Source organism: Neodiprion lecontei, chromosome 7 (genome assembly GCF_021901455.1).
Source record: "Neodiprion lecontei isolate iyNeoLeco1 chromosome 7, iyNeoLeco1.1, whole genome shotgun sequence".
NCBI classification, from domain to species: domain Eukaryota; kingdom Metazoa; phylum Arthropoda; class Insecta; order Hymenoptera; family Diprionidae; genus Neodiprion; species Neodiprion lecontei.
Window position 1 is genome coordinate 19,445,883 of NC_060266.1, and position 104,943 is coordinate 19,550,825.

Here is a 104,943-nt window from a genome sequence, read left to right on the forward strand (position 1 = left end):
GGCTGAAAAACGTAGCCGACCAAACCAGTATGCAGCACACTAACGCAGCAGCATCATAATAAACTGGTTTGGTCGGCCCTTGGCTGCATTCCTTTCCCACGAAGGGCGTAGGCTACTCACGGAGAAACTTAACCCGTGATCTCACCCAGTACAAGGAATTCATTCACGCTAACTGACGCAGGTCATTTTCTACAGCCCACTGTTGGGATTGTTTTGCAATTATTTTCTCATCAAAATCTCTTTCAATTTAACACAAACTTTCAAAACAATTGTCCATTACTGCTATCCCTGATTAACAAGACGGATGATTTCGTTTCAGCTCGAATAATCACGTGAATGGATGCAATATTGACGGATATATTGTACATACTACATAAGATAGATGTGCATTCTTTCATTAGGTCAAATTCATAACTGTACAGGCGTTTTATTTATCTTCCTGCATTCGTTGTTAATAACATCGCTCCTGACAACTGCAAATCGAAGTCTTCTTGGAAGAAGTAATTGCGATTACTCATACTCGTGACGCGGGTGTTACAGCTCGGCAAGCTTTAAAAGGCAACTGATTTTAAACGAACAGTTTACAAAGCGTACGAGTTTATATTAACATATCATGTATATAATTGCCTCAATGATAGGTATTAATTCCCGTCGAACAAACTAATAATAAATTTGTAACGTACAGGTTTCTACAGCTTGTATATTTTATTTCAAAATACAAAAATATTAAGTACAGGAACAGTGATCTAATATTAATAATAATAATAATAATATTATGACAGCCAAGTGGAAAACAACATTTTTCCTCGATATTTTCTACAAAATTGTAAAGAAAGAATCAGTAGTAAAATTTAAAAAAAATAAATAAATATCGAGGTTGCATTACGTGAAAAAAGCTAAACTATACGTTGAAATAGTAGGTACTAGTTTTTTACCTTACTGGTCTTCTCGTCTCTTGCTTTTTTATTTGTATTCCTTACCGAGCGCCCGAAATGTCAATCGTTTCACGGACTCGACAACAGTGCATTTATATAAGGATTGTTGTGAGAAAGAATCTCTTCTTTGTATAACTGAATTTTGTTTTCAATTTCTGGCTTCGTTAATGATGGATCGAGTGCTTTGCATTTGGCTGCAAAAATTGCGATCAGCTCGTCTCCAGCCTAAAAAAAAATTGCACAACAAATTAAAAATATTCCCATATCACTGTGAATTAAAAGTGTTGCTAAACTTAGATTTTATACTGTGAACTATTTATGTTATTTTCAGCTATGCGTTTGATAGATTTACTTTTATAATTTTTCTTCTAGCTGCTGGATCATCCGAGCCTTCAAAAGTTATTTTTTGACAATCTTCCAATTCAATCAGTTTTTTTTCAGCGGCCTGTAACGAGAATATGAATTTTCCAGAATTCAGATACATTCCTTGTCAATGTTACTTATAATTATGTTAATATAATTTCAATCTTATAACATGCTGTTTATGTGAACGTGATTATCACCTCCACAACATGGTCTGGAAAGTTTGCCATTTTAGCAACGTGTATTCCGAAACTTTGGTCGCAAACACCTGGTTTAACGCGATACAGTAAAGTGAGCTTGTTGTCTCCGACAACTGCAGTTACTTGGAGATTCTTTACTGTTGGTACATCTTCTGCTAGCCTCGTTATTTCATGGAAATGAGTAGCGAAGAGACAGTAAGGTTTGAGTTCTGTGGCCAAATGACTGTGGAGATAAAAAAGAGAAGATATTAGGTATACATCTATAATAAATTTACTTGTCCTTTGGGAATTGGGTAACAGAGAAAGGCTGGTAATTCAGGAACATGTACAGATGTCTTATTTGCGAATAATTTACATAATTCTGAAAACTCTACCAATGAAATCACAATTCAAACGTGAAACACTCACTCGGCTATAGACCAAGCTATTCCGCAACCCTCATACGTGGAAGTTCCTCTACCAAGTTCGTCGATTATGACAAGAGAATTAGACGTTGCAGTCTAAAACAAGCAATCACAGTGTTAGAAGAAAGTCTTAGTTGAGCGAATACTAAAAGGAGAACTAGGATCCTTGAATACCCTTAAAATAGCCGCTGTTTCAATCATCTCAGTCATGAAGGTAGAAAGTCCTTTAGTTTGAGAATCATCGGCTCCGACTCTCGCCAAAATACAATCAAGTATTGAAATTTTTGCACTATCACAAGGCACAAAACAGCCAATGTGAGCTAGCAGAGCGACAACTCCTGTTGTTCGAATGTACGTACTTTTTCCGCCCATATTTGGCCCAGTTATTATGTGAAAGGTGCATTCGTCTGTAAACAGAGTTCTTATCATCATCAAAATACAGTATTCATAAATTTGGTTGTATAATTTGAAAATTTATTCTGATCAAATAAAAAACGTACAACTGAAACTGACACAGTTCTTTTCCCTTCAATTGACTACAGTTACCTCTTTTGAAGCTGACATCGTTTGCGATGAAATCCACCCCTTCCTGAAGTTCTAGGCAAGGATGTCTTGCCTGAATGAGATTTAACTCGCCAACATCACTGGAACACATTTCTGGTCTAACATAAGCTCTCGGAGCGTTAGCTGAAGCTAATGCAAAAGCTGTAAGTACGTCGAGCTGAGCTGTCACAGAACCGATGGAATGAACTGGTCCAGTGTATCCAGCTGTAAAAAAGAAACAGAAAGAAGTTATAACAATATTTCCTTTCATATAGAAATTAGCAGATTATTAAGCACATGTTAGAAATATGCCATTTTTTTATATGTGCAGTTGAGAATTAATTTTACGTAAACCTGCGATGTTGATGATTTCTGAAATGACAGATTTTTGTTCTTCCAAATACTGATCCCTGACGCTTATGAAGTCTTCATTAAGAGACGTCAGTTTCTGGTTTGTAAACCTCACGCCGCTTTTGTTTGAATCTATAGTTGTGTAGCCTTTCTTGTTCCTGATAGACTTTTCTTCTTTCAACGTTATTCGAAAATAATATCCAAACTGTTGATTCGATTCCAGTTTGAGAACTTTTCCAGCTTCAAGAGACAAGTCTGTGGCAACTTTGTTGATCAGGCCTTGTATTTCTTCCTCCAAATCATTCATTTTCAGCTTAAGCTCTGCAATAATGCAAACTCTGTCAATTGCAAAAATATGGATAAACGACAGTTGTCTGATTCTTGTGTAAAGCACACATTTCACTTTCGAGCATGGTGGCTGCTCAGAGATATGTAAGGTCTTTCTTGTTTGTCAATTTATCGACGAGTAAAATTAATTTTAAACATATGCTGGAAATTTAAAAAATTGCTTTATATAAGTCGTTCATACCTTGCAAATCGTTATTAAATTCTGGTTTCACCATGTAATCACCCTTCTCTGCAGCTTCCAAATCAATAGTTTGTTCTATCATTTGTTGATACTTATCCATATCAGAAATAAGCTCTCTGAGTGGATCTACTATCATTGCCTTCATCGCCGCGCCATATTTTGCATTACACAATTGCTCAGTGAGTACTGGCAAGTGCGAGACACAAAAGTAAATTCTGAAAACCAAATAGATCTATAATTTTACGATTACATGATACTGCAAAATACTACGTAAGAGATTAAAAATAAAAACGACTTCTAAGATGGGGTGTATAGAAGTATACTGAAGAAAACTGGGTAATTTTTGGGAAACTAATCAGTTTCGTTAAGTATTTTCATTAACATATTTCATTTATTAAATTCAATCAATAAATAAATAGTGTAATAAGAAGTAATAAGAAGCATTGTTACTGGCAATAACGTCAACTGTTCCGTTCGGTGACATGTTTCGTCAATAAACAATATACTTCCTAATAATTGATTCCAATAAGGAAAGACATAAATGAAGCTCGATTTACGTACTTTTAAGTAAAACAAACGGCAATCGAATTGAATAATTGGTTATCGAGATATGGATTTCTAAAATTCACTCATTTTTTAGCTGTCTACTCGTACATACTTCCTTAATAGAAGTTATGCCCATTTTTGTTTGAAATAAAAAATGTTAATTTTTTTTTTTCACCTGCAACAATCCTGTAGAGTGACTTTCTTTTTGGCTAACTTTTTTGCAAGCTGCTGAAGATCGGGTACGCGTCTCAGATGATCTTCCATCAGAGAGGACCTCAATTCGTTGTCTTTTACCAAAGTTTCAACAATGTCATGTCGTTCTTTGATCAACGCAATGTCTCGCAGCGGTTGTCTAATCCACTGAGATATCAATCTGTGTCCTTGTGGGGTTCTGCATCGATCCAAGAGATTCAGTATGCTATTCGGAGCGCCTGTACTTGTCCCAGAAGGAAGATCGCCGCGTGGTTCGATGCTCAGCGCTCTCACTGCTGCTGCATCTAATCTGACGAATCTAGACTGTTCCAATTGTTTTACCTTGAACTGATTGAAATTTCCTTCGTCCGATGTCAACTAGAAATGACGAGATTTGTTAGTTTCTAATATTTTTCTAGAAAACATAAATATTTCTAATGTTGATTTGATTGTAAGGATGGTTTCATAGAAGAGACTAACACTGTGAAAATTTTCAGGCAAAGAATAGCTAAGAAATTATAACGAAGTCCACCTAAGAAATTTTTTCATTCATATATTTGATATATTGTAATTTCATATACAGCTGATGAGATTGAGCTGATTTCATGAGAGCTGATAGTCACCTCAAGATATTTGATAATCGCTGATGTTCCCGCCATAGCCACTTTTAAATTCATTTCCACAAGTGTCTGGGCATTTCTTTGCTGGCCTTTCCTGAAGTTCAGAAGCGTGTTCATGTCTTGAACAATTGAATCCGTTGAAAAATCACTCTTCTTTCTTAGCGTGACCATGATGTTACTTCGTTCCATTAACTACAGACATTATCAGAGAGTCGCGTTAAGTAATCAGAACATTATTACCTATATATTATTAGACGAGCAAAAGTAAATTCATCACCTGTTTCAAAGTTTGAAACTCTTGACTGCCATCCCCTTGAATTATTAAGCATTCTTTTGGTCCAAGGGAAATCACAAGCGCTTCTAGGTTTGAGAACAAATCGTCGTCGGCAAATTCGCAAACAGAAATTAAACGCTCAACTGAATCTACGCAACTCACTCCGACTATCTGTAATTACGAGATTAAATTTTATCCAAGAATCCATTACAATTGTGTGTATAACATGAAGCATAGATGCAATGGCAAGTAACTTTGCTGTTCAAATTTATCGTCGACTGTTATATTCTTACCCTGTTTTTTGCCTCACCACCAAGTTTCACAGCCATAACCGAGGTACTGACTGCGACATCATTATTGCTGAACAGAATATCCTCAAATTGAACTAAATTTCCCGGAGATCCTTTGTATTCTAGAATCCAATCCTGATTCTTTCCTGATCCTTGATTAACAAACACTTCCACTCTGTACTGTTTGACCAGCAACAAATCACGAACAAAATTTTCAAAGTTGGACTTGCTTAGGATCAATCCTTCCGTTTTGTATGGCTCTGGAGGGATGAATTTGGTTGATTAACAGTGGATATATAAATCACGGTAAAAATAATTTCTTACCGTTGATTGAATACGGTAAAATTAAATGTAATAAAGTTTTTTCTCACCAGCACCGAGCATCTTGCAGCCAGCTGTACTTTTGTAGATCTCCTTAGCCGCGAACAAGGCATCGCTTCCATGTAGCGTGTAGTATTCTGTCCTGTTGAAAAATCGTATCGTACTAGATGGTTTCTGAAAGAAGAAACAAGAAATCAATCAGTATATTATTCTACATCTTTGGTACAATATAACAGTTTAATATCAAAAACTTTTGGCTAGTCATTAACCGTTGCTCGATAGAAAAATAAGGCTGTATAGACATACTTTATATAGCACATTAATTAACAAAGAATTCTTCAACCTTGACAGCATTCGATAACACGTAAAAGGAATAAATATTCCGATTGAAAATGTAACATTTGCTGAATAATTTTATGATAAATTATTGGCTTGCTTCTGGGAAAGTGGACCTTGACACGGATGGCGTTATACCGGGATTTATCAGCAGGTCATAGGGTGATAGGGCATATCATTACTACGGCATGTTACACTGAAAAACAAATTTACGGAAATCTCGACATCGACGAACAAACGTTTGTCTATCATCAAAGAAATCCAGTAAAAGTCATATTTTTGTAAAAATCTCACCAACGAAATAAACAATATTATTTATTCTCGACATGAATTTTCGTTTTTTTTTAGACAGCTAGATAAAAATTCATCATTCCTCTGCAATATGAGTATTGTTAAACGTTTGATTGCAGGGTGATCTGTTAATTACTTTTATGACTGGGAGATGATTTTCAGTCAAATTTAACAAAATAGAACTATTAGAAATAAATATTTGTATATTCTATTAAATAGTGAATAATAAAATAACTTGGGGTTAGAATATTTAATACAGTAACAACAATTGAATAATGAATTGGTAAAAAAGAACATGGAACTGAAAATAAACCAACAGTAATGTAAAATATGAATGTTGAAATATCAATTACATGGTCGATAAAAAGGGTGATAAAAATCAGTAACGATTATAAATAAGAAGTGATACATCAACTTACTACAGACCTATAAAAGGATGCTATGAACTTTGATAATTACTGCTGCTACTCAGAAAACGAGGAATGCAAATAGAAAAAATAGAATCTTGGAATGGTTTATTCATCAAAATTAGCAATATATCAGTTACCATTACTGTATACAATCATTTCGTGGTTGTGCGATGAGCTAATGAATTGAAGAAATACATAAACTGCCTTCTGAGAGCTTATGTCACGGTCAAACCATGACTGGATGACTGGATGGACAAGCCAAGCCTTGCACTTTACCTTGGATCTCACCGGGACGAGTAAAATAATAATCATAATTGAGACATTCATAGAAGAATAATGGTATGACTAATAATTATATAGAACTGATTCGTGGCAATGAAAAATGCAAGTTATTCATTATTTGAGATATGGACCGGTCGCCGTAATCTGCACAAAGCAAAAAAATAAAATAAATGTGCTAATTATACAAAGTTGTTTGGATGCTTTAGATTTCCCAGAAGATCCAGCTTTCTATGAATTTATGAACAAATAATTTCCCGCGAATTAAACGTACCAGTAATATCTTTAATAGTGACTGACATTAGAATACTGATAAAAAATGATTATGCTAAGTAAACAAGCGGATAATGAGAAGAGATGTCTGTGAATGACGGCAGAAGAACTTTCAAGAGTCCAAGATTCGAAGAGGGGGAGATCCTCATATAGGGAATAGCTGGTGACTGCTACAGCCAATAATCTGTGAATTGTTTAAGTGTTAACATCCTCGATATAATTATAAAAGCGCACTAAGAAAGTGGCAGTTTGAGCTTTCGTGATAAGGTAATTAACATTGCGTCAATCCAAAACTGTACTATATGAGTAATGTCTTATTTTTTCTGCATTTTATTAATGATCATTTACATTTTCAATTCTGATAATGCGTGACTTTATTTTACTGATTCTGTATATTTGATGAAAAATCTAATGTTTAATTTGAAATATGGATTGCTTTACATCTTTACATAATATGGTTTCATTATTTTAAGTATTCGATACGCAATACCGCATTGACCAAGGGTACTTAATATTCAAATAGTGAAATGTGATTCATTTTATTGTAATTTAAAACTCGGAAACGACGCAATTGTTCGCGGGAATTTCACTCCTTTTTATACGTTTAAACACATTTAATTCTTCTTTGTTAAAAATGGTTAAAACTCTTGTTACGTTATATTGCAAAACAAAGTTGCAAGGAGAAATTTGTATTCAATCGGTACAGATATAAAATTAAAAGGAGCAAATAATAAGTTATCAACAAAATTCTTTTTATAACGTAAATAAAAGCCAAAAGTATATACTGTAAAAATAATTACAAACAAGAATTCTCATTAGACTGTCAATAAATCTTTTATAACGTTAAACGACGGTCTATAGAATGATATATCTAATCTGAAACGATTTTAATTTATTCAATATATAAATTACGTTGTCATCATAATTTGAATAAGAATAAAATTCTTTTATTTCCAGGGGTCAAAGCTCAAGCATGGCGCCAGCAGCGGTGGCTGTTTTCGTAATATCGCTGTTCGTAGAATCGTTCTCAGCACCGAACGGGTGTATCAGATGTGTGACATCAGATACTACCGGTGGCTACCAGACGCAGAGTGGTTGGGTAAATAGCAACAACTTATCGCAGAGGTCAGCAAATTTGGAAGATTTGACACAACAAGTAGAGGGTGAACTCGGTGGACCCCACAATCAGTTAGCCTTTGATAATACCAGGCCTGGAAACTGGAGGGACGTGAAGCAGTATCGAACAGCTGACGGTCATGGTAGGGTGTACGAAGAGCAAGGTCAACAAGTTCAAGGCCCAGTCCGAGTGAGATATTACAAAAAAAATTTCACCTCGAGCTACAGCAGCGGAAACCCAGGTGGTTTTGAAGTACCGTCTTTATCTGGATTTGATTCTGACAACATTCGATACGGCAGTCAATCGGCAAACCAGGGCAGTTTTGGCCAGGAACAGAACTCTGCTTACGATCAATCTGCAATCCGTGAAAATTCATACGCTTCGCAGGGTTCTTTACATTCGGCAAATCAATTCAACAGCCAGGATGAAAGACTAGGAAGTCAACAGCGTCGCGTAACGAGCAGTCAGTTTGGCGAAAATACATCCGGATTCAACAGTCGATCGACGCAGCAAGGATTGTCTGAACAGGAATCACTGAGGCCAGGAAATTGGACCACAGCTAACACTTATAAAACTGACGGAGGTAACGGCAGGGTATACGAAGAACGAGGACAAGTTGTTACAGGACCGCAAAAAATTCGTTTCTACAGGAAAAATTATACCTCGACTTACAGCTCGGATGGCGGGATTCCAAATTTGATTTCAGGGACTGATGGAGCTACAACCTTTGAAAGAGAAGTACAGCAACTGCAAAAACAGATTGATTCTATGGGACGAGAGGTTCATCAAACTGGTCAACATTTCTCAAATAGCGATTACGCGCAGCAGACTTCTATAAATTACGGACAGTCAAGTCCGACTGTAGACCGTACAAACTTCAGACATGTGTCAACGACAGGTAACTACGGGTCACAGAACTATGATAACTTGGGATTAAATTCTCAACAAATACGGCACGGTGCTTATGACAGCGAAAGTCAACGTGTATATCAGACTGGGAGCAGTATTAATAGGCAAATAGAAAGTGGAAACCAAAGGGGTCAAACTTATGGCCACATGACCGGCAGCTACGACAATACCAATGGACATGGTGCTGGGGGAGTACAAAGACCGATTTACCCAGAATCAAATACTCGGCAAACTCAGCGTCATTATCTTTCTCAGTCTGAGCGGGAAGAGTATATACGCAATCACGGGTCTCAAAGTTGGAACCAAGATCAAGTGTCCACTGGTAATTTGAATCGTGAGCAGCAAATTCATCATTCTTCATCACATAACGCAGGAACAGGACCAGGCCGCATTCAGCATTATGATCAATTTCAAACTACCTCTTCGTCTTCGTCCCAGTATCCGAATATTGACAGACGATACCTCCAAGCTGATAGTAATAGAGAAACACAACAGACGCATGGTGTGAGCCAGGATAAAACCGTCGGTAATAATTATCACAGGAATTACAGAATTCAATCTGGAAGACTGAGTACACAGGGTATTGATTTAGGGCGACTGGCACACGGACCTGATTGTGTAGATACTGCAAGTGGACATACCTCGTATGAGCAATCCCAATATCATACACAATATAGACGGAATACTGAAGATTTTGATCAACAAACCCAACATATCAACCAGCACACGGAAGATCTTACCCAGCAAACAGAAGATCTTACCCAACAAATAGAAGATCTTACCCAACAAACACAGGATCTTACCCAGCAAACGGAGGATCTTACCCAGCAAACGGAGGATCTTACCCAGCAAACACAGGATCTTACTCAGCAAACAGAGGATTTAACTCAGCAAACACAAGATCTTACCCAACAGACGGAGGATTTTAGTCAACAATCACAGGGTGTTATTGAGCAATCAGGAGACCTTACCCAGCAAACACAGGATCTTACCCAGCAAACACAGGATCTCACTCAACAAACAGAGGATTTAACCCAGCAAACACAAGATCTTACCCAACAGACGGAGGATTTTAGTCAACAATCACAGGGTGTTATTGAGCAATCGGGATACCTTACTCAGCAAACACAGGATCTTACCCAACAAACGGAGGATCTTACCCAGCAAACACAGGATCTGACCCAACAGACGGAGGACTTTAGTCAACAATCACAGGGTGTTATTGAGCAATCGGGAGACCTTACCCAGCAAACACAGGATCTTACCCAACAGACGGAGGATTTTAGTCAACAATCACAGGGTGTTATTGAGCAATCGGGAGACCTTACTCAGCAAACACAGGATCTTACCCAACAAACGGAGGATCTTACCCAGCAAACACAGGATCTGACCCAACAGACGGAGGACTTTAGTCAACAATCACAGGGTGTTATTGAGCAATCGGGAGACCTTACCCAGCAAACACAGGATCTTACCCAACAAACGGAGGATCTTACCCAGCAAACACAGGATCTTACCCGGCAAACACAAGACTTTACCCAACAGACGGAGGACTTTAGTCAACAATCGCAGGGTGTTATTGAGCAATCGGGAGACCTTACCCAGCAAACAGAGGATCTTGCCCAGCAAACACAGGATCTTACTCAACAAACAGAGGATCTTACCCAGCAAACACAAGACTTTACCCAACAGACGGAGGACTTTACGCAACAATCACAGGATTTCACACAGCAAACGGAAGAACTCCCTCAACAAACACAAGGATATATTCAACAATCGCAAGATCTGACGCAACAGATAGAAGATCTTCCTCAACAAACGGAAGGATTTATTGCAGAATCAGGAAACCTTGGCCAGCAAGCTGAGGATCTTACCCAACAAACCGTAGATGTGACACAAAGTCTTCAACCAGAATCTGGTCACTCCATAGATGTAGGGGAGCCAAACTATGTGCCGCATGTATCAAATTTTAAAGATGTGCATGAATTATTTTTCGATCATGAAAAAGAAGACAATAGACGTCAACAGATAGAGAAGATCTCTTCACAAGAGGAAGATCTCACCCAACAAACACAAGATCTTAACCAAGAAACAGAGGACCTTACCCAGCAAACACAGGACCTTACCCAGCAGACGGAGGACTTTAATCAACAATCGCAGGATCTCACTCAAGAAACGGAAGACCTCTCACAGCAAATTACTGGTGGAAATTCAGACTTTGGACAGCAGACTAATTGGGGGCTCGATCATTTTCAAGTTGGAGATCAACAGGCCGAAGATCTGAACCAAAGAACACAGGGTCTCACTCAAGAAACGGAAGACCTCTCACAGCAAATTACTGGTGGAAATTCAGACTTTGGACAGCAGACTAATTGGGGGCTCGATCATTTTCAAGTTGGAGATCAACAGGCCGAAGATCTGAACCAAAGAACACAGGGTCTCGCTCAAGAAACGGAAGACCTCTCACAGCAAATTACTGGTGGAAATTCAGACTTTGGACAGCAGACTAATTGGGGGCTCGATCATTTTCAAGTTGGAGATCAACAGGCCGAAGATCTGAACCAAAGAACACAGGGTCTCACTCAAGAAACGGAAGACCTCTCACAGCAAATTACTGGTGGAAATTCAGACTTTGGACAGCAGACTAATTGGGGGCTCGATCATTTTCAAGTTGGAGATCAACAGGCCGAAGATCTGAACCAAAGAACACAGGGTCTCACTCAAGAAACGGAAGACCTCTCACAGCAAATTACTGGTGGAAATTCAGACTTTGGACAGCAGAATAATTGGGGGCTCGATCGTTTTCAAGTTGGAGATCCACAGGCCGAAGATCTGAACCAAAGAACACAGGGTCTCACTCAAGAAACGGAAGACCTCTCACGGCAAATTACTGGTGGAAATTCAGACTTTGGACAGCAGACTAATTGGGGGCTTGATCGTTTTCAAGTTGGAGATCAACAGGCCGAAGACCTGAACCAAAGAACACAGGGTCTCACTCAAGAAACGGAAGACCTCTCACAGCAAATTACTGGTGGAAATTCAGACTTTGGACAGCAGACTAATTGGGGGCTCGATCGTTTTCAAGTTGGAGATCAACAAGCCGAAGACCTGAACCAAAGAACACAGGGTCTCACTCAAGAAACGGAAGACCTCTCACAGCAAATTACTGGTGGAAATTCAGACTTTGGACAGCAGAATAATTGGGGGCTCGATCGTTTTCAAGTTGGAGATCCACAGGCCGAAGATCTGAACCAAAGAACACAGGGTCTCACTCAAGAAACGGAAGACCTCTCACAGCAAATTACTGGTGGAAATTCAGACTTTGGACAGCAGACTAATTGGGGGCTCGATCGTTTTCAAGTTGGAGATCAACAAGCCGAAGACCTGAACCAAAGAACACAGGGTCTCACTCAAGAAACGGAAGACCTCTCACAGCAAATTACTGGTGGAAATTCAGACTTTGGACAGCAGACTAATTGGGGGCTCGATCGTTTTCAAGTTGGAGGTCAACAGGCCGAAGATCTGAACCAACAAGCAACAAGTAACTCAGGAATTTACAATGGAAATTTAAATCAATTCGGACAAGATCAAGTATTGGACTACCCAGCGCAAGTGGGAATACAGCCTGCACCAAAACCAAAACCAAAACGTCCAAAACACAGAACAATCCACATACAAGAATTCTCCACAGAACAGGAACAGCCATCAACGGCTAATATACAAAATGGTGCACCAGAAATCATTGTGACTTCCCCATCAAACAGAGGAGATCAACCCAGTCATGAAACAATTTCCAATACAGAATTATACAGTAGTGAACAGTCACATCGAGTTCAGCCGACTAAAACTGGGGGCCGTCGGAGGAATAGGTATTATGGCATTCAACATAAACCTCAAGTTAACCAAGGAGAACATGGGCAGGATTCGCAAGTAGAGCATGTTCCAAACGAGGTAACGACCAGCCAAGAGCCGACTCTAAGATACACCCATGTAAGTCAACTTGACAAACAGAATTCAGACGATTCAAATGTCAATCCAAAAAGTGTACAACCGATTCCTCAGATTGGAACCAGAATTCTAGAAGCATACGGAGCAAATGGACCATACAACAGTGATCATGAACCAGATTTATTTAATACTGTTAAACCAAATCCAAGTGCAACATTACCACCTGTCTATGGCGACAAGGAGCCTTTCGAAATTATTTGGTCTTACGCAGTTCCAAAAATTTTTACCAATACCGCCGCTCCAACTACATCCACAGAGCCCACAACTACATCCACAGAGCCCACAAGTACATCCACAGAGCCCACTACTATGACCACCGAGGTCTCAATTCCAACAACCACTGAGCCTCCAATTTCTACATCCACAACTGTCCCTCCGCCAACAACAACTGCTGCTCCCTCATTATGGCGCAGATTTAGAAACAGAGTTAGTAACACAATAGACAAAGCCAGAGAACGCGCAGCGAGTATCTTTGGTTAACTAGTGCTATTGGATGACTGTAGTTCTATTGACTATCAACATTCTTTCATTTCGACCAACTATAATTGTACAGTCATAACTAATTCAGACGTAATATCATAGCTATTTGCCAGTAATATAAATGTAAAATGTTTTAACAAAGGTGAGACCAAAGAATCTTGTGTGCCATCAGTTATTACAAACAGTTCTAATTACACTTTTTTCTTTTGCATTGTATTTTGCTTTCAAGCCGTTCGATGCTTCGTAGGTATTCTTACTAGAAGGTAAATTTTTTTTATAAAGTTAACTATTACAAAAATGAGTATACAGTGTCAGGTAACCAATGGTAAAAAAAAAAATGGAATACTGATATGTTTTCAAAGCTTGTGTATGTATGTTTGCATTAATTGATTATTGCGATAGTCTGGCAAAAAATTATTCATCAATAATACAGTAATGATATGAAATATCGTTAGTAGAAAGAATTAACGTTACATTTACTTAGTATTAAGAATTTCATGACATTTTATGAATATGCGAGAAATTGTAATGCATTGTCATTTACGTTTAACGGAGTTAACAAATTTTTTCATACAATTAAGCTACTGTTTCTTTATTCCCTCAAATTATAACTAAGCAAAAAGTAATAATGAATTCGTAGTGATATGCGATAAGGAGAACTTTTTTTCTGTTTAATAAATATTGTAAACATAAAGGAGCAATCTGATCAACTGACATCAAGCATAGAGTAAGGGTATTGACCTAATGATAATTATGAGCACTTATCTCATCTTGCTTCGAAGTGGTCAGAATTTAATTCGACAGGAATTGATAAGAAGAAATTGCGAAAACTCTATGTAGTTGAATTGTTACATTTTTTCTTTTCTCAATATAACAGACATATTTGGAATCTGGCTAAAATGTTTCTAGAAGGTTCAATTTTATTATAAAATTTTTATAAATGAATGAATAAATTAAGTTTGGAATTATGAACGTTTAATAAACATTTTCTGACATAACTCACTCATTCTAAACAAATATTGTTACGAAGTAGACAATATTCTGTAGGAAATATGGCAATCGAAGTGCAACTTAAAGTAAACAAATGCTTCGAGAAAAAGTTTGCAGTATTTATCCAGTCTGAAGTAAAAATGAATTAGCCACAAGGAGATAGAAATTTATCATAGTGAGGTTGATTCTCTTTCTTTAATTTTTCTATGGTCAATTCATCGCATTGCTTATTCATTTAGCAGATACGATCGTTAGTATTTACTCTATTCTCAATATTAACAATGATATTTGACGTATATGATTATACCCTCTACAAATATTTTTTTTAGCGAGAAAACTGTGGAGTTGCACTAGAAATAGATCTGCAATAATTTTTTTGAAAACTGAAAGTAGAATAGAGTAGACGACAAATAATATGCTTCACTTTTTTATTATTGAACGGAGGGTATCCAATGCAGATCTTGAAATACATTCAGACTGTGATTTTGTTTATCCGAAGTGCGATTTAGTTTTCTTGTGGTTAGGTTGGAATTAATTTTGGACCGTAAATTGAGCCAAGGTAAGATGATGAATACTTACTTCAGGAAGATTTTTAAAGAATCTGACAAAGCTCTGTTGCGTCGCATTGTCTAAAAGTGAAAATAATGATTATATAGTGTGAAGTAAATGGTGCCTTTTCAATTAGTGTGGTTATGTTTGTTGTTTACTAACCCATGTTGAACTGTTGATTTGGTTGAACAGCCATCTCGATCCCTTTTTTACGAATAATCCGTTAACAAGAGATGGATAAATGTCAATGACTCTTTTTAACAATAATTGGTTGATTATTTAAGGAGCGGTAAAACGGCGACAAATCACGTCATGTGACGTCCTCGCTGTTCCCGCCGTTTAAGAATTGAATGATCAAAAATAATCGATTATTTTGTCCTGAGGAATCGAGTTTAATCGATTATTTTTCAAATACCGCCATATTCAAATTGTGTTGTATAATACATGGCGGTACTTCGGTTGAATATTTCAAGACGCGAAACGTCGCCAAAGTATTCTAGAATACAAATAGATTCAACTCCTCATTCAACGCACGAACCATTACACGTAATAATTGGAAATTTGAAAAACAACTTCGAAACACACGAAGTCCTCAGTCAACGACGTAATTGTTAGATTTCGTGGAAAAGGAATTGATTGCAAAGGATGTGCAAAGGATTTGCTACAACAATTTTAAATAAACTTATTTTATTCATTATTATATCTATTTTCATATATTTACAAGATTTATGCTGCAAGCAGTCCTAAAGTTTGCAGACATATTTGAGCAGCTTCTGCTTTAGCTTGCTTCTTGTTCGGGCTGGCGACACTCGGTTTGTATTCTATCCCATTTACTTTCACCTGCATTCACAATAACATGTTATCTGAGAGTTAAATTCTCTACTACACGTTGTAAACCAGGAAGTACTTACTTCCTGTCAGAAACAGAACTCTTTACCTTGAATAGAAAATTCTTCTTATGGTCTGGTCCACACTCAAAACACAGCTCATATACCGGTGCCCCAAACTTTCGTTTCGAACAATATTCACCCAACAACGAAACTGGATGTTTTCCTGAAAGTTTAGATTGATTAAACATACATGCATTGAATAGAATAGGGCACAGCTGTATAATTACTTTTAAAAAAATCTACACTGGAAAAAAGACTTTTTGGAGTATTATTACATTAAGTATTTAATATTTATCCCTGATCAGTAGTCAATAATAAACGAACAAAGGTGATAGAAACCTACAGCGTCACGTGTAGCGTCAATAGGATTTGAAATTCCCAAACATGGACAGGTTATTCATTCATGAATGAAAAATAAATAGTTCACCTGAATAATATTCCACGAAACTAAGATTTTTCTCTCAATTTAGATATAGTGATTTCGATCTGTCTATTTTTGAAGCCGATTTACCTTCAAGAGTCTTGATCGTTGGCACAACTGGCTTTGCTGTTTTTCCAACTCGACTACCAATATCCTGATCGGAGACAAGACCTCGTTTGTCAAGCTTTACTTCCAACTGTAATGGCACTAAAGTGCCTTCCTTATTTTTGCCTAAACCCTCACCAGGTCTCCATCCCATTTTTTGCAGTAGCGCCATTCCCATTCCACCAGAGACAGGTTGTGCAGTTAGCAATTGATCCTAAGTAATTAGTGTAATTTCGTTGTAAATAATGCAGGAGGAATTACCTATTCGTTTTTTACTAACAGGAACTGAAGCAAGTCTCAATTCATCTCAGGAGAAATTCATCTAGAGAGCGGTTGTGTGATACTTGAGTATAAAGTAATGAAGAAATGTAACCTTTCTCACTCATCTGTCAAGGTAAATTGAAGATCATTTCGAGTATGTATATGATTCCTAGTTGACTACTATCATCTTTTAATCAAAGAGAGACATTATTCAAGGAAACACCAATTTAAAAAATATTCAAAAGAAATATAAACTTTCCAGCAAAATTTTTTTTCTTTTTGATAATACTTACCAAACAAAGATCAATGAGCACTGCGCTGCGAAGGTCGTTTCTTCTCCAATGTAGCTATGTGCCTGTAACAAACCCTCAGGTGGATACAGACCAGTGCTAACTAGTCTCAGCTCGTCAACTCTTTATTTCAAATAAATTAAAGTCACAATATTTTCTTTTCTATTTATGAAACACAAAGATGAGCAGCTGAAGATTAATTAGCATTGACCTCACAGGAGCAAGTTGCCAGTTGTATAATTATGCAACAAAGTTCACTCGTTGATGTCAGAGAGATGAAAACGTGGCAAAGTGAACAGTAAATGAATAGCATCAACGAATGAATCTGTACTGATGACAAGTGATCGTTATATTTTGTTTTCTCAACTATGCAGTAATCATCATTTCGTTTATGGCAACAATGCTCTTGTGTCCGTGCAGACACAGAGTCCACCTCTGCGTAAGAAGTGGTCTGTGCCTGCAACACAGTCTCGGTTAGACCAAAGTCATTCTTTATGGATGGTCTGGACTGAGACTGTACCTGAAAACTTGCTATAGGCAATTGCAATAACTTAGACCAAACAATACTATCAAATAATAAGCCAAAACGATGGCTAATGTAACAAATCAAACAAATAAATTTATTACATAAGTTTTTTTTTTTTAGAATTGTCCCAATAATAAAATTTTAAAAGTTACTTGATAAAAGTTTGTTTTTAAAAAGAAACAAAAACTAGTACGTCCAATGTTATACACAGAATGTGCAATTATGATAGACGCTATCGTCATGTAAAAAATTAAAGAAAACATGTTACTTAGAGAAGTTTGAGTCATCAAAATAAATTCTAAATACGTATCAACATTTTTTTTCCTCAGAAAACGAAAGAATATTTTGTGTACTTTAAAAAACGAAAGCGAAAAGTTGATATTAAAATATGCAAGTAAATTGCATAGTGATTTTTCATTTTGAATTCGATTCGGTGCACTTTGTAAATTTTTCCCAGTATTTATACCTGTTAAAAGTCTGATAAACTAGGGAAGCTGTACTTAGTGTAGTAAATCGAATTCGCCATAGCCTTCGAGACAAATATTGAATAAAGAGCTGGAACTTAAAATACCGGGACAAGTGAAGAAGACAAAGATAATCGATCGTGTTACCTTACGGGCCCATGCTTGATAGCCAGCAGATAGTTCAGAGGCTGATAGCACTTTGACTCCAGTGCTACCCGTGAACTGACCTGGCATCTGTTTACTCTCAGCCCAACTTTTCATCTGAACAGAAATTATTCGAATTAGTATTTTCAAATTACGTCTAACGTGTTTTGTTGCATTGTCTTATTTGATTATCGCTGTCAGTGGAAATTATTTACCCCATTTTGAGCTCTGTACATTTCATTCAATGCTTGGACGTCGTTTGGATTTTCTCTGAGTTTTCTCATCGCGGCTAATCTCTGAGATACGATGCAGCCTATATCAACATTCTGAAACATAAACGATGTAATGATCTCATGATTCACCGCACAACTTCAAATTTCTTTTATTGCCTCACATACCTTCAATAGGGAAGGCTGTGAAAATACAGGCGATTGTGGTGCAGGTGTGGGGGCAGGTGTAGGTATAGGCGCAGGAGCAGGTACAGGTGCTGGCGATTGTGTTGGCGCTGGCATTATTGCAAGCGGCTCAGGTGGAGCTGTCACTGGAGCAGTTGGCTTCTTTGGTTCGGGCTTCTTTGGGTTAACTGGTACCCACTCGTTCTCTGTGTACAAATAATGGGAAAAAATATCAGTGCGCTCATGCCGCATATATCCAACCTTTAAAGTAGACTGAATAATTTTCTTAACGTTTTTTACAAGAGAACATGAAGGTTCTTAGATTTTTATTTACATAGACGAATGTTCATTCAGCAACTGTGAATATCTGTCAACAGTAAGTTACACATTCACTCACCAGTTTTTCTGTGATGTTGTCCACTAGAAACTGGAAATTGTAATCGTAACTGGGTCGACGACTCTGCCGCTTTTTCTTGGAATGTTTTTGTTGGTAACTGTTTTGCATCCTGAAATAGCATAAAACTTCGTTCTAAAGCCTTGTTCAATCGTATTTCGATGGCAAGACCTTGCGATAATTAAACCCGAATTTTAAGTGGGAAAGTTTAGTATTTTGATTTCGATTGTTATTCAGAAGCTATTGAAATTGGCATTCTTTCACACGCTGCCAACTCACCCGAATATTCATGATTATTGAATTGGGCCTATCTTTGACAAGGAAAGGATGATGAAAGCCTTTTTCAGAATTACTGCCATCGTCGTCTGAAGATATGCTGGACAGTTCACCCAAGGCTTCGGATTTTGATAGGGATTTGCAAAAATCTGAGAAAACAATAGACAAAATTAGGATACTCCGATGGCAGATTTTTTCTAAGGATTAATACGCTTTCGAAGATAATCACCTGTGAGTTCGTCGACCGACTTTCCTCCAGCTTGAATAGCGGCAATCACTTTGTCTTGTTGAGCAAGTGGAAGTGTTCCCTGCTGAATCATACTTATAGCATTCTTTCTAGCGATTTCGAGCAGCTTTTTTTTGTCAATTTCTATTCTTTCTCTGCAAATTTTGTACAATAAGAGAATCAATTGAGAGGTAGACTTAACGAGACATCACTTTTAGCTAAACGCTACAATATTTAACTCGAGAATTTCAGGCAGAAAAAACGCACGACTAACTTTCTTTCTCGGCTCCGCGTTCTTCCACGATTATTGCGCCTGTCTCTGCTTCTATCCCGACTCCTGCTTCTGTACCTATCCTTGTCTCCGTCTTTGCTGATTTTCCGTCTATCCCTGTTCCATTCGTGATCCCACCTATCTCTGCTTCTCTCCCTATCTCGTCTGTCTCTGCTTTTTTCCCTAGATCTTTCCTTGCCTTTACTCCTGCTGCGCTGAGATCTGGAATGGCTTTTTGACTTGGATCTTTTTCTCTCACGAGACCCGCTTTTGCGGTGATGTTTTTCTTCGTGACCTTTGTCGTTGGAATCTCTACGTGTCTTGTCTTCTCTTTCCTGTTTGCCGTTTCTCAACTTGGACTTTATTTCCTCCCGACGCTTCTTTTCCTTCTCCTTTAAAATCATCCGCAGATCATTTCTTAGTGTTACACCCACTTGCTGCAGCCTTAGCATTGGACTTGGCGTTCTCACAATTGATCTATTTGATTCTGGACTCAAGGATGGCGTTCCATGATTATCGCATGATGAGGGACTTGGACTCAGCGTTGGAGTTCTATCGTTGCCACTGCTGTCAGACAGTTCGCCATCTTCCATGCGAGCAGCCTTTTCTCTTGCCTTGTTCTCAACTTCTTTCACGACTTCACTGTAAACCACGCTATGCTTCAGATCCTTGATAAGAATTTTTCCTGCTGCTCCCTGCTTCGGATTTTCTGTATTAAAAGAAAAGTATTGTTTAATAGGTGATCTCTTACAAAAGATTGTGAAAAATTCTAGATGCTTAAAACGAAAATCGATAACTAACAAACAAATGACTAATAGGACGGTAATGAAATCGATATAATAATCATTTTTCAGTGATTCCCTAATATACTCTGCCTTTCCCACAGATATAGGACTTATCCCTCTTTGCCATCAGAGCTTTCAATTAGCAAAAAGTAACTTTTATAGTCTATTACTTGCTATTCGAGGAATGTTGATGATTCAATTGGTATAAAATAAAATAATTTGGTTTTGAAAATCATATGTCTAAAATTGAGGATAAAAACGTTTGTAATAAGATTCCAATAGAATAATCCTTGTTGCTGAATCCTAATATAGGAAATCCTTGTATAACATTAAGTATATCTAACAGTATGAAACTTACGGATGAATGAATTATTTTAATTTTATTATCTACGTAAAAGTATGTTTGCTATCTGCAAGTTAATACTGTGAATTAAATTGTTAAAAGTGATTTTAATACACACCAAGTAATCTTGGCATGACTATGTCCTCCAAGTTATCCTTGTTAGTTTTACTTGCTACGAAAGGTTGCCGGGGACTTGATGGTTCCAAAAGTGCCTCATGTTGTTGATGCACTGAATGCTCAGGCATTGCTAATCCTGGCTCTGTTTTGATCAAAGAATTTTCTGCAAGCTTTGAATCGTTCTTATTCGCATTACCATTAGTAGTTGCATCAAATTCATCATTCAAGTAGTTTTCACTTATTTTGGAGTTCTTCTTAAAGCCATCACTATCAATCTTTTGTACTTTTCGTTTCTGCTCATCCGATTCGGAAGTTCGACTCGACGAAGTATCTCGCTTGCGTTTAGATTTCTTTTTATGTTTTTTTCGCTTCTTCGAGCCTGAAAAATAAGAGCAAAATAAGAGCAAAAATAAAAGAGACTGGGAACTTAAGATTCGTTGAACTAATGTGGAATTGTTGATCCTAAATCAATATGTCTCCTCACCATCTTCAGCCTCGCTGTCGCTATCGGACGAATGTTTCTTAGTTTTCTTCTTGTGTTTTTTATCCTTATGCTTGTGCTTCTTCTTGCTCTTTTTCTTCTTAAGCTTATCCGATTTTTCGCTCTTTACACTGATATCTTTGGCAATCTCGTTATCGCCGCTTCCAGGTGAAATTATTCCTTCATCGGCGTCAAACGTACTAAAAAGTTCGGTCAAAATTTCATTTGACGATTTTTCGGGTAACCCTGGCTCCGATTTAATTTTAACCGCGTCTACACCCACCGTCGTAATTAAATTTGCTATATCGAATAAATCGGCCATCGGTAATTTTCTTTCCTACCAATTGTCAATGAAATTCCATACACCTGCAGAATTTAAAAAGATAAAATTGTCAAAACGCAAAAATATCCATCCTCCCGCATAATCTACGTCCCATCACAAACACTCTTATGCCATGTACTCTTCTAAGTACTACTGAATGTAGCTACCATAGAGATCAGTGGTAAGCTACCCAACCGTCAACTTGGCTAAAACTGTCGTCGTAGTGATGAGAGAGCGAGACGTATAGCCCTGAATTACCACCATGGGTACTCCGTCTCTCTCACTCTGCATTTTATTGGCTGAGAGAAAACGTATCGGGCAAGCAGCTTGAAGAGCGAGAGAGACAGGCTGCTCATAGCACGAGTACTCTATCTCACTCCTCCGCCACAGTTTTTGTAAAGGCGATGCTTTGCGCGATGCTACCACCAGTAGTAGTATACCTATGCTCTAAAGCGAAAACCTACCCGTGAAAATGTGTCTGTAGCGGCAGCAAAACGCTGTCCTATAAACGTCCCGTGAGTTGATCACGTGGTTCGTCACTACATATTTCAAACGCACTCAAATAGCGTTTTCAGTTGGCTGCACTGAGTGTGTTTCCCCTAGGATTACGCCTTTGCTATTAGTTGAAAACTGAAGATATCGCACTCAGTGTAGCCAGCTAAAAACGCTAAAGACAAGTCTAAACGCGCGAAGCAAAGCTTCAACTATAGCCTTGAACTTGACTAGCGCATTATCAGCTAAAGGGAGTGTCTCGAATATTTTCTACGGGTCGGCATACCTGTCAAACTTATCTTTTATATTTCATTATTTTCGAAATATAATCATGGATCCAGCTGTCTTCCCCGAGGAAATATGGATCAAAATTCTTTTATACTGTGATGTGCCTGACATTATTGCCTTCGGGAGCACCTGTAAATACCTCAGGAAAACATCGGACACCGATTACTTGTGGTAAGTTTCGAGGTTATGTTGCTTAAACGCCCTTCGTACTTAACCGAGCCAAGGCCTTATAGTTAGGAATGACAAGCTAATTATTTAATCATTTTTCAACCCTTCACACATACACTTATAAAGGTAGTATTACAGGACTATGTTGTACATCCCACAAAGTTTCTGGGCAAAAAGATCATAAAATGATGGTGTAGCATGTACAGCTGAAAGAAATCAAGCCTGTCGAGCCAAATTTTTTCGAAATATTACCGTCAACGTGACCCGCAATTACTCAACCAAAATTCAAAACACGAAAACCCAGCTATTTACAAATTTATAACTGGTTGTCTTGTCTTAATCAGCACGAATGAGGCTGTTAAGTCCTTATCAGCATTTGGGATACGTGAACTTTGATTTTTAGAGATATATATGTCAACGTTGAAATCAACAAGGCATCCCCTTAACCCATTCTGAACTGCATTATATCTAATGGTGAAATTTTTTTTTTTCAATTTATTTGAATTCTTCATACTTCAACTATACTAAGATATTTGATTTTTTTCTAAACTATTTTGAATGTTATTGGTTTGAAGATTTGTTGAGAGCGTCATTCATTGATACTGGAAGAAATATCTGCTTTTGATATTTAAAATAGAATATACAATTCATAAATTTCTGTAATTGTCAGCAGCCAAGATCATTTGATTAAAATTTGAAGTTGAAATCTTATACCCTCGCCCAGGGTAATTGTATTGTCAAAATTAAACCCAACCAACTTCAGCCGCACCCGTGAATCATGGATTAAGTAAACCATGCACGCTTCGGTACATAAAAACTTTTTTTATTTCAGGAAAATCAAATGGCTGCAGCTCATATCCAAAGTACAATTCAAATTTCCTGACATGAAATGTCTCCAGTTACTAAGCGTTAGTTTTAAGGCGATGTGCTACCGACTTCACATGGTAGTGACGCTGGGAGAGAGCGTTCCATTCCCTAAGTGCTACCACTGCAGTGGTTACACGTGTCAAAGGAACTGCGTCGAAGGTTCGAGTTCAAAGGTGGTCATCGAGATCGGGAACAAATACACGTGGGTCATAACGCCTCATTTCGGTCTAAGACGGCATTTCTCTATGTTTGGCATACCGAAATGCAACACGGCCAACGCAGCGATGCAAACACAGGCACCAAGCATAGCGAGCAGTAGCAGCAGGTTAAAAACTGATGCAAAATCAATTGCCAAAAAACTGAAACTGGTGAGGCTATCCGAGCTAGCAACGGCAAAAATTCCACGACCCAGTGGACCGTTTTGCGTATTTTGCAATCCGGTTAAATTGTATCGCGAGAAAAAACGCCTCGCATCGCACCAGAATGATGTACAAAAATACTCTAGTACAAATCCTATTTATCAAAAATTATTGAATGGATATTGTGCAGACACCATTGAGGTTCTCGGAATTCCTAACGTTGATGTTGTTAGTCCGGCGGAAGCCCTCTTAAGCGATGGAACTTTTTCGGTGCTAAAGACTTTCGTCGATCACTTGTTTCACCAGATGGGTTTAACGGCGACACTGAGAAAGCCAAACGCTGTACTTATGTTCTGCGAACCACTCGCCATGCATCCATTACTCAGAAAACAGCTACTTCATTACTTATTTCAAGAGGTCAAAGTTGCTAGGTAATTTTATTCGCTGAATTTATAAAAATTGAATCACATGGAAATAATTATGTAGCCGGTTCTTAGATATTTGAAGTATAATCTTCACTGCTGCAGAGAGAAGATTTACTTGTTGAGTTGAATTTTAACAATTTCAATTCTCTCACAATCGTTTCAGGGTATGTTTAGTTCCAAAACCCTTGGCTGCTTGCGCAATGCTCGATGTGGAGACTTGCGTTGTAGTAGATAGCGGTGCTCTGAGTACAACAGTTGCTGTTGTCATCGGAGGAAGGGTGATGCCTGATCGGTGGCGTCTATTGCCTGTCGGTGGATATCACGTAGCCCATCATTTGAAACAAGCGATGCATTGGCAGCCAAAAGAATACCATCAGATTCCTGTATCTTATTTGGACACTATGGCTGTCAAGGAGAGATGCAGATTGAGCTACAACATTGAAAATGAAGAACGGAAAAGAGGGCCAACCAGAAGAGAACACATCAATCTTAGGGTTGATAGTTATGCAGATTACAAACAGTTTTGGGTAAGTAAAAAGTAAATGATATCAAAATTATTTATGCAGGTGTGTCGATTGATTAGAGCAAGTAACAACTATTCTTGATGAATGTTAAATATATCCTTAATTAACACGCAATTTACTGAAATTTGTCATGAATCGATAAGAGTTGTTCATGTAATAATTTGTCGAGAAGGTAATTGAACACTATGAAATATGTGATGAAAATCTTTTGCATTCCATCGATTGTTATTAAAATAAATAAGTTTTCATTGAAAATTGATATGCTTGGTTGATGGGCATTGCGATCCACCCACGCTTTTTGGGGTGAATTTTAATTTCGACGATTTATCATCATCAAATTCTTTAACGATCGGAAAGAAGTTTATAAACTTTCTGTAGCGATTAGTCAAATATTTCTTATTATTCTCCAATGTATAGATTGATAGAACAAGAAATTGATTTTGGCAGAGAGTATCGCTGGGTTCTGAGCTTTACATCGCACCTGAGATGATGTACGTTAGCCTTGGGCTCCCCGAAGTGATCAAGGAAGTGACTATGGGCCTTTCGGAAGAACTGACCCAGGATTGTCTATCCCATATTCTGTTGACCGGAGGTAACACTGATTTGGCGGGATTTGACCTCAGGCTATCTAAAGATTTGCGCGAATTACTTCCGGAGCACAGTCCAATTTTGGAGGTCAGAAGCTGCCCAGGAACTCACAGCTGGAATGTGGCTATGGGATCAACTTACGTACCTTTGGCCGTACATCCTGGTATGTTGTCACCTTGTTTGGTAAACACCATATTTTTCTACTGTCATCGATCAGAATTTTAGATTGTATCAGGAGTTGAGGATGAGATAAGAAAAGAGTGCAAAAAGTCTCTCGCTATTTTCACGTATGGCGTAGATACAGGGAATTGAATATCGTTATAAAGCATTGTGAGAAAAGCATTGGGTGGATTCTGAAAAAAGGTCCAAGCAATTTGTATCTTCATTTTAAATATTTGAAATTACAAGGTTAGTTATTCAATATAGAAATCTCGATACATGGATTGCGTTGTGAATTGTAATGCTGAACAATTAACATCGTCATACAGCTTTAATGTGGAGCTGAAAAATATTCAGCAAGATTTAATTGTATTTAACTATTTAATACGGAAAGCACTTTGCCGTAATTTTTTCGTTCATCTCAGAACCAAAATATTTTTACTTCTTACCTTTTGTACCTATTTATTCTTGCATCGATAAACGATCCGCTTATTTGACTTGCAGACAAAACGCCACCAGAATATGTGGAAGGGAATCCATTCTGGTTATCACGGGAAGAGTACGTCTTATTTGGATGTGAATCGCTTGAATAGTAACAAAGTAGCAAAGTGGGAGATAGATATCAATGACGAATGATTCAAGTCATGAATACTAGTACCTTAGCAATGATTATGCAAATTAGCAAACCAGTACATATGTCAAGACGTAATATCAGGAAGAGAAATGTTACCAGTGTCAAGTATATTCTATTCCTATATTGTCTATCAACTCGCAAGGTATGAATTCTCTTATAATATTATAATAATGTTAAATTAACTAGAATGACTTTATACATTATTGAATGCATGCATGTTGTACGGTTTTGAATATGCCTCCACATTATCATGTAACCGGCGTCACATATTTCATCTAATTTCTTCAAATATTTTAACAGACTAACTCACCAGATACCAACTCGAAAAATTCTTTGCAAATTAATCTTATTCAAATAGTAAATCAACAATAAGCAAACTTGCACTTGTAAAAGTATTTTAACGTAACTCTGTTGCATTATAATACATTCTGAACCAAATAAGAATACTTAATTTCAGAATGAACGTATGAAATTTGAAACTTTTTAATTATAATAATATTTGATATATATGAGAAGTTTGAAATGTTATTCTAGCTTCCCCGCTCATGATACCTGCAGGAACTTCAGAATTTCTTATTTCACCAGATTCTGAATTCGAGGTTCAACTAAAGATTGATAAAATTACAACTAGATGAAATTGAGAATCTAATCTGATTGAAATGTGGAATGAATGGTTTCACTGCCTTATTTCACTATGCTAAATTTATTATTTATGTATCTCTGGCAAGTGTTCAACACGCTATTACATGACACAAGACTGGGAGATGTTATACAGATGTCAAAAATTTAGCAATGAAAATCTTTAAAACTTTTACTACTTGGTAAAGTTTTCTACGCGCAATAAATAGTTTCATTTTAATATGTTACTGCATCTCTTATCTCTCCGCTATATTGTTTCTTTAATTCACATTGAAGAATGATATGGAAAAAGGAAAGTATGATTAAAACAACTAGTATCATTTCATTTTGCGCGTTAAATGAATTTTAAACTTGCAATAGTATTCCGGAGAATGTCATTTGTTATTTCGTAAATTTATATTGGATTTTTTGCCAAAAAAAAAACAAACAAACAAAAAAGCAACACAATACGTGTATGTGTGTGTGTGTATATATATATATATATACATAAATGTATGTATGTATGTATGTAGAGATTTTTCTAGTCACCATAAACCTACCTAGAACATTAAGAAGAGAGTATACTTCCAAAATAGTAATATATACGTATACATATGATATATATGTATTGAGTAATAATTAGTAATGATAATTAATTGAGAAAAAGTAATAATATATTAAACTCATGAGTCTCTCGTTTATAGATTTATACAAAGTAAGAACAAAGAAGTAATTGTTATAATAATTTATACGTCAAGTTTCATAATATTTATTAATAATGACTATACCTAATAATGCTGCTTATGATGAGGTATAAAATATAATTAATATTAGTTCACAGCAACGAGCTCAATGAACATATTTTGTTACATATTATAGCAGATTTTTATCAGCTTACTATATAATTCCATCAATACAAAATATTTTCGATAAGATATTGTACAATTTAATGATAAGTTTATTGAATTTTACTAGCACAATGTTTTTTTTTTTTTTTTATTATTTACCATTCTTTTTCTTCTCTTCAGGTAGTTCCTCAAACGACTAAAACCTTGAAGGAACTCACAGCACTAAAGCTGCATTTCTTTTCTATAATGTGTAACAAGTTCATCATTCCAGTTATAATTTCTTCAATATCGATATCTTAAAATATTTCATTACCGCAACGAACGAGAATTCGTACTCGGTGATTCAGTCTCTGTATTTATTTTAAGGCTGTACATTTGGTAACTTGTTGTGATTTCCTTCATAGATTATTCATAATGTTAATGTTCTCAACATTCAAATTTGTATTATAATCAGTGTTCTGCTACAGATATGAACAAAGGATAATATACCAACATCAATATAGAATCAGCTCTATCTATTTAAGAAAACACAGTTTCACACCTGAATTCTAACAATCTAAAATGTCAGTGAAAATGGATAAAAAGAAGAAAAATTGTTAAATAATTATTCATTTCCCATCAGTTTTTACAAAATATTTATGTATAATCCTGTAATTATTGTTGCTTGGCACAAGTTTTTATCGGATGGAAAAATAAATAAATAAGTACATGTGAGTGAAAGGGATATGTTATGAAATTACATCGACGCATTTAAGCTTGTTGTACGCTCAAGCTTTTATAATTTTAACATTTAATTTTGGTAAATTATGTAAATAACAAGAGAAACACATTTATTCAATAATTTATTTCATCACACTTTACATCAAGAAGTCTCGTTATATTATAGATAAAATAAAATACAACGGCATGCGTACGATACACATATACATATATATTTATGTTTACTCATACGCGCATGTATATGTTTATGCATATATATACACATATATGTATACGCACACAATATTTACACACGCGCACACAAATGCCTGTGTTTCTATCGATGTATACTATTTACGACTGTATATTTTGTGAATAAATTTTTTTTTTTTTATTTTTTCTGTCTCAAGAATAGAAAGCCAATAAAAAAAAATAGTTTTATAAAACTTTTTTTTCTAATCGTTCTATATTTTATCAACTCTCGTTTCCGCTTTATACTCTTAAGAATTATTTCTTCATCGTTCAGTCCAAAATATTAGCGCTTTTTAATTTGTTCATACTAATTGAATAGTAGCAATAGAATTAATGAAAATTACAGATTCGAATTGTTACAAATCTGACAAATAAGTAAATAATGAATTGCATACTCGTTAGATAAACTGTAAAAACCTTTGGCTAAATGTGGTAATAATTATTCATATCATTTGAAAAGAAACATTATTATACATGGTAATAATAGAATATATATTTTTTACTCTATGATCTGTGACGTGCAGGTTTATGACCCATGATAATCACTCTTGCAATTTAAATTTACTCCGATGATAAAAAATACGACCGGAATACAAGAGCGAGGCAAAAGCCTGTTGGAGATCATAAAGGCAAGGTACGTACATCGTGATCGACAAATGACTTTATGCAAATCACTCAATTAGTACAATCTTATCCTATGTTACTAACAGTTAATCGTTTATTTTACTTACTTTAATTTTTTTTTTTTTGGTATCAGGTCAAACCACCCAAGCCACTGAACGTCAATCTTTGCTAAACATGGCGTATCGATAGACCCGTGTGTTTATAAACTGTTACACTTGATCGCTATGACTTGAGGCCATAGTTGCATTTTAAAAATTTGCAACGGAACGAAAAAACTACATGCGAATCTCCGCGAAAATGTATTATTTTTCTTAATTTACTTGGGTATTTCAAGTTCGATAAAATTAATGAAAATAATGGACTCAATGGATATACATAAATATAAGTATTACGTTTTAATTTGATAGAAAATGTGAACGGTTAAGAATCTGTACAAAAATGACGTTTCAAAGATTCTATCATATTTAAATTCAAGAAGCATGTATGCTAGAACTAGAAATTTGAAGTACAAACAACGTATTTTATGACAAGTTCGCTATTAGAAATGTATGTATCAAAAAATCTAACATGGGAAAGTTTGGTTCTCTCGAATAAGTAATAAATAAATACTTTAAGATATATTTGTCTTATTTTGGCATTGTCATGTCTCAGGATGCTTTGTTTTCGTTTTAATACGAATTTCAATTAATCGCACTTTTGCAAGAACTTTCGAGTACGATGAAGTAATTAAACGGACGATGATTTACATGTAACATGTTTGGACGTGGACTTTGGAGTATTAAATTTTATTCTATTTCCAACAGCTATTAAATGTATGAACGTATGTATGTTCGTGTATATTACAAATTAGAATATATAAAATATACCCTAAGTTTTGAAGAATATTTTGTTTTAATTTCTACCTGCATATTTGTGATGCAAATTTGGCTCACAATTGTTTTTGTAAAATCTTATATATTATATATGTAATAGCGTTTCAAAACTATTGAAAATCGCAGTGGTATCAAACAACAACTATTTATTCTTGTTAGTAAAACTTTATGAATTTATATCGATACTTTGACTAATTATACTCTGACTTTTTAACAATAATCACTGTAAAATAGTACGTGTATGGGATAACTTCTGTCACAAAAAAAATTTCGAAACTGTAAAGCAAACCACTAAAAAAATCATAAGGGTGCTAGACAATTCTTCTCTGATTAACAAAACGACACTTTATGTATTCCACAAAGGTACTATCGCGTTATTAAAAACAATTAAAATATTAGAAGGCGCTTTCTATATGTATATATATATGTAAATGTGTCAAGACTTATCTAGAAAGAAATATTTCAATCTTCCAATATGTACCTGAAATTTTAAAGGTTCCTTTGAACGTAATTATACCAAGATAGTTATTTCGCAAAACTTGTTCAGTAATTGTAAGTGCAAAAATTTTTTATCTAAATTATTACAAATTGATAATTGTAATTTAATTTTTGGAAAAACTTGCCGGAAAAAATATGTGCACCATAAATTAATTTATATTATCTTTCAAATGAACATTGGAAACTTCAGGCTCATGTTCTAATCTATTGATACTTCAATATTATACATGTTAATTTTTTCATATTATTATTATTACATATATATACAAATTATATACAAAATTGTTACAATAACTCTGAACAAACTGTTTCGATGCTTATAAATTCTCTCTGTTAGTCTTTTTTTTTTTTTATTTTTATGAATATGGATATTCAAGGTTTGATCAATTTCATGGCAAATCTTTGAACAAGAGAACAAAAAAAGGTATATCTTTCTACCTTGTCTCAACTTTTGCCAACAGCGCTTACATGTTATGATCCTAAAAAGTTTTTACCTTTAATATAAATTTGGATTAATCATAAACTGCCGCTATTATTAGCAGCAAGAACTTTTCGCAGGTTCAGCTTCGATTAAATTGAAATCCAACCCTCCGGGTCTAGCAAATCCAGTTTTGATCCCATCCCATCCATCCTCCAACTTATACTCACCCGTTTGTATTCTGTTGTATACTTCCTGCGTTACCGTTTTAAAAGCATCTTCAACATTTATCCCTGTCTTAGCGCTAGTCTCAATGTGGTGGACTCCGTGCTGATCGGCAAAAGCCCTTGCTTCCTCCTTTGAAACCTCTCTTCTACCTCCATTGCTCACTAAATCTACCTTACATCCTACCAATGCAAAAACGGGACGATGAGGCTCGATATGCCTCCGTGCTTCCATCATCCATTGCGGTATGTGCTCAAAACTCGCTCTGTTACATACATCGTAAACTAGAAGTGCTCCAACCGAATTTCTGTAGTAAGACTTCGTTATAGACCTGAAATATGGACAGACATGTACTTTTGTTACTAATTATGTAATTATGTGCAAAATACTGGGCGTTTAGTTAAACGACGGTTCAAAAAAAATATTATAGAATGTAAGGAATTTGAAAGAATAATGCATCTTCACTGGATTCATGCTGTAATAAATTAATTTTTTATCATCAATACATTTACAAACGTCACAAAGCTACTAAAACAGGGTGCCGTAGTGTAAGAAGTGAGAAAAATGAATCAATTGAAGCCTCGCGAATTCTTGGCTTGTTTCTTACAATACTGATTGAAAATAGGATCAATTCCTGTGCATAGTAGCTACCTAAATCTTTCTTGGCCTGCCGTGTCCCAGAGCTGTAATTTAATCCTCGTCCCATCTTTGACCTCGATTAATCTGGCAAAAAAGTCTACTCCAACTGTTGGGTCCGATAGCTATAATGAAAAAGTAAGCTTATAGTTTTCCTAAATTAGAAAAACAGACGAACCAATGTTTAGGTATGAATCATGCTATTTGTATGGAACTTGGAATTTTGAAAGGTTATTCCCTACGAGTCATGCTTGCACTTTGATATGCAATAAATGACGATTCATTTCTCAAAACTAAGCTGGTTGGAAGGTCATGGATTAGTTTTGAAGTGACCGTTATAGTATGAAACAAATTCGAAAAGTACGAGTAAGGGACAAGGAAAATTTTTCCGACAATCAGCTCGGCATCTGTACAATAATATCTATGATCTTCAAATACAGACTTCAGCATACGAAATGAAAATAATCGGCGACCGAAATTGTTAGGTCAATAGATGAAACCACTGAGTGGTAAAAGTTTTGATCAATTATGATGCGTATTCGAGGTTGTTATCAACAAATTACGAAGATCCGATGCGATAAAGGGTCAAGAGTAAAAATAAATATGCATAACAGCAAAATAAATGACAACCAGACGTACCTCGGCGAATTTACCATCGGTAAAATATTTTAGCAGTGAACTTTTTCCAACCGTACTGTCTCCGATAAGAATCAATCGGAATTGATAGTCAAAAATAGGTTCCACCATTTTGACGTTTTCGCTTTTAGGGGCGGCGCGATTCGTTCAATTACAGAGCGATAAAATTGTGCGTCGCCGTGTTAAAAATAGCGCATCTTCGTAACCTCCGAACGTTGCCAGGAGAGTGGAATTTGTACAAAACACAAGAGTCCTTTCGGCTGATCGTGACACATTAATTGTCACTTCCTCTCGCAATAGCTTTGTTTGATTTGTATTGTTTATTACGAGCAAAGCCTGAGACTTGCATATGATTTCAACTGCGCATGACGCGCTTTTTTTTTCTATAGTTCCGAATCAACTACGTCTTATCATTCGCTCGACTAACGTAAAATTTGATTATCCCAGTACTCATTTTTGGCAGACGATTAAAATTCACTGCCGAATCCCAGCGCTCTAGATAATTAACCGCGATATCGCAGTGGCCACCACTTTACTTTAAATTGTCAGATACGCAGTTAGAACTTATTTCGTCATGTAATGCCACTTTGAGGTTAATAAGCATCGCGGAACGGCAGGAGATATGCCAGAAAAACATTTGCTCTCGATTGCCTTTTGTTTTGCTATGGTCAATATCACCAACAACAAATACATTCGGTTGATCAGCATTGATCACAGCTGACGTAACATACGCGTACTGAGCTGATACGAGCCTTTATTGCATATCTACAGATGCGTATGTAAAAATTAGCCATGAGATTAGGTGTATTCCTGAAACAGAGAGAGATATATCTCAAGCGTGTCCTCACTGAAGTATACATATATATATGTATATAGGTATATTTTTTCAGTGGTATTCCTGGTTCCCCATCTGTATACATTTGAGATCATTTACGCACGTTTTAAAATGTGAAAATCTCGAACGTGTTGAATCAACGTTCTATGAATTTAGCTGCGAGACCGTTTTTATTCGTTATAATTTTGCTGTGAATGTGAAATATTGGACCACACCACCACAAAGTTTCGAATGAGTGAAATTTTTTCAATTAATTTATACGTAGAAGCGTCGAAAAACAGTCGACATCTCAGCCAAGATGTCGTCCATGGACAATTCTAAATTCCATTCCTAATGACATTGTCATGTCGACAAATTCAGGATTGGGTTAGGTCAGGTTAGGTTAAGAAATCTGCACGTTCTCGGAACAGGTTTTTACTGGCTCGCGTCAGTATCGGAGTTGATTTTGGTTTCTGATAGATAATTCTAAGCAATGAACGAAGAGGAATTAATACGAGAAATTGTCGCTCTTAGAAAGACATTACGCGAGAAGAAAGATACGCTCAGACGCTTACAACGAGATAAGCATGTAGTTCAAGAATGCGGCTTGACCAATGAAGAAATTGGCAGATACAGCAGGCAGATTTTAGTGCCTGAAATTGGGGTGAAAGGTAAATCAAATATATCCAACCCATTTGACAAGTAACAGTGAGATATCTCGGTTCCTTTTCCTAGGTCAATTAAAGTTGAAGAAGTCATCGGTGCTGATCGTTGGCGCTGGAGGCTTGGGATGTCCTGCAGCATTGTATTTAGTTGGTGCTGGCATTGGGCACATTGGTATCATTGACTATGATGAAGTCGAAATAAACAATCTTCACAGGCAGTTATTACACTCCGAGGAGAGCATCAGGGTCTCCAAAGTCGTGTCGGCTACAGCGGCGCTGACTCGGTAGGTTTTGTTTGGCGCATGAAGCTTTGTCAGATCGAATGACTATTCATAGGTTTCACAGATCCTGCCGATTCATGCGTGGTCGGTAGTGAAATAAACTACTGCGTTCAGTTTTGATCCACTACAACATTTTCATTATAGCAAAAGGAGTCGATGTATTTTTTCATCTACATAGTACAATCAAAACCATGATTATTTATTTTGATACTGTGAAACAGATTTAATGATTTGATACCTATATTTTGAGCTTTTGAATATGCACCAGAAATCGGTGGCTAGAGAAAAATGAAGAATTTTCATCGAGTAGATAGTAAAACAAGTCCAATGTCTCCTACCATATCGTATTAAGGTGAAACTGAACAGTATTCTATTTTACTTGCGTTATACGCGATGTCTGAAGCCTGAATATTAATTATATCTGACATTCGAATTGCTAAAAGTATTAATTATTATTCCCAGGTTGAATAGCAGCGTCAATATAACGCCTTACAAGATGCAGTTGGACAGCAGCAATGCTTTGGGAATAGTAAAGCAGTATGACGTTATTTTGGATGCTACCGATAATGTCGCTACCAGATATCTATTGAACGACGCTTGCGTGTTGACTGGAAAACCGTTGGTTTCTGGCTCTGCCTTGAAATTTGAGGGACAATTAACTGTGTACAACTATCGGGGTCCCTGTTACAGATGCGTTTTTCCAACCCCACCACCTCCCGAAACTGTGACGAACTGTGGAGACGGAGGCGTGCTGGGCGCAGGTACTTTTGAGGCCAAGCATTAATTTGAAAAACTTGCAACAAGGCAATACTAGTTGCTAGCAATTATTGATTCAAACCAGGAATCGACTAAAAAGATCTGAACTATTTTCTAGCTGTAGGAACAATCGGCGTTCTCCAAGCCTTAGAGGCGATGAAAATTATTTTGGAAATGTCCGGCGTGCTGGCTGGCAGATTGCTACTGTTTGACGGAACGGAGACATTATTTAGAAATGTGAAATTGAGACCAAAGAATCAGAATTGCTTAATATGTGGAGATAATTCGACAATCGATAAGCTGATTGATTACGAAGAGTTTTGCCGGGCCAAAGCGAATGATAAAAATCCAGGTTTAAAATTGCTCAAGGAATCTGAGCGACTCTCTGTTAAAGAGTATCATAAGTTTGCTGACAGCAGTGCAACATCTCATGTACTAATTGATGTTCGGTCTCACGAAGAATTTGAAATATGCAAATTGCCCAATTCTATTAATGTTCCATTCACCCAAATTTCTAAACCTAACGGCCATGCACTTGTGGAACAAGTTATCAGAAGTATGAGAAATGGGGATACTCGTATAGACGGTGAGTCAGTTCAAAATTGATTCTTAAGACCAACGATTTCGTTCATCTACGTGAGATAAATTATCTCTTGATTGAAACAGTCGAATCTGTTCCTGTTTAGCTTTAGTATTTACATTCTTATGGAGAGTCGAACTATCTTTCAAATGAAAATTTGTTCTGCGTTTTCAGTAATTGTGATATGCAGACGTGGTAACGATTCCCAAAAGGCGGTGAAAATTCTCAAAGGATTGATCAATGATGAGGCTGTAAACATAAGAGACGTAATCGGCGGTATTCACGCATGGGCAAAGAACGTCGACCCGACATTCCCAATCTATTGATGTACAATATCGTTAATAAACCTCCTTTAATTTCCTATTTACACGTATATCTTTTCTATACAATCGTCAAAAAATATATAGTCAATATTTTAAAACGTGATAATTGGCAGATAGTGAAATGTATGTCAGAATCACTCTAATTTCCTAATTGACTAGCCTCTATGACTTAGATGCTTCAGGGGGATTGCACACACAAAATTTAGCAGGCTCGTCAGGTGGCAAACTCATTTCGGGATGTCTGTAATGAGCGTCTGATACTGCTCTAAGTTTTTGAGCTGCTTGTTCAGGCGTTAAATCTCGCTGACTTTGTGCCAAGAGTTCATATCCGACCATGTGCTTCTTTATCGTTGCAGAACGGAGTAATGGTGGGAGATATATTCCGTGAAATGTCCAGTAGCGATAGTCCTCGTTCAAGTATTGGCCAGTCGGAGCACCTGCAAGATTCAAGAAACGATATTTGATATTTTCATGATTTTCTCCCTGCACTTAGCAGCTGATTTACCGAAACCTACCATGCCATCCCATTGAATAAGGGAAGGAGCATTGGAATAAATTATCGTATCTGGTACACAGTCGCTTCATTATAAGTGCCAGAGACTCTTGTTGACTTGCCGTCAGATCTTGCATTCTGATTACCTGTCTTTTGGGTAACACCATAGTCTCGTAAGGCCACTGCGCCCAATATGGGACAACAACTACCCAGTCGCAGTTCTCAATCACGATACGTTCCTGAAAACGTGTCAGTTACTGTATCGCAACATTTATTCGCACAGTTCAAAGATTCAAAGATATTAATTGATTTACTCAAAATCTTTGCCTTTAAACAATTATTTCCCGAAGTACCTTTCTATCAATCTCTTTTCGCACATAATCAATCAAAAGCGGTTTTTGGTGATGGCGGTAGTAGTCGCAGAGAAATTTGTCCTTTCTCTGGGCTTCAAAGGGCAGAAACGAGCTACTCCAAATTTGGCAGTGCGGATGAGGGTTACTACATCCCATTATAGCCCCGCGATTCTCGAATATTTGTACCCAGGCCCATTTTTTGCTCAGTTCATGCATTTCGAGTATCCATCTGATTGTAAAATGTTGAGTCAAGGTTTCACGACACTGTGTCATACAGTTGAAACACATTTTTGCGATAATACTTACTGTTTTATTACTTCTTTGATATCTTCAACTTTCATCAAAGCGATGGTAACGTTCGATTTTGGGTGAAAGCACATCACTTTACAATTTCCCGTTGCTGGACCAATCTTGAAAAGCTCGTCCGAAGATTCTGGCGGACTTGGAACAGACTCCAACAGTGCGGGAAAGTCATTTTCAAATGAATATGTGTTGCGGTAAGGTGGAGTCACCTGGAAACAACAGTTATCACAATGTATTTGAGAAGTTGCGCTACTTTTCTTTATCTCTTGCAGGTTCTGCTCACTTTACCACTGCTCCTAACGTTTCCAGGACACAATGGATTCTTTGGATCATATTCGGGAAGCTCTTCGTCGAGATTATCTTCTACTTGCCCTCCCCAAGGACGTTTCATACGATGCGGGGATACCAATATCCATTCTCCTTTCAGAGGGTTATATCTGATGTGTTGGTGTTCTGCGAAACAACATTAAATAACTAGCATATACAAACATCCGTATACCTATGCATCATTCCCGACCATACCTGTTGGATCAAAGTCATGGTTAGTCGCCATATTTCCACAGGTTACACTCGAAGGTTGCCCTTTCTCCGACATCAATGATTCATCTTTGCTCGGGGTATCACGAGTGCATTCAAGCTCTTTGGACCTTCTTCGTTTACCTAAAAAAATTGATTAAAATTTAAATCAAACTTAACGCAATCACCACCAGATGAAAACAATATCTGTGACCTTTGCTGTACTTATACTTTGAAAATAATAGTGCAAGAATGTGCAATATAATGATTATGAGTCACATGCGTTCAGTTTCGCAATAGCGTATGAAACGCTGTAGCAAGGGAGTTTAAACAATGCATACTGTCGATTATCTGCAGTTCGACCGTCGAAGTTTATAATCACCAATATCGCACACCCCTTTTGCTTTGCCATTACCATCTCTAGTGCGATCCTTACCACACTTTTCCAAGGAACTCATCTTGACGTGTCAAATCGATTTTTCTTCGGTGCTTCTCAGGGTACCGAGTCTCTATGTGGACATTATGTCATTAGAAGTTTTACCAACTAGATACTAGATAACATGACATAGCTAAGTAGCGTAATCCGGATCTGATAACATCGTCATTTGTTATCTCGGATCATGCTGCCTGATTATTACAACTGTATGTGATGTAAATGAAGAAATTGATCACTATTCAATGACAATGAAAAGAAAATACTTTAAGAAAGTGTATGCTAATATATACCGCAAAACAAATATTTATTATTCGGTTGACACTTAATTTTTCTGGAAGTACATACATGCTAAATAACAAAATATACTTGCTTATTGACGCGTGTACAAAATCAATTTTTTAAGCCTCTGAAAGGAAAAAAATTGAACTGTTCATTTCATCATTTTGTAAGAACTTTGATCTTTTTAATATGTTTATTTTAGAAATTGATAATTATTTTGGACTTAATTTAAAAATAGATATGTACTTTCGAAAGTGTCAAGTGTTGGTCGAATGTGTCAAATCGCCGCGGTTTCAAAACCAGAACAAAGAGGTCGCTTATATCGGCGGACGGCCATCTAAAAATCTCATAGATAGTAACAGAATAGACAATAGACTGATGAAATAAAAATCAGATATCCTTGGCGTTCCGAAATGCCACCCAGGTGACTAAACGGTGTGTTCCGAAATAGGCTGACAGCCCTAAAAACTCCCTAGGACAAAGGCAGACCTACCCACGAACTCGGCAGTGCAAAAGTGATAAAAGATTGTTGACAGCACTGGGAGGTAGTTCGGAATCGGAACGCACCCTGAGTGAAAAGAAAGCTAATCTACTCATTCAGGTGGCGTTTTGGAACGCCCCCACCCCCCACAGCAGCGCAAAACTGACTGTGAGCAAAGCCGTCAGTACAGAGAGCGAAAATGTCGCGAGGAAGTAGCGCTGGTTTTGACAGGCATATTACGATATTTTCGCCGGAAGGTCGGCTCTACCAAGTAGGTAAGTCTGCAAAAAAGTCGGCAGTATCACCGTTTTCTTTACGAAAAATCCGACGATCCCCGAGCGAGTATTCCGTGCAATATTCGACATTTCATTACCGTGTTTATGATGACTCGGCGTGATTAGTGTTTCACTTTTTGATGGATAGTATTCTGTATTAATTAAAACGTTGTTTGTGTTCCAGAATATGCGTTTAAGGCTATTAATCAAGGCGGCCTGACCTCCGTCGCTCTTAAAGGCGTCGACACCGCGGTATTTGCTACACAAAAAAAAGTTCCGGTAGGTTATGTTGTCAGATTGAGGAGAAAAACGGTTTTACATTGGCACATCATTGACTCATATTTTACTTTTCATCTAAATTACAGGACAAGCTTCTCGATGCCTCAAGCGTTACACACGTTTTCCAATTGACTGAAGATATTGGCTGCGTCATGACTGGGATGATTGGTAAATTTTTAAAGTGTTTCCGTATTTAACCTGTGATATTGAGAGTTTTAAAAGTGTTGTATTGATATGCATTATACATTTTATTCACAATCCAAACTAATCTCGAGAAAATCTTTTTGTCACAGATATTTTCTGCTGACAATTGTGAATTTAAGAATCATTTCCAACCAATTCAATTTCACCAACCATTTTCAAGTGTGGCCCCTTGATTAATTGAAACTTACCCGACGTATACCTGCATACATAGATTTTGTTTCTAAGCATGAAACCTATGGAATTTAGGTGTTTTTTTTTTTTTTAATTATTTTTAAGAATACTGCTATTTATGCTCTTGATACATTTCTAGAAAAAGGTTTCATTAATTGAGAATCAAATTTTGCTATAAAAACAGAACCATCATTTTTCAGGATACTTAATATTTAATCGTGGAGTATATTTTTTTCATAATAATACTCAAAACTGTTATTTACAACGATTTAATTAAATCATAAAAATTACATTATGTTTTACAATGATACTTGAACGAATCTTTAATGAATTGATATTTTTACAGCTGACAGCAAATCTCAAGTACAACGTGCTCGTTACGAAGCTGCCCATTTCAAGTACAAACATGACTACAGCATTCCTGTAGACACTTTGTGCCGCCGTGTGGCTGATATTAGTCAGATTTACACTCAAAATGCGGAAATGAGGCCTCTGGGATGTTCGATGGTACTCATAGCATACGATCAGGAGAAAGGGCCTTGTGTTTATAAAACTGATCCTGCAGGGTACTTTTGTGGCTACAGAGCAATTTCAGTTGGTGCTAAACAAACCGAGGCCAACTCGTACTTGGAGAAAAAGTTAAAAAAGAAGCAGAACTATGATCACGACGAAGCGATTCAGCTGGCTATCACTTGTCTTTCGACCGTTCTTTCTGTTGATTTTAAACCAACTGAAATTGAGGTCGGAGTTGTCTCCCAGAGCAATCCGAAGTTCCGGTAATTCATGAATGAATTTTCATATGTCGCTTTTTTTTTAAACCAATTGTTTGCAGTTATACATTGTGATTAACTCGTTCTTTCTCTCCTTTCATGGCTTCTTAGTGTTCTCAACGAGCAAGAAATCGATAAGCATCTGACCGCAATTGCAGAAAAGGATTAATTGGTGAGATCGGGTCGAAAGGATATGACCAAATGTGTAATTAATCACAAAGTGTCATCTGATTTCTTTTTTACTGAATAATCAATCTTATCGATGATATGTACTAAGTATGCATAGGTCGAAGTACGCTAAAATAAACTCTGGCTTACGGCTTAAAGTAGGTTCTTTATTTTAATATAATCGCAGCTTGTTAAAAATAATTACAAAATTCTTACAAACTAGTGATATTATTTGCCTGATGCTGTGGCAAGTGGGTTTTTCAACACCAAGATAACCGAATCACCTCGCAGGAACATTTTTGATATAAACCGGTCTTTGTTCACTGGTTTAGCCTGCAATTTTTAATCATACAGTTATTAAATTTTACCTACAATCAGTTATAAATTTGAGGGTAAGTGAGGTCAGTTTCGATTTTATTACCTTTTTCTTTCCTTTTCCAGTCCGTGGTAATTCTGTCCACATTTCTTTGATGTTTTCCAATACCATATTACAGTGTCTGTCAAATGCTTTGACTCGGCCGAGCAGTTTCTTGTTGTTCCGACAGTTGATTAAAACCTGGGTGTTGTTTTTAACAGATTGTGTCAGAACGGACAGGGGACCGGTGTTAAACTCCTCTTCTTCCCTTTTAGAAAGTTCCTCAGGTGTCATTTCAGACTTTGGTTTGGTTAGCGACGCCCTGTAATCGAACATTTGTTGAAATGAAATTGTTGTATCACGTTTAAAACAGAGTTCAATTGTTAGCCAAAGTTAACACATCAGTATGGTCATAAATCATATTTAAAAAATATTCTAAATCTTGATGAGAGGTTAAGTTAGGTTAGTTTTTGTTCGTGACTTCTAAACTGGAAATAATTCGTCTACTTTATGCTATCAGATTCAACGATAATTTGATCAATATTATTGAGAGCACACTCACATTATGTTGTTGGAAAAATTCTTGCTGTTTATAAACTGCTTCAATTGATCATCAATTTTTTCTCGAATCTTGAAAAGCGTCTCTCTTTCGTCGGGCAAACGTTGTGGTTGTGCCGGAATCACCCAGATTCCGGATTTGTTCATTTATTTTACTAGTTACAAAATTGCCAGTCTTCAGCCGCAGAATTCCCTACGATCTTAACTCCAATCAGCGATGAGCTCTATGGAGATGAGTAGGTCTCTGCTTCAATGTTTGACATAAGAATCCCCCAGATGTCATAGGTTATGCATCCAGATTTTTCAGATCCAGATTGACTGTTGAAAAACAACAAGGAATTTATTACTTGATTACCACCGAACGAGAGAAATGGAAGCAAAACCGAAAAGTGAACATTTGTTAGCGTTAAAAGGTGCGTTTGAACAATCATGACCAATTAGTTCTCAAAATATTGTATAATTGAATGAGTAAGGAAATTCATGTCAACTGCCTCATACGCCTAACTTATTCGTTGATTTTTGTGTTTTGTTAATTGAAAACTTCTTCATTAAATTCTATTTATTTCTAGTTATGCGGCTTACCAGGCCGACACTTGCTACTCCAGTAATTGTCTCTTGCGACTCGACAGATCTTCCAGGTAACACGCTCAATAATGAGCTTAAAAATGACAACACCTCCCTCCAGGGAATGGAGACCCTTGCTGTTGGCCAATTCATGATGTTGCCACAGAGTTTTGGGTAATAATTGATCACAGTGGCCGAGATGAAAAATTTTTTCCATTTTCTACCGATAATTTTACTTATCATAAATGCTTTACAATTGTTTCAGTAATATCTACTTGGGAGAAATATTCTCGAGCTATTTATGCGTTCACAACGGTAGTTCCCAATTAGTTAAAGACGTGATGGTGAAAGTAAGATTCTTTTATTTTTCAGTTTGTATGACAACATTTGAGTTGGCATAAATAATGCTTTAACTAAAATCTGTTACAGGCTGATCTTCAAACTAGTTCCCAACGAATACCTTTGTCTGGTCATAACGGTATGCCTAAGGAACTAGGCCCTGATAATACAGTGGACGAAGTTATCCATCACGAAGTTAAAGAGATTGGGACACACATGTAAGAGAGTTGCGCTATTCTGTAGTATGGCATTTATTATATTTTGGTGTTTTGTAGTACAGTCAAATTTTTCAGAGATTATTGGGTTCCTGTTTACAGGTAGAAATTTTGTTGATTCCACTCTGTGAAATCTATAGTTATTGGAATTTGACAACTTCAATTTTTATAAAATCTCAGATTACTAGCAATCCGTGTTATTTCTTTGGTTGAAAATTTTAACCGTCTGGTGTACTTTTGTGAGCAAACCACTCTCTTCAATCCTGAACTGCGAAGTTTCGAAAATAAAAATTCACAATTTCATTTTCAGATTGGTTTGCGAAGTTACATATACCCCCACAGTTTCTGAACCTGTTCCATTATCATTTCGCAAATTTTTCAAGTTCCAAGTCGTCAAACCACTCGATGTTAAAACCAAATTCTATAATGCAGAGGTAAATGATCTTTCCTTTAGGGTATCTTTGTTTGAAAACTATGACAAAGAATACATTAATGAAAATTTGTTATCCTATTTAATTTATAATTAAAGGACCCAGTTATAAATGTAAAAAGTTTACGATTAATCATATGATTTTTCTAGTCTGACGACGTTTATCTGGAGGCTCAAATACAGAATCAAACTGCCGGTCCGATTTGTTTGGAGAAAGTAGCACTTGAGTCATCCCATTTATTCAATGGTGAGATAATTTTTGTAACTATGGCAGGGGAAACGAAAAATTTTAACTAAAAATGTACTCTCCACAGTAACAACCTTGAACACAAACTTGCAAGGTGAGTCTATTTACGGGCGAGTGAATCTATTAGATTCTGGATCGAGCCGGCAGTACTTATACTGCCTTACTCCTCAGCCGAGCTTAACCAAGGATCCAAAAATGATGCATAATGCAACTAACATAGGAAAACTTGATATCGTTTGGCGGAGTAATTTGGGTGAAAGAGGACGCCTACAAACGAGTCAGCTGCAGAGGATGGTTTGTTTCAAAAACTGCAATATGCGTTTAACATGTAAAGCTCAGCTGGTATTCGATCTAATTGATTTTCGGTTGTCTTTAAGGCTCCAGATTTTGGAGACTTGAGAGTAACAATGAAGGAGATACCACCTATTGCATACCTGGAAGAACCAGTGAACTTCAAATGTCGTATTGTAAATACTTCGTGAGTAATTGAAAGCATTCATTGACAGTGATAAATGTGTAGAGAACCTTTCGAATTTATCGTATTCAAATTGAAATAAAATAACATCAATGAAAAATAATGCTCAGTTCAATATATGTTTTGTTTACAGAGAGAGAAGTATGGATATAATGTTGGGCCTAGAATCTAATAAGTCTATAGCATGGTGCGGAGTCTCTGAGACTGTGATAGGAACTCTTAAATCGGGAGCATCGTGCGACATTCCATTGTGTTTAATTCCACTCGACACAGGGCTTGTTGTGAGTATTTATTTTCAAAGATTTTCATATCCAAAGCTGCATGTATAGTGAAAAGTGCTAAAACAAATAATTTTCAATATATTATAATGGGTAATGATTTCAGAAGAGAGACTAAAGATAGATCATTTTCGCCTTTAGACTGTTTCAGGTTTGAAATTAGTGGACACATTTTTAAAACGTGTCTACGATCATGATGACCTCGCCCAAATATTTGTACATCAAGTCGACTAATTATTATTTATACTAATAGAAAGTGTTACTGGAAAAGAGATTCTAATATAATATTTGTTGTATAAATATGTAAATATGATCAATAATTATTAAATCTGATGTAATTATCTATTACGAAAGAAAGTTTATTATCAATTTATTGAAATTTTATGATATTGTTACCAATTACCTATCGACGAAAATTACCTACCATTATTAACAATGACAAATTTGTACAACCTAATTCCTTCTTCATCGCCACAGATTTGTTAAGTTATGACAAATTTTAAGAAATAACTAATCGATTGAAATTAATGATTAAAATTAATCATTTTCAAGTTGATTTTTTTTTTTTTCCCCAATACATCAGTGACATTCTGCAATTATTTGACGAAAATTTGATTAATATAAATCATACAATGAATCTTGCGTTATAAAGAAGGTAGCAAGAATCTGATCTATACATATAATATGCCAGATATCTAATTCCCCTTTAGGCAAAAATATCACGGAATTTGACTAATCGCTACGGATTTTTTCGATCCATCGAACATCGATATGTAGTCTCGACAGCATGCGTCGATCGGAAGTTGTTGCATTAAACGTGATCGAGTTTCGAGGCCTCGATCAGCATCGTCAAACTCCTCCTTTTCCGTTGTGGTTGTGTCACAGGGTCTCCGGGTAATATTTTTCGTCTTTCATTCAGTACAAATTACACTTGTCCTACTGCTTGGAAAAAAGTCTCGTTACATTTCATTGGATTGGGTAAATTACATGTATTGTTTTAATGCAAAATAATTACGCATACGTTCCTTTACAGACCATTGTATAAACAATAATTACGCTCTGCTTTCGGCCCTGTCCCAATGTAATGGAAAATGAAAGCTTTGTAGTTTACTAGTCCGCCTTAGAGCGGCGCTTTGTACCCGCATGATGACGTCACTAACACTTTACATAACGATGAATGCATATATGTATGTGTACACACGACACACACACAGACACACGTACGGATACGTAATTTCCTACCTACCTACTTATACCCGTACCTACTACGCGTTGCAAGTTTTGTACAAAAATATTCGAATCTCGAATTTCATTTCAATGAAATGTTTATTGTAGCGAGAGATGAGAGGAATTCTCTGGGTTCATTTATTCGAAATCAAATCTTTATGTATCGCAAGACTCATCGAACTATACCCGTTAAACCCGCCAACGATAGAAAGAGGGAACAAGCTGCTGTCTTTAAATTAATTCTCGGAAACTGTGTGTCGCGATCGAAGATTTTTCCTCTTTCGACACCGCATCGTGAGCAAGGTCGTTATGAAGAAAGAAATAATAATCATAACAATCGCGTAGTATTCTGGGTCAATTTCAGGCATTCCCCCCACACGACAATTAAAAATGTCAGCCAAACGGTTGTGTCTCGATGTTCAATTTTCTTTGTTCTACTTCTATTTTCTTTTCTTTCCGATTCATTGTTCGATGACCCAAATGTTGTGACACATTGTCGTCACGCGATCGATTAATCAATGATGAAAATTACGCCGGTTTCGCGTACATATATATTCGACGGATGTATTATCGATCGGAACGTTGCAGGATGTTTTTTCTTGAATTTTCATCCTCCATTATTAATATCGTATTTTTCCCCTCTCTTCTCTGTAACTGGGCAACAAATATGTCCTATGTCCACCTGAATTGTTTACTCGTCATACGTTCCATGTAAACGCAGTTAGAAATCGTGACGCAGCGGCGCTCACCTGAAACGGCCATGGCGCCGGGTGAGGCGCGAGGGGTGAGGTAATGTCCCGCGCGCGCAATGCATGATGGTACGTCGTACCGTCGAGAGGGACGCAAGAGGGGGGGAATCGAGGAGGGCGACGAACAAGACGGGATCACAAAATGGCGGCCAAGCTCAGGTCCGTGACCATATAGTACGGGAAAATTCGATATTATTGAACAATGTCGGGATATAATATAACCAGTGATATCTAGTATCGTGAATACGTTGTTGTTTCGTAATCGGAAGGGTGAACAGGGGGTGAAATAGTGCATATTCGACGTTAAATAAGGAATTTGGTTTTACTCGTGAAGGGGAATGATGCAGGTGAGTGGACGGGTACGAAAAATAGTCAATTTTCGAGCTTTTCTCGCAATTTTCATCGATAATTATTTGTTTTTATTTATGATATGAGCGTTACCGTTTATCTGCGATACCAATTTGCCCGATGCGACCGCGGTGTTGTTTGGAATAATGTAAAATACCCCTTGCGACTTGTGTTTTAATCATCTGCGGCTAGAAAATGCTTGATAATTGTTAAAATTATTATTTACACCTGTATTTCAAGGGTTTCTACGTGTAGGGCGGGGCCTTGTGCCCCGACTGAGCCCAGGGACTTGTCTCTCTGTTGAACGAATTTTCCACAAATTAACAAAGTCTTGATCATCCAAATAACCTATAAGTTTGTTTACATTCTACTAACAACGAGTTTTTTCAATTAAAATGTCAATGTTCCAACCATATTTTCCCGCAAAACCATTCCTCACTATTTTTCCCAACCTTTGGTAACAGTTATTCAAATATTCGTGACGGACCCATTTTTGCAAATTGAGCTTAAAGTTTGGGCCGCACGCTATCCACATAACCTGCAACTCTTTGCCTTGTGACATTACTTCAAAAATTATAATCCTTACTGCCATTGGTTTTGGCAAATCTTCCAAACTTACTTACTATTCTATTCAAACTTTGACCATCATTTTCCACATCATTTTCATATACTTTTACTGCTTCAACCGCTTTGTTTCATTGTGCGTAAACACAGCAGTGTTCCCAGTATCGATAAAACATTGTGCCAATATGTTTTGCATCAGTTTTATCCTCAAACCCACCTAAGTTATTCAACTTTCTACAAGGCAATAATATCTGCACTGTACGGCTTAAAAGCCCAAATTAATCAGATTTAATCACGACATCCATTTGATATTCGACAGCCATACTCATCTGCTAAGAAATGTTGTTTACAAGCTTATTGTTAATGTAGTCTGGTTTTCACTGCAAACAAACTGTTGAGTAAAACGTAAATTTTTGTAACATTCGTCTAAAAATTTATTGCATTGCTATTGTAAAAGTATATTTGTGCTTTTAATGCTATTCAATTCTTTTGCGACAAAATGAAAAATGGTCCTCAATCGTTTTTTTTATTAAGCTCGTTATGCCACACAAACTATTTTCGCAAATTGAACAACTACAGAAAAATAAAAATAGATAAAATACTAAGGCTCATTGCTAACTTGAACTAAAGAGATAAAAGATTTCGATAGTGAAAGCGTATCGTGTACATAGAATTATTTTCATTGCTAGTTGTTTTTTCTTTTATAAATTATAATAACTACTCTGATTCAATATTACTATTTGCTCGTATTCCTGAATTCGAATGTCAATCAAATCATCTTATTCGTTTCTATATAGTTGAAGATTTTATCCAAGTAGCAATTATTCATATCACTGTAAATATATACGTATAGATATATCATAAAAGAAAAGAGAAACTAGCATTATTTATGGCAATGAAAGTTTTGTTCTTCCATCTGATGGTTATAATGCAAATTAATACTTACCATTAGGCACTGGTATTATTTCTCTTATAACTTAATTGGGATGCATCATTTAATTCTCACATAGTTTCGATTCAAATTAGTGATAAATAATTGCATTACAGCTATTGAATATTCCTTGCGAAGTGTATATTCATATTTTTTCTATTGGAACGCGTAGAACTCAGTTTTTTATCACTCAATATTATTTCTTTATCGTTGATCAGTGTTTCCTATGCTTTTTACATATCTAGGAATCTACATTCGATACTTGGAAGAGCTATCGCATCACACATATATTTTTTTCCCTCAATCACCAAACTGTTAGAGATTCAAATATGTAAAGTTCGCTGGACAATGTTTGTGGGGTAAATTTTGTCTGAGATCTTGATGCAAAATAACAACTAATATAAGATTACCTTATTTAAACACCTGGATTTACATATTGTACACAAATGATTGTATCAACACTGAAATGTTGATGTAACTTTTGTATTAATAAATAAACCTATTTATTACACTTTAAAAACAGTATATAAGTCATTTTATCTCCATCCTTGTATATAATATATCTAAGCTATCTAGTAAGCAAGGTTGCATCATTTGTTCTATGATCTGATTCCGTAAGCTAAGAAGGCACAGAATTTACATCACCATCGACATCTGTGGACAAAGGATAAGGTGGATCTTGGGATGCCTGCAGTATAAGTACAATAAGTTTGCAAATCTTGAGAAAAGGATAGCAAAGTAGTTTTAAATCTGAATAAAACCAGCAGCTTTACTTCGCGGTGATTAAGAATAATTATCAAAGCAACACAAGCCATATCGGCAAGCTATAATTGCAATAAATTCGTTGCTTTTGGTATAATATGGCATAAACAAAATGGCGGATGAATTCCACAAAATGGCTGCTGAGCAATCTACGGAATTTCGTAAACAGGAAATTGTATATGATATACCACTGTCTAATTGAATAGATCCATAACAAATTCTACTACATATTTGCAACAGATAGTCAAACCTATTAGCGTTATTAATATTATTATCATTCCTGTTCCTAATAATATCCTTGGTATTGAATTACTGGATAAATATTAGCACAGTATATCCAAACAACACCGTGGTATCTGCTCTTTCTTATATAGATGTCTGTATAAGCGATTACTGATTATTAGATTGTATATTTCGAATTGCATTTACAGAAAACTTTAGATTCTGAGTCTGGTAAGGAATCTGGTTCAGATTCGGAGAACGAGAGTAAGAGCGACAGCTCATCATCCGGAAGCAACTCCGGATCTGGTTCTGGATCAGACAGGTGTGTATATGCAGTGAATTGAAAGAATTGAATTTAGTAATAACACACACGGTGTCCAATTGTATCAGGGAAAACCTGGATATCTAAAAAAGCAAATTATAATCTCTGATTTAAGTCTCGGAATATTTTTGGAAACAATTAGTAAATTGAATTCTGGTACATCTAAAAGTATGCTTTATATTTCAAATACTTACTTCGAATTCAGAGATAGAAAGTATAAAGAATGAGTAAGATCTTCTATGATTTCCATTGGACGTCGTATTGTGTGAATACTAAAAGATCGGATGAATGGTTAATAAAATTAGGTAAAAGCCAATTTCAGTATTTAAAATTTTGTTTTGTGGTTTTTCTGAGATCAGATCGATACTTCTGGAAGTTTCACGTGATTAAAAATCAATCAAGCTACTTGCTCAAGCTTTGCACGCCAGTACTAACTTTACCTTGCTGATCTTACGGCTAACTGTTATTTGTTCTTTGAAGCTGATGTTGGAAAATAAATAAAAAGAGGCATTGTACTACCTGCCACTCCACAAATGAGTTTCAATTTACAAAAGTTGTACATTTTTCTTCACTTTACATTCCATACTCTGATTTACCAATAAATATTTTTTTTTCATTTACTTTAAACTTTGTATTAAACTTAGAGACATGCTAATGATTATTACAATCAGATCATCTCGGCTCTGGATACAATGGCCAGAATTTATGAACTTATTACGATTCTATTTCGTTAGTAGTTTCGATTATTAGATTGGGGGATACATAGAATTTTTCATATTTCTTGTGAACTTAAGTTTGAAAAACTTTATGATAATCTATAAAGTGATAAATGCTCTTGAATATTTGTATTTTAAATCATAGTTTAGGAGTGAGAATTAGATCAAGTTGCGTGTTTGCCTTACTTATTACTACTACATCGTTTCATCATATTATGTCAATACCAGAGTCACTGTAATTTTGATCTACGCTAAAGACAACAATAAACAACTACTTCCCAGAGTGAAAAGTTATCGAACAGTATCATTTTCTACACACATGAAAATATTTCTTATTTAAAATGTTTGTAAAATCGTATTGAAATGAAATGAATGTATTACATCCGAGCGTAAAAGCTGAATAATGATATAGTCATTTTGTTAATTCAGTCTTGTATTTAATCATACAATTATAGATATTTCATCAATATTTTACGAGACACTGAGACGTCAGAATTTAATATTGAAAAAATTAAACCTGACACATTACAAGCGAGCAACACGTGCACGATTATCGTTATCAGATATTAATCCTGAACAAAATTTTAATTCTCAACAGAGATAATACTTATCTTCTGTTTGAATCAATATATTATCTCGAAACTTACAATACGGTCAATCATTATGCGAGTCAACAGATATCTCTTATTTATTCATTCATTCATTCATTTACCAATATTAACCAACCCCTTGAAAGGGGGTGACAAAAAAAAAAAGTAATACTAGTATAACGAAAAAAACAAAACTGCTTGGCTGCTAACGCAGTGACTCTAGCTCCTCAAGCGGTTCTGGTTCAGCATCAGGTTCGGACTCTGAAAAGTCAGATAAATCGTCGAAATCGGATACTCCTGCACAAAGCGTTAGCATTCAAAGTAAAAGCTCGGTACATAGCTCAGAGACAAAAGTTCGACATAAAAGCGACTCGAGTCGTGAATGGGATGAAAACCCAGACGTTTATGGAATCCGAAGATCGGGGAGATCCCGCAAGGAACCAGAGAGGCTCACTACGCAACGCGAAAGCGACGGCGATGTACGACGGAAGGTTCAAAAAAAAAGGTAAGGAGAATGAAATAGATAAAACGCTATCATAAGTAAGTATTTTATTATATCCTTTGGGATTTCTGTGATCGTAAGGAAATTTCATTGTGATAAAATTTGAGAAAAATGCAATTGCTCGAAAATTCAATTACAATTACACTGATATTTGACGGTAGCGGAAAGCGATATCAAAGTCTTAATTATGAAACTTCAATTCTTCTGTAATTCAGCAAACCCCACATAAGCAAGTTGAAATTTTTCTCGCAACAAATGCATTGCATTGATTCTCGTCAACTTGAATCAGGAAGTCTTTTTTCCATGTTAAGTTATCATCATGTATTCTTTGAATTGTTAGACTTTTTAATCGCTGTTAACAGGCTAACATAAAGCTAAAAATTAATTTCCAAGTGTGATTTGTTTTCCAAGCTTCAAGCCTTAGTCGTCGAGTTTTGTGTAACGTCTTAATACGCGATATAACATCTCACAGTGGCACTCGTTTACTTATCATTGCAACATTTCTTATTTCAGTACTCAAAATTCCTGGAATTCTGACAGTTCAGAATCAGAATCGGATGAAGCTACTAAACGGAGACCTCCGCCAAGTAAATCGATAAATCGTCGAGCAGCGCAAAAGGTGAAAGAAAACACTCGTTCACGTCATAAACGAATATCAGAATCCTCGGAGAATTCTTCGTTTGACAGCGATGATAATCGAAGGTGAGCACGCATCAGTATTAATTTAAAATTATTTGGGCTGTTATGATCGTTAGGTAATTCAACACACGATAAATATCAATTTAGGCAAGTCACGCGACGGGCTGGAACTGCAGTCAGTTACAAAGAACAGAGCGAAGAGGGGACTGACAGTGAGGATATAGTCGAGGTTGACGAAGCATTGGCGACTCCGTTGGAACCAGATAATGCCGAAACCATTGAACGAATTCTGGGGCAGAGAAGAGGAAAAAAAGGAGGTGAGTTTTAGTAAATCAATGCGAATTATAGCAAAATCACATGAACGCAACACAAGCAAATCGTCTTACGATTTCTGGCATTTTATAACGAACGTGTATAAACTTTTGCTACTGTTAGTTACTGGAAATGTGACGACTGTCTACGCTGTTGAAGAAAACGGTGATCTGAATCCTACAGATTTGGCGGACGAAGAAGCCGAGACGCAGTATCTAATAAAATGGAAAGGCTGGTCGCATATACACAATACGTGGGAATCAGAGGATTCTTTGAAGGCGCAAAAGGTATGAGAAAATTTTCGAACTTTTATACAGACTGGTTGTGGATGGAAACTGGAGTATATTCTATTTTACATTTTAAACCGATATTTTATTTTATTTGTCGTAGGTGAAGGGTATTAAAAAATTAGAAAATTTCGTGAAGCGAGAACGGGAAATCAAACAATGGAGAGACTATGCTGGACCTGAAGATATAGACTACTTCGAATGTCAGCTGGAACTTCAACAGGATTTATTGAAAAGCTACAATTACGTAGAACGGATAATTGGTAAAAACTTGTTAATTGTTGTACTTGATTGGATAAAAGACTAGACGAATTTTATCTGCGCCGTTATTTGTTGAAATAATATTTTTTCACAGCTGAATATAACAAACCGGATTCTGGACATCCAGATTATTATTGTAAATGGGAAAGTTTACCATATGCCGATGCGACGTGGGAAGATGGAGCTTTGATAATAAAAAAATGGCCTGAGAAGATCAAGGAATTTCGCGATAGGGAAGATTCGAAACGAACACCGAGTAAACACTGTAAAGTATTAAAGTATAGACCAAAATTTCATCAAGTCAAAGGGCAGCCCGAATACATGGGAAGGGGGAAAGATTTAGTCTTGAGAGACTATCAAATGGACGGATTAAACTGGTTGATTCATTCTTGGTGTAAAGAGAATAGGTAAAGCTATGAGATATATGTTATATATTCGAAATTCGTTATCAAAAATCAAGCAAGTGCCGATAATTTCACATGACTATGAATCAAAGATTATTAATAATTTGTTGATGTTTATTTTTTTATTTTCAGTGTTATTCTCGCGGATGAGATGGGTCTGGGAAAAACTATACAAACTATATGCTTCCTTTACTACCTTTTTCACACGCAACAGTTGTATGGACCATTTTTATTGGTTGTACCATTGTCTACGATGACGTCTTGGCAAAGAGAAATGGCACAGTGGGCACCAGATATGAATTTTGTAACTTACCTTGGTGATGTGACGTCTAGGAACGTGGTAAGTGTTGTGAATTTGGCAGAATATTTTTGTTCAATGTTCTCTTTGTTATTATTATTATTTTTGTTTTACTTGATGTATTTTTACGGCTTACAGATCAGGGAGTTCGAATGGTGTTATAGTTCAAAGAGGTTGAAATTCAACGCAATTTTGACGACGTACGAAATAGTTTTGAAGGATAAAACGTTCTTGGGGGCCATAAATTGGGCCGCACTGCTCGTCGACGAGGCGCATCGTCTCAAAAATGATGATTCACTTTTATACAAAGCATTGACAGAGTTTCATACCAATCATAGACTTCTTATCACCGGAACTCCGTTGCAAAACAGTTTGAAAGAGTTGTGGGCATTGCTGCATTTTATAATGCCTAACAAGTGAGTGAATTTTTTTTATTTGTATTAAGTACTTGGTGAAACTGATTCGAATTCTTTAAACGGCATGTATTACAATTGTTTTTAAACACATAGATTCAACTCTTGGGAAGAATTTGAAAAAGAACATGACAACGCGGCGCAAAAGGGTTACTCGAAGCTTCACAGGCAATTGGAACCATTCATTTTGCGTCGAGTGAAAAAAGACGTAGAGAAATCATTGCCGGCTAAAGTCGAACAGATATTACGTGTCGAGATGACCTCTTTGCAAAAACAGTATTACAAGTGGATACTTACTAAAAATTATAATGCCCTTCGCAAGGGTGTTAAGGGATCGACGACAACGTTTCTCAACATTGTTATAGAGTTGAAAAAATGTTGCAATCATGCATTCCTAACTAAGCCAACGGACGGTGAAAGGCGAGAAAGCAACGAGGATTATTTACAACAGATAATTCGTGGATCGGGAAAATTGGTTTTGTTGGATAAACTGTTAGTACGACTCCGAGAAACTGGTCACAGAGTTTTGATATTCAGCCAGATGGTCAGAATGTTGGACATCTTGGGAGAATATCTGCAAAAAAGACATTTTCCCTTTCAAAGATTAGATGGAAGCATAAAGGGAGAGCTCAGAAAGCAAGCGCTGGATCATTTCAATGCAGATGGCTCGACAGACTTCTGCTTTTTACTGTCAACCAGAGCTGGTGGTCTTGGAATTAATTTGGCAACAGCTGATACTGTTATCATATTTGATTCTGATTGGAACCCGCAGAACGATCTGCAAGCCCAGGCTAGAGCTCATCGTATAGGTCAAAAAAACCAGGTATTTTATCTCGATTTAGCCACAACGACAACATCTCTTTTAACTGACATACTAATGGAGAATTTGCCCCGTTTATCGTTTGACAGGTGAACATATACAGATTGGTGACAAAGAATTCCGTGGAAGAAGAAATAGTTGAACGTGCGAAACAAAAAATGGTGCTCGACCATTTAGTAATACAGAGAATGGATACAACGGGAAGAACGGTCTTGGACAAAAAGGGTCCCAACACAAATAATAACCCTTTTAACAAGGAGGATCTAAATGCTATTCTGAAGTTCGGTGCCGAAGAATTGTTCAAAGATGAAGAAGACGGGGATGAGGAGCCCACTGTAAGTTTGTTCGATCAAATTTAGATTAACTTCAACGTCATTGGCAATAAAAATACGCTCTTTTGATTGTTTATAGTGTGACATTGACGAAATACTGCGACGTGCTGAAACCAGAGACGAAGCCCCGGCCACGGTAGGAGACGAACTCTTATCGGCGTTCAAAGTTGCCAGTTTTGCCGCTTTCGAAGAAGAGACAGAGCCGATTCCTCAACTTAATGAAATTGACGATGAAAGTAAAGATTGGGTGAGTATCGTTTTGCACAGCTGCAAAAGCGATCGTTGATGTACAATATTAACTTTGGATCTATTATTTTCTTTGCAGGCTGAGATTATTCCTGAAAATTTTAGGAAAAAGCTTGAGGAAGCGGAAAAATCTAAGGAAATGGAGGATCTGTATCTACCACCCAGAAGTCGGAAGACTCTTCAGCAAATCAATCAATCTGGTGAAGGTAACTTGTTTTAAAGATCAAATGCACTTAAACAAGTGCCTGAAGGTTATCATTTATCGGATTTAAAAAATTTATTTTAACCATTGATATAATTCTAATGAAATCACTCTGTTTTATGTGAACACATTTTCCACATCATCTTTTAAAAATGTCATTAGATTGAGTGTATAAATCTAATAACGCGATACTGAAGTACTGAATATACAAAATCTGTATGAATATTTTATAGAAGGAAGGGGTAGAAAACGCAGAAAAACTACGGGCGACGACAGCGAAGATGCTGAAGATTCGGGAAGCGAGGCAGAAGGCACCGATGATGAGAGGCCTAAAAAGCGGGGTAGACCAAGAGTCACTCCTAGAGAAAATATGAAGAGTTTTACCGACGCCGAGGTGAATTGATTATCTCAATCGAAATTTCACTCCGCAATATTGATTTTAAATAATACAATTTTGAATCATCAGATTCGAAGGTTCGTCAAGAGCTACAAGAAGTTTGGGGCTCCGCTGAAAAGATTAGATGATATTGCAGCCGATGCCGAATTGCAAGAGAAGCCTATGTCTGAGTTGCGTTACTTGGGCGAGCAGCTAAGAATCAGATGCGAGGCTTGCTTAGCAGAGTTTGAAACTATCGCTAAAGAAAATAAAGGGACTGAAGAGGAAGGCCGTGGCCCAGGGCGGAAAAGAGGAAGAGGTCCAACCTTCAAAGTTGGCGGCGTTATGGTTAATGCAAAATCCCTTTCTGCTGCTGAAAAAGAATTAGAACCGCTCGATGCCGCACTCCCTGCAGATTCCGAACAGAGAGCCAATTGGCACCTTGATATAAAGTAAGTTCTTATCGGAGTCTATTAAAGTTGTAGATAAGTTTGGATAAATTCACCGAGTTAGACAATGATTGTTGACTACCAATTATGAATTGATGTTTAGATTAAAACCGGCGAACTTTGACTGCGATTGGACTCCAGACGATGACTCGAGGTTACTTAGAGGAATTTATCATCATGGAATGGGATCTTGGGAGGCGATTAAATTGGACGCAAATTATAAACTTGGTGACAAAATTCTCCCTCACAACGACAGTAAACCTCAAGTTAAACAGTTAAATACACGAGCTGAGTATTTATTGAAAGTGCTCAAAAAGCAGATGGACCTTAAACTTGGAGTGGTGAGTTCTATGATTGATAATTTTTGGTGTTTTAACAAATTCCAAAGATCTCTGTTTGTGCACAGTTTGTAACGATGAAAAATTGTGTTTTTATTAGCTTGTAACAAATTGTTACGAACCTCTTTCCTGCGCACAAGAAGCCTAGCAGGTGGAGAAATCGATTTTTTTTCCTGTTATCCACGTTTCCTGTCCTAATTGTTTCCTATTCCTTCTCAACAGGGATACGTCCTGTTCTCCCAGATCCTTACTAGATCCGAGGTAATATCGTCAGATTTCATTTTCTGTTCAGAAATGAGAATTCATGTGTGAAAAATGCGAGCGAGATCTGTCGTGTTATTCTTATACTTAGGTTTCTCGTTATATTCTTTATTTCAGACCAGAACGAGAAAGCCTCGCAAGCCTAAGGAAGTAAAAACTGTCATTACTAAAGAAATTGTCGAGGAGAATGACAGTTCGGGAGATGAAAATAAAAAGCTCAAGCTTAAACTGGACAAGGTAAAATCAAACTTTTATGCAGTAAAGTTTACTTGTAACATAAGGGAAGATATTCCACGATAGATTATGAAATTTCAATACACGAACGAAAAATTTCAGCAACCGGTTAAAAAGGAGGAAGAGCCTTTGTGCAAGAAAGAGCCGAAAGAAGAAGGCGAGGTTACGTCGGATGATAAGAAAAAGGATAAAAAACTGAAGAAAGAGAAGAAAGAGAGTAGAAGAGGGAAGAAAAACAAACAACCTGTCGGTCCAATGCATTTTACGGCCAACAATGAGCCTAGAGCTCTTGATGTTCTTGGTGATCTTGATCCGTCTATATTTAACGAGGTAAGTTGGTCGTCTAATCTCTTATTGTTATTATTTGGGCTAGATTGAGCAATTCAATTGAGTACGTTTGGATATATTTCTATTTGAAAGTATCTTAATTTTCCTAATCTATTAATATCTAATCATAATTAATGCCGTAATTTACAGTGCAAGGAAAAAATGCGGCCCGTCAAAAAAGCTCTGAAAGCTTTGGATAGGCCGGATCAGTCTTTAAGTCAGAGTGAACAAGTAACGCATACCAGGCAATGCCTCGTTCAAATTGGGAATCAGATAAATATCTGTCTGGCCGAGTACAAGGATCCCGAACTTATAAAAGAGTGGAGAAGTAATCTATGGTATTTCGTGTCTAAATTTACGGAATTTGACGCGAAAAAATTATACAAGTTGTATAAACATGCGACTAAGAAGGATGAGACTAACTCGAATCCAGTATCCAGCCCCGAAAAGAAGGAAGAAACTGTCAACCCGAAGGTACGTCCAGTAAGACAATAATGTGCTAGGTTTTACAAACCCATCATTAATTTTTTGCTACAATGTACGAGAAATTCTTTTCATTTCAGAAGCATAGTGAAAAACTACACGATAAGCATAGTGAGAAGCATAGTGAGAAACATGTCGAAAGACATACGGATAAGTGGAGCGATAATTCACAATCCAAAGATAGTAGCAGCAAAGATTCACAGAGACAACAAGTGAAACGTAGAATAGACGAAGTGGAGGAGAATTCAAACAGCAGTACTCCAAACAAAAAACATCAATCTATTACCTCGGTTGCAAATAGTACGACGACTGGTTCCATGACGACGGTAACAACAACCACAACAACGACGCCAATTGCTGCGAACACTTTGATGGCAAACTCGAATTCGAATTCCAGTAATTCATTGAGTAGCGAACAACCGTCCAGACACAAGGAACCAAAAGAAATCAAACATAAGGAAATGAAAAGAGACAGAGATCGAGATAGGGAAAGGGAAAGATCCCACGGCGAAAGAGGTTTGGATAGATTGGGCGGAGCGAAAGATGAGAGAGTGAGGAGAGACAGCGGAAGTTACAACATCGGTGGTCATTACAGTGGAGGACGCGAAGACGATCATTGGGTACCCAGAGACGGTAGAGATCCTCGAGACAGCAGGTAAAATGTGATGCGATTGAACTTTGCAATTGGTTTATTCACTTATTTCGTCATAGTTAATTGTTAATTAACGTTCCGCTGCTCGATAGGTTTGGAGATCATAAACGAGAAAGATTCGAATCTTACGGACGTATGCCTAGCGGTTATCATCGCGACAGAGACAGAGAACGTGATCGCGGCATGCATATGAACGAGAAACGAAGGTATGCGTTACTTATTGATGTAGAAATCAGTTTTTTTTTTCTCATTCTTTGCCTGTATTAAAGCTTATATGAGTATTTGCGAACAAATTTACTTCTACTGAGAATTGAATTTCCGAACTATTATCTTTGCAGTGATTACTATAGATATCCTCCAGGCCCTCCGGGTTATGGATATGGTGGTCCAGGAAGTTATGGAAGCGGAAGCAGCGGTGGTTATCCACCCTCAGATCTACCGCCTGGACATTTCAGAGGACGAGCGTACCCAGGGGATGGATATCCTGGTGATTGGAGGCCCAACAAAGACTATAGACGTGATTACGACCGTAGGCCACCTCCGCCGAATGCAAATTCCTAGTGCTCCTTTCTCGCCACCGTCCTTGAATGTGTCGTCAACCGGTTGTAAAACCTGGTTAAAGTCGCTTTGTCGTCTATCATTCATTTCATTGTCCTCGTGCCCGTTGTGAATTGTTCTCTTGAGGCAAAACTTGGAAAGGTTTACCTTTTGTATTATGTTACAAGTGCGATATCCATTATTGTCATTCAAGAAGTTGATGGCATTTAACACGGCAAAAAAAAAAGACGAAAAAAAAATATCACTACGATTTAGAAAAATTAAAAAAAAAACAAAAGGGAGGCAAAGAAAAAGGAACGAGAAAACGGAAAAAAACGAAATTAACTATTTCCACCCATACAGAATAAAATACAATTTTATATCGAGCATCTGACTGATTTATCATATAGTGGAATATATGATGAATTTTGAATAAATATAAACATGGTTCGAAAATAGATGCCGAAAATAACGAAGAAAATAATATACATATGTATATTTAAATATGGATGTATGTATTAATCTTCAAGAATTTTGCAAGGGTGACACCTCCGCGAGACTTCTTTGAATTGGTAAATTTTAAAACTTGGAACAAAATATTGAAAAACACAAAACAAAATAGAAAACTATGCAAAATTGTTACCAATTAGATTCGCTATTTGTAATGAGTTTCAAATTATAAATTTATGATTATTTGTTTTTTTTTTTTTTTTTTTTTTTAAGTTGCTAATCAATAGCATATACGGAGAAGCTATTTATTTTTCTTGCTTCACGAGTTGCTGTGCAAAGACCGAAATTCTGCCAATAAGTTAGCTTTTCATGACTTACAATCATACACTGATTTGACGCCACTTTTTTTTATTTTTTTTTATTTCATTTCATTTCTTCACAGAGGAAATAGCTAACCAAACTTTATCGATTAAACCAATCACCGATTCAACGTAACTATGAAAGCAAGAAGTTATAATTGATTTTATAAGATATTAATTTTTACTTAGGCATTTACTTTATTATTAAACTTCTTGGTCATTTGCACGGCATTGCTTGTTTCGTTTGATCAGTTTATTGTGCAATTTTTAAAGCAATGAGTATTAGCTTGATAAAAAAAGAAATTAAGTTTAAGCATGTATATTTTCTCCGATCATGTCAACGTATCGAGTAAATATTGGATCGTAATCAATTGTTCTTCGACAGGTCTTTAGGTATACATATATTCATTGATACAGTTAAAAATAATATGATCTGATTATTTTGTTGCGATCCAGTAATATTGTTTCATTCAGTTTCAGTCAAATTTAAAAACCAACTAGAAATAAATACGTCCGGAACTCCTTAACCATTATTTATTATGTTTTTTATATGTCATTTACGATGTGACGGAGATCAAGTAACGGAAAACAAATAAAATAAATATATCTGTGTCGTGGAATCAGCGGTGAAATCAGAGATCACATTGTGGCGATTTACTTTCTTTTTTTTTCAATTATCACATTACCAACTACCTTGACACCGTCTTCTTAAACAGTTTCTCTGTTTCAATACCTTATATTTGTTTTTTGGAAACAAATGTTGAATATATACCCAGGCACGTTGTCGATATCGAAGTTGAACTAACTGTACACAAATGATTTAGAAGTATCATTTTTGTAGTTTGATCATGCTCCGCTATTCTTATTGACAATTTGGCGATTCATTTTTCAAATTCCATTCATTGTTCGTAAATTAATTTGATTATGCTCGTTCGCCTCTAATATAGTGCTATCAGAGGGTAAATTGGCATTTATTTCATTTTAATTATTCAAAATGAGAGACAGACGTTTTTTCATTAAAAAAAAAAAAAAAAAAAAAAAAAAAAAAAACCGCAGATTTCGATGTATATCATGTGTAAATAATATAAAACGTATTAACAGAGATAAACGAACGCTAAGGTTATATTGTGTGCACGTGAAAAACAAAGATATGATAATATTGGTTAGAGTCCGTTTCGAAAACTCTGATACTAAAAATGCGTGATGCACCGCTTAATTAAGAGATGAATGACAAAACAACCCCTGCTAGATTAGATTTATATTTTTCGATTAAATCAAGTTGAAGACGTGAAAATGAACAGAGCCGTTTATAATTTATTAATGGTCGAATACGGAATCATGATTTAGATAAGAGTGAGGTAGAAATGTTGTGTATATATTATAATTAAGTAAGCAAAAGTAATTATTGATAGTGTATAACAAGAGGTATGTAGTTAATTATTATATCATAAAAATCAGTTTAAACGCATAATATGATGGTAATGTATTTTATCTATCTTCATTCTAGATATATGGATGCATAAGAACGAAAGAAGAGAGAGAGAGAGAGAGAGAGAGAGAGAGAGAGAGAGAGAGAGAGAGAGAGAGAGAGAGAGAGAGAGAGAGAGAGAGAGAGAGAGAGAGAGAGAGAGAGAGAGAGAGAGAGAGAGAGAGAGGAGGGGGGGGAGAGAGAGAGAGAGAGGGGGGGGGGAGAGAGAGAGAGAGAGAGAGAGAGAGGGGGGGAGGAGAGAGAGAGAGAGAGAGAGAGAGAGAGAGAGAGAGAGAGAGAGAGAGAGAGAAGAATGATAATTATAATAATAACCACAGGAAACTTACAACTATTGAATGAATATATGTCATTTGTGAATATAATTTTTTTCTCTTTGATACATTTTTCGTTCTAACAGAAGTGAAGTGACAATTAAAAATGAACTGAAACTCTAGGATAAGTCCTGAAAAACTTGGAAAAAAAAACAAAAAAAAAAAAAAAAAAAAACAAACAAACAAATAAACTGTATTTATTTATAAATCATCTGAAAAAGTAAAACCATGTATAGCTGGACAAATTAATGCTTCTTTCTAGCACAGTGTAGAAATGAATAACGCTTAAAAGTCATGTAAAGGTGAAAGTTTGTATACAAATTGAATCTGTCCAGATTCGCCATTAAAACAGCTTAAGTATTGGTAACGGTATATGAATTATTTTAATTTTAGCTCACACAGTAGCGACCTATGACTTGTATAAATGTATACATTATTGGTTGAAAACGATATGCTGAATTTACTGTATCGATCACTTCAAATATTCTTTTGGACAGTATTATTGGAGTAGTCGTTCTATTGACATTGACAATGTTGACGGATAAAATTATTAACGTTTTTCCAAACGACGCAATTCTGAAGTATCGTTACAAGGATAGTTAAAATCCCGTTTTATAATTTAAAACATAATCTTATCAAACGCGAGTTGAATGACGTTACACAAGCCTATACAGGGTTGTAAATATTGTTGTGTAATAATATTTATTATCAGTTTCTTTTCTTCGTTTATAAAGTTTCCTTTCGCTACGCGTAAAAGTTGAAAAATAATTATGCATCACCAAACTGATAAGGGTTTACTTATATTAACTACTAAAAGCTGTTCGCGGCAGCGGAAATTAAAAATAAAGAACAACATTAGCGGAAGTATTAAATTGCGTATGATGTATGTGTGTTGTACATACATGCTTCGAATCTGATATATAAATATACTAGTGAAGGAATATTAATATACACATATTAATATTCAGCAGATTATGTCACACCGTATGATAAAAACACGTGTATAAAAAAGAGAAGAAAAGAAACTAAGAAACTCATAAGATGACGTTTTAAACACTTGTGTATGTGTCACACACGTCCTTTCGTAAAGTACGTGATAGGATTCCTTTCTGATTAGTATTTTCGTAGAGTACAGAGTAGCTTGAAAAGGCTTGACTCGATGTTATTATCAGACGTTTCTAATTACTGTGGATTACCTATTACTATTCGCTTGAGCAGTTAAAAAATTCAAGCATTTGCCGCGGCATTGGAATGAAAAAAATATGCCAACATTAATCTCTCAGTTAACTATACATTTTACAGTTTTTTACACGTTTTCTCGTGTACGATATACGGGAAGTTACTGCTCATCTCAATCAGCCGACGAAACTAACGCGTATGATTTTTTTTTTTTTTTAAACAGTGTCGTAGTTTCAATAACAATAAAGATGAATTCCGAATATATGCCGAATTGGCTGTTATAATGAAAAAAAAAAAATTCACAGTGTTGCCGTGCAATTCTCGAAGATCTCCATATTCTCAATAGTTTCACAAAAGATTCTTTATGAAAAATGAAATTCATAAGAATTTTTTGAATAATTAATAAATTAAGTAATAATCTTTTCTCTCAATTGAAATTTCGTGAAAACTGTATAGTTTACGCCCTTTTGGTTTTTGGCCCTTGATTCGTATGTTGTCCATACTATTTGGTTTATGCCATCACTGATAACATCACAATTATACAGAATACTTTTTTTTTATCATCGACGGTACAATACCATTGTTATTATCGATATTACAGTAAGTAATACGTATACACGTATTATAATTTCTTATTGTCGTTAATGCGATACTATTTTTATTACAAATAACGCTCGCAAAACTTTTTTTTATTGCACAATAGAGAGAAGAGATATCGCTTAATATTTCGACTATCCCACTTCCACCTAGTTATTGTAAAATGTGAGAAACAAACGAATTCTATCAACATAAATTTTACATACAAGCGTGTGCAGAAAAATATGTCAAGATCGCACAGTAAGTTTCAGTGTATTTAGATTCTTTATAATTATTTTCGAATGCTATATGGAGAAGACGTGCTCTAAATATTTTCATTGCATGCTCTTGAGTTTCCAGAACATTCCCAACTAGAGTTATGCTTGAAACGTTCGGGATTCTATCTTATACAATCTGCGTAAACGTTTCATCAGGAAATACGTTTGCACAAGGTAATCAAGTAACCAGGTGCAGAAAAAATTGGTTTTTTGCTAACTGCAGCTTTGCCCGATTATGCGACATACACTTTAGATATTTTGTTTTTGTCTTTATAATATGTAATCTTCGTAAAGTTGACGAGTTTCCGAAGAAATTTTGACGGATGAAATGGGAGCATAATATCTGCAAATAAAGCCGGGAACTATATTAGTAAAAGGTATATTTTTATTTGCCAGCTATGATAAACGACAGCCTTAAAATAAGTTTAAATGTAATTTTTGTTTTCCGAAGGTGGTAATTAAATAACCTTGGCAAAAAGTAGTAGATTTTATCTTCCTGTAGCCGCGATTCTGCTGGAACGAAAATAAAACTCGTTTATGACACGTTACGCAATATACATACAGCTGGTATAGAATAACGCTTTCCAGCCGGCACAAGACTTAGAGTCGTCAAAGAGACGTCTAAATGATATGTCTTATGACCTATTTTGTGAGGTATAAGTCGCCAAGGATATCCTTTAGGTATGACGATATATTTTCGGGTAAAAAAATTGGTCATAAGATATCATTTGGGCATCTCTCTGACGACAAAAAAAAAATACATCGCATTATACTTTGCACTCTATTGTGAAAAACTACTTTATGCTAATCGGATTGAAAATGGTAACTACTGGAACAATATTCATTACAGAGAAACAGTCCGTGACCGCATCAGTGTTTTCTTCAATCGCGAAGGAATAGAAAGGACACATACATTTCAACGCATCCTTATATGCCAGTATGAATGTATGTATGTATAATAATTCGATACAGGATACTGATGGCTTCTAATAAAATTCACTCACCTTCAGAGAGGCTGATTATAAAAGACCCAACTTTGGCTTGACGATTATAATAATCCAAGTAACTCTACGCGTTGACCTCTACGGGTACCGATGATAAATTGTCTGTTTTATCATCAGGATCCGTAAAGTTACTTGAATTATAATCGTCACGTCAGAGTCAGGTCCTTTATAATCGCCTCTCTTAAAATGAAGTGAATTTTATTAGGGGCCATCAATACAGTCATGCAAAATTTTCGCCTCCACGCTCTAGGCGTAGACATTCATCGCTTTTCTTAACTTCACGTCAGCTAATAGCGCCGCAGGTTTTATCGGAAGCAGCCAATCAGCTGCCGAAGCCGGCCTCCGTTGGATCACGTGACCTGTCTACCCTCATCTGTTTCGCATGAGTAAGACGGCGCTGCGCAGTTTGAACCGCCTGTGTCTTGTATGCTTTTGGAGTTTGGAACGGACCGGCGCAGCGGAAAGTCTAGCGGAGCGGAACAACGCTGTGCGTTTCAACGGTTTCAACTGTATAATTTATCGCATTTACTCGGTTAATAAGCGAAGAGGTATTAGTCAAACCGTGTCCACATCATCGGGAAGCTATTCTCAACGAGTAAGTATGAAAACTTTGTCGAGTCAAGGCGTATTTATTTTCCTTTATTGGTTTAATTGCGCTTAGTGACAGCTAGTTGTCGGCTTTCGAACCGAAGTATATTTCACGCCACGAATTGTGGTTCACTTCGCATCGAACTCACGTACGTTCTTTTCAACACACCGCAATTATTTTATATACAATACCTCTGTTTGATTGCTTGGATAAAAATTAAAACATTATTTAAAAAATCAGATAATCGGTTAAAACTAGTCGATTTCGGGCTTATATTGCTTTTTTCGCCGTAATTACATTCGAGGCCAAATCAGCTGCGGATCATATCATTTATGTAATGCACAAAAGCTGGCCAGCGGTTCGCCGGTTTTCACAGTCGAACGTTGACTTTACTCCTGTATAAATACGCGTTTTAATTAGTGATTGATTCTCGGTTGTGGTCTGTAAAGTGTAATAACATCGGTTTTCACCCACGCATATTTTCAGGGCGTGGCATATCGCTTACACTGTTTGTAAATATAACTCTGAAACACAAGTCCGGCTTTACGCACGTAGTTGCAACGAATATATATATATATATATATATATATATATATACCTGCGAATGTACGTTATACGTATTAATTAGGCAGCCAGTTGACATATATGCGCAACTGCATTTTCAATCGACATATGCTGTATGTAGAAACTCTGTTTCGGAATGTTTATCGACTATAACTTAAGTCTGCTATCGAATTATTATCATTAAATTGAAATCATTATCATTTACTCCTCGACTGTGATTACATAGTTAAGATATCGATACTATTCACAAATTTCTTTTGGCAATCGTCTTGATTGTCTGAAAATTATTTTAATTTCTTGGTGATCGAAGTTATTTTTTTTTATTTCCAATTCTCTGAAAGAAAACACTTAAATTTCCTTTGTTAATTTCTTTAACAATCTCTGCCAAGTTTTTATTCCTCGTATGAATTTATCGTCCAATATAATATATTCATTTGTCATACTCTGTCAGAGAGATGAGAATACCATTAAATCTTATCAGACAGAAATTGTTATTCATTCCCTGGTATTACATGCAACACACTGAGAAAAGAACTTGTTTAAATGTGTTCTTGCAAAGTTCTTTGGAAAACTGCCGAACCTACAAGATGTAATAAAAAAAACTTGTAAAAAATATTTCTAACAATAAATATATCTACAATTTATTGCCTCTACAATCACAGAAATACATATATAATAGATGCTTGTGCATTCTTTTTTTGCAAACAGAATGGCGGGAGAACGTTTGGACATTGTAATATTTGGAGCGACTGGTTTTACTGGAAAATATACCGTTTTACACGCAGCAAAGTTGGCTGCTGAGAAGCCGTTTTCATGGGGGATTGCTGGTAGACGCAAGGAGGCATTGGAGGCAGTGCTCAAAGAATTTGCACCTGATCAAGGTGATTACAATGAATGATGATAACGAAACCGGTCTAGCTGTTTGCTTTGACGACTTACTGGGAGTGATACGAACGTCGCAGCCCCAACAGCGCAAAAGTTGAAAACTTTTCTAGCAATATTCTGTACTGTTAGGCGGCAGTGAATGAATCAAAGTTTTTGCACACGTTAAATATAAATAGACGATAATCTATTTTTAAGATGATTAGTCAGTTCCTTACAAATAACTTTAGATATTTGTGTATCAATAATGCGAACGAGGCATTTTTCGTTTCTTACGTTCTTGGAAATAACTGAAATATCTTCTTTTTTTCACATTGCAGAAAATATTCCCATCATCATTGCTGATGTGAACGATGAGGAGTCGCTGAAAAAAATGGCAGAACGCGCTAAAGTTATTGTCAATTGTTGCGGACCTTATAGATTTTACGGAGAGCCGGTTATCAAGGCTTGTATTGAGGCCAGAACGCATCACGTTGATGTCAGCGGTGAACCGCAGGTAATAATCACTTATATAAGTATTAGTATTTATTAATATCCATGACAATGTTGGAAAACTAATTAGAATAATCTGTCTCAAACGAGTCAAACAATTACAAAAACATAATAAATCTCTAAAAGCAGAAATCCAAAAATACTACACTAGAAATACCATACAATTAAAAACATCTCATACTAACAAAAAACAAACCAAAACGGTCGTATAAAAGTAAAAATAACTACACAATCAAAATATAATGAATAATTAGAACATACGTTAGAAGAAAGGAAATGCAAGTTGTGACGTAGATTTTCGTAATTCTGTTTTACTTATGCTGTGTATTCTCTCGATTAATTTAATTTCTGCAGTTCATAGAACGGATGGCACTGGAGTATGGAAAGCAGGCGAAAGAAGCAGGGGTTTACGTAGTTAGCGCCTGTGGATTTGACAGCATTCCCTGTGACTTGGGGATTATATTTTTGCAACAAAAATTCAATGGAGAAGTAAATAGTGTCGAAACTTACCTTAACTCCTGGAATACGAAGAACACTGGAGGTGCTTCGATCCACTACGGAACATGGGAATCTGCCGTATATGGATTGGCTCACGCTAATGAACTCCGCGAGCTCAGAAGAAAACTTTATCCCGAACCTTTACCTAAGTTGAAACCAAAACTTGAATCCAAGTAATTTGACAGATTTTCACGTCTGAGCTAGATCGTTACTTTTAAACGCCGAGTTATTGCAATAAACAAACGACTTTTTCAGAGGCAGCATTCATAGAAGTGCTATATCTGAAGGCTGGTCAATGATATTCCCAGGATCTGATCGATCAGTGGCGCTGCGTACTCAACGCTTTTTGTACGAAAAATACAACCAAAGGCCAGCACAGATCCAAACCTACATGACATTTAAGTAAGTTTGCATTAGTAGAATGATGCAGGGTTTTCTTTTTCAAATCGGTACATGTCTTCTAACATGCACAAGTTACTATGCTTTAGTACTACTCGAAAGATCCGTCCGTGATTTCTATTGTCGATTTTTCAAACAAACAGTTTACAGATGCACCGCTGTGTTTTTATAATTTTTTTCTTCTGTTTTGTCTAAATCTGTAAATGCGATTAAAACACGGTTTCTGTAATGTTATTCTGTTTTGTTTATTAATCACTTTTTTTATTTTGTAGGTCCTTCTTTACTTTACTCGCTACGGCTGTTATTGGTGCAGTATTTAGCCTAATGACGAAATTCGAATGCGGACGAACGCTGCTTCTTAAGGTACAAATTAGAATTGGATAATATGCATGAGTGTAGTCACATCAGGTCACATCTCTCATAGCGACCGCTACGTGAACAATATATTTTCATCTACAGTATCCAAAGTTGTTCTCTGGAGGATTTGTTAGTCACGAGGGTCCCGCACCGGAATCGATGAACGACGCTCATTTCTCTCTAACTTTTAAAGCTTGTGGCTGGACAGAAAAACTAGCTGAACCAACAGATGAGCATAAAGAGCCTCCAAATAAGGAAATGATAACCAAAGTCTCAGGCGTTAATCCTGGATATGGCGCAACCTGTATTACTCTCTTATTTGCTGCGCTGACCATTCTAAGAGAGTCTGATAAAATGCCGGAGAAGTAAGTTTACTTCTAAATATTCCTACAGAATTTTCCTGATATTCAGTTTTTAGAGTTCCATGCATTCTTAAATGCGCAAGATTGTTGGCAGCTTTAAATTGTGAAGAAATGTATTGCGTAAAAATCTATCCTTCTTTTAGCACAAAAAAAGTATGACGTACATCGAAGTTGGCAAAAAAAGTAGCACGATATTTTTAACAGTGTAAACATGAGGCTATTTTAGTTTTTGATAGCAAGGAGATGAGGAGAAGGAAAATAAATGAAAGCAATGATATAGTAAGAAACTCGATACAAATTGACTATTGCACAGCGTAAACAATGTTTAGATTTTGGAAGGCAATTAAGATACCTTCAAGCATGCCTTAATAATTAACGGAGTAGAGTATGGATTGGTACTTGGATTACAAATATTAGAAGAAGAGATCTAGCGTGAAATATTTGAAGAACTATGAATCCCGCCAAAACGCATCTCTGGTGCAAAAACCTTTCGCCATTCTATCACTTTATGCAAAAAACTCATTTCGCAAAAATACACAAATAAATGTCCTCATCCTTTATAGAAAAAAAACTATCACATACTATTGCCAAGTACATGTCTGTTAATTTACAATGAAACTTAATATAAATTTCCGAGCGAGATTCAAGCAGTGCGTACTGTCTGTGCCTGTGACGCCGAACTATAAATGTGCTATCGCACTCTGTTATCGCTGCGTGATTGTACTCGGCGGGCGATTTTCTTTTTACAGATATAGAGAGATATATATACTGTAGTTTGAAAAAGGAACGAAAAATTCTTCATCGAACTAACGATTTCCACAAGATTGAAAATAATACGCATTACATATGTCAGTTCTCCGTTAACCGATTGCATTGAAATGGAGTTTAAATGAAAGCTTGGCAAAACTACGTTATAAATAAAATTCTCATCTGTCACATTTCATCGATAAAGAGGAGAAATATGTGATAACATTTTGTTCGTATAGCTCAAAGGATTCTCTTCGCGATAAAAGAGCGTACATCGGCTCGTGACCTATATTTTTATTTTTTTTTTAATGTACTTGGTGCGAAATGCGACCACAACTCTTGATTATTGATTATTCTGTAATTTATTTTTCCCAGCTGCTGCTGTAAGTTTAGTAGATATTTTATCACTATTTTTCATTGTCAAAAAAAAAAACGTTTTTAACGTGTATTCTTTAATTTATATTTTACGTGAATTCGTACTCTGTACAATACACAGGCCTATTTATGTCCATTGTATTTACAATCGTGCTATTCTGAAAGTCGGTAGCCATGTTCGCGGTCAAAATTGTAAACAGTCTTAATTTGGAACTACTTGAAGAGTGTTAAGATTCATTTATTCAATATTGAACTTCAAGCTAATTGAACATTTCTCAAGTTACCCGTAGCGTCGGAAATATGAAAAACCTTAAAAATTTTTCACAGACTTGGATATAAAGCTGATCAAATTGAAGTTGACTGGATAATTATATATTTTGTTGTTATTTCAGCGGCGGAGTTCTTTCACCAGGCGCAGCTTTTGGCAAGACCTCAATTATCGAGGAATTGAATAAACACGATTTGAAATTCGAAGTAGTATCATCCATTGAAAAGTAAAGGTAAACAAACTACGAAACTTGATATCTCCGAATGTTTCGATCGACCATACAATGCATAACATGACAGTCCTATTTGTATTTTCTTGAATTTTGACTGATATACGCGAGGTGAAGAGATCTAATTGAATAATAATAATATTCTAATATATTTTAATACAAAGTTTATCGCACAAACATGTACCGTTACATATATAATATCGAAGTAAATTATATATTCCACTTTCAAGGCATAGTATAGTATTATATAACGATAAATAACGGACAGCTTTCTACGAATTCAATACACTGCAAGTAAAATTCAAGATTCTCTATAATCCGTGAACAATCGTTCCATTGATACGCATCTGTTATTCTTTCATTTTATTTTTTTATACTAATTATATTATTATTAATCGTTAATATACCCATGTGCATTTATGTGTATTAAACATGTTAACACTTGATTTACAATATGAATTAAGAAGAAAAGAATATAGTTATCTTTGTACTTATAGATATATATATCTACATCTTAATATTCTAACAGAAAAGTCTTAATTTTGTGATCATTTCCGGGTATAAAAATAGAAACCAGAGGTGTTATACCCATATACCTAATAAACTCGTTACATTATTTTGTACAATGTTCTATGAATAAAAGAAAATGTTTGATAATCATTCGTCATCATCGCATATGTAATTCATTTACATTATATACACGCATATATACCCTGAAGCGATGAATGAATTTATTTCTGAAAAAAATACTCTTCATATTATACGGTAAATGAAAAAAAAAAAATGTTAATCGGGAGACGTCGTGTCATTATTATTAGGTCAGAACCAGTTGTTGTTAAAATCGGTATTGAGAAATTCAGTCGAACGTGTGCTATTCAATTAACATATTAGGGTATATTTATATATCTATACCTATAGATCTATGAATGTTGTGCGATCATAATCATCAAGCCGCTTGATTTGACAATTTCATTTTTTTTTTTTTTTTCTCTTATCTGTCTGATATTACATCAAAGTGAACATTACATAAGGAAGTAAGCGATTATTATTACAACAGCCGTCGGTTGCGATTTTCAAAGGTGGATTGAAAAAAAAAAAATAAATAAATAAAAAAAAAATTGTGTACGTAGAAAAGTAGGTCAAGATCTTAGTTTTCGATATTGCAAATCACGAAATCATGTATCTGCATGATTTACACGTGTGACCCCACCAAATCTGCGACCTTGCTACGATAGTATATGCGTCTCCATTTTACATTGTGACATTAATTATGCAGCCGTTTAATATGATTATACTCTGAAAAGCAGTCGATAACTCGTTTCACGTGATCAATGTGCTATTATATTTATTCACACATACGCACGTGTGATACACGCGTGCCCCGCATATACGATTGTAAGTATATGTATATACGAATTCGACTCGAGGCCTTCGGCCAAATGTTATCGACCCGTGTTTCGCGGGGATTTAAAAGAGGAAATGAATTCCGAAGTAGGTGAAAAAAATGTTGATCCAAATACGTTTTAAACTTGGAAATGACGGACAAATAACTCCCTCGGCGCATACTTTGACAGAATAGTATTGTAATTATTGAAATGTTCACTGCCATTGAGATTAAGATGCAAAGATATTAAAGCCTATTTCCGGTCTGGAATCATTTTTTTATAATTACGTACGCTCCGTGCTTGCATCGCGAAGAATTTTATCGAAAGATCACTTTGTTTTTTTTTTTTTTTTTTTATGTCTGTCAGAAATTATGGATTATTTTTTAATCAATTCATATATTTGGAGGATCAAAAACGTTGCGGATACCTCGTTGACAAAACGGTAAACTGTAGACACTAAATTTGATTACCTATTTATTACCGAAAAAAAGTACGTCTTCGATTGATACCTATTTGAATTGAATTGGAAACAAAATCTTCACGGCAAACTTTAAAATGCACACTTGTTATTCGCTGATACAAAAGTTCATTCAAGAATGGTACATATTTATAATAAATAATTATGATCGAATGGTTGCAACTATTTTGCACTATTATAGGTCGGTAAAAATGTATAGTTTACTAATTTTTGTTACATACCTGACATATTTTTTATTATAGTATTTGAGATACTTTCGATTCAGTGATAAATTTACCTCACAGTCGGAAGTAATAAAAACTGATAATGAATATAAGAGGCAGCTAAATTAAGGGTTGTAATAATTCGATTCATGTACCGGAAGTTATAGCGATAATATTTGGGAATCCCGGTGTTTAAAGGTCAACGTCAATTTCTTTTCCTCTCTCTATATAACGAAGAAATTCCTGCAGGAACTTTCAACAATCCATTTCTGACCCCCTACTCTCGGAACCAGTTCGAAGAGGATGATTCGATCCCCGGGAAATTCCCGAAATTATCATCTTGGAGATCTCGGTTGCACACGATACCGAAACCGCTATGAGACGCAATAATTGCACCTCCCGAAGGTATTTCCTCGTCCTCTCGAAACCCCCCGTTAACGTGAATTGGATTTCTGTTCATTCAATTCTTTATAGATAATTATACGCGCTTCCTGGTTGAATGACGCAGATGGCAAAGGCACACGCATCGAACCTTATATCTGTAGGGGAAATCCCCCGGAGATTTACACCTTGGTTGAGAATGCAAGTGAAGTCGTTCCGCAAGTTCTTACCATGGAAACCAGCCGAGCAGATTAAAGAAACTTCCACGATATGACGATATTTAATTTATACGCGGAGGGAAAGGAATTCTTGAACAAAGATAACAGATTTCGCTTAAATTTATTATCCCTTGTCTGTTCCAAATACGATTACTCCGATTCAACAATTTCGATGCCGTTAATTAGTCGAAATGATTTAATCAAACGAATTCATTGATTCAGCCTTTCTTGTCGCGATCGAGCGAAGTATTGATTCGAGTGAACCTTTTCATGTGTTTACGATATTGAGTCAATTAAATATCATTTCGTTTCAAGTTTATGTATTGTTCCTCCGAGTTGCATGTTCATTGATTATAACAATTGGGTACTTCAAATAAAATAAACACATGGAATCTAGCCAAGAAAAATTTACATGCGATTACGATGTAAAAGAAACACCACATGCTTTGAAACAAGTAGAGAATATATTCATGGTAAATATCAGTACACTAGTACTATAAACGGCCACTAGGGGGTGAACTTTCTCGCTACGGAAGTAGCATCAGAAATAGTTATAACACCGGGTATTCTGTTCACAAGTCAGTTTCGGTTACACAATATAAATGTGTGATCGCTCATAATTTAAACAACCAAATTATAATACGAAGTTTCGAGTCATCGAAGTTGATATGGTTGACAAAGGAACAAATACCGCAGACACATGTTCAAATTGTACTTCTACATATACAGCAGTAAGTTTCGCGTTTTAACCATTAAACACCGGGTCAATCACGAAAAGTTGTGAGTCATCAAAATTATAATTGATATCATTCGAAGAATACGTTTTGTGCACTTGAATAACTCTATTGTTCAATCAATGCAAAAGATTTTCGTAACGACATATTTCATTACCCTGTTTCAACCGTTAAACTCTTGAGTGTCCAACAAAACATGAATCAGAACAAGCTCAATTAGTTCTGATACAAAATTTTCATATTTTTGAAAACAAAACGATGGAGAAAAATATTTTGTTGAATTAATTAAATGAGTATTGTGTTCGCCGTATTTAACTATAGCATTTAGTAGAATCAAACTAATTGACTTAGAAATAATTCTTTTCCTCCATGTAGCTCAGAGAAGATTTCTCCGAAAAAATCTATTAATTAGTATATTACCAGTCGATTTTCTGTGAAAAAAAATTCATCGAAACGAATTGTGATTCTGCATTGATTTGAATAAATTCACTAGTGTCAGGGATTTTTTTGAAATCTATTGAAAATCGCTGTTGCAGACGTTTCATAAAACGAATGGGTAAAAATTTTAAGGCAATTAAAAGCTGGTCAACATCAGTTTTCCAATTGATATATTACGAATATAGCTATATCCAAAGTTTTCGGTGAATCACGTCGCTCGAGGCCAGCAGATAGGCAATATTTTATACTTGACGTATACATTATGTATCATCGGTTGCCTATCCGTTGGCGTCGAGTAACAATTTAAGACTCACCAAAAACCCCCGGTATATGATCCACAATTCTGAATTTACCAATATAGAATCCGTTAACAAGATTGTGAAACACAAAAAGTGGCAAACAGAAGTATGACGCCTGTAGTACGAATGTAGGATGCAATAAAGCCGCTAATTACAAATCGGACCTGAAAATTGGGACATTCGAAATGGCAGATCGAAGATAACCGTCCCAAGGAACAGTAAAATTCAAATCATCTTCGAATTTGCTCTTTTCGAACATTGGTTATATTCAATCTCACTATTTCGATCTGCACGAGTTGTATACGGCGTATAACAACCGCAAAAGCTACAATAATTACAGAAGGCCGATTTTTCGAAACCGATAATGCACCTGTAATTGTTTGAGTTTCTTCCGGCTTTTATTTAATTTTATTTTAATTAAACTACTTATTTTCTCTTTAATCACGCGAGCGCATTTTGGTTTTGCCAAATTTTCTCCCCTAAAATAAGGCTTTTTCAAATTAACTTTTCGGACCCGAAAATTTCATTGACGATTTTTGGGGCAACGCTCGAGACCCGATGACCGTGGATAGACGGGTTTTAGCTATTATAGTCACCGTCGCTTCGGTGAGAGTTTTACGCCGAGGGATGCTGGAGGTTGCGTCTATATCGGGTCCCAGGCAGACCGAGCATAGATTCTGACGCGAAATTGCAATCGTACAGAGCCGCCGTATATATAAGCCTGGGGAGTTCCACAATCCAAGCTTACTTCTCGTTCTTATTTCGCTTGAGAGACAGTACAAACAGTCACCTCCAAGCGTCGGCAATATAGCGAAGTTTACACTTGCCGACAAATAAAAAAAATAAATAAATAAATCGCCAGTTTCTGAACACACTTGTTCATATATCTTTTTTTTTTTGTTGTTATCGTATCTTTTCGTTTCGACTCCGAATTCCAGACCGAAGACGCGGTGCAACTCTAATCATGAAGGATCAGAAGGAGTCCAACAACCGAGAGAACGGTACGGAAAATGGAAAAAGCCGGTGTCTCTGCGTTCTCAGTAATGGAAACGGTGAGTAGGTCAACTCTTTTTTATACATGTACTCGGGAAAATCTCCCAGAAAATACTCGTTGACTAAATAATCGAATGATCGATATTTATTATGATTTATAATTGTTTAAAAAACAATTATTCTTCCGAATCAATGTCAAATATTATTGAGATCCGTAATTTGTTAAAGTCCAATGTTTATTTGGGCGGTTAGGGGGGGATTACTAACGAAGTCCGAGACGCGTAATTTTATTGATATCGAATACTCGGATCTAAATCCCGGAAAATGGACTGGAAACAATAAAAGTGAAGTTATGTCAAGATTTCGTATATGCGCTATTTCATCCTCGAAACAATTTGAAATATTATAATAACGTGAAACTGAAAAAAGCGTTTCCATGGATTTCGAAACTTGGACTGCAATTTTGTCGCACTAGCTTAAAAGTTATACACAACGTAGGGGATGAACTTCAAAATTGTTTAACCGAGATTAAGACGTAGATTGCTTGGCGGGAATTATTTTTCAACGTTTTAAGCACGTATTACAGGTTATAGGTAAGTCGGTTTTTCATCCTTATTGATAAATGATTGAAAAAATAGAAGACGAGTGTAAATATGAATCAAGCAAAGCTGTGAAGCTTTGAATTTTGAAAAAGATCAAATTATTCGACAATTTGTGAATAGTCAGCTGACGAAGGTGACTAAAGGATTACATCTGTTCATAGGTAAAATGCACCACCGTGATAAAATGTGTTACACAAGAATATAATCCGGTGTGAAAACAATCGATCCGAGATTGCAGAACAATTCGTAGATAGGTGTACTTGAGACAAGGTCAACGATTTATTGCCGTCACCGTCTGCAACGTTTAAAATTGATTTACTCTCCCTTGAACTCCATTGAGTGCCGAATAATTTTTTTGGAATCCGATTAATCCCGGCCTCGGGCAATTGTATAGCATGTCAGTGTATATTAGTCTACCACAACAATCGTCGTTGATATGGAATAATAATGTTATTCATAATCTACAACATAATTATATCTAGATGGAAAAAATTGTATGAATTTGCAGCGTATCATTGGCAAAAAGTTTCTACACCCGAACGGTATGGTGTAGTTGCAAGATGCTAAAAAGTAATAAAATAAGTAAATAAATTATTCGACTAAATCGGAAACGCTAAGCTTTCGGGACTGTGTAACATGTGCATGTAAATAGATTGTATACCTATGTATTTATAGGTATATAAATCAAAAGTCGATCAACCTGGTTGCGCAATTTATTCGCACGAGATACTTCGCAGTTAATCAACAGCCTCGCTTCCTTTTCATCAAGTCGAAGCCTTGTCGAGTTTTAGCCTCGTTCAATTAGTCGCGCTGATATTTCGCAAGCGCCCCCGTATCGATCCCGCAGAATTATCAGTGTCACGAAAATAACGTAACTCTGTCTCCGGTCTGATTTAATCCACGCACGAAATTATTTCGATATTGCACATCATTTCATCCGAAGGTCTAGCCGTAGTCCTTCGAATTGTGCTAATTATAAGTATGGATTTGTCGGTAATTAGCTCAACTAAGTATCAAAATTTTAAACGCGCGACGCCTTAAGCATCGGCAATTCCTTTTTTGTTTTGTCACGCCAATTGCATAACGTCAGGCGTTTAGTATACGTTTGTCACTGATTGCTACTTTATCAATGATGAACAAATCGAGAGAATGTCGTTATGAACCTTCACTCTTTTTCCTACAATTCATTCACGTTGAAAATACTATGAAACTGAACAGATAATCCATTTTCCTTACTTGTCAAAATTTTCGGGGATAAAAACAGAATTACGATTAAATACTAGGAAATATTAAATAAAAAAAAAAAAAAAACCCAAGGAAAGGCTTATTCACTAATACATATATGTGGGATAAAAGTGCGGTTTACCGTTTCACAATCTTTTTTTCTTCCTCCTCGTATAATACTGACAATAATGATAGTCAAATCAAAGAATTGAAGAAAAACTATACAAATTTCGGACCTAAATGTTGTAAACATTTTTACTCCTTCGATTCATCATAGGTTCATAGTTTGATTATTTTAATTAAGAAGAACACCGATTTTGCTTATGCAATTCTGTCTACTTTAAGTTCTCTTGGATCGAGGAAAATCACCCGAAATTACCTTATAATAAACCCATCGAAGTTATCCTGGAAGCTTGATGATATTTCTCATTAACGCACGTCAATCGTCACGCGCGTAGTATTTACTATATTCACAAAAGTGACGTGCGGTTTACCATAATTTCTGCAAACTAAGGTTATTCTCGATTAATCATCCTACGATATGGGCCTTTAACGAGAACAGGGAAAACTGCGCTCTTGAATTCAAAGGAGAATAGATCGGTTGGTCGATCAGTTTCTAAATTATTTTCTCAAAGGCTACTATCAGAAATGAATTCTGAATACGAAAAACAGAACGATTTTATTCTATAACTATAAAAACACGTATATTTTTTTTTTTTTTTTGTTTTTTTTTTGAATCTCTGTACAGATATAGGCAACACGTTACTTAAGTTTCAAATTAACAGTACACGGATATCCATATTGACACTTGATTGACGTTCGATTGCAATCTATAATTGTTCATAACTACTTCCTCGGTAGAAAATACAAAGTAATAAAAATAACCACAAATACACCAATAATAAATCAATATTGATTGGTTTAAAAAAAAGTCTGCCCAGTCATGTTATTATAGCGGTATAATAATATACCTATGAAATCACTCAGATGATTTCGTCATACTTCAAATATTTAAATCACTAATGTCAGCCGTAATTGCGAGCAAGGCAATTAGAGACTTGGGAATATAAGGTGCAAAAAGTGAAGGAAAAGAAGAAAAGACAAACTGACGAAGAAAAACCGTTACTGCAGAATTAGATCGTAATAGTAAAGATTGAAAAAGAACTGCAATTTACCTTGACGGTTTTGCGAAGAGGTACAAAAAAAAAAAAAAAAAAGTCACACAAAACGAAGCTAGGCATATTATTTGTTGCAACAATTACACGCAGCGTTTCTTGTATGAGCAGCTCCGTTTTACTCAGTTTCGCTTATAATTTCTTACTCGTATTATCGACCAATTTAGTTTACGATCGATAATATCGTTCGTTGTGTATCGCTCACGGTGCTCGTTCAGCTCCACTGTCTTGTTTATACAGTTTTGTCTCTCGGAATTATCATTCTCTTCCTGACAACCTTGTATATTATAACTGAATCCAAGGCTCTATACAGCGTATTTGGTACGTTGCGGGTTTATTCGTATTGTTCACGTGTTTATAAATTTCTTTCTAGTATAATATAATTACATATACCTAAATATAACAATGGATGCTATATTATAGATTTTAAATACCTAATCGTCGGTAGAATTGTTGCCCTAGTTTGCGCAATTGGAACACGCAGGATAATCGTTATTCAACGGATCACATTGAATAGATAGGACGGAACAACAATGACGACCTGTTTCGAAATTGGTCGAAACATTTTTCAAGATTTCGGTTACATGTAACCAAAAGATTGAATAAATGCTTGGCCGTTTTACTATTTCGAGAATTTTCTTAATGCGGTGAGTTTTCGAAGATTAAAAAAAAAAAAAAAAAATTGCAAAAACATTCTCAAGGCTTGAAACTGTGACAAAATCAAAGGATAAGAAAAAATGCAATTTTTTTAACATTCCACGATGGTGTGACGGCTCATAAGAAGCAAATCGTTAATTGGCTTGCTTGTTTGGATTTAATGCTTTTGTGAAAACTGCAGATTACTCGATAAGTATCCGAAGGGGGGGGGGGGTAAAACTTGAACGGTCTAAAATCATACCTATTGAAAATATAAATAATACAGCCTTCAAAATGAAATTGCTCTAAGTATTTTCATTTTCTATAAAAAAAAAAAAAATCCTAAAAATAGGTATCATTTTAGACCGTCCAATCTTATCTATGAAAAATGGAATGACTCAATTACTTAGACATTAATTGAGCTTCGAATGCCAGTATACATTAGTGGAAAAACTAACTTTTCAATGATCAATGGTGTAGTCGAATTTTCAAGAAATTTCCTAAAAAAGAAGCTGAGATTAGCGTTCACGGCTAATAATGTGTAAAATGGTGGTGAACTGTAAAAGCTTCAAGACTTGATTTGAATCTCGTTGAGCCGATAAAAATTGGAAAATACAACAAAGAACGTCGCGTATAATTAAATATGATTTGGTCGTGCTGAGCATATTTGACAGTTTTTGAAATTCATGATTACACAAACAAATGAAAGACGAATACACGAATACATAAACAATGAATCAGAGAAATCCAAAAAATACAATTCTTCTATCGTGATTCCGACGAGTAATTGCCGTAGGTAAAATGTTTCTAATAATATTCTCAACTATTATAAACAGATTACGAAAGTTTGCAAGGTGGCAATTACGATGGTGCATGGATTTTCCGTGATTACTCTTTACATTGTGTGTGCTTGTACGCATAGGTATAACTGTCGGCTATTCGATTATGACCGATCTTCCAACACATATTCTCGGTAATTCCGCAGACGTCTGTACAACTGACGTAGGTGATGTGAGCTGATTTTTTCATTCGAGTCAAGCGAAGGGGAAATAATTCGAGATTTGAGTGACGCAACAATTTGTTGTGTTGAATTAATTTGAATTAATTGATCTGATTCAACCTATTTCAAATTAATTTTTATTAATTTAGATAAATTTTTCCAATTCAACTTGATTCATTTCAATTTATGAACTTCAATGTTTTTCTCGATAATTCTCGATGATTCATTCAAATTCAAGTGAGTTTAAGAAAATTTCGACCCATTTTTTTTTATTTCTCGTTAATTCGAATTGATTTCTTTCATAAATTCAACTCAACTTTTTGGTTCGAATTCAATATTTTTTTCTCTATAAAAAGATTGTTCCGGCACGAATCCAAACTAATTGAAAATCAACTTGAGTTAATTTCTCATAATTCAGTAATTTCTCTGTTAATTCTCATTACTTCAGTTAACTCTCGTTCATTTATTTATTTTGCATTAATCCAGTTGATTCTCGTTAATTCAGGTGATTTATAAATACTTTACACATCAATTCAGTGAGTTATTTTCCCCGCGGAGTCAAGGCAGAGAAATCGGGGAATTTCCACCCCGCGAGCAGCCTCATCGTGCAATTATGACGCTGCGTTAGGCATGCCCTCGTTACATTATACAGCATGTTCAAAAAGGTATTTCCAATAAAAAACCGAAAAAAAAGCTGACTGCAATTAGTTACAGCCAGAACCGCAATCTGCGTTATAGATATTTCCAGAGGTTTAAAAATTCTAGTTATCGTACCAAGTATTACAAATAACGTCCTTATTCGTTCGTGTGATTTCGCAATTCTAATTTATGGGGATATGAATGAAACTGAGTTCTTTAGCTGTAACAAGAATATCTGGTATGTGGTACAATTTTTTTCATCGTGCAGGTCACTCGTATGCATATTTTTTCGTAACTATTACGGTAAATAAGTGATGTTGATTCAGCAGTCAATTGAACAACTTGACAACGAAACAAATCCATTTGAATGTTGCAATAACCATAAAATGTATCGTGAATTTTTCTAACAGCGCAACGATCCGTGCGCCTGAAGCAGGCAACCGGAGTACACTTCATGTTCAGGTTGACCCTCACGGAAAAAAAACCCCAACTTGGGTGTAAATTCGTACACCTAACTTTTTTCTTATGGGAAATTAACATTATCTATGACTTGGGGGTACGAATTTACAACCAAGTTGTAGTTTTTTCCATGAGGGAAACATCGTATCACATCACGGTCAAACGTCAAACATTATTTGTCAAAATAACCTGAATATTATACGCAATGTGGAAAATTATGAATAATCGAATTCGGACAATGAACTGTGGCAATGAGGCAACTAAGAGTAGAACTGTCATCAGATCCAGTTATTCATCGGGATAATGTGGCGGCGAAATACGGTGCCGAACCTGAACATAATGTGTAATTCCCCTTTCCTAGGATTCGGTGTACAGTATAAACATTCATTAACTCCTTAACTTTACGGCTAGCTTGTTTTTGGTCCGAAACAAAATGTGAGTACGATTCTATGCGAATTATGTAACAATTACTCCCGATATCTTACGTCAGCTGTCATCACCGGTCATTGTCACGTAACTTGTATAGAGTCAAACTCGCATTTCGATTCGGACCAAAAACAGGTTAGCCGAAAGGTTAATCGATTATTGAATATTACTATACCGTTAATTACCAAGCGAAATTTTATTACCTGTCAGGAAAAAGACGTATATACCCTCACTGAAAAAACCCTCACCTTGGATATCGATTCGTACCCTCAACTTTTTTCTCATGGGGAATTTAGTATTATCTATGAATTTGGAGTACGACTTCACATCTAAGTTGACGATTCTTTCTATGGTAAACAAAAGACGAAGCACATAGCATATAATTCGTGTGTAAAAAATCAGGAGTTGGTGTCTCCGTTACTTTTGAAATATCATTTGATAGAAAATTATTCAAACTTTTACCAATATTTTCAGATTGAAAGATGGTAACGATAGAATTTTTGTAACGATCAAATTTACCGCATTCTTTGACCCAAAATTATTGGAATGTCAGTAGAACAAATATCAGCTCAGCTCGTGTTATCTCGCAATTTTTCTTTTTGGAAAGGGTAAAAAATTTCCCCTCATAATTTAAAAGTCTCTTAACTCGTAATTTGCGAAAAACAGTAAATTATTTTTCTCGCTTCTCCGATTTGTCCTCAAAAAATACACCTATTTAAGACGGTATTTTGTTTTTTACATTTTGGTGTTAGGGCCCTTTTAAATTCCGAGGGCAACAATGGCCTGTTTCAAAATCGCCCCACCCTGCAGCGATTTCTGAATTCGCGCTGCGTCGCGTCGCCGCGTTGCGGTTCTCTTTCGCAGCCTGTATCTACTGGGCAGCTGTGCACGGTAGTAAAAGCGAGTATATAGAATATGAGTAGCCAGTGACGGCAGGCCAGTCGCACCGCGGCAGTCGAACGAGGAACATCGCGTTCCGATCCCTACGATCTTACTTTTAATCATTTCAATTTTCGTTCGATTATCATTTTTTTCCACCGACAATCCGACATTCGATCGGCTCTCGTTTTTTATAAAAATTTTTGAACTGGCTTATCCTTTCAATCGGACTATCTCGTTGTTGTTTTCTTTTTTTTTTTTTTTTTTATAAATCGTTTGACAATTCGTACTGTGATTAATTATTCTTTACCAAGGCTTATGAGGTAATAAAAGTAACAAGATTTAATCGTACAAATTCTACAAATACACAGAATTTAAAAAAGTTAAATAGAATCAAGTATGCACATGTATTATGTACACTAAATTTCTATATGCGCGTGATATGTAATAATAAACTAATTATCTTCGAATTAAAGTTATATCATTATAACGGACATTCAATTTTTTACAACCGTAATTCATTATCATTGTTATTATCTTTATTCAAGAAATTTGAATGAGAAACATAACTGCAGCACACGGCACTTGTTTGAATCTGTGATGAATAACTAATTGTACCGTTCTATATACATGTACCTATCATAGTTATCCCTGAGTTTGAAAAAAATATTTCGAGTGTGTAAAAAAAAAGAAAAAAAAAACACGCGGTGAATTAGAGCTGACCGAGGATTGGAAGAAGAAAGAGTAAAAGTAAAAGTAAAAAACAGAAGAAAAAAAAGAAAAATCAAAATTCACGTGAAAAATTTATTTACGTTGAAATTCGTCAAACGAGAGTACAAAGATAATAATCATATACTATAGGAATAAATCGCGGTCGTGTAATCGTGTATAACATATAAAATATTGTACGTACGCAGATAGGGGAGAGACGATGAACGGTGTTAACAATCAATGCGCGGCGAACGGAGGCGCAGGGGAGAGCGAGGTAGCCATCTATAATGAAAGAGCCGTACAACAAAACGATAACAACATGCAGCAGAATAATATTGTCAAAAAGCCGGGACCGCTTAGGACAGTCTCGTGGAACGAGAATGTCGAAGATTCCGAACTCGATATACCGGGAACACCTCGAACGCCGAGGACCTCCACAACTCCAGGTAAAAATTTCACGAGCAGACGTTGAACCCCGCCGATAATCCCGACGCGAATATACGCGAGAAACGAAAAAAAAAAAAAAAAAATTAAGGAAAAAAGGATACGTGTAATTGTGTTATAATTATCAGGATTTTTTACATTTGTAACTGGGATGTTCGTTTTTTTTTTTTTTTTTAATTTTTTGATATAGATTATAAGGTTGCTTGAAATAGTGCTGGTATAAAAAAAAAAAAAAAAAAAAAAACGGGATTCGTTGGACAATGTAACGGTTTGAATATTGTTCGATACAGTATTTGTTACTATTGTTTAACGTGATTATGTATATGTACATAGTATATTATAGATGACGATACTATATTTTTTTCATTATTATCGTACAAAAATGTTGAATAATTTAATTTTTTTATTAGCTCATTTATCGCTGCAACAATATCGAATTATGGTAAATCGAGAAAATAAAGTGCGAGTGACCGTAATCGAAAAGAATAGTAACACGTATGTATAAGTGAAAATGGTAACCTGCGCAACTAGAAATTCGTATTTTCTATCTGTAATAATGAGTTATGTAATTTTTTGGAAAAAGTTACTCGCGTTTATATAATATTTATCGGACATCGATCGATCAATTGATCATTATTTTTCATATATTGAAGAAACAGACGTTTGATTTTACTAAATTCATTTGAATCGATGGAATGACAAATTGAACTCGCAGTCATGATGAGTCTGAAGTGTTAATAACGTTAATTCAAACATTGGGGGGAAAAATTACTATTTTGCAAGTTTTTAGTGACTTTGAAGTGGTTCAGTTTTCAAAATGTGAACACGTTTTGTCTTATTATGATTTACTGCATTCCTACAGTTGTGAAATAACTATTTTTTAGAAACGTAAATCATTACAGTAACGTTACTGACTGCAGCCTCATGTTATAAAAAAACTGAAGTTAGCAATGTTAACGCAACGGAGCGTTGGGGGAAAAATGACTATCTTGCAAGTTTATAGTGACTTTGAAGTGGTTCACTTTTCAAAATATGAATACGTTTTGTCTTATTATGATTTACTGCATTCCTACAATTGTGAAATAACGATCTTTTAGAAACGTAAATCGCTACAGTGACGTTAATAACTGCAGCCTCATGTTACAATGAGACTGAAGTTAGTAACGTTAAGCAAGTTTATAGTGACTTTGAAGTGGTTCATTTTTCAAAATGTGAATACGTTTTGTCTTATTATGATTTATTGCATTTCCTACAATCCCGCAATTGTGAAATAACTATTTTTCCGAAACATAATACATCGTGATAACGTCACCAACTTCAGCCTCATGTTATACCAGCGGAATTAATTCTTTTATTTTACTTTACAATTTATGAAGATTTATATGATAATTGTCGATCGCGAATTATATCTTATCATAAGATTCGCAATAAAGTAAATCGTTTAACTGCACTATATTATTGATACAATGCATAATATTAACCGAAACGAATGTTTAAAAGCCGGCATAATTTTAACTTCCGTACATTGCTGACATTTTTTTTGACCCGATTACACGTGAACAAAGTACACTAATAATAATAATAAATACAAATATAACATAACAGTCGGACGCTTTGGATTTTACTCTTTCAACATAATATTTAAAAGGGCATGAATTATTCGAGGTATAACATCCATTAACTTGTGGATATTCGCTCATCAGTTTACCGTACGCACAGTTATTGTAAACATATATGTATAATTTTATGAGGCCTTGACTGTGTGCTCTTTTTTTTTTCTTTTATCTTCGCGTATCCAAACAAAGATGAATAATCGTCAAACTTGTAGGATACAAAAATGAATTACAAGTTGTACGTATATACGAAATACTAAATTGATGTTCTACGGACGAAAGAGTAAAAGTATTTCAAGAAAAGACGTAAAAAAAAAATTAATAAATAAAAAAACTGGATAAAAATTGTAGAAAATACATAATTTCTTCTTCGGAGATTTTCTGTCTTATATAATAATATTTTAAGGTGCATACGAGAAGTATTTCATAATGCTAGTAGATAATTAATGATGTAAACAAAATTTCGGAGCCAATATTTTATCTTTACTGGGCAAAAAGTTTGTTTTTATTTAACGACGGGGTTCGCCGCGCGACTATCGCCTATACGATAAGAATTGAACGTATGCACAGGCGTTTATTAACGTATAACTGAATTGCTGATGTGTATAAAAAAAAAAAGCGATACGCAAACAAACGCATATATAATGAAAACGACTAAGTGATTTCGTAATTAATTTATACCGAGACTAATCACTGTTATCCGTGATTCCGCCCTGAGAAATCATACGCGTCTTTCATCATGTATTATTATGCTACATATTATGATCTAGGATGTGTAAAGATTTTTCTCTCTCTCTCTCTCTCTCTTTCTACTTCTGACGCAAGCTGAGATTATTATTTACTCGATTGCGGAAGATCACCATCTTTTTAAATTTTTCAAAAAAAGTATGTGTATGTGTATATGTATAAAAAGAAACAACGTAAACGGAACTGTTTTCCACAATAATTTGTTCAATTAATTTTTTTCTCAAAGTGTTTAACAAATTTCGTCAAAATGAGCTTCGCTTGTCAATTTTTATATCAATTAAGTATTAAACGATTTTCATTTACCGCAAAGCCAATCCAGTATTTTTACTCTGTTTTCTATGGCGAGTGAATAAGAATGATACAAATAATTTCGAAGGGGTTGAAAAAATGACGATTCGTTATTGTGTGGATTGAATTTTTACGCAGGACACGAGAAATGCACGTTTCATCACGACTTGGAGCTCGATCATCGACCACCAACCAGAGAAGATCTGTTACCAGAAATGTCCAGGAGTTACAAACTTCTTCTCAGCTCACTCGGAGAGGATCCTGAACGCCAGGGTCTTCTTAAAACACCTGAAAGAGCCGCTAAAGCCATGTTGTTTTTCACCAAGGGATACGATCAAAGTTTAAAAGGTAAGTTGGTAGAAATTTTAAGCTTGATCTTAAAATTGTCACCTAGTGAATTTTCCACGAAGAAATTTCTGTTTAAAGATATTCACCTTGGTTTGAAAATCGCGCGAGGAACCTTAAAAGAAATCCAGACTGAATCATATTTTTCTTTGGGGCAATTATTTGTCAAATTTTTACTGACGTAAAATATTCTCATTGTAAGTCGTTTTTGGTCGCTATTTATTTTTTAATAATTACAAATGATTAAAAGAAATTTCTCCAACTATACCGTTTGAAGGAAGGTTTTTATCTTTTAATTATTGATAGAAGCGTATGATTTGTAGAGGTAATGTTGGAATAAATTTTGCTAAATTTTTGTTCCGAGTTTCTCTGAATATAAATTATGATAATTCTCGTAGGAAAAAAGGATATTTTCACGAAGGTTAATAAAATTATTTATGTACCATTGTTTTGTTTTCGTGTACCTCTGTTGCGTGGAATTTAGTACAAGGTGATTACTATAAAATACTTGCCCGTGATTATTTTCATTGTATTACAAATACAGGATGAACAGAAAAACTCTCACCAAACAAGGACGACATAATTGTAAATTTTTCTTTAACGTTAGTTACGCATTTTAATACGTATATAATGTATATATATATATATATATATATATATATATATATTGGAATTACTATACGTCAATAACAACGAGGACGACGACGAATAAAGATTTTATTATTTTCTATTTGGTTTTACAAATAAATAATTGAAGTGTTTTGAATCAACGATCAAAATTAAAGATTCGAGAAAATTTCCATATTGTTGATACATTTCATTTTTTTTCCTTTTACTTCTATTTTATTCGGAACTACGGATGAAACAAATATTATTTTCAAAAGCGGGAACACGGTTTCGCTTTTCGTCAATCTTTTCATCGCGAACATGACAAACTTATTTGTAACGAATATTTGAAATTCAAGTTTCTTTTTATTGATATCCGTTATATGTTCAAAGAATGTTCGATTACCTAGTAATTTTTTTCCAGCTTTCGAAAATCCTTTTGCGAATCAACTTTGTAAAAAAGTCTGAAATTCGTAAAAGTACTTGGAGAGGTTATTCTTTTTTCTAGTTCTTATAGAATTATAAAAATGTGCTTTTTTCTTGTTTACATTACACCTGTAATTCATGTTAATTATGTTAGCATTTTTTATGCATCAGTCCAAGCCACAAGTGGCATTTTGTACAGACTAGAACGGGAAAAAATCCTTGGAAGGAATCTCGCTTTATGATGTTCTCGAATAAATTTTTCGCTCTTCGAAGTCGCAATGAAGGGGGAGTGGAGAACGGGGCAGAAAGCTTCGCTTATCTGCTAAGTAGCCTGCCTCTCCCCTCCTATTGCGAGTCCCGAATCCAATGGCGTAGGTCGTACCTAAAATTTGTCATCCTATTAGTGGTAAAACATTGTAATATTTTACATTACAAAAGTCTTATCATATATTGAAGATTCACATGATTTCAAATATTTTTGTTACGGTGTAATCGGTGACGATCATCTTGGTATCGATAATTTTGTCATTATCGGTATTTTAATTCACTACATAAGTATTACCTACTATTATTGAAACGTCTCCTCATTACCCCAGAGTATAGTTGTCGGCGCCATTGTATCACGACATAACCTAAATTTTTTTCATTTTAACGGAGGCAAATCGTAATTCTTGGGGTTTCAAATTACTCGTGTCGCACAAATTATTTAAATACAATCAATAATATATCTGTTCTGATATCTGCACCCGAAAAACACGGTCAACGATCAGCTCTCAACCTCGTTGGATTAGTCTGATCTTTTTTCCACCAGATGACACATTACAATGTGAAAATTCCAATATACTCGCGAATTTTTGTCCTTCCATTGAGTAGCGAACATTTTTAGAATATCGAAAAGTTATTTTGTAAAATTTTCAGGAACATGTTCACTCCAATCATAGTACAATTCAAACTGCTTCCAATTTATTTTGCCAGTGTTTTGTTGCTATGTCATGACTGTTCCTTTATTTTTGCTTTTCAAAAAGTTTAGAGCATTAAAATTCTTACAGTGATGTAAAAATCGAGTGCATATACATGCATGCACGCTTAATCACCCTTTTTATTCACTTGACCCGCAACCTTTTCTTTTTGCAAGATTCTACGCTTCTGAACCGGAGAAAATCTCAGAGCATAAAATCCCGTCACGAGCACTTCGCTATGAAAGCTCTACCCTCCCACGCCGTTTTCCAAGACCCTTATACCCGATTTATTCCACTCCCATTTCTCTTCGCGTCTCCCTCTCGCTCTCTTTATTTCTTTTGTTAAATCGTTTGTTACCGGTTCGCATTCCGCACGTGCAGAACATTTTACATAATATTGTATAAGTACATTGAATTTAAACACCAAAGTTTCGGAAACGAAAAACGTTTCAAAATAATTCACGGAATGAGGATACTATAAATTACGATCGGGTAAAGTGTCACTTATTTTTATTGTAATAATGCGGCAAATAGTGCAATTCTATGTAAAATCCTGAACAAAAATATCCTCAAGCTTTTTTCCTTCACAATATGCGAGAATAACGGCCAGAAAATGTGTTCCGTGCAATGAGAAGCAACTCGATTAAAGGTTTACGACGTCTTCTGACATTATTGTTGCGCGTAAAACAAACGCTTTTTTCAATAGCTGTAATGAGTGAATTTTACTCGGTCGGTAAAAAACAAAAAAAAAAAAAAGACTAATTACGATCAACACGATGTTGCCAAACTTCAGTCGAATCACAGCGTTTCCTTAGGGCGTCAGAGTTTCCAGTTAAGGGTTGCCGTGGCAACGAGGGTTGGAAATCAGCGGACTCATACCTACATGTACAAAGCACAGCGAAAGCCATTGAAGATACTGGAGATAGGTGGAGATGATATATTGAGGATATAGGGTTGCTTTTTATCACTGCTTCTTATGCACATAAAATTTCCAACCCTAAGCAATTTTCCGAAATATAGTCAGTCTTTACCGATCGAGCAAAATGCCACTTTTTGAATATTGTCAGTGCTTATGGTGCTTAATGATAGTCGATTCGAAAAATTTTCAGCTAGCGCGAAACTTCACGTGATTTCGAACAAAAATATAGAAAAAAATGTTCTTCCCAAAATCCATTACATTTTTAGGAATACATTTTTCAGCGTTGCTCGCGCATGAAAAATGGTTTTTGTGTATTCTTATTTAACACTCAAATATTTAGAATTACGCTATCTGAAGCACTTACGTCAGCCATCCATGCGTATTATAGGCTTTAGCAAGACACGAAATCCGTGACATTTTACTCCGTCGGTAAAGACTGACCTATAGCATCCTCCTAAAGTAGGTCAATAACGAATAAATCCCATCCATCCTTCTCGTTATCCTCCCCGTGATTCAGAGAAATTCTGTGATTTTACGTGAGTAACGACCACTGTAACGACTAACGAACTTCGTGAAAAGAGAATTAAGCCTTTATTTTAATGGATCGACGTGTGCTTCATATATCTGTCCGCTTCTGATATCTACGTCATCTTCGATTAACGGCACTCATACTTTTAATGAATTTTATGGAATAAGAATGTTTTCGTTCTTACAGTGAAATATTCTTCTTTTGCTTTATGACGAACGCGTAAAAAATGGGAGGAACGTTTTACAAGTCCTTTCAATTGTGTTTGCATATCTTTGTCGTAACGTATAAAAATAATCCTCGCTTATTTTGAAACGAAAGCTTGGAAATTGTTGTAAATACACGTTCTTTTTCCTCTCCTCTTTTTTTCCCGTTTCTTATTCTATCAGGCACAGGATTAAGAGAGTGTACATTATACACACATAGCCTCGACTTATGATAAATTGCTTGCTCATCCGAACAGAAATACGTTTATTGAGCAAACATATTACACGTGTAGGTACCTACATTACGATACAAGTTTTTATTCATTGCTAAAAAGAAAGAACAAACATTGAATTTACTTAAGATCAAAGTATTTCAGTTTATGTACGTTATTCGCTTTGTGTACAATCAATCGGCCAACTTATGTAATACTTATGATACGAACTATTTTATTACAGATGTTATCAACGACGCCGTATTCGACGAAGATCACGACGAGATGGTAGTCGTGAAGGACATCGAGATGTTTTCCATGTGCGAACACCACCTCGTTCCTTTCTACGGCAAAGTATCAATCGGCTATTTACCCTCCAAGAAGATTCTTGGACTTAGTAAATTGGCGAGGTATGCACAGCATCCATTATCGGTATTTCTCTTACCGTTTTTAAATGTGTAGTTTGTTAATTTCTCATTCGATGATTAAGTTGTACTAAAATTAGTTGTTGTCTTTAGTGCAATATATCGATCATTTCCACTTGGAATTTTAAAAACCTTAATTTAGTTGATGCAATTCAATAATTTAGTGGGTGAAGATTATTGAATAACACGAACAACGCTTGCAATTACAAACGTGAATCTCGAAGGCTTAATTCTTACCTTTAATTCATTTCTCGAAAGTAAATTGACGACCGTACTATAATTGCCATTATGACTTTGTTCTGCGTGAAAGGGATTAACGATGGACGAATGATGCAAACTAATGTATAAGTCAAAACAAAGTAGCTAGTGCGGAAACCAGCATTTCAGTAATATGCTCTAAGCTTTTTATTTTCAAGATCTCGTTCAGAATGTAAGTTTTTAAAGCTTGATTTCTCAATTCTTAGTGAGCACCGACACATATTTATGTCGGTTTTTAAATGCGTTAAATATGATTTCATGATTTAAATTACTTCCTAAAAGTCTCGATCGACAGTGTACAGATATTTTTTGCCAGACATTGAGGAAAAATCTATAGTCTATACAGTTCCGGAATAGTATAATTGTGTAACAAGGAAGCAAACTCGGTCTTTTTGGGTCGAGCGTAAGTTTGCAATATAAGGCGTAGGTGAGCCGAAGAATAATATTTCAAATACGTGAGGCGCAAAGATCGTTGCCTCCTTGTCGCACACGATGCTATATTTAACAAGATTATATTACGCGTTTTTTCACGAAGCATGAAATTGAGTTTAGGATCGTGCAATGATAATTTTCTTTGTGACAGCGCACGCGCGCAGTACAGAAAAGACCACTTTTAACTCCGAGGACTCAAAACTGGTCTTTTCAGTACTCCGCGCATGCACATTCGCAGACTCACTTGACCGTCATAGAAACTGTATCTTGTGTACGGAAAAACGCGTTAAACATGCTTGCGTTATATAAAACTGTTTTCTCCCACTCTTTCTCGGAAACCTTTTACATGATTACCTGATCCAATTGCGGCATGATCTTCAAAAATAATCTAACTACGCCTGACCCGCGCATCACGAGCCGCCATCTTGCTGCATCTCGGCAATTGAAAATTTAATTTTGATACAATGTGACCGACGTTGCTGGAATTTCCGCGATTCTGTTACGCTCCTCACGTGAACTATTCCGCGCTGACCAGTAGAATAGTGAAAAACTGTAACAAGGACAGTATTTTAGTCGGTCAAGAATGATCGCGTCGAGTAGAATCGTAGACTGTTAATGTTCTACAGCAATTATCGAAGCAGCGGTAGCAGCTCGTTATATGATACCGGTTTTTCCCTCGTTTCAGATTTTAATCTAGCATCCTAAGGAGCTGAGGACGGTGTCATTTCGACAGAATTATTGCAAATTGCATTATATAGCACATGTACACTTATACAGACGTGCGCAAATGCGTATATTACCGTACACATCCACGTGACCTTGTATGACTGTTAATATCATTGCATTAGCGCGAAATATGCCGAAGGAGCCAATTACAACCGCACGGGGAATAAATTGTTCAGACTTTCACGTCGTCACGCGGTTCGGACACAATTCTCTATATAAGATTGTATGTATAGATACATGCATAAACAGACGGTGTTATGTACCAACGTAGGTGGTACACGTGTCTCTCTCTCTCTCTCTCTCTCCCTCTTCCCGTGCAGTTTATACAAACCATCCGATACAAATTCTACCTTCAGATATATGGAGTAAAGTAACTCGACACGTGAGATCCTGCATCCGTGTGTATATCCGTATCAAACAATCACACATTGTTTTATATATACCTGTATACCTGTACAAGAACAACGCAAATAATTGTGCAGCGATAGACAAGGTCGTTGTCGTCGCTGCCATGCTATCTTAGATTGTTCCTTGGACTATTTATCTCTCCGTTCGTTAATATTTACGTTTTACTACTCACATTACACCGAGTCGGATTCTGTTCCGTAGAACCCTATTGAAAATGTTTATTTTATAAACCGTAAAATTTCATGGAATAATTCAGTCTGTAATTTGTGACATGATTCATTTTGTAAATTCAATAAAATTCATTACGTGAATATATATATATATATATATACATATATATTATCGAACTTACAAAGTAAGTCATGTACCAGATTACACACTGAATTCTTCCATAATATTTTACGTTTTATATATTTAATTATTATATATTATATATAATATTAATAACGCTACCATAAGCTTATAAAATATTCGATAGCTTCTACCGCATTCTACGGGTTCCTATCCATAATTACATTAACGTAAACGGATCCGTGTTGTTTTACTCGTTGTTAAAAATTATCAAAATTAACCGCACTACAGAAGGATGAACGAGACGTGTTATACGTATAGATAGAAAAAAGGGAAACACTACGACCTCTAAGGATATAAAATTTGAGATATGTATGACACACCATTGAAAAAAAAAAAAAAAAAATGCAACCATCCGATATTCGTTTAAGAAGTATTTTATCGAATTTGGTTTTTACTCTCGTTCGTCGCTGTTTCAAATGGCACGGCATCTTTGAAGGATCTCATGGTCGGTAAAAAAAAAAAAAAATGGAAACAAGAAAATTCCAGATAACAAGAGAAATTTTGTAGAAACCATTGGAAAAAAAAAATAAAAATAAAAATATCAACACACGAAGCAGTGTACAACGAAAGTAAAAAATTAAAATAGGAGGATATGATTCACGTGGCCCACTGAGCGTGCATAATTGCATCTGTAAAAAGAATATTGTTGAAACTCGACCCTGCTGTAGTCTTCAAATTTCTATTTAATGTATCAAGTTTATATTCGACCTTTGATCTCTGCTCCAGAAGCCTCGGTTATGTTCGGTAACATACTTTCTTCCTTCATGAAAGGTGTTTTTATTCCGTTATTATTTTTTTTTTTTTTTTTTATTGCTTGTAGTTTTCTATGAACTGGTTACAATATAGCTGCGGTTCTTTTTGTGCCCCCCTCCCCTTCACACTATCTTTGTTTTTCATGATTCATCATGTGTTCCAAATATTATTTACAGAATCGTTGAGATCTTCAGTCGACGACTCCAAGTACAAGAGCGTCTTACTAAACAAATTGCAATTGCAGTTACCAAGGCTGTACAACCTGTCGGTGTTGCAGTCGTCGTCGAAGGAGTGTCAGTATAATTGTATAATTTCATACAATTCTGAATATAATTGTACTATTCCTTTAATAATATCTGGGAAGCACTTTGGAAAATCACGTTGCCAACTTCTTTTTTTTTTACTCTTTATAAAAGGATGCTTGTCTTTCTTCGAAAGTTGACGATACGTTAAGAATTTTTCAATCAATTCTACTTTATTACGACCGCTTCAGAAATCTCGCTCGATCGAAGATCCTTTGAAATTTATTGAAAATTTTCAGGTGCAATTTGTTAATGTTGTAATTTTGAATTTTTCTGAAAAAAAAAAAAAAAATTAAAAATATAATTGTATGAACAAAGCTAGCGAGCCAAAGTTAACAGAAAGCATCTTCACAAGGCTCTGGAATTCGACAAATACTTGAGACATGTAATTAAAACGATGTCAAATAATAATTACGTAACGATCTTGTGCCATTTGCATCGTGAGTTTGAATTTTTTACTCCTAGATATCAATATTCTACCTTTCACTGATGCAAAGATACATACAAATTTATGTATGTATACGTTTGGATTACATCTGTTATATGCTCTATACGTTAAGTAGAAAAACTAGGTTCAAGGTCAGACGAATATTTATGACTTAGCTAGCGGTTTAAAATTTTTTTTTAACAATTATTGTCTCTGAAAAATACCTCGGTCTAAATAACTTGACAAAGATTTTCAAGCACCTTGGATGTGATATTGAGCATTGTAGAAAGATGAATAGAAAACACTTACATTTTTTTATATTAACAAAATAATAACAGCATTTATCGACAGTACGAACACTTTTACATTTTTTGGCTGAAATGGGTATAATTCTGTGAATGGAAATTCTCTGCATAGCTTTGCAGAAGGAAATTTTCAATTCGAATGTCCAACGTAAGCTGCATGCAATATCGATATCCTGTCATGTTACTATAATGTGTGATTTTTTTAAATTTCAGGCACATGTGCATGGTGATGCGAGGAGTTCAAAAAATTAACAGCAAAACAGTAACATCGACCATGCTTGGCGTTTTTCGTAACGATCCCAAGACTCGGGAGGAGTTCCTCAACTTAGTTAATTCAAAATAGAGTCTTCAATAACACCGGATTTGCTTGCAGTTTTCTCACTAAGCGATGTCAACACCTAGTAGATTGAAAACTGAAAAATTTCTGCCTTCTTCTCATACTTTGTACTTTTTTGTAGTTTCATTTTAGAAATTATGTTCACTCGAACCAGTGAAGCTCGCTGGTAAAAGTTCTGTTAGACGCACACGATACGTACAGAAAATCTACTAAAAGCAGACGCAGAATCACATTATCTGTACGTTTCTATCCGTGTCTAACGGAATTTTTAGCAGAGCTGTGAAACGCAGATAGATATTTGTGTATCAGAGTCAAAGTTGAGAAAAAACATGAAATATTTATGTATTGTACAAGAATCGGAAGCGTGGAGAAATCTTATCAAATATAAATTATAGATATTAATGTTACTCAAACATTCAGGCGTCCCGCAAACACAGAGACGTACTTAAATTGCTGACCAGTTGACAACAAGACAATATCTTAGTACTCTGAATGATTTTCTCATTAATCATCCAACCCAAGATGTGAGAATATTACATCATCTTTGAAGAAACTCATGTAGACGCCATTCTGCATTATCGTTCTGTCAATCATTGCAGATAGTATTAAAACGTCATAAAGCAAACCACTCTGAATGCGATTTTTTGCACAGTATCACAGGGCGCGAGAAACAGAAAAAGAAAATCTGTTATAACGCACTACAGGTCTTGCTCTTCCAATTTTATAGAACAATGACGCGTCGTTGTTATTTAGATATGCATTGAAAATTTATTTTGAGATAAGAAAGTAACATTTAGTAAATTAAATTAAATTGAATTAAACTATAAAGCTAACAAGGTGATATCCGTGGTATGGTTATCGCAAAATTTCACAGCCAGATGTTTGGCGACTTGCCATACCTTTGAACCTAGGTGCTTAGGCAATTGTATTTTGTCACAGGGAAGTACATGTGTGTATTTTAGATGTCTAGAAAGCGCGAGCCATACAAAGGCACTTTACATTCCATCGTTAATCTAAATGCTGAAACTGATATCATTCTACCTTACTAAAAATATTTATGTGTCGCATCATGAAATGTTTTGAACAAATTTAGCGTGTCGTTTATTACATGTATATATAGTTGACTATATGATTTTTAGTCTAGTATATCTGATGATTCGTGCTTTTGTAATTTATTATGTGATTTTTTAATATATTTTATCAAATTTACAAGACAAATCATGTAATAAATTGCATGTAGAATTCTTTCGTAACGTTTTACGATTTAACGCATGAATATTTTCAGTAGGGCAAACTGCTCGCCGCAATGCAACTTGTTATTTGTAATTTAGTATACCTAATAAGTGAATAAGTGTATATTGCGTTATAGTATAAAGTTTGGTTTCTTCAGAAATGTTAATCGGTACAGAGCATACATGTTAAAATCGTGAACACTTTCCTTATATTTATTGATCATAGGATATATGTTTTCTGCTGTGAAAATTAATACTGTACTTCCAGTTTACATAACTTCGTGCAAAGATTATAATTATGTGATAATTTATAGATGTTTGATAATTGCTGCTAATTGTCGAACCGATTGATTAACATTCAATTTACTGAGAATAATATTATACGGAATAATTTTTACATATTTTGTATTCACTCAATTCTTTTTACAATTTTGAAGTTAAACCTTATTTTTTTGCTCTCAACAACATTGTCTCTCTATAAATTATAATTTAAACACTTTTTTTCTCTACAAAAGTGATCTGATTAGAGTAGACTTTTGTTAATAGTTTCCTTTATTATGTCATTTCATTTCGAACAAATTTTACATCGTGAATATCTGCATGGTTTGCGGTAACTCAGCCAATTACACTGTCCATGCTGATAGTAATGATCGATACAAGTTGTCTCGATTTTATTGTTCCGTCACGACATTAGTAATATTTTATTAAATAAAAATTTTACGATTCATATTTCTTTATATAAACGTTCTGTTATTTATAACTGTCAAATATAATACCAGATGATGAACAGTATTGTTATACGCACGCTAAACTTATATATCAGTATAAAAATAATTTTTCTGCATCATTGTGTGAAAAATTTACGCCATTAAATTTTCACAAGATATGAGAAAAACTTACTGTTACATCATTAACAAGTCATGTACAAAAAACGAGTACAGCTTAATCTCCTTTCAAGTACATTCCAATAATTTTTATGGCATCATATATGGTAAATTTGGGATCAAATTATAGAAATTTTAAAAGTTTCAATCCTTTTCTAAATAGCGATATATGGAAAAATTCTGTATTTCAGCATGAAACATAGTAATATTTTGTTATCAAAATATTGTAAAAACTAATTTTCATTCTTGCTCAGTAATAGTAATATTTGGATATAGATTCCCTTATAACTGATGTGAGTGGTTTCATGCTGTTTAATTTAACACCGATATCAAGCAAAGCACACTAAAAAAGAATGATGAGTATAAAGTGCAAATATAAGCCTATCTACGAAACAAAATGAAAATCACATGTTTACAATTGGACGTTAAATTTATGAGAAATTTTTAAAGACTACATACCTATATTATGTACTGTTATGCAGGACCAGATTTTACTTGTAAAGAATAATAATAATAGTAATAATGTTTTAAAAAGTTATCTATACACATGATGAAATTTGACATTTATGATATTTTATGATATTATATTATATAAAGTTCAATTTATATTTCAAAAACAAACGTCTCATTTTTATATACAATTGTTAAGTACGTTCCTTCACAATCTTTCGATCCGTACTTTAATCTGTTTATATTTTATATAACAAACAATTGAAAAATTAAGTATGTAATTCCTTATTGTTCTTTATAAAAACAGTTCCATTGCAGTGACGCGTTGCAACAATAATAAGGAAACCGTGTATAGTGATTTTTTATGTACCAGAAAAAGTGTCGCATGACAATATAATTATCAGTCTCCTCTGTTACAGTGATTGGTATCAAAAGGGCCCCATCGTTTAGTTGTCACAGCATTCCACTTTGCTGTACTATTCTCTCTGGTTTCCTAAAAATTAAACAATTAGTGTCGACGAAGTCTTTATACGCGTCTTTACGTTTAGCAGATATATATAACTACCATCTCTGCTTCGAAAGTAGATATTGTGTGATTCTGGACGCGACCCAGAAGATCTTCTGGGACTTGAAACTCTGTCCCTCTGGCCAGCGGCTAGTTTCCTACATTTTCCACCGACACACACGTTATCCCTATTACTCGTAGACCCTGTCAACACATACACAAGTATTATAAATGTAAGTATCAAAGAATATTGCGCAATGATTATTATCAATTCTGACAGAACTGCTACAAGTTTTGCTGCGTAATGAGAAAAATAATCGATTATTGCTTTGTTCTCAAGATCATGCTACTGCAATCAGTTCTCCAATCTATTGCACCATAAGTCTCAGGCTGAGGCTTCATGCAGGGTTGGCATAAATTCGCAGCGTCACCATGATGCAGCAAAAGAATCACGCCATTTTTGCAAGACCTCTTGTCGTCTCCGTTGCAGTTTAGTAAATGCTCAGAGTGTTGCTGGGAGCAGATGTTTGTCCCCGGACCATTTCTGATTCTAGTCTTATCAGTTTTTTTGGTTCTTGGCACAGTCTTTGAACCTCTTTGGGCTGGCTGTGGGACGGCATCAAGCCTTTTGGCAGGATTTCTCGGATGGCAGGAAACAACAGTTGGCTCTCTAAAACACCAAAGACAATTGATGAGGCATGGACCAGTTACTGATCGAGTCCACTGATTCAACTAACTGAGAAATAGAACATGGTGGGATATGTGCACAAGGGGTGCAACATGGGATTGGCGGACAGCGCAACACCTTGAATCCTTCAATGTTCAGCGACGAGACTCCTCTAAGCAGCGCGCACTGGACGCTGTTCTCATACTCCATCCGTTCTTCAAGGAGCCGTTCGTTTTCCTCGCGAAGTTGAGCCAACTCTTCTTCCAGCTAGAAAAGCAACAGTTAGTCATGCTCTCAATATCGCTCGTCGTTATACCTCAGCTTCTCTATCAGCTTTTTCTTTTTCTCCATCCTCGACAAATTGGGATGCTGTATCGACTAAGGTAATGAGAGTTCTAGTTTTCAAAATATTTCCATCAACCATTGCGTTATCATTCCCAGGATCTGATTGCGCTGTTGTGGTAGTTTTTTCTTGCTCCGCCACCTGTGGCGACAAGGAGTGCGTTTTTCACAATGGATTTATTAAGATCTTATTTTTCATAAGATTATTACTGGATTCGCTGGCGCTTTCCCAGTTACTTCGAGTTCCTTCTCTTGTGCGGCAAGTGATGCCTCCGCTTCTGCTAACTTTTTTCGCAATACGACAAGTTCGAGCTCCTTTTCTGTTAGGTCGGACACTCCAGCGATAGAATCTTTTCTAAGTAATTCGAGATCGGCGCTAGCAGCACAGATACGATTTTCGACAACGCTTACCCAGTGTTGAACTCTCCCCATTATATCCATGAACATCAATTTTAAATCTTGTTCAAAATTCTCTCCCAAATTTGTCAGCGCCTTTCCAGCTTCGTTTAAATTTTTCATTGTATAGTCAATCATTTCGTCCGCCTTTTTTTGCCTGCACAGAAATAGACGTTACATTCAACTTGATGCTTTATTCTATCAATTTACCCAGGCGATCCGCTCGATTGTGGAGCACAGAAGCACATCGTTCCATTACCCACACCCATCTTGTTTGAAGAGACGTCTTTACCCCGAAAAGTACCAGCGCTCAAATACGCTGTATTTAACTCGCTGTCAATTTCGGCTCGAAGACTGTTCAAGGTACTTGCGGTGTTTGCTTGATCATCCTGGCTACTGAGGTCATTGTGATCGGTAATATTTTTATCTTCACAAGGGATTGAACTGTTTTCTGGAACCTCGTTTAGAGATTTACGCGTACTCGAGTGTATCTGACCATCCGCTCTCTGAGTCATTCGCTTTTGAGTATTATTCGCCACCCGAATCGGCGGCTTTTTCTTAGTGGCCATAGTTTCTGTGATGATTCACTTGTGATGAGTTTAGTTGCTCTGTACCAATGAATTCGAGCACAACATTATTTGTCACAATATTAATAGCAGATACCTGATATTTTATTGTTGATAAAAGCGAACGAATCGCGTTTTGGTGGTTCAGTCAGATCAGACATAATATTTTCATTGAGTGAATTATCGAAAGCATTTTTATTTACTTCTCGGATTAAATATTAGCGTAGCGAAAATTTCGTGCGTATACATGGCAAAAAATAATCACAACGCATTTCCGTACATCACGGTTATACCTGAAAATTTCCTACAAGTAATTTTGCCTCATTGCATATCGTAATTGCTAAATGCTGTTTCCGTTTATTATTTGTTAATTACTGCTTCGTTGTTTTTTCGTTTTAGTCTGATCTCTAGTGCTTTGTTCTAAATATATTCAGGGAACTTGATTTTTAGACAGTAGAATACTTAGTTTACTTTGCAGTCGTCTTCCAAATAGAAAATGTGACTATTAATTTTTCGATTTCGGATTTATTAAATTCATAATAGTTTACACATTCTACAAACATGTCGTTAAGTTGCCGCGATTCATTAATATTTTTGTTTTTTGTATAAAAACTAGTATATTATAATATAAAATTCTTCTCTTCATGAATATCGGTTCTATATTTTCAAACTAATTTTTATCACGCATTCGAGAATGAAATAATACATACAGGTTTGCAAGTTTTCAAGCTTTATTAGATGCAAACATAAACGACCATTATTTACAGCTTGAAAGTATTGAAATTGAGGTCTCTTTACGGCCAGAAAAATCGTCTGTAGCGATGCGAGCGTGCAAGAGCACACTTGCTTGTATACTTAAATGCACATCTTTACGTCGATTAGCAAGTTTAACAAACCTGTTACGGAATTCACAAGCGCTTAATATCAATAAACAGATACGACTCTTCGCCGACGATTTGTACCGATGAAAACTACGAGACAGCTGGTAATATTTGTTACAGAATTTGCAGTATGGTTGCTGTTCGTAATTAGAACGTGAATATGGATCCAGTGATTGGGTTGCTCTTGGCTGATTCAAAGTCGTTACAGTCTTTTGGATCCCAAGGCAGCGGTCAACCGTATCACTAGCTTATGAAGAAGAAACATAGTTTCGGTTACAGTTTGACGTGATTTAAGCCAAATTTATACTCTATTACGCAGCCTTCTTGGCCGGTGGTCTAAACACTCCGACTACTACAGCGTGATCTCTTTCGTAGGGTTCTAGTGTGATTTGTTCTTGCGGTTTCAGTTTGTCTGCAACTAATTTCTTCACTTCTGCTGCGAATACTGCCTCTGGTTGCGCTGTGGAATCGATGCAGCTTGCCTGATGTGAGGACAAGAATATGATTATTAAACTGTCAGCAATTGGAGGATCAAATATGTAATACATATTATATGTCATACTGGTTATTTATTTTATTTTGTTTATTTTACCTTGATGGAGATAACGAAGTGGCCACCATTTTTGAGGAAATATTGCGCGTTGAGAGCAACAATTCGCGCCTGATCAGGTTGCGCAACGTCTGCGAAGATTGTATCCACCATACCAACTAACATTCTGTATTTGTGCGGGTGTCGAGCATCCTCGATTATTGGAATGATGTTGGTCCGTTTCTTTGCCACGTTTATCAGATCTCTACCTGATCTGTGCGAGAATTCTACAGCATACACGAGTCCTTCCTAAATGCAAAACAGTAAACATTGTTAATAAATCAGGGAAGTATGTTATCGGAGCAAGCAGCTAAGAGAGTACGTGAATTTTGGGAATTAATATCTCAACAACTAATTATTTAATTCGAATGAGGTTTGTTTCATTTAAAAGTATGTAGATAGTGCTAAATTAATTTTTTTTTTCTAATTAGAAAGAATTATTAGAAAGCATTGTTGTTGTCAATAGTGTCAATAGTTTTGCTCGTTGAGATGTTTTACAGTATTCATATCTCAACAACTGCTTAACCAATTTACTCCAAATTTGGAGACAGTATTCTTAGATAATTTGTTTTCTTTTCCATGATCCTATTTTTTCAAGTTGTCACTTTTCTTTGATAATTACAAAACAAGATAGTAAATTTTAGACCAAAAATCAATCTTCAACTTCGAATATTGCCATTTTGTTGGAAGAAAAACTTCATACATGGCAAAGCGGATCAACTATCCAAGAATACTGTCTCAAGTAAATCACAAAACATGAGCAAAATGAATAACGAAAATTGACGCTATTGCCAATGACAATACTATTAATTTATTGTAATAAACAATATGTAATTCAAGCTTGATAGACATACTTTTCAATATACCAAATCCTAATGAAAGCTCATTCAAAGACTATTGTACACTTGCCTGTTGTTCAATAGAAGTATTATACTTTATAGAATATCAGATAGGCAAGTTTATATTTCTATTGCATGACTTCGACACCAAGTAAGTGAATATGAACAAACTTGGCTCTAATGTATGCGTGTTGCAGGTCACGGATTAAAATTATTTTCAATTCATTATTTACCGGTCCAACGACATCTGCCACATGTGACACCGTCGTTCCAGATGCAGCTCCTAGGTACAAAACCTTGCTGCCTGGTGGCATGTGAATTTGATCAACTCCTCCAAGAATTGCAGCAGCCAATTTGGATCTGAACGGATTCCACACTCTGTATTCAACTTTTTCTGAATTGTCAGCCTGAAATCAAGCATACTTTTTCATGATTCTTCATCTATTTAAAACCGAATACTGAGATACGAAACATAATTCAAAAGTAGAAAAGTTTTACTCAAGGTTCATCGAATTAATCTAAACAGTTTACAAGAACACCGCTTAAAATTGGAAGATAGAAACTCGATTATCTGCACCAACCATTTTCAATAGGAATTTGGTATCCTACAGATATTAATAATTCGTGCAATATTTTTTCTTGCATAACTTCGACACCAAGTAAGCAACTATTAACTTATCTGGCTCTAATGTATGCATTCTATTATACATTTAAAAACTTCTGCAAGAGTTTTCCAATTTTTCTTTACTGTGCAGTTACGAAAAAAAACCACATCAGATGTACACATTTGAATTTAAATCTGGACAAATTCAGATCAACGATATAATATTTATACGTATTGTATTGCATTTTACTGCGGTTCTCAAACAGTTCTCACCTCAACACTAATTCTTTTTTCACCGTAAACCTCCGAACCTGGAACAAGGTTCAATGTGACTAATGCGTCTTCTTTTCCTCTGGCTATGAAGACTCCTTCGTGACGATGTGGCTCAATCACCACAGTTTTCCCGCCCTTGAAGCCACCACCCCCGCGGCCTCGGCCACCTCCCCGACCACCCCCTCGTCCTCTCGGGGTTCCGCCACCTCCTCGACCACCAAAACCTCCGCCACCTCTGCCTCGACCACCTCCTCGATCACCGAAGCCTCCTCGTCCTCCGCCACCTCCTCGTCCCCCTCGAAAACCACCGCCTCCTCGGCCACCCCGGAATCCGCCACCTCCACCGCCTCCACCGCCTGGAGAAAATCCTGGAAGTACGTGAAAGCTTAGAAAAGGTTTAAGAGTTCTTGATCACTTTTGTTCTCAGGAACTTTGCTGATAACTAACTGATTGAAGTGGGAGGGAGACGGAAGTAAAGTGATGAAAAAAATGTCACAACATCAGTTGTAGAAAATTAACGTGTTTTCCAACGCGGTTAAAGGATACCCCCAGGACGCGTGCGAGATGCCGCGAGACGAGGTGCTTCGCATCTTCGTAATTATGTGCGTTTAGAGGAAAACTTGAATGTGAAAAAATGGATGATGGGGCTATCGCTTACCTGGCTTACCCATATTGTTTTACAGTATGTAGAATCAAAAGCACGATCCTTACTGTGCTCGGTATCGCGTGTACTTTTGGTTATTTTAGGCACACGCCGTACACGTGAACCAAAACGTTTGCTGGCGCGGAAACCGGGTTCTCCACTATCGACTCTCGAATATCGATTTTCGACTAACGACTATCGAGGCTCGGAAGCGTCAAAGATCGAACAACTTCATGCGTGGTTTCCGGATTTCGAAAGCAGTGGATAGAAAACCTGTTCATTGATGAGTGTGAACGGATGACGAAAGAATTAAAAGATTGGCTACCCTTGAGCAAATTTACGTGACCAGGACTCTACTGGTAAATAAGTCTGGGGACCTAAGATGCTGTGTTAGCGGTCCAGGAGCTTCTTTATCGGCGGAGCTGTTTAACACGCAACTTAATGAGACACACAATACTTCATTAGGGTAACCGTCGTAAACAATCTTTAACCAACGATCTGTTTCAAAAACAAACAATATCAGGTCAGATTGGTGATCAGAAATTGAATCACATGGTCTCATATTTCTGTAACCTGAATCTTATTCCTTCTGTTCAATTATTC

At 35.8% G+C, this 104,943-nt stretch overlaps 14 protein-coding genes and 2 long non-coding RNA genes across 39 annotated transcripts; 8 read left to right on the forward strand and 8 right to left on the reverse strand.

The window, feature by feature from the left end:
• Positions 1 to 751: 751 nt before the first annotated feature.
• Positions 752 to 15,556, reverse strand: LOC107219065 (DNA mismatch repair protein Msh2). Of its 4 annotated transcripts, XM_015657135.2 has the most exons (15): positions 15,373 to 15,556; positions 15,241 to 15,290; positions 5,619 to 5,742; positions 5,251 to 5,507; positions 4,961 to 5,128; positions 4,687 to 4,875; positions 4,047 to 4,441; positions 3,326 to 3,540; positions 2,800 to 3,117; positions 2,449 to 2,670; positions 2,077 to 2,309; positions 1,907 to 1,998; positions 1,499 to 1,721; positions 1,288 to 1,380; positions 752 to 1,160 (listed from the first exon to the last, which is right to left on the reverse strand). In XM_015657135.2, the coding sequence occupies exons 1-15, from the start codon at positions 15,404 to 15,406 to the stop codon at positions 1,005 to 1,007; spliced, it is 2,769 nt and encodes a 922-aa protein (XP_015512621.1). In that variant the 5' UTR covers positions 15,407 to 15,556; the 3' UTR covers positions 752 to 1,004. The 4 variants fall into 4 exon arrangements, with proteins under 4 accessions (XP_015512621.1, XP_046601451.1, XP_046601450.1 ...); XM_046745495.1 differs by lacking the exons at positions 15,241 to 15,290; positions 15,373 to 15,556 and adding an exon at positions 6,882 to 6,901; XM_046745494.1 differs by lacking the exons at positions 15,241 to 15,290; positions 15,373 to 15,556 and adding an exon at positions 6,743 to 6,859.
• LOC107219063 lies at positions 7,275 to 14,639 on the forward strand. 3 transcript variants are annotated; one of them, XM_046745490.1, is made up of 3 exons: positions 7,275 to 7,424; positions 8,115 to 11,386; positions 11,525 to 14,639. In XM_046745490.1, the coding sequence occupies exons 2-3, from the start codon at positions 8,131 to 8,133 to the stop codon at positions 13,669 to 13,671; spliced, it is 5,403 nt and encodes a 1,800-aa protein (XP_046601446.1). In that variant the 5' UTR covers positions 7,275 to 7,424; positions 8,115 to 8,130; the 3' UTR covers positions 13,672 to 14,639. The 3 variants fall into 3 exon arrangements, with proteins under 3 accessions (XP_046601446.1, XP_046601447.1, XP_046601445.1); XM_046745491.1 differs by having other exon boundaries at positions 8,115 to 10,230; positions 10,441 to 14,639; XM_046745489.1 differs by having other exon boundaries at positions 8,115 to 14,639.
• Positions 15,557 to 15,880: 324 nt separating the features above from the next.
• On the reverse strand, positions 15,881 to 22,125 carry LOC107219079 (protein Son). 5 transcript variants are annotated; one of them, XM_015657158.2, is made up of 13 exons: positions 22,089 to 22,125; positions 21,603 to 21,965; positions 21,120 to 21,497; positions 19,877 to 20,582; positions 19,606 to 19,757; positions 19,380 to 19,525; positions 19,104 to 19,212; positions 18,710 to 18,912; positions 18,527 to 18,637; positions 18,315 to 18,428; positions 16,612 to 16,840; positions 16,148 to 16,263; positions 15,881 to 16,050 (listed from the first exon to the last, which is right to left on the reverse strand). In XM_015657158.2, the coding sequence occupies exons 2-13, from the start codon at positions 21,919 to 21,921 to the stop codon at positions 15,937 to 15,939; spliced, it is 2,697 nt and encodes an 898-aa protein (XP_015512644.1). In that variant the 5' UTR covers positions 21,922 to 21,965; positions 22,089 to 22,125; the 3' UTR covers positions 15,881 to 15,936. The 5 variants fall into 5 exon arrangements, 2 of the variants coding, with proteins under 2 accessions (XP_015512644.1, XP_015512647.1); XR_006905390.1 differs by lacking the exons at positions 15,881 to 16,050; positions 16,148 to 16,263; positions 22,089 to 22,125 and adding exons at positions 16,907 to 17,012; positions 17,181 to 17,242 and having other exon boundaries at positions 16,706 to 16,840; positions 21,603 to 22,082; XR_006905392.1 differs by lacking the exons at positions 15,881 to 16,050; positions 16,148 to 16,263; positions 22,089 to 22,125 and adding exons at positions 16,907 to 17,012; positions 17,181 to 17,300 and having other exon boundaries at positions 16,706 to 16,840; positions 21,603 to 22,082.
• A 539-nt stretch (positions 22,126 to 22,664) lies between these two features.
• On the forward strand, positions 22,665 to 30,595 carry LOC107219087 (actin-related protein 2). Of its 2 annotated transcripts, XR_006905412.1 has the most exons (6): positions 22,665 to 22,872; positions 23,702 to 24,526; positions 24,684 to 25,047; positions 25,492 to 25,795; positions 26,296 to 26,567; positions 26,960 to 30,595. XR_006905412.1 is itself a non-coding variant. In XM_015657174.2 (5 exons), exons 1-5 carry the CDS (start codon positions 22,745 to 22,747, stop codon positions 26,382 to 26,384), a joined length of 1,710 nt encoding a protein of 569 aa, XP_015512660.1. In that variant the 5' UTR covers positions 22,665 to 22,744; the 3' UTR covers positions 26,385 to 30,595. The 2 variants fall into 2 exon arrangements, 1 of the variants encoding a protein (XP_015512660.1); XM_015657174.2 differs by having other exon boundaries at positions 26,296 to 30,595.
• On the reverse strand, positions 29,536 to 33,524 carry LOC107219070 (ras-related protein Rab-39B). The gene is made up of 3 exons (XM_015657145.2): positions 32,755 to 33,524; positions 32,131 to 32,240; positions 29,536 to 31,810 (listed from the first exon to the last, which is right to left on the reverse strand). The coding sequence occupies exons 1-3, from the start codon at positions 32,860 to 32,862 to the stop codon at positions 31,372 to 31,374; spliced, it is 657 nt and encodes a 218-aa protein (XP_015512631.1). The 5' UTR covers positions 32,863 to 33,524; the 3' UTR covers positions 29,536 to 31,371.
• A 15-nt stretch (positions 33,525 to 33,539) lies between these two features.
• On the forward strand, positions 33,540 to 36,210 carry LOC107219068 (adenylyltransferase and sulfurtransferase MOCS3). Its single transcript, XM_015657143.2, has 5 exons — positions 33,540 to 34,236; positions 34,301 to 34,514; positions 34,974 to 35,272; positions 35,386 to 35,853; positions 36,022 to 36,210. Exons 1-5 carry the CDS (start codon positions 34,059 to 34,061, stop codon positions 36,171 to 36,173), a joined length of 1,311 nt encoding a protein of 436 aa, XP_015512629.1. The 5' UTR covers positions 33,540 to 34,058; the 3' UTR covers positions 36,174 to 36,210.
• LOC107219067 (probable galactose-1-phosphate uridylyltransferase) lies at positions 36,183 to 39,110 on the reverse strand. 9 transcript variants are annotated; one of them, XM_046745568.1, is made up of 9 exons: positions 38,797 to 38,848; positions 38,642 to 38,677; positions 38,218 to 38,344; positions 37,842 to 37,979; positions 37,603 to 37,772; positions 37,323 to 37,528; positions 37,017 to 37,245; positions 36,686 to 36,902; positions 36,183 to 36,607 (listed from the first exon to the last, which is right to left on the reverse strand). In XM_046745568.1, exons 3-9 carry the CDS (start codon positions 38,291 to 38,293, stop codon positions 36,333 to 36,335), a joined length of 1,311 nt encoding a protein of 436 aa, XP_046601524.1. In that variant the 5' UTR covers positions 38,294 to 38,344; positions 38,642 to 38,677; positions 38,797 to 38,848; the 3' UTR covers positions 36,183 to 36,332. The 9 variants fall into 9 exon arrangements, with proteins under 9 accessions (XP_046601524.1, XP_046601527.1, XP_046601528.1 ...); XM_046745571.1 differs by having other exon boundaries at positions 38,272 to 38,344; positions 38,797 to 38,813; XM_046745572.1 differs by lacking the exons at positions 38,642 to 38,677; positions 38,797 to 38,848 and adding an exon at positions 39,044 to 39,110 and having other exon boundaries at positions 38,272 to 38,344.
• Positions 39,111 to 39,145: 35 nt separating this feature from the next.
• Positions 39,146 to 41,056, forward strand: LOC107219069 (proteasome subunit alpha type-6). Its single transcript, XM_015657144.2, has 5 exons — positions 39,146 to 39,306; positions 39,491 to 39,585; positions 39,672 to 39,753; positions 40,307 to 40,736; positions 40,842 to 41,056. Exons 1-5 carry the CDS (start codon positions 39,231 to 39,233, stop codon positions 40,897 to 40,899), a joined length of 741 nt encoding a protein of 246 aa, XP_015512630.1. The 5' UTR covers positions 39,146 to 39,230; the 3' UTR covers positions 40,900 to 41,056.
• On the reverse strand, positions 41,045 to 41,976 carry LOC107219071 (probable small nuclear ribonucleoprotein Sm D2). The gene is made up of 3 exons (XM_015657146.2): positions 41,816 to 41,976; positions 41,320 to 41,575; positions 41,045 to 41,231 (listed from the first exon to the last, which is right to left on the reverse strand). The coding sequence occupies exons 1-3, from the start codon at positions 41,956 to 41,958 to the stop codon at positions 41,127 to 41,129; spliced, it is 504 nt and encodes a 167-aa protein (XP_015512632.2). The 5' UTR covers positions 41,959 to 41,976; the 3' UTR covers positions 41,045 to 41,126.
• A 48-nt stretch (positions 41,977 to 42,024) lies between these two features.
• On the forward strand, positions 42,025 to 44,766 carry LOC107219061 (trafficking protein particle complex subunit 13). The gene is made up of 10 exons (XM_015657131.2): positions 42,025 to 42,224; positions 42,381 to 42,549; positions 42,641 to 42,725; positions 42,805 to 42,932; positions 43,240 to 43,363; positions 43,510 to 43,606; positions 43,674 to 43,900; positions 43,984 to 44,084; positions 44,215 to 44,362; positions 44,501 to 44,766. The coding sequence occupies exons 1-10, from the start codon at positions 42,182 to 42,184 to the stop codon at positions 44,591 to 44,593; spliced, it is 1,215 nt and encodes a 404-aa protein (XP_015512617.1). The 5' UTR covers positions 42,025 to 42,181; the 3' UTR covers positions 44,594 to 44,766.
• Positions 43,630 to 45,200, reverse strand: LOC124295473. The gene is made up of 2 exons (XR_006905413.1): positions 44,784 to 45,200; positions 43,630 to 44,419 (listed from the first exon to the last, which is right to left on the reverse strand). It is a non-coding gene; the product is annotated as an uncharacterized LOC124295473 (long non-coding RNA).
• Positions 45,201 to 45,223: 23 nt separating this feature from the next.
• LOC107219072 (chromodomain-helicase-DNA-binding protein 1) lies at positions 45,224 to 61,576 on the forward strand. Of its 2 annotated transcripts, XM_046745567.1 has the most exons (23): positions 45,224 to 46,682; positions 49,372 to 49,484; positions 51,005 to 51,295; positions 51,806 to 51,994; positions 52,079 to 52,248; positions 52,367 to 52,530; positions 52,634 to 52,793; positions 52,886 to 53,198; positions 53,328 to 53,535; positions 53,632 to 53,909; positions 54,003 to 54,729; positions 54,816 to 55,061; positions 55,138 to 55,305; positions 55,384 to 55,510; positions 55,740 to 55,900; positions 55,973 to 56,334; positions 56,435 to 56,672; positions 57,048 to 57,167; positions 57,267 to 57,494; positions 57,642 to 57,965; positions 58,055 to 58,629; positions 58,719 to 58,832; positions 58,965 to 61,576. In XM_046745567.1, the coding sequence occupies exons 1-23, from the start codon at positions 46,674 to 46,676 to the stop codon at positions 59,185 to 59,187; spliced, it is 5,508 nt and encodes a 1,835-aa protein (XP_046601523.1). In that variant the 5' UTR covers positions 45,224 to 46,673; the 3' UTR covers positions 59,188 to 61,576. The 2 variants fall into 2 exon arrangements, with proteins under 2 accessions (XP_046601523.1, XP_015512633.1); XM_015657147.2 differs by lacking the exon at positions 51,005 to 51,295 and having other exon boundaries at positions 45,225 to 46,682.
• A 2,074-nt stretch (positions 61,577 to 63,650) lies between these two features.
• LOC124295474 lies at positions 63,651 to 64,941 on the reverse strand. Its single transcript, XR_006905414.1, has 2 exons — positions 64,810 to 64,941; positions 63,651 to 64,315 (listed from the first exon to the last, which is right to left on the reverse strand). It is a non-coding gene; the product is annotated as an uncharacterized LOC124295474 (long non-coding RNA).
• A 278-nt stretch (positions 64,942 to 65,219) lies between these two features.
• On the forward strand, positions 65,220 to 71,228 carry LOC107219081 (saccharopine dehydrogenase-like oxidoreductase). Of its 2 annotated transcripts, none has more exons than XM_015657165.2 (8): positions 65,220 to 65,404; positions 66,671 to 66,843; positions 67,165 to 67,340; positions 67,691 to 68,007; positions 68,090 to 68,236; positions 68,506 to 68,596; positions 68,693 to 68,955; positions 70,467 to 71,228. In XM_015657165.2, exons 2-8 carry the CDS (start codon positions 66,672 to 66,674, stop codon positions 70,570 to 70,572), a joined length of 1,272 nt encoding a protein of 423 aa, XP_015512651.1. In that variant the 5' UTR covers positions 65,220 to 65,404; position 66,671; the 3' UTR covers positions 70,573 to 71,228. The 2 variants fall into 2 exon arrangements, with proteins under 2 accessions (XP_015512651.1, XP_046601531.1); XM_046745575.1 differs by lacking the exon at positions 65,220 to 65,404 and adding an exon at positions 65,524 to 65,546.
• Positions 71,229 to 75,449: 4,221 nt separating this feature from the next.
• LOC107219075 (GTP cyclohydrolase 1) lies at positions 75,450 to 97,438 on the forward strand. Of its 3 annotated transcripts, none has more exons than XM_046744717.1 (6): positions 75,450 to 75,759; positions 83,658 to 83,897; positions 86,682 to 86,891; positions 90,987 to 91,152; positions 94,275 to 94,391; positions 95,346 to 97,438. In XM_046744717.1, exons 1-6 carry the CDS (start codon positions 75,672 to 75,674, stop codon positions 95,473 to 95,475), a joined length of 951 nt encoding a protein of 316 aa, XP_046600673.1. In that variant the 5' UTR covers positions 75,450 to 75,671; the 3' UTR covers positions 95,476 to 97,438. The 3 variants fall into 3 exon arrangements, with proteins under 3 accessions (XP_046600673.1, XP_015512640.1, XP_015512639.1); XM_015657153.2 differs by lacking the exon at positions 75,450 to 75,759 and adding an exon at positions 83,001 to 83,063; XM_015657154.2 differs by lacking the exon at positions 83,658 to 83,897 and having other exon boundaries at positions 75,451 to 75,759.
• A 3,786-nt stretch (positions 97,439 to 101,224) lies between these two features.
• On the reverse strand, positions 101,225 to 104,503 carry LOC107219083 (rRNA 2'-O-methyltransferase fibrillarin). Of its 2 annotated transcripts, none has more exons than XM_046744716.1 (5): positions 104,365 to 104,503; positions 103,698 to 104,065; positions 103,054 to 103,227; positions 101,985 to 102,230; positions 101,225 to 101,874 (listed from the first exon to the last, which is right to left on the reverse strand). In XM_046744716.1, exons 1-5 carry the CDS (start codon positions 104,366 to 104,368, stop codon positions 101,704 to 101,706), a joined length of 963 nt encoding a protein of 320 aa, XP_046600672.1. In that variant the 5' UTR covers positions 104,369 to 104,503; the 3' UTR covers positions 101,225 to 101,703. The 2 variants fall into 2 exon arrangements, with proteins under 2 accessions (XP_046600672.1, XP_015512654.2); XM_015657168.2 differs by having other exon boundaries at positions 104,356 to 104,503.
• Positions 104,504 to 104,943: the final 440 nt, after the last annotated feature.

Excerpts from the sequence above, each read along its gene's own strand:
- LOC107219063 (XM_046745489.1), top strand. The coding sequence starts at position 8,131 with ATGGCGCCAGCAGCGGTGGCTGTTTTCGTAATATCGCTGTTCGTAGAA.
- LOC107219068 (XM_015657143.2), top strand. The coding sequence starts at position 34,059 with ATGAACGAAGAGGAATTAATACGAGAAATTGTCGCTCTTAGAAAGACA. Across the intron at positions 34,515-34,973 it reads GCTACAGCGGCGCTGACTCG|GTTGAATAGCAGCGTCAATA; the intron begins GTAGGTTTTGTT and ends TATTATTCCCAG. Across the intron at positions 35,273-35,385 it reads CGGAGGCGTGCTGGGCGCAG|CTGTAGGAACAATCGGCGTT; the intron begins GTACTTTTGAGG and ends ACTATTTTCTAG.
- LOC107219087 (XM_015657174.2), top strand. The coding sequence starts at position 22,745 with ATGGATCCAGCTGTCTTCCCCGAGGAAATATGGATCAAAATTCTTTTA. Across the intron at positions 24,527-24,683 it reads CAAGAGGTCAAAGTTGCTAG|GGTATGTTTAGTTCCAAAAC; the intron begins GTAATTTTATTC and ends CAATCGTTTCAG. Across the intron at positions 25,796-26,295 it reads ACCTTTGGCCGTACATCCTG|ACAAAACGCCACCAGAATAT; the intron begins GTATGTTGTCAC and ends TTTGACTTGCAG.
- LOC107219065 (XM_015657135.2), bottom strand. The coding sequence starts at position 15,406 with ATGGCTGTTCAACCAAATCAACAGTTCAACATGG. Across the intron at positions 5,743-15,240 it reads TCTTTAAAAATCTTCCTGAA|AAACCATCTAGTACGATACG; the intron begins GTAAGTATTCAT and ends TTCTTCTTTCAG. Across the intron at positions 1,999-2,076 it reads AAACAGCGGCTATTTTAAGG|ACTGCAACGTCTAATTCTCT; the intron begins GTATTCAAGGAT and ends TGCTTGTTTTAG.
- LOC107219075 (XM_046744717.1), top strand. The coding sequence starts at position 75,672 with ATGAAGGATCAGAAGGAGTCCAACAACCGAGAGAACGGTACGGAAAAT. Across the intron at positions 75,760-83,657 it reads CGTTCTCAGTAATGGAAACG|ATAGGGGAGAGACGATGAAC; the intron begins GTGAGTAGGTCA and ends GTACGTACGCAG. Across the intron at positions 91,153-94,274 it reads GGACTTAGTAAATTGGCGAG|AATCGTTGAGATCTTCAGTC; the intron begins GTATGCACAGCA and ends TATTATTTACAG.
- LOC107219081 (XM_015657165.2), top strand. The coding sequence starts at position 66,672 with ATGGCGGGAGAACGTTTGGACATTGTAATATTTGGAGCGACTGGTTTT. Across the intron at positions 67,341-67,690 it reads ATGTCAGCGGTGAACCGCAG|TTCATAGAACGGATGGCACT; the intron begins GTAATAATCACT and ends TAATTTCTGCAG. Across the intron at positions 68,008-68,089 it reads AAACCAAAACTTGAATCCAA|AGGCAGCATTCATAGAAGTG; the intron begins GTAATTTGACAG and ends CGACTTTTTCAG.
- LOC107219070 (XM_015657145.2), bottom strand. The coding sequence starts at position 32,862 with ATGGTGGAACCTATTTTTGACTATCAATTCCGATTGATTCTTATCGGA. Across the intron at positions 32,241-32,754 it reads CCGATGGTAAATTCGCCGAG|CTATCGGACCCAACAGTTGG; the intron begins GTACGTCTGGTT and ends TTTTCATTATAG. Across the intron at positions 31,811-32,130 it reads GCAGGCCAAGAAAGATTTAG|GTCTATAACGAAGTCTTACT; the intron begins GTAGCTACTATG and ends TCCATATTTCAG.
- LOC107219083 (XM_015657168.2), bottom strand. Across the intron at positions 103,228-103,697 it reads AAAAAAGAATTAGTGTTGAG|GCTGACAATTCAGAAAAAGT; the intron begins GTGAGAACTGTT and ends GCTTGATTTCAG. Across the intron at positions 101,875-101,984 it reads ACTTCGTTATCTCCATCAAG|GCAAGCTGCATCGATTCCAC; the intron begins GTAAAATAAACA and ends TCCTCACATCAG.
- LOC107219069 (XM_015657144.2), top strand. The coding sequence starts at position 39,231 with ATGTCGCGAGGAAGTAGCGCTGGTTTTGACAGGCATATTACGATATTT. Across the intron at positions 39,307-39,490 it reads AGGTCGGCTCTACCAAGTAG|AATATGCGTTTAAGGCTATT; the intron begins GTAAGTCTGCAA and ends TTTGTGTTCCAG. Across the intron at positions 39,754-40,306 it reads CGTCATGACTGGGATGATTG|CTGACAGCAAATCTCAAGTA; the intron begins GTAAATTTTTAA and ends ATATTTTTACAG.
- LOC107219072 (XM_046745567.1), top strand. Across the intron at positions 53,910-54,002 it reads CATTTTATAATGCCTAACAA|ATTCAACTCTTGGGAAGAAT; the intron begins GTGAGTGAATTT and ends TTAAACACATAG. Across the intron at positions 57,168-57,266 it reads TCAAGCTTAAACTGGACAAG|CAACCGGTTAAAAAGGAGGA; the intron begins GTAAAATCAAAC and ends GAAAAATTTCAG.
- LOC107219067 (XM_015657138.2), bottom strand. The coding sequence starts at position 38,293 with ATGAGTTCCTTGGAAAAGTGTGGTAAGGATCGCACTAGAGATGGTAAT. Across the intron at positions 37,980-38,217 it reads AAAAGGGGTGTGCGATATTG|GTAAACGAAGAAGGTCCAAA; the intron begins GTGATTATAAAC and ends CAATTTTTTTAG. Across the intron at positions 37,529-37,602 it reads ACGTTAGGAGCAGTGGTAAA|GTGACTCCACCTTACCGCAA; the intron begins GTGAGCAGAACC and ends TGTTGTTTCCAG.
- LOC107219071 (XM_015657146.2), bottom strand. The coding sequence starts at position 41,958 with ATGAACAAATCCGGAATCTGGGTGATTCCGGCACAACCACAACGTTTG. Across the intron at positions 41,576-41,815 it reads AATTTTTCCAACAACATAAT|GGCGTCGCTAACCAAACCAA; the intron begins GTGAGTGTGCTC and ends GTTCGATTACAG. Across the intron at positions 41,232-41,319 it reads CTGGAAAAGGAAAGAAAAAG|GCTAAACCAGTGAACAAAGA; the intron begins GTAATAAAATCG and ends TAAAAATTGCAG.
- LOC107219079 (XM_015657158.2), bottom strand. The coding sequence starts at position 21,921 with ATGGCCGATTTATTCGATATAGCAAATTTAATTACGACGGTGGGTGTA. Across the intron at positions 19,758-19,876 it reads ACGCGGAGCCGAGAAAGAAA|AGAAAGAATAGAAATTGACA; the intron begins GTTAGTCGTGCG and ends CAAAATTTGCAG. Across the intron at positions 18,913-19,103 it reads ACAACATCACAGAAAAACTG|AGAACGAGTGGGTACCAGTT; the intron begins GTGAGTGAATGT and ends ATTTGTACACAG.
- LOC107219061 (XM_015657131.2), top strand. The coding sequence starts at position 42,182 with ATGGAAGCAAAACCGAAAAGTGAACATTTGTTAGCGTTAAAAG. Across the intron at positions 42,550-42,640 it reads ATGTTGCCACAGAGTTTTGG|TAATATCTACTTGGGAGAAA; the intron begins GTAATAATTGAT and ends CAATTGTTTCAG. Across the intron at positions 43,901-43,983 it reads CGAGTCAGCTGCAGAGGATG|GCTCCAGATTTTGGAGACTT; the intron begins GTTTGTTTCAAA and ends GTTGTCTTTAAG.